The sequence below is a fragment of the Cornus florida genome, unplaced genomic scaffold, assembly GCF_030987335.1.
Source record: "Cornus florida cultivar Cherokee Brave unplaced genomic scaffold, ASM3098733v1 CherokeeBrave_3.0.0_Hap2_Chr03, whole genome shotgun sequence".
Lineage (NCBI taxonomy): Eukaryota > Viridiplantae > Streptophyta > Magnoliopsida > Cornales > Cornaceae > Cornus > Cornus florida.
Genome location: NW_026775573.1, coordinates 85104725 through 85248903, shown reverse-complemented (window position 1 = coordinate 85248903; position 144179 = coordinate 85104725).

Sequence of the window (144179 nt, the reverse complement as noted above, 5' to 3'; positions counted from 1 at the left end):
TATCATTTTATTCCTTACAAGAAAACCCTAGCCTTCCGTTGATTTCCAAGCTTAACCCTGGAAATACTTTTTGTTCCCCTCATCCTCCTCTTTATAACCTTTGAAAGGTTTACCATTTTGTGTTGAGTTGCCTTGGATTCTAGAGAGACACTTCTCTAGTGAGGTAGGAGGTGTTATAATTTATTTTCTAAGTGGTTTTACTTGTTTTTGTATGAAATATAAGTTATATGCATGTCTTTTATTAATTTGAGAAATTAATGATGTATCATAGCTTGCATATAACTCATTTTAGACTTGGAAAATGGCATGGCCATGACTTGATCTTTGTTATAGATTAAATTGGGATGATTTAAATGAGTTTTCAAATCTAGAGATTTAATGAATTTAATTTGATTTAAATTCTAGTTAATTGTATTTTACTTGTATTTCATTTTAGACTTGATATATGGTGTGACCATGACTTAGTGCTTATTATATATTAATTTGGGATCATTTGAATAACTTTTGAAAATTAGAGATTTAATTAATTTAAATTAATTAAATTCTATATGATGATGTCTTGGTCATTTTACTCTTTTGATTTGATATATGTAATGAGCATGCTATGTTGTTTAATATGTATTAATTTGAGGTTATTTGGAATTGATTTAAAATCTAGAGAATTTAATTATCTTGTTTAATTAAATTCTATCTAATGGTTCCATGGATCTATTGGTGTTTTAGAAGTTCTTTCTATATTCAAATCATGGACTTGGACTTGTTGTGTATTCACTTTGTTGTGTTTTGAGCATTGGACAACATTGTTATTATATTTATATTCACGAGAACATGTTTTCTTTATAGAATATATTGTTGCATTGTGTAATGAATTGCACACTTTGTAATCTACGTTATATATGCCATTTTAGAATTTAAACTATAAGACATGGATTGTGTGGTTTCAACCTACTTATGCATGGAAGGTGATTTCATATAATATATAAATTATGTATAAGTTGTGAACTTATTTGGTTTATTTTGGAGTCTTGGAACATTGTTACAAGTGACATGGCTAGAATTTGGCTCTAGTGCGGGAGGTATGAGTTCTCCCTAATTGAGATAGTGTGCACTAGGGTGGTATTCCCAGTGGGTTAATGCCCAGAATAACCATAGTTTTTGGCTTTATCTTCCATTATTTGATTTTGCATTCAATTCCAAGTTAACAATCATGTTTAATTGTGACTTATGGTTTTGGCTATTAGCGATTTAATGTTGTCAAGTACATTTGTGCATTATGATTTTTAAGGAATCACCGCATGTTTTGAGGTTGTTAAGTACATCTATGCTAAATTGTTATATTTAGTTGTTTTTACACTTTAGATTTCAAGTTGATAACTTTGAGAATCTATAACTTGATGTGTTGAATTAGAAATTCTAATTATACTAAATTGTTATATTTAGTTGTTTTCACATTTTAGATTTCAAGTTGATGACTTTGAGAATCTATATCTTGTTGCTTTATATAGCATGTTCTTACGTTGTTTGGAATTGCATGAAGGATGTGATTTATGCTAGAAATGATCTAAGGTAGCGTAGGATGCTCCCTGAGTCTCACCTTTGACATAGACGTTAGGTGGCATGATCCTTTTGTATTGTTTAAGTTAATGGAAAAATCTTTAAAGAAATCGAGTTTATGCATGCTCATTCTCTATAAGTAAACTTGTTTACTCGCCCCGAAGTTACTGGGGATTTTGTTCAGGTATGACGACTTGGTTCGTGATGTTCATCATTGCTTGGATGATTGTGGACTTGAAGGTTTTAATTTTTGTAAAGGTTGGCTTGAAACGCTACTTGTAGCCTTATTTGTCAAAATGTGTATTTTTTAATCCATATATGTAATGTGTATATGAGTGCACTCTTTACAATGTATTTGACATGTATGAGATGAGGTCGGAGGCCAATGACATGTATTTTGTATCCAATGTGATTTTTAACTTCATTGAATATTATGAAAATATTGAAAAATGTCAAGTTATTGTTTCACCATGGTTGCATCGGGTGTAGGAATTCTATTTTTATTCTTTCATAGGGTCCCATTAATCATGTATAAAGAGTGGCCAAGGGCCAAATAGTAATTTCCAATCATTTGTAAATTTTGGTTTTCAAAATTTCCATTTCAAGTTCATTTTCGCCTTTTTGTCCGTCGGTGGGTCGGATTTTGACTTGGCCATTTCCAGGAGCTGCGGACCATTCCTGCACGCTCAAAATCACTTATTACATTTGCGTGCACATTCGTTTCAACTTAGAAATGCATTTGGGGTCAAATGCATATTTGGTGCAAAGTTGCATTTTCACCGTTTTGAGCCTAATCTGATCTAGGGGTATTCTAGACATTTCAAAGCGAGTTTTTTTGTTTTCGTCCACGTGGTCGGGTAGAAAACATGATTTTGGGGGGAGGGGGGGGGGGCTCTTCTTTGTGTTTTTTTCAAAAACGCCCAAAAAGTCCTCAAAATCACATTTCAAACTCAAAAAGCTGTTAAGCTTGTCTGCAGGACGAGCGCTTGTCCATAGGGCACGAGCGCTTGTAGATAAGGTGTGACGGCCCAAGTTTTTCAACCCAATGTGTCAGTGATAAACCGAAAGATGACCCGATAACGGACCGAAATACGGAAGCAAAAGATGAAACAGTGGTCTCAAGAGACACAATATGTCCCTAAGATACAAATGTGACCCTCAATGAGGTCACGGAACCCAAAGAAAATAAATGCGGAAGCGACATTTCAAAAAGGGACAAGAATGAACCTAGGGGTTAAATAGTAATTTCTAACCTGAAAATGGGTTCTACCGACCACACCATTGGAAAGACAACGAAAAATCAATAAACTTAGCCTAAAAAATCGCCCGATTCGGAGTCCGGATGAAGAAGATATGGCTAATGGAAGAAACAGGGGCAAAACGGTCAAAAAGTGCCAACCCAAGAACATCTAATTGGTTAGGAGATCTTTCTAACTGGTTAGAAAGCAAAAATCAGTGACCAACTCACTACCCACACTCATCTAAACGGTTATGAGATTCATCACCCGTACACTTGACCCGTACACTTGTACTGCAACTCAGCAAAAACCTGGCAGCAAGGGTTTTTCTAAAAAAAAATGGGATTTTGAGGCTCTAGATGACATTTTCTGGAAAAACACAAAGAAGAAACCCCTCTCAAAATTGAGTTTTCTACGTAACTCTTAACAAAAATCGAAAAATACTCAATTTGAAATGCCCAAAATTCCCCTCCATGAAATCTGGTCATGGAGGTCCAAAAAGCTGCTAAATTGAAAAACTGAGAGCTGAACTTCATAAGCAATTTCCGATACCAAGACGACATTTTCTGGAAAAACACGAAAAAGAATCCCCTCTTAAAATCATGTTTTCTATTCAACTATATTGCAGGAAGAAAATAAAACAACAGTGAAAAGTCTAAAATGCTCCTAGATCAGAATATGCAACAAAAGTGCAAAATGAGTCCGTAGAAGGCTCAAAACACAAACGATGAGGTTTTGCCCAGAAATGACCATGCACGCAAACGTAACTTACATATTTAGACGTGCTACAATTGTCCAAGGCTTAAAAATACCGCCAATGCAAAATCCGACCCCCCAATGGCCGAAAAGGCAGAAAAGGACTTAGAATGGAAAACATGGAATCCAAAAATATAAAATGGAGTTAAATGACCATTTGGCCCTTGGCCACACTTCATACAAGATTAATAAGACCTTATGAAAGAATGAGAACGGAATTCCCACACACGATGTAACCATGGTGAAGCAATGACTTGCGATTTTTTAAGATTTTCATAATATTTCATGAAGTTAAAAAGTACATAGAATATAATATAATGGTCATTGCCCTCCGACCTAATCTCATACATGTCATATACATTGTAAAGAGTGTACTTAAGCACATATTACATACATGGAATCAAAGAATACAAGTTTTACATGTAAGGCTAAAAAATAACAGTTCATGCTGCATTTGCATGAAATCGAAACTTGAAAGCTACATGACATCCAAGGAATGCTAAGCATCACGAACCAAGTCTTCGTACCTGAAATATGCCCCAGTAACTTTTGGGTGAGCAACATAAAGCTACTCGTTGAAAATGAGCATGCATCGACGTAGCATTTTACAAATTTATCACCTTAACGTGAAACATGTTAAAAGGGCTCATGTTACCTAACGTCTATATCGAAGTGAGACTCAGGGAGCATCCTAAGCTACCTTAGAGTCTAAGCAACAAGAATCATGATATATATACGTATATGAAACGAATCATGGCTGGGATAATCCAAAGAACACGACAAGAAGAATGCTTGAACATAGATTAACACGAATTGCATTTTCAATACAATTAAACAAGATTTGGAATAATCCATACAACATGACAAGAAGATACTAGAATACATGGATCACATAAAGCAATGCAATTTACAGGATTGGAATATACCAATTAACACGATAGGGATAACGCACGAAATCAAGAACATGGCACAATATCTATGCAATTAACAAGATTAGTATATTCTGATTAACACGATAAGAGTTATACAAAGATTCAAGAACAAGGCATAATGTATATGCAAGTTAAACATGGATTCAAGTACAAGGCATAATATCTATGCGAGTTAAACACGGATTCAAGTACAAGGCATAATATCTATGCAAGTTAAACATGGATTCAAGAACAAGGCATAATATCTATACAAGTTAAACACGGATTCAAGAACAAGTCATAATGTCTATGCAATTAACAAGGATGGTACATTCCATTAAACACGAAAAGAGTCATACATGAAATCAAGAATAAGGCATAATATCTACCTAACTAAACAAGAATGGAACGTTACATGAAACACGAAAAGTGTCATACATGGAATCAAGAACAAGGCATAATATCTATGCAAATGAATAAGATTGGAACATTCCGATTGACACGATAAGAGTTATACATGGATTCAAGAACAAAGCATAATATCTGTACATTTAAACATGGGTAGAACATACCACATAACACGAAAAGATTTTTAAATCTTCAAGGAATACGCACTTGAAATTTAAGGAGTTAAATCACGAATGAAGCATAAAATCTATGCAATGAGACAAGATTGGTGCATTTCACATACACAACAAGTTTAAATCTTCAAGGAATAGCAACTTGAAATTTAAAGAGTGAAATCAACCAATGTTGAAACTTGGATATCGCCCGGATTAAACCGTACTCTTGAGATCACTTTAGGGCTACTAACCCATGGGTACCTTTCCCTTAGTGCGCACTATAGTTGTAGAGGGACATTCTCCCGTACTAGAACCAAGTCCTAGCCATGTCAATTCTTGATTGATATCCCAAGTTCCAAAATCAACAAGTTGTGCAAGTCAAGATAGTATCAAGATACAAGAAATGCATTAAACCACATTCCATGCACAACCAAGATTTTGGAACACACAAGTTATGCCCTAGATTCACAACTATGATGGCATGTGAAATGTCAAGAAATTATCAAGTGCATCGATATAAACTACAAACTAGGATTTAAAACACACGGAATCTATTGATGTGAATATACCTCAAGTATAGAATTAATGATTTAATTATTGGTTTGACGACTCTTGAACAATTAAATCATTCCAATGTAAGGGTGCAAGTTCATTAACCACATTAATGGAGCTAAGTTGCAACAAGTCATGATACATGATAATTAGGCAAAAGCCCCATGAAATACAAGTCTAATTCATTAGAAGACTAAGTAGAAATTAATTAAGCTAATTAATTAATTTCTCTAGAAATCAAAGTTTTCCGAAAATTCTCAAAATAACATATGTGAATGTCCATTTCATGGTGATTTCAAATATCACATTAATTTCACAAAGTGAGCAAGATATAAACATGTGGAATTTAATTAATTTAAAATTAATTAAATCTATAGATTTCAAAGGTTGTCCAAATGATCCAAAATTTATATATAACAAGGACTAAGTCATGGCCATGAAATATATCAAGTCAAAATTGGAAAACAAGCATGGTACAAATTCTCAAAATAACATATGTGAATGTCCATTTCATGGTGATTGCAAATATCACATTAATTTCACAAACTGAGCAAGATATAAACATGTGGAATTTAATTAATGTCAAATTAATTAAATCTATAGATTTCAAAGGTTGTCCAAATGATCCAAAATTTATATATAACAAGGACTAAGTCATAGCCATGAGATATATCAAGTCAAAATTGGAAAACAAGCATGGTACAATTAAGTAGAATTTAAATCACTTTTAACTCAATTTCTAGATCTTGAACCAAAAGCAAGCATAAAAGTTGTATAAGTATCAATATCATGCCAGATAACAAGAATATAACCTTGAACACCCCCTACCTCAATTTGAGATTAAGAAATTAAATCCCCACTCAAAAAAAAGTATCTCGAATCTGCCGAAACTGAAGGGTCATTTCGGGGACAAAACGATCTACATGAGTACCCAAGAAGCCCCATGAAAATCACAACTTGACCTCAAACCCAAATTCAAGAAATGGCCAGAAATGAATTCTAGTAAGGGGAAAAGATAGACCACGTTGAGCAGAACAATAAATGTACAGGCCGAAGGATTTTCATCAAAGAAAAGTGGATCAACGGAGGAGAGAGAAGGTGGCAGCCCCATGGGCATCCATGGCTGCTGGCCAAGAGAGGAAGAAGAAGGAGAAAAAGTGATTTTTCACTTTAGGTCATCCTATTTATAGTAAGTCTCAAAAAGTGCCCCGAAAGGGCCCCGTTGGGTCCGGAAAAAGTGGAATTTGAGCAAATGTGCTCAAACGGAAAAATTCCGTGAACGTAAAAGATTCAAAATGAGAAAATATGTACAACGGAAGAAACAACGTCAAAAACCGAGTCCTGACCAGAGAGATATGTCCCGAACAAGTTCGGCGGCAACCGGGTCCAGAAACTCTGAAACTGGAGAAAAATGACCAGAAAGAAATTCTAAGAGTCCACGACTCAACAAAATGTGAAAATGAATCCCGTACAAGGATCCATGCTCCAGACGAGACATTTTGCAATAACTTTTGTTAATTACACAATGGCCCCTATAAAAAGGGTTAACTGCAAAACTGCCCCAGAATGAAAATATTTTCCAAAAGATATTTTCTTAGATACCCCTGAAATAAAATATCTTCAAAAGATATTTATGAAAAACACTCCAAGAAAAGAAAAAGATTCTGAACAATTGTGCATCCATGCCCTTATGGGCACTAGGAGCAACTAGAGTACTTTCTTGCAAAAGTAAAGATACGTATTTTGAGGAAACCACTCAAGATGAAGGCATGTGAAGTTAAAAACTAACTCCAAGCACGAAAAGTGAGGTTTTTCCAAACAAGTGACAAACGAAGATAAGACAGAATAAGGAAAAGGACAAAATAGCGCATAGTGTCTGAAAAGTAAAAATGCAGAAATGACTCTCTCCTCAAAGGAAGTTGTCAATCCACAGAAAAAAGTCTCATAAATCATTTCCAAGCACTCAAAATGACACTAGGAGACAAGAAACAAAGTTCAGAAAGGAAAATTAAACGGAAAAAATTTATCCATAAAATTTGAGGAAAATAGAAAGGGAGGTAAATGACCGGGTTGTTACAACCTACCCTCCTTAAAGGAATTTCATCCCCGAAATTTAGAACACACCAGAAGAAGAACAGGACAAGGACCAAACAAAAGGTCAAACGAAGGACAGCTCATAACGGACTGAAGGACAACACCAGAAGTTTCCTGATCAACTGAAAGAACGCGAGACACGAACTGAGACAACACCTCATACGGATCGGCACGTTAACTCAACGTCAACTACCAAGAGAATCCCAAGACAACAAAATGCTGAATCACAAAAAAAGAAAAGAGTGACAAGGCAGTACGAACAGTAACCAAAACCCGCCCACACTTACTCGTCAGTAAGGTAGCATGACAGTATAAGGCACTAGTCCATAACATGCCCCAAACCAGGTCAACTCTGAGAAACCTATTGATATAGATAACATCAATGTCGAAAATGATCATTACCAAAATCACCACGGAAACCAGGCATCAGCGAGAGTTGGGGTAGCTAATCCCAAAACTCTGACAACAATGACACTGGCACCATTACGCTTAAGGCCTTAGATCCAAAAACCACGAAGGAAAAGGAAATGAAACGGTGCCTCCCTGGCCTACATCTCACTCTACCAGACAAGGAAAAGGGATGAATCGCAGTCCTCTACGCTCATATGAGCCTTACTCCCATCAATCGGCAGAACAGACTAAGGTCGCGAAACACCCAACTAAGAAAACAAACAAGAAGGTTCCCGACATGGGTCCTTACAGAATGAATTTCTCCTATCTAAGGAAGAAACTCGTGAAGCAAGAATGCATCCAAGGGATACGATAGATCCTAAGAGATAATGTCAAAACCTGACATAAAGAAAACATCTAGCATGCAACATAGCACGGACTATCTACTCACACAAGTAGCAAGATCATGTAATACATGTCAGAGTATACAAGAGAAGGATGTAAAGCATGATGATATGATGTATATAATCATGTTGAGATGAATAAGTGTATGCAATATACTCAGGTAAACAAGCATACACCACATGCTAAAATAACAAACAGGTACCATGTAAGGCAAATAAGCATATATCATACACTAAGACAATCAAGTAAGCCTCTAAATAAGTTGCCACATAAGCAAATAGACATGTTGTCCACCCAAAGCATGTTATCAAGAAACACGTAAGTACATGGTATGACAATACACGTGAATGAAAAATGTAAGGTATGCGGACATACATCGCACACAGACATGACATCACACCAGGATATGATAGCAACAAGGGCTACATTATCAGGAAGCATATATACACATAAAGAATGGTTAACAAATAATAGTTGTCTCAAAACACCTAAGCATGTGAACATGTTATCATACAAGACATATTATCAAACAAGACATGGTACTAAACAAGACATGTTATCAAATAAGACATGTTATCAAACAAAACATGTTATCAAGATACAATGACATATCAAATCAAAACAACATGAGCATGATATGCACCAAAAACCCGTCGTCCAAGGTATTCGAACCCGGATGCTCTGATACCACCTATAACGGCCCAAGTTTTTCAACCCAGTGCGTCAGTGATGAACCGAAACATGACCCGATAACGGTCCGAAATGCGAAAGAAAAAGGTGAAATAGTGGTCTCAAGATACACAATACGTCCCTCAGACATAAATGTGACCTTCAATGAGGTCACAGAACCCTAAGAAAACAAATGCGGAAGCGACGTTTCAAAAAGGGACAAGAATGAACCTAGGGGTAAAATGGTATTTTCCAACCTGAAAGTGGGTTCTATCAACACCGCCATTGGAAATACAACAAAAAATCAATAAACTTAGACTCAAAAATTGCTTGATTCGGAGTCCGGATGAAGAAGATATGGCTAACGGAAGAAACAGGGGCAAAACGGTCAAAAAGTGCGAACCCAAGAACATCTAACCGATTAGGAGATCTTTCTAACCGGTTAGAAAGCAAAAATCAGTGACCAACTCACTATCCACACTCATCTAAATGGTTACGAGATTCATCACCCATACACTTGACCCGTACACTTGTTCTACAATTCAGCAAAAACCTGGCAGCAAGGGTTTTTCCTGAAAAAATGGGATTTTGAGGCTCTAGATGACATTTTTTGGAAAAACACAAAGAAGAAACCCTCCTCAAATTTGAGTTTTCTACATGAAACTTGATAGAAATTGAAAAATACTCACTTTAAAATGCCCAAAATGCCCCTCCATTAAATCTTGTCATGGAGGTCCAAAAAGCTGCTAAATTGAAAAACTGAGAGCTGAACTTCGTAAGCGATTTCTGATACGGAGACAAAATTTTCTGGAAAAACGTGAAAAATAAACCCCCCCTAAAATCATGTTTTCTATTCAACCATGATGAAAGAAGAAAATAAAACCACAGTGAAAAGTCTAGAGTGCCCCTAAATCAGAATATGCAACAAAAGTGCAAAATGAGTCCATAGAAGGCTCAAAACACAAACGATGAGGTTTTGCCCATAAACGACCTTGCACGCAAACATAACTAACCTATTTAGACACACTACAATGTTCCATGGCTTAAAAATACCACCGATGCAAAATCCGACCCCCTAACGGCCGAAAAGGCAAAAATGGACTTGGAATGGAAAACATGGAATACAAAAATATAAAATGGAGTCAAATGACCATTTGGCCCTTGGCCACATTTAATACAAGATTAATAAGACCCTATGAAAGAATGAGAATGGAATTCCCATATGCGATGCAACCATGGGGAAGCAATGACTTGCGATTTTTCAAGATTTTCATAATATTTCATGAAGTTAAAAAGTACATAGAATACAATATAATGGTCATTGGCCTCCGGCCATATCTCATACATGTCAAATACATTGTAAAGAGTGTACTTAAGTACATATTACATACATGGAATCAAAGAATACAAGTTTTACATGTAAGGCTAAAAATGACATTTCATGCTAACATTTGCACGAAATAGAAACTTGAAAGTTACACGACATCCAAGGACATCAAGTCTTCGTACCTGAAATATGCCCCAATAACTTTAGGGTGAGCTACATAAAGCTACTCGTAGGAAATGAGCATGCATCGACCTAGCATTTTACAAATTTATCACCTTAAGGTGAAAAATGTTAAAGGGGCTCATGCTACCTAACGTCTATGTCGAAGTGAGACTCAGGGAGCATCCTAAGCTACCTTAGAGTCTAAGCAACAAGAATCATGATATACATACGTATATGAAATGAATCATGGTTGGGATAATCCAAAGAACACGACAAGAAGAATGCTTGAACATAGATTAACATGAATTGCATTTTCAATACAAATAACCAAGATTTGGAATAATCCATACAACATAACAAGAAGATACTAGAATACATGGATCACATAAAGCAATGCAATTTACAAGATTGGAATATACTAATTAACACGATAGGGATAATACACGAAATCAAGAACATGGCACAATATCTATGCAATTAACAAGATTAGTACATTCTGATTAATAGGATAAGAGTTATACAAGGATTCAAGAACAAGACATAATGTCTATGCAAGTTAAACACGGATTCAAGTACAAGGCATAATATCTATGCAAGTTAAATAAGGATTCAAGAACAAGTCATAATATCTATGCAAGTTAAACACGGATTCAAGTACAAGGCATAATATCTGTACAAGTTAAACACGGATTCAAGAACAAAGCATAATATCTATGCAAGTTAAACACGGATTCAAGAACAAGGCATAATGTCTATGCAATTAACAAGGATGGGACATTCCATGAAACACGAAAAGAGTCATACATGAAATCAAGAATAAGGCAAAATATCTATGCAACTAAATAAGAATGGGATGTTACATGAAACACGAAAAGAGTCATACATGGAATCAAGAACAAGGCATAATATCTATGCAAATGAACAAGATTGGAACATTCCGATTGACATGATAAGAGTTATACATGGATTCAAGAACAAAGCATAATATCTATGCATTTAAACATAGGTAGAACCTACCACATAACACGAAAAGAGTTTTAAATCTTCAAGGAATACAACACTTGAAATTTAAGGAGTTTAATCAGAAATGAAGTATAAAATCTATGCAATGAGACAAGATTGGTGCATTTCACATACACAACAAGTTTAAATCTTCAAGGAAGAGCAACTTGAAATTTAAAGAGTGAAATCAACCAATGTGGAAACTTGGATATCGCTCGGATTAAAACCGTACTCTTGAGATTACCTTAGGTCTACTAACCCATGGGTACCTTTCCCCTAGTGCGCACTATAGTTGTAGAGGGACATTCCCCCGTACTAGAATCAAGTCCTAGCCATGTCAATTTTTGATTGATATCCCAAGTTCCAAAATCAACAAGTTGTACAAGTCAAGATAGTATCAAGATACAAGAAATGCATTAAATCACATTCCATGCACAACCAAGGTTTTGGAACACATAAGTCATGCCCTAGATTCACAACTATGATGGCATGTGAAATGTCAAGAAATCATCAAGTGCATCGATATAAACTACAAACTAGGATTTAAAACACAAGGAATCCATTGATGTGAATACGCCTTAAGTATAAGATTAATGATTTAATTATTGGTTTGATGACTATTGAACAATTAAATCATTCCAATGTAAGGGTGTAAGTTAATTAAGCACATTAATGGAGCTAAGTTACAACAAGTCATGATACATGATAATTAGGCAAAAGCCCCATGAAATACAAGTCTAATTCATTAGAATACTAAGTATAAATTAATTAAGCTAATTAATTAATTTCTCTATAAATCAAAGTATTCTGAAAATTCTCAAAATAACATATGTGAATGTCCATTTCATGGTGATAGCAAATATCACATCAATTTCACAAAGTGAGCAAGATATAAATATGTGGAATTTAATTAATTTAAAATTAATTAAATCAATATATTTCAAAGGTTGTCCAAATGATCCAAAATTTATATATAACAAGGAAAAAGTCATGGCCATGAGATATATCAAGTCAAAATTGGAAAACAAGCATAGTACAATTAAGTAGAATTTAAATCACTTTTAAATCAATTTCTAGATCTTGAACCAAAAGCTAGCATACAAGTTGTATAAGTATCAATATCATGCTAGATAAGAAGAATATAACCTAGAACACCCCCTACCTCAATTTGAGATGATGACCTCAAATCCCCACTGAAAAAAAAGTGTCCAGAATCCGCCGAAACCAAAGGGTTATGTCGGGGACAACACAATCTACATGAATACCCAAGAAGCCCCATGAAAATCACAACTTGACCTCTAACCCAAATTTGAGAAATGGCCAAAAAAGAATTTTAGTAAGGGGGAATGATAGAACACGTCGAGGGGAACAATAAATGTAAAGGCCGAAGGATTTTCATCAAAGAAAAGTGGATCAAAGGAGGAGAGAGAAGGTGGCAGCTCTATGGGCATCCATGGCTGCCGGCCAAGAGAGGAAGAAGAAGGAGAAAAAGTGCTTTTTCACTTTAGGTCATCCTATTTATAGTAAGTCTCAAAAAGTGCCCTGAAAGGGCCCCGCCGGGTCCGGAAAAGTGGAATTTGAGCAAATGTGCTCAAACAGCAAAACTCCGTGAACAAAAAAGATTGAAAATAAGAAAATATGAATAACGGAAGAAACGGCGTCAAAAACTGACTCACGAGCAGAGAGATATGCCTCGAACAAGTTCGGCGGCAACCGGGTCCAAAAACTCTGAAACTTGAGAAAAATGACCAGAAAGAAATTCGAAGAGTCCACGACTCGACGAAATATGAAAATGAATCCCGTACAAGGATCCAAGCTCCAGATGAGACATTTTGTAATAACTTTTGTTAATTGCACAATGGCCCCTACAAAAAGGGTTAACTGCGAAACTGCCCCTGAATGAAAATATCGTCTTAAAGATATTTTCTTAGATACCCCTGAAATAAAATATCTTCAAAAGATATTTATAAAAAACACCCCAAGAAAATAAAAAGATTCTGAAAAATTGTGCACCCATGCCCCTGTAGGCACCGGAAGCAACCAGAGTACTTTCTTGCAAAAGTAAAGATACGTATTTTGAGGAAACCACTCAAGATGAAGGCACGTGAAGTCAAAAACTAACTCTGAGCACTAAAAGTGAGGTTTTTCCAAACAAGTGACAAACGGAGATTAGACAGAATAAGGAAAAGGATGAAATAGCGTATAGTGTCCGAAAAGTAAAAATGCAGAAATGACTCGGTCCTCAAAAGAAGTTGTCAATCCACGAAAAAGAGTCTCAAAAATCATTTCCACGCACTCGAGACGACACTAGGCGACAAGAAATAGAGTTCACAAAGGAAAATTAAACAGAAAAAATTTATCCGTAAAATCTCAGGAAAATAGAAAGGGAGGCAAATGAGCGGGTCGTTACTACCAACACTCCTTAAAGGAATTTCGTCCCTGAAATTCAGAACACACCGGAAGAAGAACAGGACAAGGACCAAACAAAAGGTCAAACGAAGGACAGCTCATAAAGGACTGAAGGACAACACCAGAAGTTTCCTGATCAACTGAAAGAACGCGAGACACGAACTGAGACAACACCTCATACAGATCGGCACGTTAACTCAACGTCAACTACCAAGAGAATCCCAAGACAACAAAATGCTGAATCACAAAAAAAGAAAAGAGTGACAAGGCAGTACGAACAGTAACCAAAACCCGCCCACACTTACTTGTCAGTAATGTAACATGACAGTATAAGGCACTAGTCCATAACATGCCCCAAACCAGGTCAACTCTGAGAAACCTATTGATGCGGATGACATCAATGTCGAAAATGATCATTACCAAAAGCACCACGGGAACCAGGCATCAGCGAGAGTTGGGGTATCTAATCCCAAAACTCTGACAACAATAACACTGGCACCATTACGCTTAAGGCCTTAGATCTAAAAGCCACGAAGGAAAAGGAAATGAAACGGTGCCTCCCTGGCCCACGTCTCACTCCACCAGATAAGGAAAAGGGATGATCGCAATCATCTACGCTCATATGAGCCTTACTCGTATCAATCGGCAGAACAGACTAAGGTCGTGAAACACCCGACCAAGAAAACAAACAAGAAGGTTCCCGACATAGGTCCTTACAGAATGAATTTCTCCTATCTAAGGAAGAAACTCGTGAAACAAGAATACACCCAAGGGATACAACAGATCCTAAGAGATAATGTCAAAACCTGACATAAAGAAAACGTCTAGCATGCAACATAGCACGGACTATCTACTCACACAAGTAGCAAGATCATGTAATACATGTCAGAGTATACCGGAGAATGACGTAAAGCATGATGATATGCTGTATATAATCATGTTGAGATGAACAAGTGTATGCAATATACTCAGGTAAACAAGCATACACCACATGCTAAGATAACAAACAGGTACCATGTAAGGCAAATAAACATATATCATACGCTAAGACAATTAAGTAAGCCTCTAAACAAGTTGCCACATAAGCAAATAGACATGTTGTCCACCTAAAACATGTTATCAAGAAGCCGTAAGTACATGGTATGACAATACACGTGAATTAAAAACGTAAGGTATGCCGACATACATCGCATACAGTCATGCTAACATAGGCACACAGACATGACATCACACCAGGACATGATAGCAACAAGGACCATGTTATCAGGAAGCATGACGACGGCCGTTCCAATACGCCAAACTGAATGTAGTGGATGTGTGGTTCTAGAAAAGCCTTTTATGTCAAATTTAAATTTATAAAAACCACTACCAACACTACTACTAACGTAACAAGAGTGAGTAGGGATCGTCCCAAGGGATTATACGTGTTGGAATTTCAACTTCGACTCTAGCGTACCAAATGATTGCAAAAGAGAATTGGGTTGGTTGATTACTTCTAGAAAAGAATTAATTAAAATGCATTAAGATAAAGAGTAAGTAAGAAGGAAAGGTCTTGGGGTGTAGAGATCACCACCAAACAATACTATTCCAAATCATAATCAAGTGACTAATGAGGGAAATGAATGTGTTGCAACAATATTGTGTGTATAAAAGACATTCAATTGGTAAGGGTGACTCAACAAGTGCAAATTGTCTCAATCAACATGTGTGAGGCCACAATACATCTATTGGTAGAGGAATATATTGTCTAGACATCATGTGAAGAGAACAAAATATCAAATCAAGTCATTGAACCTTTCATTAAGCTCATAGTCCAAGCAATCCATAAGGATGACTTAGTTTAACATGCATTATCTAAACATCATGTGAGAGGCCACAATTTATCTATTGGGAGAGGAATAAATTGTCTAAACACATGTGAAAGATACAACATATCATAACTAGTCATTAATCCTTCCTTAAGCTCACAATCCACATACAACACAATATTAGAGGAATATGCCATTTGGACTCGCAAGCATGGAACATCAAACATCAAGAGTAGATTGTCCTCCCATCTAACATTATACTACCACTACACTAAATCTACACTACTAGCATGAAAATAAAGCTATCTAGACTAGGGGAGAGGCACAAACCATCAAGAATAGGCATAAACCATCAAATGAACCAAAATAGCATTCATTAAGCATATCATCTTGATAATCTCTAGATCTATAGCATCAATACACATAGACATGCATCAAAAACACTAAATCTAGATATAAGCACATGAATATCCTACTTTAGCATACATAGACATATGGGTAGCATAGAATAGTCAATTGGAAGCATTAAACCATACAAACCATGAAATAATCAAGATTTATATATACATGAATATCAAGATGTATCATACAACACTAATCCCTCAATAATACACAAGATTAGAGTATAGAAAGCATGTTTGGGGCTAACTCTAGCCCCAAGAGGATGTCTAGACACTCATGGTAGTGATGATCCAACCCTCAAGGGCTAACTCCATGGCTGCTCCTTGTTGGTGAAGATCTCCTCCAATGGTGCTCTAGCTTCCCTCATTCCTCCTCTCCAAGGAGAGCCTCCAAGATGATTTTCAATGTGTGTCAAGAGACTCTAGGCTGCTTTCCAAAAAGTGTATCATATTCCTTATATAGGTAGGTCGAATACACCCTATGATGAGCTGTGGTCATGCAAGGCATATTCTTCAATGATTGCGTGAATGACGGAATAAATGAGCTGGACTTTAACTTTTTCTCGCTGGAGGAAGTTCGATCGATCGAACCTTAACTTGGATCGATCGAAGATGGGTTCGATCGATCGAACTGCATCTTGGATCGATCGAAGTGGTCTGACTCCTCTGGATAAGGACAAAGATGAGATATTTTGAAGATATTTATGGGGAAAAGGACAAAAGTGGTTGGTAGGCGTACAGCTGTGGATAAGATCAATCATTTGAATAGGACAAAATAGGGTTCGATCGATCGAAGGTGATGTTGGATCGATCGAACTTGGAATTTCAGCAAAGGCCAAGGTTGGATCTATCGAGAAGTACTGTGATCGATCATAGATGTTCGATCGATCGAACTCTAAGTTGGATCGATCGAACTTTTCAGCTGCACAACTTTGATTCCTTTTTGCTCCTTTCTTTCTCCACTTTGCTCCCTCCTTTGGTTTATCTTAGGATTGCTTCAATTAAGCTCTTATTTGGCTGAGTTAGCTCAATTTTGGGATTAGTGCCTGAAAATATAAATAACACGTAATAAGTCTAAAACGGCAAAGTAAGATAGATAAAGGTACTAGAATGCTTAAGCTTAACGGGTTTAAATGCGCATTTTTCAGTGCTCATCACACCCCCAAACTTAAATATTGCTAGTCCCTAGCAATGAACTAAGAAGTAAAAGAATGAAATGAACAACTAAACAAGTATAAACTGGAAAGCAAGCAAAATGATAGCGCCACTTTCGTAGGGAACACGATTGCATTTAGCATATGCAACAAGCCTTTTAAACCCCTAGGTTACCCCTAGTGGACGAGTAAAGTCTCGTGAGGGTTTCCAGAAATGGTACCCACAAACATTAAGCTCATTTTTTCTAAAGAGGCACCAATATTGCAAACAAGCATTGGGAGAAAACTACCTCAAGTATGCAATTTTTCAACCATTTTTAAGCAATCTCCCAAAATTTCAATATCAAGCAAGCAAGCATGGTCCTCCACACATCAAGAAAATGATCATGAAAATCAAAACAAGTCTAGAATCCATGTGAGAGGTCAGGCATCAAGTGTGTTGCTATCTTAGCTAACTAGAGAAGTAATCACATCCTTACCCTCAAACTAGCACACAAATCTAGTACCGATCATCAAGATAAGAGAGTGGACCTTTTATTAAAGCTTTATTGTTCTAGGTGCGCTTATTCTTTTCACTCTATTTTTTTTTTTTTATTAAGGATCAAAGATGGAAGTATTGTGCAATGTGTTGATCTCTTAAGCTTTCTAGAAGATTCATGTAGCGAGCTTTAGGTCAATGACTCCCAAACCAGATGGCTTTAGGGCATTAGGTGTTAAGACACCCCTACGGACTTACAAACTCAAATCAACTAGGCTACAAATCAAGACAACAACCATCTAATCATTTTCCACTTCTCACCTTTTGGGAGAAGTCCTCACTTTTATTGCTTTTTGCAACTTCTTCTTCTTTTTTTTTTCTTTTTTTTTTTTTTTTTTCAATTCAATTATTAACCTAGAGTTTGGGCCCTCCACCTTTCGGCGCGAGAAGTTCACTGCTTAATGAGGCAAGAATCCCGGCTACTCAATGAAAAGGGGTTGTTATCCACCTTTATCAAGAATGAAAGCTTTCAATGCACTACTAGCCCAATTGGGATATAACCAATTCAATAATCAATAAAGCATGTACCCCACAATTGAATGCTAGCGTGCGCCGGTGCTAGTGTAGAATCCTAGAATGAATCTCAAAACAATCACAAAATCAGGATGATGTGGACCACAAATGCAAGCAAGATATCAATCTTTTGAAAAATTTACTCCTAAATGGCATCCTCAAGGCATACAAGGAGTATTGGACTCTCAAGTCAAGCAATTTTTAAATTTTAAGCAATACAGTCCTCAAAAGATCAAAATCATAGCTAGAAATGGACCAAGTATAGAAATATCCCTCAAATACACAAGACATGCTCAAAATTTGAATTTTAAAGTAACACTGAAACATACACCAATACCCCCAAACTTAAATAGCACATTATCCTCAATGTGTGAAGAGAACAAAGGAAAGAGTATACCAGTGCTTTAGACATGAATGATCGGGATAGAAGTATCCAAAGTGGGTGGCATAGTCCCCCCAAACTTGGGATAAACTGTGGTCCTGAAAAGTTTACACTCGGATAAACTCATTAGATAACAAGATAGGATAATCAGTGCACAGTGGACATGCAAGTGTAAGATGGGATAAATAGAGAATAGAGAGAGAGGTGTAAGAGTGGTCCTGAAAAATTAGGTAGCACTCTCTCACTGAAGTCACTGTGGTGTACCTGATGGAGTCAAACATACGAATATGAGATACTAAGAGACATCCATAATCAAAAAGCAATATATAGAGAATATAAAGTGCAGGTACATCAATAAAATAATAAAGCCGACAGACCGGCTGTAAAGTATAATACAGTAACAGTGACAGTATAATACAGATCCAGAATAAAAGAAATGAAAGCATAAAACAACTGGAAGTGGAGTCTCAGGAGGCCTGATCGTGAAGATCTGCAGTGGCTGGAGGTGCAGGTGTGGGTGCAGGTGCAGGGAGTCGGCTGAAGAGATCGGTAAAGCAAGCCATGACATCCGCCCTGAAAGAGGTGAACTCAGCTCAGTGGGCAGTGATGTTGGCTCGCATGGCTGTTACGTCCTCCTCCAGTGTCTACAAGCGTGCTCCGAATCCGGGAGTGGGAACTGGAGACTCAGGCAGAGATGCCTCTGAAGAAGACTCCCGAACTCGCTCCTGAGCAGCGGCTCGATCACTGGTATCATCGGCATCAGCATCATCTGCAGCATCGGCATACTCCTCCGCAAGTCGCTCCAGGTCAATGTCCATGTGATCGGTAGCCGGACCGACTGGTGCGTCGTCCGCTGCTATATCTGCCGCTGCTGGAGGTGCCGGCTGTGCCTGGGCTACCTCCTCCTCCTCTAGGTCAGCTGCTGCCTCTATAGCTGACTCCTGAAGACTCCGAATAAGAGCATTGTAGCTCTTATTCCAGTCGCTCCTCCTATAGAAGCTGGACCGTGCAAGGGGCTCCTCATCTGGGGGCACTCTGTAGCACTGGTCAAGAAGGATCTGCGTGATGAGGTGTCCGAAGGGCAGGACCTTGGACCGTTTAGGGTCCTTCCTGGAAATGAAAGAATCATACAGTAACCTCATCACGCTCCAGATGAGGACTGGGATAGATACTCAGCAGCCCGTGTAAAAAGCGTAAAGAGCTGTCAAGTAGTCATGACGCCTCTGGATCTTGTGGCCCGCCATGTAAATGTTCTGAAAAAGAACTGTGTCGATGAACCAGAGGTCATCAGGCAAGAAGGTCCTGGTGGCGAATGTCTGACCACCGGCATGATGGCCTGTCAAGGAGACAGCCATGTCAGAAAATGAAGGCCTATGCAGCCTCGGGTATGTCTCTGCAAGCTCAGGTGGACACCGGTGTGGGCACCGGCAAGCACAGGCCAGAGTGTCAACTGTGATGACAATCTCGTGGCCGTCCAGTGTAGTGATCATCTCTGCGGTAGATCGTGGTGAGGGCCGGAGATGCTGAAAGAATAGCCGCACCAGTCGCGGGTATACAAGGCCGGTGACTGGGGCAAAGATGGCTGAGAGGCCCCGCTGCATGATATCCTGATAGTCAGACCGGGTCAGGATAGACTCGGAGAAGTACGTAGTATCGAAGTACGACTCCTGAGCCACGGTCATGGCTGCATATCTCGGCAGCAACTGGTCACGGAGCTGAGCCGGTAGAGGTGGCTGTGGTGATGGCATGGCGGCTGCATCTGCCTGATGGCGCATAGGAGAAGGTGATGGTGTGAAGGCTGGAGGAGCCTGGGATGTAGATGGCATGTGGTCAGCTCCCTCCTCAGCCTCGTGGGATGGGGACTGAGGGGGAGTAGCCTGTGCGGGCTCTGCCTGAGCATGAGATGGCTCTGCAACCATCTCTATCCTGGGCCGTATATGTCTGCGGGGTCACTGTGGCCCCGAAGATCTCCTGGCTGTACTCTTGTACCGCAGAGGCATGATCTGTAAAAAGACAAGAAAATTTCAATATAAGTCAGTGCCAGATATAAGAATTTAAGTGCATAATCGAAACATGTATGTTAAATAAGATAGACAAAATACGGATGACATGAATCTATAATGATGATGAAATGTGAATCACGCTAAGCAATGTAGGTGTGAAATGCATCTAATGTGGAATATCACAGGCATTGTGCATATAAAGATAGCATGAAGACAACATAAGATGAATGGAGTGTGTATGTATGATCTGTGAAAGTTCGATCGATCGAACTTAAGTTCGATCGATCACAGAGATTTTCGATCAATCGAAGTGAAAAATGTTCAAAAGTTGGATCGATCGAAGTGAATTGGATCGATCCAACACTTGGATCGATCGAAGCATGAAAGTGCATAAGATTGGATCGATCGAAGGTAGTGAAATGAAGTTCACTACTTCGATCGATCGAAGAACAAGTTCGATCGATCGAACTGTGCGAATGCCGAATTTGAAAAGTCACAGATCTGTGAGATCTAGAGCACGGGGCCTACACAAACGTGTTTGTGGGCCCATCTACACACCAAACATCCCATCCTCAACATCCAAACACTCCCCAAATGCCAAATCAAATAAAAAATCCCCAATTTGGTTCGGCCGAATGCATGTGTGAATATGTATACCATAATCATGAAATTGATGCTTCAAAATGGATGATTAATACACATACAACATAAATCAATATAGAAAATCATGAATCATGCATTGATTAAACTTTTAAATCAAGAAATGGCTCGCGATTTACCTCAAAACTGAGAGGGATGAGATGAGAGAGAGGGTGCGAAGTCGCGGTGAAAATAAGGCTCTACCTTGCCGGAATTGGTTCACCGGAGATGGGGAAGATGATTGGAATGGAGGTTGGCCGGATTGAGATGAGATTGAGAGAAGAGAGAGACTAGGGTTTGGTTTCCTTTTGAAGTTGGATCGATCCAAAGTGATCGATCCAACTCGGTTATATTTTTTAAAAACACGATATACAGAGTTCGATCGATCGAAGATGGAGTTTGATCGATCGAACTTAGGTCTCCACTCTTAATGTCATTTTTTTTTTTTTTTTTTAATGAGATGCAAATTTCGATCGATCGAAGAAAGATTTCGATCGATCAAAGAGGATAAAGAATGTATAAGTTTAAGGGTTCAAGAGTTGATATGTGCTGGAACCTTGGATCTATCGAACTTGGAATTCGATCGATCGAACATGAAAAATTTTGAAAAGTCCCGAGAGCATGCATTTTGGAGTTTGGATGCAAGTCCAAAATTTTTCTAAGTGTTGGGACTCATGATCGATCGAACCACATGTTGGATCGATCGAAAGGTATTTCGATCGATCAAAATAGTTTATGATCGATCGAACTTTTGAGAATTTGGAGATCCCGAGAGCATGCATTTTGGAGGTTGGATGCAGGTCCAAAATTTTTCTAAGTGTTGGGTGAAAAATGAGAGCTGGATCGATCGAGTCCATAGTTGGATCGATCGAACCAAAGTTCGATCGATCGAACCAAGACTTGGATCGATCGAAATTATATCTAAATGCTCAGAATGACTTGAATGCTCATGCAATCCCTTACTCAGTTCCTTCCAATGTATATGAACCACAAAAACAGTATCTAGACTTCGCAAGAATCAAAATGCAAGATAGAAATGAGGGAGGAATAGGGTTTTGACATCCTACGAATTTCGGTGCTAGTCTTTAACGTCTCTAGCAAGACCTTGGGCTCTTTTAGCCCGGATCAAAGATCTTGCAATGCATCCCCTCCTTTTTGGGATGAGAGATGTTTCGAGTCACTTCCAACAAATGGTTCTTAGAAGAACTTGTTGGGGTAAACTCAAAAGACGTCTTGAGTTCTTTGTCAAAACCTTCCTTGGGCTTCCACGCCCTTTCACAACAAGAGTTCAAAATCACTTTTTTGGCATGCAATGCTGAAGATGAAGATGAAGGCTTTGAAACATTGTTCATGCACAAAAGCTCATTTCTTTCACAAGCAAGATCATGATATTCCTCTACCACATTAACCTCTTCTTCATATTTGTCAAATGCATTGGGTGTGGGGTTAAAGATGTTCAACTTCACTCTCATTTGCCCAAAAGAAATCTTCATTATCCCCGTCCTACAATTTATGTTGGCATTTGAGGTTGCCAAGAAAGGACGGCCAAGGATAACCGGAATTTGGTTCTTTGGATTGGGCACCGGTTCCATGTCAATGACGACAAAGTCAACCGGGAAGAAGAACTTATCAATCTTAATCAACACATCCTCAATTATCCCCCTAGGCTTCTTAATGGATCGGTCGACAAGTTGTAAAACCACCGACGTCGGTTTCAATTCACTTAGGCCCAATTTGACATAAACCGAATAGGGAAGAAGGTTAACACTAGCCCCTAAGTCAAGAAGTGCCCGGTTGATGACATGTTCACCAATGACACAAGATGTTGTAGGTGCACCGGGGTCCTTAAACTTTGGCAAAGTGTTGTGTTGTAGAATGGAACTCACTTATTCGGTTAAGACCACCTTTTTTGATGTTTGGCTCTTGTTCTTCCGCTTTTGGGTGCATAAGTCTTTTAAGAATTTGGCATAAGCCGGAATTTGCTTAATTGCATCCAAAAGTGGAAGATTAACTGTGACTTGCCTAAACATATCCATTATCTCATTGTTCTTGGTCTTTTGCCTTTCTTTTGAAATGGACCCTTTCAAGGCGTCTGGAAATGGAGCTTTTTCAAAAACTCTTTCAGCATTTTCTTTCAAAGAATTTTCAGCATTGGACTTGTTCGATTCATTGGATTTCAAATCACTTTTCAAAGAAGAATCATGAATAATATTTTTCAAAGAACTTTTCTCAAACACATTTTTCAACACTGTTTTCAATGAATCTCTTTGGAAATCATCTTTCAACTCACAATTTGAGGGCTTCTCATTCTCAAGATCATGCACATGCAATGAAGGAGGAATAGTGTGTGGAACGGGACGGGTGACAACTTGAGGTTGTACCGGTTCACTCTCTTCATAGGCATTCTAACTTGATTGTCTACTACCCTACCACTTTTCAAGGTTGTTACCGCATTGACATGCTCAACATTATGCCCTTCCAATGAGGATTTGGTTTCTACAACACATTGTTGTTTGATTGGGCATTCACGTGCATCTTTCCCTTCTCTCTAGCATTAAGTGTTTCAGCTATTTGCCCTACTTGGGTTTCTAGCTTGGCAATTGACTGAGAATGAGAATGCAATAATTGAGTATTTGCTTCTAGAGTGCCCAAAGCATTTAAAACCTTTTCCTCAAAAGCGGAACCTCTAGAATTTCCTTGAGAATATGATTGGTTAGGAAAATGAGAATTAGCAAATTGATTTCCTTGTGAGTTATATGGTCTTGAACCTTGGGATCCTTGGTTTTGAAGTGGAGGTGGAATGTATTTCCCTTGAAAACCACCTTGGGAAGAGTTTGAGCCCTCCCCTTGGTTTTTCCAAGAAAAATTAGGATGATTCCTCCAACCGGGATTGTATTGATTACCATAAGGATTGTTCCCTTCGTTCACAAATGTTGCATTAACTTGCTCAATGGGTTCATTTTGAATTTGTCCATGAGGACAATTAGAAGTAGAATGAAGAACACTAGAACAAGTCATACATGATTCATTTTGAGCTCTAGGAGAATGATTAGGAAAGGAAGACACTTGATTCGCCGAGTTTTGATTGATCAATTGATCAAACTTTTGAGATAAAGACTTCATCTCGGCAGTTATATCATTTGAGTAGTCAACTTGATGTAAGCCAACACTCTTCCTACCTTGAGAATTTCTACCATTCCTAGATGACAATGTTCTATGCAAAGAGTTTTCACTCATGCTCTCATAAAGATGCCACACGTCTTCCTCTTGCCGGTCTATATAAGAACCTCCCATTGAAACATCAACCATGCCTTTATAATTGTCCGATAAGCTTTTAAAGAAGAATTGGACCAATTGCCATTTAGGTATGTCGTGGTGAGGACACTTCCTAAGCAATTCATTGAAGCGTTCCCATGCCTCGTGGAAAGTTTCTCCCTCCCCATGTGTGAATTCCCTAATGGCGGTTCTCATAGCATTGGTCTTCGAAACCGGATAGTACTATTTCAAAAATTCTTGTTGCATTTCTGCCCAAGAAGTTATAGAAAAAGGCCTAAGGTTGTTGAACCAATACTTCGCCTTATCTTTAAGGGTGAATGGAAAAAGTTTCAGCCTTAAAACTTCTTCCGGCATGTTCGTGTATCGAACGGTAGAACAAACTTCAAGAAACTCATCCAAATGCTTGTAAGGTTCTTCACTAGGAAGTCCATGAAAGTTAGGTAGCATTTGGATAGTTTGTGCTTTAATCTCATAATGGTGTGCTCTAAATGGTGGCAATTGAATGCATGTGGGTTCATTATACTCATTAGGCACATAGTGATCTCTCAATGTGAGTGGTGGATTAGCAACTTGAGGTGCAACATGGACACCTTGGTTATATTGAGCTTGATTAATGAAGGGGGGTTGTGGTGCATACATTGCCCTTGGAATTCCCATTGGAATTTGGCCTTGTTGTTGAGGAGGTTGATGAATGTATGGCCTAGGCATGCCTAAAGGAACTTGCATATTATCATTTTGCACATTAGGGTGAAGGATGCCTTGTTGGTCTATATGACCAAGGTCTTCAACATGATCATCACTGAGAGAATCCATTGGTAGATTGGTTCTATGTGAACTTCCTCTTCCCCTTGGATTCCTAATAGTGGATTCTAAATGCAAATCAAGAGGGACAAGAGTAGGTCTCAATGAACGACGACCATGCATGCACAATGCAACACGAATAAGCAACTTTCTCAACAATGCAATTAAACTTCACAACCAAAATTTTCAAATGCAATATATGTCAAATAAATGCCTCCACATGGGCCCCCGATTTAACTAAGGAGGTTGAGTAAGAAGGTCTCACAATAGTCCTTTAGCACTTCAACTCCAAATTTAAAAGCTTAGCTTAGCAAAAAAAATTTAGCAACTCTTCATTTTAAGCATTTTTCCTTTGCTTTGCTTTGCTCCATAGCTTGGAAGTTCTTTGCTAGCTCCTTGCTCAATGCACCTTGTTAATGAAGAACAAACTTAATAAGCAATCAAAAACAGAAAATAAAAAGAAAGTAAAGACACGATCAAAAGAGTACTAATCCTAATTGAATTAAATTGTCTAAACACATGTGAAAGATACAACATATCATAACTAGTCATTAATCCTTCATTAAGCTCACAATCCACATACAACACAATATTAGAGGAATATGCCATTTGGACTCACAAGCATGGAACATCAAACATCAAGAGTAGATTGTCCTCCCATCTAACATTATACTACCACTACACTAAATCTACACTACTAGCATGAAAATAAAGCTATCTAGACTAGGGGAGAGGCACAAACCATCAAGAATAGGCATAAACCATCAAATTAACCAAAATAGCATTCATTAAGCATATCACCTTGATAATCTCTAGATCTATAGCATCAATACACATAGACATGCATCAAAAACACTAAATCTTGAGATAAGCACATGAATATCCTACTTTAGCATACATAGACATATGGGTAGCATAGAATAGTCAATTGGAAGCATTAAACCATACAAACCATAAAATAATCAAGATTTATATATACATGAATATCAAGATGTATCATACAACACTAATCCCTCAATAATACACAAGATTAGAGTATAGAAAGCATGCTTGGGGCTAACTCTAGCCCCAAGAGGATGTCTAGACACTCATGGTAGTGATGATCCAACCCTCAAGGGCTAACTCCATGGCTGCTCCTTGTTGGTGAAGATCTCCTCCAATGGTGCTCTAGCTTCCCTCCTTCCTCCTCTCCAAGGAGAGCCTCCAAGATGATTTTCAATGTGTGTCAAGAGACTCTAGGCTCCTTTCCAAAAAGTGTATCATATTCCTTATATAGGTAGGTCAAATACACCCTATGATGAGCTGTGGTCGTGCAAGGCATATTCTCCAATGATTGGGTGAAGGACGGAATAAATGAGCTGGACTTTAACTTTTTCTCGCTGGAGGAAGTTCGATCGATCGAACCTTAACTTGGATCGATCAAAGATGGGTTCGATCGATCGAACTGCATCTTGGATCGATCGAAGTGGTCTGACTCCTCCGGATAAGGACAAGGCTGAGATATTTCGAAGATATTTATGGGGAAAAGGACAAAAGTGGTTGGTAGGCGTACAGCTGTGGATAAGATCAATCATTTGAATAGGACAAAATAGGGTTCGATCGATCGAAGGTGATGTTGGATCGATCGAACTTGGAATTTCAGCAAAGGCCAAGGTTGGATCTATCGAGAAGTACTGTGATCGATCATAGATGTTCGATCGATCGAACTCTAAGTTGGATCGATCGAACTTTTCAGCTGCACAACTTTGATTCCTTTTTGCTCCTTTCTTTCTCCACTTTGCTCCCTCCTTTGATTTATCTCAGGATTGCTTCAATTAAACTCTTATTTGGCTGAGTTAGCTCAATTTTGGAATTAGTGCCTGAAAATATAAATAACACGTAATAAGTCTAAAACGGCAAAGTAAGATAGATAAAGGTACTAGAATGCTTAAGCTTAACGGGTTTAAATGCGCACTTTTCAGTGCTCATCAAAGCATATATACATATAAAGCATGGTTAACAAATAATAGATGTCTCAAAACACCTAAGCATGTGAACATGTTATCATACACGACATATTATTAAACAAGACAAAATACTAAACATGACATGTTATCAAGTAAGACATGTTATCAAACAAAACATGTTATCAAGATAGAATGACATATCAAAGCAAAACAACATGAGCATGATATGCACCCAAAACCCATCGTCCAAGGTATTCGAACTCGGACGCTCTGATACCACTTGTGACTGCCCAAGTTTTTCAACTCGGTGCGTCACTGATGAACCAAAAGATGACCCGATAACGGTCCAAAATGCGGAAGCAAAAGATGAAACAGTGGTCTTAAGAGACACAATACATCCGTAAGACACAAATGTGACCCTCAATGAGGTTATGGAACCCTAAGAAAACAAATGCAGAAGCGACATTTCAAAAAGGGACAAGAATGAACCTAGGGGTAAAATGGTAATTTCCAACCTGAAAGTGGGTTCTACTAACCACACCATTGGAAATACAATGAAAAATCAATAAACTTAGACTCAAAAATCGCTCGATTCGGAGTCCGGATGAAGAAGATATGCCTAACGGAAGAAACAGGGGCATAACGGTAAAAAAGTGCCAACCCAAGAACATCTAACCGGTTAGGAGATCTTTCTAACCGGTTAGAAAGCAAAAATCTACGACCAACTCACTGCCCACACTCATTTAAATGATTACGAGATTCATTACCCGTACACTTGTACTACAACTCAGCAAAAACCTGACAGTAGGGGTTTTTCCGGAAAAAATGGAATTTTGAGGCTCTAGATGACATTTTCTGGAAAAACACAAAGAAGAAACCCCCCTCAAAATTGAGTTTTGTATGTGACATACGACAAAAATCGAAAAATACTCACTTTGAAATGCCCGCCCCTCCATGAACTCTGGTCATGGAGGTCCAAAAAGCTGCTAAATTGAAAAACTGAGAGCTAAACGTTGTAAGTGATTTCCTATACCAAGACGCCATTTTCTGGAAAAAAACAAAAAAGAAACCCCCCTCTAAAATCATGTTTTCTATTCAACCTTGTTGAAAGAAGAAAATAAAACCACAGTGAAAATTCTAGAATTCCCCGAGATCAAAATATGCAACAAAAGTGCAAAATGAGTCCGTAGAAGGCTCAAAACACAAACAATGAGGTTTTGCCCAGAAACGACCATGCACGCAAATGTAACTTACCTATTTAGATGGGCTACAATGGTCCATGGCTTAAAAATACCACCGAAGCAAAATCCGACCCCCCAACGGCCAAAAAGGCAAAAATGGACTTGGAATGGAAAACATGGAATCCAAAAATATAAAATGGAGTCAAATGACCGTTTGGCCCTTGCCCACAATTCATGCAAGATTAATAAGACCCTATGAAAGAATGAGAATGGAATTCCCACACCCGATGCAACCATAGTGAAGCAACGACTTGCGATTTTTCAAGATTTTCATAATATTTCATGACGTTAAAAAGTACATAGAATACAATATAATGGTCATTGGCCTCCGGCCTCATCTCATACATGTCAAATACATTATAAAGAGTGTACTTAAGTATACATTACATACATGGAATCAAAGAATACAAGTTTTACATGAAAGGCTAAAAAAGGACATTTCGTGCTAACATTTGCATGAAATAGAAACTTGAAAGCTACACGACATCCAAGGAATGCTAAGCATCATGAACTAAGTATTCGTACCTGAAATATGCCCCAGTAACTTTAGCGTGAGCAACATAAAGCTACTCGTGGGAAATGAGCACGCATCGACTTAGCATTTTACAAATTTATCACCTTAAGGTGAAACATGTTAAAGGGGCTCATGCTACCTAACGTCTATGTTGAAGTGAGACTCAGGGAGCATCCTAAGCTACCTTAGAGTCTAAGCAACAAGAATCATGATATACATACGTATATGAAACGAATCATGGTTGGGATAATCCAAAGAACACGACAAGAAGAATGCTAGAACATAGATTAACAAGAATTGCTTTTTCAATACAATTAAGCAAGATTTGGAATAATCCATACAACACGACAAGAAGATACTAGAATACATAGATCACATAAAGCAATGCAATTTACATGATTGGAATATACCAATTAACACGATAGGGATAATACACGAAATCAAGAATATGGCACAATATCTATGCAATTAACAAGATTAGTACATTCTGATTAACAGGATAAGAGTTATACAAGGATTCAAGAAAAAGACATAATGTCTATGCAAGTTAAACACGGATTCAAGTACAAGGCATAATATCTATGCAAGTTAAACACGGATTCAAGAACAAGGCATAATATCTATGCAAGTTAAACATGGATTCAAGTACAAGGCATAATATCTATGCAAGTTAAACACGAATTCAAGAATAAGGCATAATATCTATGCAAGTTAAACACGGATTCAAGAACAAGGCATAATGTCTATGTAATTAACAAGGAAGGGACATTCCATGAAACACGAAAAGAGTCATACATGAAATCAAGAGTAAGGCATAATATTTATGCAACTAAATAAGAATGGGACGTTACATGAAACACGAAAAGAGTCATACATTGAATCAAGAACAAGGCATAATATATAGGCAAATAAACAAGATTGGAACATTCCGATTGACACGATAACAGTCATACATGGATTCAAGAACAAAGCATAATATCTATGCATTTAAACATGGGTAGAACCTACCACATAACACGGAAAGAGTTTTAAATCTTCAAGGAATACAACACTTGAAATTTAAGGAGTTAAATCACTAATGAAGCATAAAATCTATGCAATGAGACAAGATTGGTGCATTTCACATACACGATAAGTTTAAATCTTCAAGGAATAGCAACTTAAAATTTAAAGAGTGAAATCAACCAATGTGGAAACTTGGATATCGCCCGAATTAAACCGTACTCTTGAGATTACTTTAGGGCTACTAACCCATGGGTACCTTTCCCCTAGTGCGCACTATAGTTGTAGAGGGACATTCCCCCGTACTAGAAAGAACTCCTAGTCATGTCAATTCTTGATTGATATCCCAAGTTCCAAAATCAACAAGTTGTGCAAGTTAAGATAGCATCAAGATACGAGAAATGCATTAAACCACATTCGATGCACAACCAAGATTTTGGAACACACAAGTCATGCCCTAGATTCACAACTATGATGGCATGTTAAATGTCTAGAAATCATTAAGTGCATCGATATAAACTACAAACTAGGATTTAAAACACAAGGAATCCATTGATGTGAATATACCTCGAGTATAAGATTAATGATTTAATTATTGGTTTGACGACTCTTGAACAATTAAATCATTCCAATGTAAGGGTGCAAGTTCATTAACCACATTAATGGAGCTAATTTGCAACAAGTCATGATACATGATAATTAGGCAAAAGCCCCATGAAATACAAGTCTAATTCATTATAATACTAAGTAGAAATTAATTAAGCTAATTAATTAATTTCTCTAGAAATCAAAGTTTTCCGAAAATTCTCAAAATAACATATGTGAATGTCCATTTCATGGTGATTGCAAATATCAAATCAATTTCACAAAGTGAGCAAGATATAAACATGTGGAATTTAATTATTTTAAAATTAATTAAATTTATAGATTTCAAAGGTTGTCCAAATGATCCAAAATTTATATATAACAAGGACTAAGTCATGGTCATGATGTATATCAAGTCAAAATTGGAAAACAAACATGGTACAATTAAGTAGAATTTAAATCACTTTTAAATCAATTTCTAGATCTTGAACCAAAAGCAAGCATACAAGTTGTATAAGTATCAATATCATGCTAGATAACAAGAATATAACCTAGAACACCCCCTACCTCAATTTGAGATAAAGACCTCAAATCGCCATTGTAAAAAAAGTGTCCCGAATCCGCCGAAACCGAATGTTTATGTCAGGGAGAACACGATCTACATGAATACCCAAAAAGCCCCATGAAAATTACAACTTGACCTCAAACCAAAATTTAAGAAATGGCCAGAATTGAATTCTAGTAAGGGGGATTGATAGAACACGTCGAAGGGAATAATAAATGTAAAGGCCTAAGGATTTTCATCAAAGAAAAGTGGATCAAAGGAGGAGAGAGAAGGTGAAAGCTTTATGGGCATCCATGGCTGCCGGCCAAGACAGGAAGAAAAGGAGAAAAATTGATTTTTCACTTTAGGTCATCCTATTTATAGTAAGTCTCAAAAAGTGCCCCGAAAGGGCCCCGCCGGGTCCGGAAGAGTGAAATTTTAGCAAACATGCTCAAATAGCAAAAATCCATGAACAAAAAAGATTCAAAATGAGAAAATATGAACAACGGATAAAACAGCATCAAAAACTGAGTCCCGAGCAGAGAGATATGCCCCGAACAAGTTCGGAAGCAACCGGGTCTAGAAACTCTGAAACTGGAGAAAAACGACCAGAAAGAAATTCGAAGAGTCCACGACTCGACGAAATGTGAAAATGAATCCCGTACGAGGATCCAGGCTCCAAACGAGACATTTTGTAGTAACTTTCGTTAATTGTACAATGGCCCTTACAAAAAGGGTTAACTGCGAAACTGCCCCAGAATGAAAATATCTTCCAAAAGATATTTTCTTAGAAACCCCTGAAATAAAATATCTTCAAAAGATATTTATAAAAAACACCCCAAGAAAATAAAAAGATTTTGAAGAATTGTGCATCCATGCCCCTATAGGCACTGGGAGCAACCAGAGTAGTTTCTTGCAAAAGTAAAGATACGTATTTTGAGGAAACCACTCAAGATGAAGGCACGTGAAGTCAAAAACTAACTCCAAGCACAAAAAGTGAGGTTTTTCCAAACAAGTGACAAACGGAGATAAGACAGAATAAGGAAAAGGACGAAATAGCGCATAGTGTATGAAAAGTAAAAATGCAGAAATGACTCGGTCCTCAAAGGAAGTTGTCAATCCACGGAAAAGATTCTCAAAAATCATTTCCAAGCACTCGAGATGATACTAGGCGACAAGAAACAGAGTTCAAAAAGGAAAATTAAACGGAAAAAATTTATCCGTAAAATTTCAGGAAAATAGAAAGGGAGGCAAATGACCGGGTCGTTACAACCTACCCTCCTTAAAGGAATTTCGTTCCCAAAATTCAAAACACGCTGGAAGAAGAACAGGACAAGGACCAAACAAAAGGTCAAACGAAGGACAGCTCATAAAGCACTGAAGGACAACACTTGAAGTTTTCAGATCAACTGAAGGAACGCGAGACACGAACTGAGACAACACCTCATACGGATCGGCATGTAAACTCAACGTCAACTATCGGGAGAATCCTAAGACAACGAAATGCTGAATCACGATAAAAGAAAAGAGTGACATGGCAGTATGAACAGTAACCAAAACCCGCCCACACTTACTCGTCAGCAAGGTAGCATGACAGTATAAGGCACTAGTCCATAACATGCCCTAAACCAGGTCAACTCTGAGAAACCTATTGATACGGATGACATCAATGTCGAAAATGATCATTACCAAAAGCACCACGGGAACCAGGCATCAGCGAGAGTTGGGGTAGCTAATCCCAAAACTCTAACAACAATGACACTGGCACAATTATGCTTAAGGCCTTAGATCCAGAAGCTACGAAGGAAAAGGAAATGAAATGGTGCCTCCCTGGCCCACGTCTGTAATAACCCGGATTTTCACGGATAATTTTTTTCCGTTGTCTTTTCCTTTTTGGGTTTGGTTTTTCATCACTTGATGTCGTCTCGAGTGCTCTAGAATGATTTCCGAGACTCTTTTCCTTGGATTGACAATTTTCTTTGGGGATCGTGTCATTTCCATATTTTATTTTTTCGAACACTATTCACATTTTGTCTTTTTCTCGTTTATCCTTTTTCCTTTCACGACCTCACTTTTTGTGCTCGGATTTGATTCTGATTTTGCATGCATTCATTATATTAGATTTTCATGATAGTGGTATTTTTACTTTTCTAGAAAAGCATGTTGATTGTTTACTTCCTTCATAAAGGGGCATTAATGCATACTTTAGTGTAATTCTTCTTTACTTGTGGGGTTTTAGTGTAATTAAATAAAGTAAATATTTTTCATCTTGGGGACCATTTTGTAATTAAATTTAGAAGATATTTTGAAAAAGGACCTTTTTGTAATTTTTGAAAAGTGTGACAAGTGTCACACTTTCATTGGTCAACTTGTTGACATTTGTGTGGAAACACTTTGATGCATTGGATGATGACATTTGGAGTGTGAGGATTCACCCACTTGTTAGCCTAGGATTGGTACACTTGTTGACTTGGATGGTTGACAAGTGTAGGTGTGGGATTAAGCCTAGGAAGGAGCCATGGATTGGTGACAAGTGTAATTTAACAATTTAGTCTTGCAAATATCTTTGGGTCACTTTGGGATTATGGTTTTAAAGGAGGGTTTTTGTGCAATTGACCATAGATGTGTGTGTTGACTATGGTGTAGGATGACATAGTGAATGGAGGATTTTTATTTCCTCCACTCACACATTTTCACATTTCATCTCTTTCTTCCTCACCACAAAACCCAAGCCTCCATGGGTGAAGCTTGAAGCTTTAGGCATTGACCTTGATCTTTGAGGCCCTTCCACTTACTTTAGACCATAAAGTTTGGAATACTTTTTGTTCCCCTCATCGTCCTCTTCAAAACCCTTGAAGGATCTAGCCTAACTCCTAGTTTTGCTTTGGTATCTAGGGATTCAATTCTCTAGTGAGGTATTGATCTATTATTTTGAAGTATTTTTATGTCATTATTGAGTATTTTACATGCATAGAAGAAACTCTTTTATGTTGAAATAAATCTTGTCAAATTAAATATATAACATGAAAATATAATCAATTAGCTTCCATTTAGTTTTGGTTTCATGTAATTTGGATTTAAAATGAATTAGTTATGAATTTTTGAAGTTGCAAGCTAGTTGTTGGAAATTTAAATCTTTTCTTATCCGGTCTGGAAACAAATTTTTATATGGAGCTGTGTTGCTTCACTTACCGTGAGCTTTTTATTGGAACTTTCCCCATGGATTTTACACTACTCAGAATTTTTTCACGATTTTAGAGCATTTCTAAATTTTTTTAAAAATCGAAGACTATCTACTGTCAATGTTTTTATTGCAGTTGGAAAACATATTTTTAGATGATTTATTTCATTAACCTTTTGACATTGGATCATGACTTAAATTTTTAGTTTTACACTCTCATATGTTTACTTCCAAAATAAATTAGGTTTTCCCAATTTGTTTTTCATGAATTTTCAAAGTTGGAAGCTACAGGCTGAAAATGTGTTTTCTGGGCAGAATTTATTTCAAAGTTGTGGGTCAAAACTATTTCAATTGGGAAAATATTTTGTTAAACTAAATTGATATTATCAAATTACAGTGTTTAAGCTTTCATTGGGATTTGGATTCATTCAATTTGGATTAGAATTAAATTTTTTATGAATTTCCCAAGTTGAAGGTAACAAGCTGAAATATCTGTCTTGCAGACCAAAAATTTAGGGCGATTTCATTTCGGTGGTAATTGGGATTTTCATTCCAATTGAGGTAGGAAATGTTTTAGGATTTATATGTGTTGTATTAAGTGTTTCTCATGATTATACAACTTATATGTATGCCTTGTATCAAATTTAGAAAGTTGGTAATTTTTATTTCTTTGTATAAGATTTAAAATTCATGATGGTATATAACTTTGATTTGAATTGTGGCATGCTAGAAAATCATGTTTTAATATGTTTTTTAACATATATTAAATTGGTATTGAATGAATAAAAATTACATATTTTATTTAGTATTTATCTTTTGTGAAAGTTTAAATCTCATGGCCGTACCTTGCATGAAATTGACTTGTGATATGCTTTTAAATTATGTCTTGGCATGTTGTTTAATATACTTTAATTTGAGAGCATGTGGACAAGTATGAAAATCTAGAGATTTTAATAAAAATGATTACTTAAAATCTAATTAAGGTTCCATTGGACTAATTAAGTGTTTAACTTGATATTTGTGATAAGTATGACTTATGTTCTAACATATGTTAATTTGGAACCATTTGATGTTGTTTTAGAAGTTAGGGATTTCATTATCATGATTTAATTAAATTCAACTTTATTATTTTTATGGCCTAATCGAGTTTTGATGTGGTGTATGTAATGACCATGCTATATTGTTTATCATGTATTAATTGGAGGCCATTTGATTGAGATTTGAAACCTAGGGAATTTAATTAGTTTATAGATTAAATTCCGTTTGTATGGTATTATTGATTAACTCATGTATTTGACATTGATAGTATGTTTAAAGCATGACTTTTGACTTATAATGAATTTATGAGTTTATGTTTTCAATATTGGATTATATTATTATAGCGTGTAACGAATCTCACTTTGAAGATTCGACATTGTCATCCTATAGTAGTTGTGGATTTAGAGCATGTGTTGTGTGGATACAATCTACTTGTGCATGGAAGGTGACTTAGTGCATTATATAAATTACGTATGAGTTGTGAACTTATTTGATTATTTTGGAGTCTTGGGACATTGTTACTCTGATATGGCTAAAGTTCGGCCTTAGTGCGGGAGGTATGAGTTCTCCCCAATTGAGATAGTGCGCACTAGGGTGGTCTCCCAGCGGGTTAGTACCCGGAATAACCAATTTGTTCTTGGTTTAGTCCGAGACGTGATGTCCAAGTCTTCCACTATTTGTTTTCGCATTCAATTCCAAGTCATCAATCATGTTTATATTGTGACTGTAGTTTTGGCTATTGGCGATTTGATGTTGTTAAGTACGTCCATACTAAATTGCTATATTTAGTTGATTTAGCATTTAGATTTCAAGTTGATAACTTTGAGAATCTATATCTAGTTGCTTTGTGTAAGCATGTTTCTATCTGTTTGCTTTATGTAAGCATGTTTCTAACTAGTTGCTTTGTGTAAGCATGTTATATCTTGTTGCTATGTGTAGCATGCTCTTGTGTTGTTGAAATTGCATAAAAGATATGTTTTATGCTAGAAATGATCTTAGGTAGCTAAGATGCTCCCTGAGTCTCACCTTTGACATAGACGTTATGTGGAATGAACCACAATGATTAAATCATGTACACTTGTAAAACGTAGGTCGATGCATTCTCATTTCCTACGAGTAGCTTTATGTTACTCACCCCTACGATACTGGGGCATATTTCAGGTATAGGATACAAGATTGGAGATTGCAATTGCTTGGGTGATTTGCTGAGTTGAGCTTCTTTAGAAACATTCTTGTTCACATACAAGTGTTAGCATATTCATGGTTTGTTTATGAAATGTAATTTTTCTAACTTGGAGGTCTCACATGTCAAATGTTGTAAATGAGTTGTAGTAAGGCCATGGGCCATTGTAGCATGTTTAAAATACCATTTTACACTTGCGTGTATGTTCACATCATCACACAATAGCATATAATGCAATTTGATCATGCCATGGGGAGTCATTTTGATGCCTTAGGGATGACGTACATCTCTAGTGGCCACTTAGTTTCCTTCGTTTCCGCATTTCGGATCCGTTATCGGGTCATTCTTTTGGTTCATCACAGGACACACTGGGTTGAAAAATCTAGGGTCGTCACAGGTGGTATCAGAGCTCCTAAGTTCGAAAACCTTAGGACGACGGGTTTTGGGTGCATATCATGCTTTTGTTGCCGTGCTCTATGTGTTTATATGCTTTGTGATAACATGTTTTGGTTGATAACATGTTTATGTGCTTACGTGCTACATGTTGTATGCCGTTTGTTTAGCATTATTTTATTGTAATGTAAAGAGCATGACATGTGACGTATACTAGATTAGAATTGTATATGTATAATTGTGTTACATATTTGGCATGACATGGGATTGGTCATTGAGGCATGAGTTGAGGTTGATGGTGATTATAGTCACAGTTTCGTGGTAGTATAGGTTGTTGTAGACCTAGTATTGGTTTTGAGGTAGGTGGATGGTCACCTTTTGTTTAGGCTCTTGTGAGATGAGTCATTTGGCGTTACCGTAGTGGTGGATTTGTTGGTTTTGGGCCATTATGAGGTTATGGATCTCTTAGGATCCTTGATTGTCCAGGAATATTCCTCTAGAACTTGCATTTTTCGTGGGCGGGTACGTTTGTGGGCAGGTGCATGGCACTGTCATGCTACCGTGCTGGCTAGCTACAAGTGCAGTTCGAATGGAATCAGTATTGATTTTGATAGGCGTTGTCCTTTGATCGGTGATGATGATGGTTGTTTTGGAGATCATTCGTGGTGATTGATTTGGTTGTTATTGGTATGGCTATAGTTTCCATTTTCTTTGAGTTCGCCTTGCGCGATGACGCTTTTGGGATCAAGTCGATTGATAGATGCTTCGGGTAGAGAGAGCATTACATTGTTAGTGTCACTTGTAGTGTCACCCTTAGATTCAGAGATGGATTGTAAGAGTCTTACCATTGTGGTAAGGGCTCACGTTTGTTTTGAGATAGGTTGTTGTTGCATTGGTTTTTGGAGTCAGTGTATGGCTAGGACTGGTCCTTCCTTTTTACTTAGGCATTCTAAGACACGATGTCCATAGGGTTCATTGTTGCATCACTTTTGTTTTCTGCAGTTTCATTTACTACCATGTTAGTAGTATGATTTATGATATTGTAATGCATGAGTAGGTGTTGGTCTATCCACATTTGCCTTCTTGCTGTGTGGCGATAGCATGCCTTTCTTATATGCTTCGAGATGCCATGTTGTTACTGCGCTTTAATGACATGCTTTTGTGTTTATGTGGAGACGTGCAGCATGTGCTTTTGATTTTCATCTATGTGAGTAGATTTTCTTTCTGGTAGTTGCATTCCTTGTCATATGCATGACTTCCAGGTTTGGTTTTCCCATTCATTTCCCTTGGTTGCACGTAGTCTGTATGCGGGTTTCCACAATGGTTTTGTGTTGGTTCGTGTTAGGGACTTCACAAGGAGTGAGTCTCTTCCCTTCGTTGCGTTGTGCACTGTTTTGGGGTTGGTTGGTCTATGAGGATCATCGTTGTTGTCTTGAGTCCTTGGTGGGGATTTGATAGATTTTGGTCGACTTACTTCCATGTAGGGGGTGAAGTCTTTGACCTTGTTGCCTTTCATTTCAGAGATGGAGTCGTGGTGTTGTCCTTTATAGGACTAGTGGTCCCCTTTCTTTCGTGTCTTCCCTTGGGGAGTTCCTGCCGTGGTTGTTGACGGTTGTGGTGCTCAAAGTGAGTTGATTAATGTGAGATTCTTTTTCGGGGATTTATATCCATATCATTGAGGATTTGTTTGATTCGTGAGGTGACCTCGATGCACTTTTAAGAATGTCTTTTGGAGACTTGTTCTAGTTTTGGAGGCCTAGATGTGGTTGACTTTTAGGAGAAGTTTTGGAGGATTGTTGTTGGATATGGTTGAGGAGTTTTCTCATCCTAGTTATGACTAGGCGTAGTTTTGAGGAATTGTTATTCCAATGATGGTTCTTGGATTGAAAGTGAGAAATTTTGATTTAACTTGGTGATGCCAAGCACGGTTTTGAAAGATTTATTTTGTGACCTTGGTTGTTGGCATTTTGATGTGAGTGCCACTTAGTGGACTTGTATTTTGAGGATTTAATTATCCGTAATAAGGTTGTGGATCTGATGTTTGATCATGGTGATTGGTCATGTAGTTGATCTGTTTCAGGGAGAAATGTAGGACTTTCGATGGAATGTCTTGTGGTGAGTTTCATTTTAATTTTTGGAGGTCTTGATTCGCTTCTCAGGCTTTGGATTCTCGATTGATGTTGCTGGTAGTAGCATTTTGAGACATTAGAGTAGTCGGTTTTGTTGTATTGAGGATTTGAGGCCTTAAGCATAATGGTGCCTATGACATTGTTGTCAGAGTTTGGGATTGGCTGAGATGGTCTAGAACATCTTTGGACCATATTCTAACTCTCATAGATGCCTGGTTCCCATATTGCTTTTGGCTATGATCGTTTTGTGACATTGATGTCATTGATATCGAGAGGTTTCATGGGTAAACCTAGTGAGGGGCAGGTTATGAATTAGTGCCTTATATTGTCATACTACCATACGAAGTTATGTGTTGTGGGCGAGTACTAGTTGCCGTCGATGCTACCTTACTGACAAGTAAGTGTGGGCGAGCACTAAGCACTGTCATTGCTACCACACATTTGAGTACGTCGTGGGCGGGTTCTGGTCGCTATTCGTACTGCCATGTCGTCTTTGTTCGGTACTTTGATTTGATCTGTGATGATCTTGGAGTTCAATTGGTGGTTGTTTATGGATCGGTTTGGAGGTTCATCAGGAGGAATGCTTACGGTTGTTGTTTTCCATTCTTTTGTTTGACCTTGGGTTCTGTGTGTAAGTTCAGACTTTTCATGTGGCTATGTGGTCACTTTTCCTTTGAGAGGTCGTCTTGTCATGAGCACCTGGGTGCAAATGACACTGGTTTGTGTGTTCCTTTCAGCTTTGAGGTCACTAGTGTGGCGTGTTGTGTGGGATACTCGGAGATGTACTCTGTAGTTATCCTGGTTTCGCCTTTTGTTGTTTGGGGCTGGATTTCGGGGACAAAATCTCTTTAAGGTGGGAAGGTTGTAATAACCTGGATTTTCACGGATAATTTTTTTCCGTTGTCTTTTCCTTTTTGGGTACGGTTTTTCATCACTTGATGTCGTCTCGAGTGCTCTGGAATGATTTTCAAGACTCTTTTCCTTGGATTGACAACTTCCTTTGGGGATTGTGTCATTTCCATATTTTATTTTTCCGAACACTATTCACATTTTGTCTTTTTCTCGTTTATCCTTTTTCCTTTCACAACCTCACTTTTTGTACTCGGATTTGATTTCGGTTTTGCATGCATTCATAATATTTGATTTCATGATAGTGATATTTTTACTTTTCTAGAAAAGCATGTTGATTGCTTATTTCCTTCATAAAAGGGCATTAATGCATAATTTAGTGTAATTCTTCTTAACTTGTGGAGTTTTAGTGTAATTAAATAAAGTAATTATTTTTCATCTTGGGGACCATTTTGCAATTAAATTTAGAAGATATTTTCAAAAAGGACCTTTTTACAATTTTTGAAAAGTGTGACAAGTGTCACACTTTCATTGGTCCACTTGTTGACATTTGTGTGGAAACACTTTGATGCATTGGATGATGACATTTAGAGGGTGAGGATTCACCCACTTGTTGGCCTAGGATTGGTGCACTTGTTGGCTTGAATGGTTGACAAGTGTAGGTGTGGGATTAAGCCTAGGAAGGAGCCATGGATTGGTGACAAGTGTAGGTTCACAATTTAGTCTTGCAAATATCTTTGGGCCACTTTGGGATTATGGTTTTAAAGGAGGGTTTTTGTGCAATTGACCATAGATGTGTGTGTTGACCATGGTGTAGGATGACATAGTGAGTGTAGGATTTCCATTTCCTCCACTCACACATTTTCACATTTCATCTCTTTCTTCCTCACCACAAAACCCTAGCCTCCATGGGTGAATCTTGAAGCTTTAGGCATTGACCTTGATCTTTGAGGCCCTTCCACTTACTTTAGACCATAAAGTTTGGAATACTTTTTGTTTCCCTCATCATCCTCTTCAAAACCCCTGAAGGATCTAGCCTAACTCCTAGTTTTGCTTTGGTATCTAGGGATTCAATTCTCTAGTGAGGTATTAATATTTTGAAGTATTTTTATGTCATTATTGAGTGTTTTACATGCATAGAATAGAAGGACTTGTATTCTGCCCTTAAACTATTTTTACTTGAAATAAATCTTGTCAAATTAAACATATAACATGAAAATATAATCAATTAGCCTCCATTTAGTTTTGGTTTCATGTAATTTGGATTTAAAATGAATTAGTTATGAATTTTTGAAGTTGCAAGCTAGTTGTTGGAAATTTAAATCTTTTCTTATCCGGTCAGGAAAAAAAATTTTATATAGAGTTTTGTTACTTCAATTACCTTGAAATTTTTATTGGAACTTTCCCCATGGATTTTACACTATTCAGAATTTTTTCACGATTTTAAAGCATTTCTAAATGTTTTTAAAAATCCGAGACTATCTACTGTCCATGTTTTTATTGCAGCTGAAAAAGATATTTTTAGATGATTTATTTCACTAACCTTTTGACATTGGATCATGGCTTAAATTTCCAGTTTTCCACTCTTATATGTTTACTTCCAAAATAAATTAGGTTTACCCAATTTGGAAGTGAAATGAATTTTTCATGAATTTTCAAAGTTGGAAGCTACAGGCTGAAAATGTGCTTTCTGCGTAGAATTTGTTTCAAAGTTGTGGGTCAAAACTGTTTCAATTGGAAAAATATTTTGTTAAACTAAATTGATATTAGGAAATTAAAGTGTTTAAGCTTTCATTGGGCTTTGGATTCATTCAATTTGGATTAGAATTGAATTTTTTATGAATTCTCCAAGTTGAAGGTAACAAGCTGAAATATCTATCTTGCGGACCAAAAATTTAGGGCGATTTCATTTCAGTGGTAATTGAGATTTTCATTCCAATTGAGGTAGGAAATGTTTTAGGATTTATATGTGTTGTATTGAGTGTTTTTCATGATTATACAACTTATATGTATGCCTTGTATCAAATTTAGAAAGTTGGTAATTTTTATTTCTTTGTATAAGATTTAAAATTCATGATGATATATAACTTTGATTTGAATTGTGGCATGCTAGAAAACCATGTTTTAATATGTTTGTTAACATATATTAAATTGGTATTGATTGAATAAAAATTGCATATTTGTGATAAGTATAACTTATGTTCTAGCATATGTTAATTTGGAACCATTTGATGTTGTTTTAGAAGTTAAGGATTTGATTATCATGATTTAATTAAATTCCGCTTTATTGTTCTTATGGCCTAATCGAGTTTTGATGTGGTATATGTAATGACTGTGCTATATTGTTTATCATGTATTAATTGGAGGCCATTTGATTGAGATTTGAAACCTAGGGAATTTAATTAGTTTATAGATTAAATTCCGTTTCTATGGTATTGTTATAGCGTGTAACGAATCGCACTTTGAAGATTCGACATTGTCATCCTATAGTAGTTGTGGGTTTAGAGCATGTGTTGTGTGGATACAATCTACTTGTGCATGGAAGGTGACTTAGTGCATTATATAAATTACGTATGAGTTTTGAACTTATTTGATTATTTTGGAGTCTTGGGACATTGTTACTCTGATATGGCTAAAGTTCGGCTTTAGTGCGGGAGGTATGAGTTCTTCTCAATTGAGATAGTGCGCACTAGGGTGGTCTTCCCAGCAGGTTAATACCCGGAATAACCAATTTGTTCTTGGTTTAGTCCGAGACGTGATGTCCAAGTCTTCCACTATTTGTTTTCGCATTCAATTCCAAGTTATCAATTATGTTTATATTGTGACTGTGGTTTTAGCTATTGGCGATTTGATGTTGTTAAGTACATCCATACTAAATTGCTATATTTAGTTGATTTAGCATTTAGATTTCAAGTTGATAACTTTGAGAATCTATATCTAGTTGCTTTGTGTAAGCATGTTTCTATCTGGTTGCTTTGTGTAAGCATGTTTCTAACTAGTTGCTTTGTGTAAGCATGTTATATCTTGTTGCTATGTGTAGCATGCTCTTATGTTGTTGAAATTGCATAAAGGATGTGTTTTATGCTAGAAATGATCTTAGGTAGCTAGGATACTCCCTGAGTCTCACCTTTGACATAGACGTTAGGTGGAATGAACCACAATGATTAAATCATGTACACTTGTAAAACGTAGGTCGATGCATGCTCATTTCCTACGAGTAGCTTTATGTTACTCACCCCTACGATACTGGGGCATATTTCAGGTACATGATACAAGATTGGAGATTGTAATTGCTTGGGTGATTTGCTGAGTTGAGTTTCTTTAGAAACATTCTTGTTCACATGCAAGTGTTAGCATGTTCATGATTTGTTTATGAAATGTAATTTTTCTAACTAAGAGGTCTGACATGTCAAATGTTGTAAATGAGTTGTAATAAGGCCATGGGCCATTGTAGCATGTTTAAAATACCATTTTACACTTGTGTGTATGTTCACATCATCACACAATAGCATATAATGCAATTTGATCATGCCATGGGGAGTCATTTTGATGCCTTAGGGATGACGTACATCTCTAGTGGCCACTTAGTTTCCTTCGTTTCCGTATTTCGGATCCATTATCGGGTCATTCTTTTGGTTCATCACATGACACACTGGGTTGAAAAATCTAGGGTAGTCATAACGTCTCACTCCACCAGACAAGGAAAAGGGATGAATCGCAGTCCTCTGCGCTCATATGAGCCTTACTCGCATCAATCGGCAGAACAGACTAAGGTCACGAAACACCAAACCAAGAAAATAAACAAGAAGGTTCCCGACATGAGTCCTTATAGAATGAATTTCTCCTATCTAAGGAAGAAACTCGTGAAACAAGAATGCATCCTAGGGACACGACAGATCCTAAGAGATAATGTCAAAACCTGACATAAAGAAAACATCTAGCATGCAACATAGCACGGACTATCTACTCACACAAGTAGCAAGATCATGTAATACATGTCAGAGTATACAGGAGAAGGACGTAAAGCATGATGATATGCTGTATATAATCATGTTGAGATGAACAAGTGTATGCAATATACTCAGGTAAACAAGCATACACCACATGCTAAGATAACAAACAGGTACCATGTAAGGCAAATAAGTATATATCATACGCTAAGACAGTCAAGTAAGCTTCTAAACAAGTTGCCACATAAGCAAATAGACATGTTGTCCACCCAAAGCATGTTATCAAGAAGCACGTAAGTACATGGTATGACAATACACTTGAATGAAAAACGTAAGGTATGCCGACATACATCGCATATAGTCATGTTAACATAGGCACACAGACATAACATCACACCAGGACATGATAGCAACAAGGACCATGTTATCAGGAAGCATATATACACATAAAGCATGGTTAACAAATAATAGATGTCTCAAAACACCTAAGCATGTGAACATGTTATCATACAAGACATATTATCAAACAAGAGATGGTACTAAACAGGACATGTTATCAAATAAGACATGTTATCAAACAAAACATGCTATCAAGATATAATGACATATCAAAGCAAAACAACATGAGCATGATATGTACCCAAAACCCGTCAACCAAGGTATTCGAACTCGAATGCTCTGATACCACTTGTGACGGCCCAAGTTTTTCAACCTGGTGTATCAGTGATGAACCGAAAGATGACCTGATAACGATCCGGAATGCGGAAGAAAAAGATGAAACAGTGGTCTCAAGAGACACAATACATCCCTAAAACACAAATGTGACCCTCAATGAGGTCACGAAACCCTAAGAAAACAAATGCGGAAATGACGTTTCAAAAAGGGACAAGAATGAACCTAGGGGTAAAATGGTAATTTCCAACCTAAAAGTGGGTTCTACCAACCACACCATTGGAAATACAACGAAAAATCAATAAACTTAGACTCAAAAATCGCTCGATTCGGAGTCCGAATGAAGAAGATATGGCTAACGGAAGATACAGGGGCAAAACGGTCAAAAAGTGCCAACCCAAGAACATCTAACCGGTTAGGAGATCTTTCTAACCGGTTAGAAAGCAAAAATCTGTGACCAACTCACTACCCACACTCATCTAAATGGTTACGAGATTCATCACCCGTACACTTGACCCGTACACTTGTACTACAACTAAGCAAAAACTTGGTAGTAGGGGTTTTTCCGAAAAAAATGGAATTTTGAGGCTCTAAATGACATTTTCTGGAAAAACACAAAGAAGAAACCCCTCTCAAAATTGAGTTTTCTATGTGATGCATGAAAAAAATTGAAAAATACTCACTTTGAAATGTCCAAAATGCCCCTCCATCAAATCTGGTCATGGAGGTCAAAAAAGCTGCTAAATTGTAAAACTGAGAGCTGAACTTCGTAAGTGATTTCCGATACCAAGATGACATTTTATGGAAAAACACGAAAAAGAAACCCCCCCTAAAATCATGTTTTCTATTCAACCACGTTAAAAGAAGAAAATAAAACCATAGTGAAAAGTCTAGAATGCCCCTAGATCAGAATATGCAACAAAAGTGCAAAATGAGTCCGTAGAAGGCTTAAAACACAAACGATGAGGTTTTGCCCAGAAACGACCATGCACACAAACGTAACTTACCTATTTAGACACGTTACTATGGTCCATGGCTTAAAAATACCACCGATGCAAAATCCGACCCCCCAACGACCGAAAAGGCAAAAATGGACTTGGAATGGAAAACATGGAATCCAAAAATATAAAATGGAGTCAAATGACCATTCGGCCCTTGGACACACTTCATACAAGATTAATAAGATCCTATGAAAGAATGAGAATGGAATTCCCACACCCGATGTAACCATGGTGAAGCAATGACTTGCGATTTTTCAAAATTTTCATAATATTTCATGAAGTTAAAAATTACATAGAATACAATATAATGGTCATTGGCCTCCGGCCTCATCTCATACATGTCAAATACAGTGTAAAGAATGTACTTAAGTACACATTACAAACATGGAATCAAAGAATACAATTTTTACATGTAAGGCTAAAAAATGACATTATGCTAACATTTGCATGAAATGGAAACTTGAAACCTACACGACATCCAAGGAATGCTAAGCATCACGAACCAAGTCTTCATACCTGAAATATGCCCCAGTAACTTTGAGGTGAGCAACATTAAGCTACTCGTAGGAAATGAGCATGCATCGACCTAGCATTTTACAAATTTATTACCTTAAGGTGAAACATGTTAAAGGGGCTCATGCTACCTAACGTCTATGTCGAAGTGAGACTCGGGGAGCATCCTAAGCTACCTTAGAGTCTAAGCAACAAGAATCATGATATACATACATATATGAAATGAATCATGGTTGGGATAATCCAAAGAACACAACAAGAAGAATGCTTGAACATAGATTAACATGAATTGCAATTTCAATACAATTAAGCAAGATTTGGAATAATCCATACAATACGACAAGAAGATACTAGAATACACGGATCACATAAAGCAATGCAATTTACAGGATTGGAATATACCAATTAACACGATAAGGATAATACATGAAATTAAGAACATGGCACAATATCTATACAATTAACAAGATTAGTTCATTCTAATTAACACGATAAGAGTTATACAAGGATTCAAGAACAAGTCATAATGTCTATGCAAGTTAAACATGGATTCAAGTACAAGGCATAATATCTATGCAAGTTAAACACGGATTCAAGAACAAGGCATAATATCTATACAAGTTAAACACGGATTCAAGAACAAGGCTTAATATCTACGCAAGTTAAATACGGATTCAAGAACAAGGCATAATGTCTATGCAATTAACAAGGATGGGACATTCCATGAAACACGAAAAGAGTCATATATGAAATCAAGAATAAGGTATAATATCTATGCAACTAAACAAGAATAGGACTTTACATGAAACACGAAAAGAGTCATACATGGAATCAAGAACAAGGCATAATATCTATGAAAATGAACAAGATTGGAACATTCCGATTGACACGATAAGACTTATACATGGATTCAAGAACAAAGTATAATATCTATGCATTTAAACATGGGTAGAACCTACCACATAACACGAAAAGAGTTTTAAATCTTCAAGGAATACAACACTTGAAATTTAAGGAGTTAAATCACGAATGAAGCATAAAATCTATGCAATGAGACAAGATTGGTGCATTTCACATACACGACAAGTTTAAATCTTCAAGGAATAGCAACTTGAAATTTAAAGAGTGAAATCAACCAATGTGGAAACTTGGATATCCCTCAGATTAAAACCGTACTCTTGAGATTACTTTAGGGGTACTAACCCGTGGGTACCTTTCCCTTAGTGCACACTATAGTTGTAGAGGGACATTCCCCCATACTAGAATCAAGTCCTAGACATGTCAATTCTTAATTGATATCCCAAGTTCCAAAATTAACAAGTTGTGCAAGTCAAGATTGTATCAAGATACAAGAAATGCATTAAACCACATTCCATGCATAACCAAGATTTTGGAACACACAAGTCATGCCCTAGATTCATAACTATTATGGCATGTGAAATGTCAAGAAATCATCAAATGCATCGATGTAAACTACAAACTAGGATTTAAAACACAAGGAATCCATTGATGTGAATATACCTCAAGTATAAGATTAATGATTTAATTATTGGTTTGACGACTCTTGAACAATTAAATCATTCCAATGTAAGGGTGCAAGTTCATTAACCACATTAATAGAGCTAAGTTGCAAAAAGTCATGATACATGATAATTAGGCAAAAGCCCCATGAAATACAAGTCTAATTCATTAGAATACTAAGTAGAAATTAATTAAGCTAATTGTAGAAATCAAAGTTTTCTGAAAATTCTCAAAATAACATATGTGAATGTCCATTTCATGGTGATTGCAAATATCACATCAATTTCACAAAGTGAGCAAGATATAAACATGTGGAATTTAATTAATTTAAAATTAATTAAATCTATAGCTTTCAAAGGTTGTCCAAATGATCCAAAATTTATATATAACAAGGATTAAGTCATGGCCATGAGATATATCAAGTCAAAATTGGAAAACAAGCATGGTATAATTAAGTAGAATTTAAATCAATTTCTAGCTCTTAAACCAAAAGCAAGCATACAAGTTGTATAAGCATCAATATCAGGCTAGATAACAAGAATATAACCTAGAACACACCCTACCTCAATTTGAGATGAAGACCTTAAATCCCCACTGAAAAAAAAGTGTCCCGAATCCACCGAAACCGAAGGGTTATGTCGGGGACAACATGATCTACATGAATACCCAAGAAGCCCCATGAAAATCACAACTTGACCTCAAACCAAAATTCAAGAAATGGTCAGAATTGAATTCTAGTAAGGGGGATTGATAGAACACGTCGAGGGGAATAATAAATGTAAAGGTCGAAGGATTTTCATCAAAGAAAAGTGGATCAAAGGAGGAGAGAGAAGGTGGCAGCTCCATGGGCATCCATGGCTGCCAGCCAAGAGAGGAAGAAGAAGGAGAAAAAGTGATTTTTCACTTTAGGTCATCCTATTTATAGTAAGTCTCAAAAAGTGCCCTGAAAGGGCCCCGTCGGGTTCGGAAAAGTGGAATTTGAGCAAACGTACTTAAACGGCAAAACTCTATGAACGAAAAATATTCAAAATGAGAAAATATGAACAACGGAAGAAATGGCGTCAAAAACCAAGTCCCGAGCAAAGAGATATACCCTGAACAAGTTCGGTAGCAACTAGGTCCAAAAACTCCGAAACTGGAGAAAAATGAGCAGAAAGAAATTCTAAGAGTCCACGACTTGACGAAATGTGAAAATGAATCCCGTACGAGGATCCAGGCTCCATATGAGACATTTTGCAATAACTTTCGTTAATTGCACAATGGCCCCTACAAAAAGGGTTAACTGTGAAACTGCCACAGAATGAAAATATCTTCCTAAAGATATTTTCTTACATACTCCTGAAATAAAATATCTTCAAAAAATATTTATGAAAAATACCCCAAGAAAAGAAAAAGATTCTGAAGAATTGTGTATTCATGCCCCTATGGGCACTAGGAGCAACCAGAGTACTTTCTTGCAAAAGTAAAGTTACGTATTTTGAGAAAACCACTCAAGATGAACGCACGTGAAGTCAAAACTAACTTCGAGCATGAAAAGTGAGGTTCTGCCAAACAAGTGATAAACGGAGATAAGACAGAATAGGGAAAAAGACAAAATCGCATATAGTGTCTAAAAAGTAAAAATGCAGAAATGACTCGGTCCTCAAAGGAAGTTGTCAATCCACGGAAAAGAGTCTCAGAAATCATTTCTAAGCACTCGAGACGACACTAAGCGACAAGAAACAGAGTTCAGAAAGGAAAATTAAACGGAAAAAATTTATCAGTAAAATTTTAAGAAAATAGAAAGGGAGGTAAATGATAGGGCAGTGGGGATTGCCCTAGGCATGCTCCTATACGAGCACTCGTAGCCTTTGATGAGCGCTCATCCATCCTTTTTTGGCACTGCACCTCCGACTTCAAATCATCATATCTCCTTTGTTTTAACTCCGAATTGGTTCGTTATTGAGTCTAAATTGACTGCGTCAAAATAAGCTTTCCAATGGTACCAATTACAGCTTCAGATTCTCCTTGTAGCTCAAGATATTATAGTTTTGGTGAGGTAGTGTCAGGATTTGGTTTGAACCGAGATGGGGTTTTCCTTCCTTCGACTTCGGGACTTGATATCATTGTCGTTCGGACTCCAAATCAAGTGATTCTTGAGTCTATCTTTGTTAATTTTTTGTTGTATTTCCAATGGTGTGCATGGTGGCAACCATTTAAGTTTAGAATGACCATTTTTCCCTTGGTCCATTCCTTGGAGGGCTTTGAAACCCTAACTCCAATCTTGCTTCCACTAAGTCATGGGACTCCTTGGAAGGTCATTCTTGTGTCTTAGGGATAACGTACATCTCCATAGGCTTGTTCATATTTAGCTTCCGCATTTTGGATCCATTTTCGGTCATCACAGGACACACTGGGTTTGTAAAAATCTAGGGTCGTCACAAATTCAGCACAATATAGCATCATACACAAATGTATTATGATATAATACATATGTGAAAAGACCTAATTGCCCTTGAGAAGCTCTGTATCAAAATATCATAGTTTGTGCTAACCTTGAGATGACTACAGAGGAGTCTTCAATACAATGTACCTTCCTTAGATCAGTTGGAAATACTTCTCAACACTGTAAAATGACCAAGCTACCCCCGTAGGTCAATTGAATGCATTGTTCGAGCCAAAAATGCTTGGAATTCACTGTAGAGAACCTGTAATGGACTTTTTGACATTTAAAAGGGCAAACCCTAATTCAAAAGTAAGACCAACAATCTCCCCTTTTTGCTTTAAATATCAAAAACCAAAATATTCTTTAATATCAACAAGGAACTTAACAATGCATCAATAGAGCAGTAATGAAAGAATTCTCAAGGATATATATATATCCTTAAATTAGGTCTATTTCTCCCTCTTTTTGACATTGAAAGTCAAAAGGTGAAAGGATCAACAATAAAAAGAGCTAGAAGGGATTAGGGATAACCCTGAGAAGATCTCTGAGAGTTGAAAACTTCTATGGTAGTAATGGCTTGGTCAAGATATCTGGACGTTGATCTTCTATTGGTAGATATGTAATGTTGATTAGCCCTTTTTTAACCTTATCTCTGAGAAAATAGTAGTTGATATCAATGTGTTTGCTCCTCTAATGCAAGGTAGGTTATTGCTTATGGCTATAACACTTTGATTATCACAACAGAGCTTTAGAGGACTTGAGAATGGAATGCTAAGGTCTAAAAGAGTTGTATTTATCCAAAGTAACTATAAACCAGCTTGCAAAGCAGCAATAAACTCAGCCTCTGTAGTTGAAAGTGATATTGTGTCTTGCTTCTTATTTAGCCAAGAGACTATGTATGAGCCAAGAAGGTAACAACAGCCTGAAGTACTCTTCCTATCAGGTAGAAAACCACCCTAATATACATCATAATAAGCTATAATAGGAAAGGATGGTGAATGAAGATAGTGAAAACCATAGGAAATAGTCCCTTTGACATATCTAAAGATTTTTTTTAGCAGCTTGTAAGTGAGAAGCCCTTGGATTGCTTTAAAATCTTGCCACTAATCCCACAAAATACATAATATTAGGCCTTGAAGCTGTGAAATACAGTAAACTACCAATAATTAACCTGTAAAGAGTGGAAGGAACACTTTCTATGGTACACTCAAGTGTAACCTTTATGTTAGGGCATAGAGGAGTGGATACAATCTTACTTTCAGCCATATTGAATTTTCTGAGTAATTCAGTGACATATTTCTCTTGAGAAATTGTAACGACCACGTCATTTGCCTTCCTTTCCTTTTTTCCTGAAATTTTACGAATGAATTTTTTTCGTTTAATTTTCTTTTCTGAGCTCTGTTTCGTGTCGCTTAGTGTCATCTCAAGTGCTCAGAATTGGTTTTTGAGACTCTTTCATGTGAATTGACAACTTCCTTTGAGGACTGAGTCATTTTTGCATTTTTCGGACACTATGCGTTATTTCGTCTTTTCCCTATTATGTCATTTTCCCTATGTCGTCTTATCTCCGTTTGTCAGTTTTTGGCACAAACTCACTTCTCATGCTCAGAGTTGGTTTTTGACTTCACGTGCCTTCATCTTGAGTGGTTTCCTCGAAATACGTATCTTTACTTTTGCAAGAAAGTACTCTGGTTGCTCCCGGTGCCCACAGGGGCATAGATGCACAATTCTTCAGAATATTTTTCATTTCTTGGGGTATTTTTCATAAATATCTTTTGAAGATATTTTATTTCAGGGGCATCTAAAAAAATATCTTTTGAAAGATATTTTCATTCTGGGGCAATTTCGTAGTTAACCCTTTTTGTAGGGGTCATTATGCGATTAACGAAAGTTATTGCAAAATGTCTTGTCTGGAGTCTGGATCCTCGTACGGGATTCATTTTCACATTTCGTCGAGTCATGGACTCTTAGAATTCCGTTCTGGTCATTTTTCTCCAGTTTCAGAGTTTCTGGACCCGGTTGCCGCCGAACTTGTTCGGGGCATAACTTTCTGCTCGGGATTCAGTTTTCAACGTCGTTTCTTCCGTTGTTCATATTTTATCATTTTAAATCTTTTTCATTCATAGAGTTTTTCTATTTGAGCATGTTTGCTCAAATTCCACTTTTCCAGACCTGGTGGGGCCCTTTCGGGGCACTTTTTGAGATTTCTATAAATAGGTTGCCCTAATCCTTAAAATTAGATTTTCAGCTTCCGTCTTCCTCTTTGGCAGGCAGCCATGGGGGCACCTTGAGCTGCCACTTTCTCTCTCCTCCTTTGATCCACTTTTCTTTGATGAAAATTATTCGGCCTTAACGTTTAATGCTTGTCTTAACGCCGCGCACCTTTCACCCTTATTAGAAATCATTTTTGACCATTTCTTGAGTTTGGTGTTGAGGTCAAGTTGTGATTTTCATGGGGCTTCTTGGAGATTCATGTAGATCGTGTTGTCCCTTACAAAACCTAGGAGTTTCGTTGGATTTGGAGCCGTTTCAATTCGGTGGGGATTTGAGATTTTCATCTCAAATTGAGGTAACGGCTGTTTTAGGTTATATTATTGCTATCTTGTATGCTATTGATGTTTATACAACCCATATGCTCACTTTTGGTTCAAGATCTAGAAATTGATTTAAATGTGATTTAAATTCTACTTAATTGTACCATGCTTGTTTTCCCAATTTTGACTAGATATATGGCATGACTATGACTTAATCCTTGATATATATTAATTTAAGATCATTTGAATAACCTTTGAAATCTAGAGATTTAGTAAATTTTAAATTAATTAAATTATACATGATGATAGCTTGCTCACTTTATGAAATTGATATGATATTTGCAATCACCATGAAATGGACATTCACATATATTATTTTGAGAATTTTTGGACATCTTTAATTTCTAGAGAAATTAATTAATTAGCTTAATTAATTTCTACTTAGTATTCTAAAGAATTAGACTTGTATTATGTTTTTAAATCAAGTTATGACATGTTGTATAACATATATTAAATTGGGATTAATTGCATGAGAATTGCAACTTTTAATTTATATTTAACTTTAGTGAAAGTTTAATTCACATAGTCTTAAATTGAATGAAATAAACTTGTAATGTGATATTATATTAGTTCTTGGCATGTTTTCCAACATAGGTTAATTTGAGAGCATTTGGTGAAGTTTGAAAATCAAGAGATTTTAATTAAAAGAATTAATTAAAATCTATTTTGTGGTCCCATTAGCTTAATTAAGGTTTTAACTTGATATTTGTATTGGCCATGACTTGTTTACTAGTATATATTAATTTGGGACTATTTGCAGTTGTTTTAGAACCTTGGGATTTAAATTAGTATGATTTAATTAAAGTTCTACCTTGTTGTTCTAACAACCTAATTGAGTTTTAGAATGGATATAGGTGATGACCTTGCCATGTCCTTTAACATGTGTAAAATTGAGGTTAATTGGAATTGAATCGGAATCTATATAATTTAATTGTGTTTATCTATTTAAATTCTATCAATTTGCTCCATGATCTAGTTGTGTTTTAGAAGTGGTTTCTATATTCAAATCATGGATTTAGACTTGTTGTATATTCATTTGGTTATGCTTTGAACATTGGATAACATAGTTGTTATGTTTGTGCTCATGAGAATATGCTTTCCTTATTGAATATATTATTGCCTTGTGTAATGATTTGCACATTTCGTATTCAACATCATTCATGCATAGCGTGTAACGAATCGCACACTGAAGATTTGATATTCATCATATCATATTAGTTGTGAATTTAGAGCATGTATTGTATAGGTTTCCAAATTTGGTTATGCTTGGTAGATAGTTGATTATCTTGCATATTCCTATTGATATATGCGTTGTTGCACAACTTGTTGATTTTGGAAACTTGGGGATGTCGTTGTTTGGCTATGGCTAGGACGTGGTTCTAGTGCGGGAGATAGTCCCTTTATATAGTCTAGTGCGCACATAGGGAGGTTACCCATGGGCTAGTAACCCTAAAGTAACTATGTTGTCGGTCTGATCCGGCGTGACGTCCGAGTATCCACTTTGTTTGACTTCGCATTTCATTTTCAAGTTGATAACTAGATGATGTTGTAACTTGTTGTTCCTTATTTGTCGTTTCATTTTAAGTTACATGATGTTAACTTTGTGAAACTGTGCTTTATGCGTTGTATTGGAAGTTCCAATGTTGGTTAAATTGCATCGATATTGAAAATTGTGTTTTGACGTTCTAACAAAGTTTAGGATTGATCCTATTGATTCATTTAGAACTTAGACGTTAGGTGCCATGAACCACTACTATTATTTTGAGCTTTAGATTCTAAGTTGATGGCTTTGACAACTTATACCTTGTTGCATTGTATAACATGCTCTTTTGTCGTTGAATTGCATGGATAATGTGATTCTTGTTAACTTATATTCAAATATGCTTTTGTCATGTTATATGGATTACTCTAGACCTAGTTCAATTGTATTGAAAACGTAATTCATGTTAATCTATGTTCAAGCATTCTTCTTGTCGTGTTCTTTAGATTATCCCAACCATGATTCATCTCATACACGTATGTATATCATGATTCTTGTTGCTTAGACTCTAAGGTAGCTTAGGATGCTCCCCGAGTCTCATTTGGACATAGACGTTAGGTGGCATGAGCCCCTTTAACATGTTTCACCTTAAGCTGATAAAATTGTAAAATGCTAGGTCGATGCATGCTCATCTCCTACGAGTAGCTTTATATTACTCACCCCTACGATACTGGGGCATATTTCAGGTACAAGAATCAAAGTTGAGGTCTTCATTATGCTTGGATGGTTTGTGGGCTTGGAGACTTCCATTTTCGTGAAGGTTGGCTCGGAATGCCAATTGTAGTCTTATATGTCAAAATATGTATATTTGATTCCATGTATGTAAAGTGTTCTTAAGTACACTTCTTTCAATGTATGAGATGAGGCTGGAGGCCAATGACATGTATATTGTATTCTATGCAACTTTTTAACTTCAAGAAATGTTATGAAAACCTTGAAAAATCGCAAGTCATTGCTTCACCATGGTTGCATCGGGTGTGGGAATTCCATTTTCAATCTTTCATAGGGTCTTATTAATCTTGTATGAATTGTGGCCAAGGGCCAAATGGTCATTTAACTCCATTTTATATTTTTGGATTCCATGTTTTCCATTCTAAGTCCATTTTTGCCTTTTTGCCCGTTGGGGGGTCGGATTTTGTATCGGCTATATTTTTAAGCCATGGACCCTTATAGCGCGTCTAAATAGGTAAGTTACGTTTTTGTGCATAGTCATTTCCGGGCAAAACCTCATCGTTTGTGTTTTAAGCCTCCAACAGACTCATTTTGCGTTTTTGTTGCATATTCTGATCTAGGGGTATTCTAGACTTTTTAATTCAGTTTTATTTCCCTCTTTCAACATGGTTGAATAGAAAACATTATTTTAGGTGAGATTTCTTTTTCGTGTTTTTCTAGAAAATGTCATCTTGGCATCGGAAATCGCATCCGAAGTTCAGCTCTCAGTTTTTAAATTTAGCAGCTTTTTGGACCCTCTGGACCAATTTTCTTGGGAGGGCATTTTGGGCATTTCACAGCGAGTTTTTTTCTATTTTTCTTGTTAAATAAGTAGAAAACTCAATTTTGAGGGGGGTTTCTTCTTTGAGTTTTTCCAGAAAATGTCATCCAGGCCCTCAAATTTCTATTTTTTCGGAAAAACCCCTGCTGCCAAGTTTTTGGGTCGCACCCTTACTGCCCCTTCACATCTAAACATTTAGATGGGGCTTCGTAACCGGTTAGATGAGTGTGGGCAGCGTTTTTGTCACTGTTTCTGGCCTTCTAACCTGTTAGATAGGCCATCTAACTGGTTAGATGTTCATGGTTTGCCTCTTTTGGACCGTTTTGCCCCTTCTTCTTCCGTTAGCCATATCTTCTTCATCCGGACTCCGAATCAAGCGATTTTTGAGTCTAAGTTCATTGTCTTTCTAATGGTGTGCTCGGTGGCACCCACTTTTAAGCTAAAAATGATGATTTTGCCCCTAGGTTCAATCTTGTTCATTTTTGAAACGTTACTTCCCCATTTATTTCCTTTGGGTTCCGTGACCTCGTTGAGGGTCATAATGGTGTCTTAGAGCCATGTTGTATCTCTAGAGACCGTTGTTTTGTCTTTTTCTTCTGCACTTCAGATCCGTTATCGGGTCATCTTTCTGTTCATCACTGACGCACCGGGTTGAAAAACTTGGGTCGTCACAGAAATGAAAATTGTAGTGGAAGATTTATAAATGTGAAGGCCTAAAATGTACCTTATAATGCCAAGCATAGACATTTCAAACCTTGTCTTCATAAGGTTTGAAAATTCATAGGTCAAAGAAAAGTCTGAGCCAGAGAACATTATATCATCAACATACGTCTGCATAATTAGGAATTAATTTTTATGTGTTCTGACATATAAGGTATTATCAACCTTGCCTCTCTGAAATCCTTGTTACAATAAGAAGCTATGCAGCTTCTCATACCAGGCTCTAGGGGCTTGTTTAAGACCATATAAGGCCTTAATTAGCTTATATACAGATAAAGGAGATTGTGAATCTTCAAAGCCTTCAGGTTGTTCCAAGTAAAATTCTTCATTTAAACTCCATTCAGAAAGTAGATTTCATATCCATTTGAGAAACCTTGACTTATTTGTGACAATCAAAGGATAAAAGCATCCTAATAGATTCTATTCTAGCTACTGGAGCAAAAGTCTCATCATAGTCAATTCCAGTTTGTTGAGTATACCCTTTACACACCAATCTAGCATTGTTTCTGATCACTACACCCTTTTCATTCATCTTGTTTCTAAAAATCCACTCAGAGCCAATGACATTTTTGTTCTCTGGTCTTAGCACAAGTGTCGAAGTGTCATTCTTCTGAATTTGATCAATTTTTTCCTTCATTGCAGCTAACCAATCTTCATTATTTTTGGCTTCATTGTAAGATTTTGGTTCAATTAGATAGAGTATGACAAATTGACTGTATTCTTTATCATCTTCTTGTTCAAGTTCACTAAGCCTTTTTTTAACCCTAGTTTGAATTCCTTCCTTAAGACTGCCAATGATGTTTTCAGGTTGTACTTGCCTTTGTAGAAAAGGAAATGTGGTTTCTCTATGGACAACAGGTTCTAATGATGAGGAACTTGCTTCATTTGACCTTATAGGTAAACCTTCATCTTTAGAGACTATGGATTAAAGATACTCATCAAACTTCACATGAATTGACTCAGTCATTTTATAGGTTTTTAGGTTATAATACCTATAAGCCTTGCTCTTGATTGAGTACCCTAAGAAGATACCTTCATTAGCCTTTGAATCAAACTTCCTAAGGCTGTCAATGTGATTCAGAATGTAACATTTGTTGCCAAAAACCTTGAACTAGTGGACTGTTGCAGGCCTTCCATACCACAGCTCAAATGGTGTTTGGTTGAATTTAACCTGAGAAGCACTCTATTTATAATGTAGACAGTAGTTTTTACAGCTTCAGCCCGAAAACCTTTTACAAGGTCCTTTTCAAGTAGCATTGTTCTCCCCATTTCTTGTGCAGTTCAGTTTTTCTTCTCAACAACACCATTTTGCTGAGGTGTGGCCATGATGCGATCTTAGTGTGTACACAAAATAATGTACTTATGTATAGATTTAGAACTATGTCAAATGGGCATCATCTTTTAAAATTTATAAAAGCCACTTAACACTAATACAATGAAGTATAGTGAGAAGAGATGGTCCTTAAGGATTGAACATGTGTTACAATTAAATTGAACTTTAATTCAAATGAGATTGAAAAGATAGTTGGTTTGGTTTGATTAAACTACAATTTAACTTAAAACATGCAAGGTAAATTAAGCTAAAGTGAGTTGAGTTTAAGAGATAAGAGAGGAGTCTTAGGGCATATGAATCACCACTAAGCTCATCCACTAAACCACATGCCTTCAACTAATTGGGGAAAAACCATGTTGTAAACAAAATGTGGCCACTAATTATAATAATGAGCATGGATATCAAATTCAAGCATGAATTGTCTACGTAACTACAAGCATGAATTAAGGTGTAGTGCAATTCATCAAGTCTAAACATAAACCATCTTGACATTTCGGCGGGCCAGAATGACTCGAGAAGGTGCTGAAAGACCTGTTATACAACAAAAATGTTGAGGCTTAACCCAAGCCTCAATCCCCATTATGAATTGGTCCAAAAACAAAATTTTAAAGTTGCGGAAGCATGCCAACAAACGTACTTTATATATTAAAATGTGTTACAATGGCCAATGACCTCATTACATATCATTTACTTGAAATTACATGTGATGAGTGTTGAATATTGCATATTCGAGCCCCTAAATATATGTATGTTAAGACCTAAAGTGATACTTCTATCCATTGTTAAATTAATTTATGTTTATTTCATGTTTGTTGGTACTTTCCCAAAGAACAAGTTAAAACCATGATTTTATGATGAAAAGACTGATATTGAAGCTTGCAGGGCCATTACCGGTCATCTATAGCAAGCTTGGAGTAAAAATGATAAGAATTCGGGACCTACTTCAATATTTTGGGCATAACTTTTCACCCGAAATTCCTAATTGAGCAAACTTAGTGACTCTGGAAAGAAGATTCGAAGCCCGATGTTTTTATCTTTATTAGCCATATCCAAATTCGCACTCTAAATGGGTCAAAATTGCTTAGGCTCGAGCCCTATTCTTGAAAGTTCAAGCCCTGTACCTAAAGCTCGAGCTTTAGGTACCAAAAGCTCGAGCCTTAACCCAAAAATCAAGGATCGAGCACCATGCATGAAAAGGATCGAGCACTATTAAAAGGAAAAACCCAAAAATATTCTAAATGTTGATGGAAAAGACGTTTCGGAAAATATTGGAAGAAATTTGGCTAAGTATAGAAGTAGGGATCGAGCACCATTCCTGAAAGCTCGAGCCCTGTACCAAAGGCTTGAGCCTTGTACCCAAAGCTTAAGCCTTAGGTACAAAAAGCTCGAGCCTTATACCCAAAGCTTGAGCTTTGCTGTTAAGTAAGAATTTTCAAGTTGTGGGATTTGTTTTAATTCAGTCATAATTCATCCCAGATGGGCCCAAATTACCCCAGAAAACCTAAAGCCCATCCAACCCTTATTAGAAGTTAATTCTTCTATAAAAGGAGCCACAAGGCCATCATATTGTCTCTCTCATATCTATCTCTGATATCTCTCTAACGGCGGCTTTTAGGGTTTTAAAGAAGAAGAAGATCTAAAAGGAGTTTTGGCGGTACATGGCGATGAAGACCACAGCATCACAGATGATATATTGAGTCATTATGGGTAGTTAATTCCTCTCTTAGGGCATTGATGTAGCCCAAAACCGAATACTTTGGTTTGATTGTTCTGTACTTTGGGAATTTAATATATTATGTATTTTGATTATATGATTTTAAATAATTGACTTAATTCAATTGGTTTTTAATGATTACATAGTTTTTGAATGATTAATACCTTGCTTAGATTTAATTGTTCTTAAATTATATTCAACCCATTCTTATTGGACGATATCTGGCAGAGCCCTGTCGGACATAAGAATGGAGATCATGCAATGATGTTCAAACATTTTTCTTGAATGAATGTTTTGATAATCTTTGCCTAGGGAAGACGAGTTATATTGCAAAACTAGTTAGAAGTAGGTAGGTAGATAATTCATGCCAACCGAAGATAGGTTATAGTTAATTGAAATTCATGGAACATCTTTCTTTAAATCTGAATTAAATGAATGTGATTGAGTTTAATTCCATATGATACATAATTATTGAAATCCCAAGGTTGAACAGTTGACTATAGTATGAGGTTCGTGGTGAAGTCAATCCATAAGTATTTCTTCTCTTGATCTCAATCTTTTTATTCTGTTTATTTTCTTTTATGTTATTAAATTACATCACAACACACAAAATCAAATCTTCTTTCTAAATTAAAATAGCATTAATTAAAGACTTGATAAACCACCACAGTCCTTGAGGTTCGACACCCTCAACATAGCCCTATCCTACAAGGATTTGTTTTATTGCGAGTGGTATTTTATTATTGATAAATAAAAATACACATCAATTTTTGGCGCCGTTGCCGAGGACTGTGTAATGGTTTTGTTGAGTTCGAGATTAACTCTAGTTTAATTTATAGTTTTAGGACTTTCTAATATATCACCTTATTTTTTTTTCTTTTCAAGTACAGGAATTAAGGAGAAAGAGCGACGAAGCTTAAGGTGAAAAAGTTAGGGTTTCAGGACCTTTTGTGAGTTCTTTTAAATTTATTTCTTTGCTTCAAATATTTCTTTTTACTTGTTACCATTGAACTAAGCCTAAATTGTTAGAAGAATTTTCTAAATCAAACATGGCTAATAATGGTGATAATCCAAATGGGGAACATGTGCCACAAACACCTATTCCACCACCACAACAACAATTGAGGGATTACTTCATTCCCACCTCTTATACATCCCTTTGTTGCTTTCAATTTCCACAATCTGATGTAACCCACTTTGAGATCAAGCCAACTATGATCCAAATGCTTCTAACTTTCCATGGGTTTGCTACTGAAGATCCATATAAGCACATAGATGAATTTTTGGAATTGTGTTCAACTACCAAGTCGTCCACTCTTTCTGATAATGCTTTTAGGATGAGACTCTTCCAATTTTCTCTCAAGGACAAAGCTAGAACTTGGTTGCAGTTCCTACCTTATAATTCCATAAGCATATGGGATAAGTTACAACAAGATTTCTTGAAAAAATACTACACTATGGGTAAAACCACACAAATGAGAAGAGAGATCATGGCGTTCTCCCAAATCCCGAGTGAACAACTTCATGATACTTGGGAGAGATACAATGATCTTTTGAGAAAATGTCCACACCATGATATTACTAAATGGCATTTGGTGCAAATCTTCTATGATGGATTAACTGATCCACATAGAAACATGGTAGATGCTTCTAGTAATGGTGGTTTCCTGCATAAGAGCCCAAATGACGCTTGGGAACTGTTTGAGACCCTAAGTGAAAATTTTGTTTAACATGCTTCTTCCTCTAGGTCTAGGTCCACTCCTGGTATCCTTCAAGTTGAAAGTTTGTATGAAGCAGAAAAATCTAGAGAGCTTGCCACTCAAATAGAAGTGTTGAATTAAAAGTTTGACTAAGTCTTATCAGCTGTTAGTACTCTTAGTTCTTCCCAGCACTCCTCTTTACCAAAGGAGGTGTGTTCTATCTACGCTAGTCCATCTTATTATGCTACCAGTTGTCCTCTCTTGGGTCAATCTTTTGAAAATCCACAAGTGCAAACCACTGCTCCATTCTCCAGTCCAGGTTACAATCCAAATTGCAATACATATAACCCTGGTTGGAGAGATCATTCCAATATATCATAGCAGAATCAAAGCCAAGGCAATACTGTTCCCCAATCTTAAGGACAGTACCATAATTCATCCAATCATTTACTAAATAATTCTTTCAATCAATCTTTCATCTACTGTCCTCCTCAATTTAAGAACCAAGCTAATCCAGATCCTCCTCCTCCTAAGTACTCATCTGGATTTGAAGAGAATGTAATGGTTGCACTTAGCAACCTTAAGTCTAACAATGAATTATTGCATTCCCATTCTCAATCTATAGTCAATCTAGAAACTCAAGTTGGGCAAATATCTGCTCAAGTTGGGGAAATAGTAAAAGTGTTGAATCAAAAAGAGGAAGGGAAATTTCTAAGTCAGTCAATTGCAAATCCAAAAAGGAAAACTTACCTGATTGATGAGACTACTCCTTCAAGTTCTCATCATGAGCAAGTTAATGCCATCACTACTTTGAGGAGTGGAAAGATTATTGATAATCAAGTTGAGGAAAAAGAGGTAGAAAAAGATAGGCGTAGGATTACTATCAATCTCATTCTTCTAATTCCACATCCCACAGATGTTCCTTCACATCCTAATCCATCAAGCTCCAAAGGAGTTAAAGGTGAAGTCACTTTTTCATCTACTCCCAACCTCAAGATAGCTTATAAGCCAAAAACACCTTTTCCTGAATGTAATACCCCTAATTTTAAAAGGATAGTCTCAGTATTTATTTTATGGTTTTATTGCACTTTTAAATTCATTATTTGATTATTTGATTATTTGTTTAAGTGAATTATTTGTTTTCATTTAAATTGTATGCTTATGCAGAAATTGAACTAATTTTTTATTTGAAAATTAATTAATTAAATAATGTGATTAAATAATGTATACTATCTGTTTTATGTGCTAAGTGTTTAATAGTAATTAATTGTTTAAATTAAATATTTATTTTATTTTAAGGAGTTGGGCATGGATAGTAGTAATGGACCAATAATTAAGTCGCATGGACTACTTGAATTGGAGTTGATTATGGGTATGGATATTAACCTATATATGGATAGTTGTATATATATGAAATAAATATACGTATATAAGGATAGAGTATTATTATTATTATTAATAATTATTTATTATTAATGCTAATAATATATTAAATAATTATCACGTACATATATATATATATATATAATTATAAATTATGTACGTATATTAATTATTAATATATATATGGATAGTTGTATATATGGATACAACTATCCATATATACAACTATCCATAAATATAATAATAATATATATTAAATAATTATTATTATTTATGGATAGTTGTATATATGGATAGTTGTATATATATTAATAATTATTTAATATATATTATTATATATATATAACCTACTAAATTATTAGGTTAGTAGGTTATATATATATATATATATATATATATATATATATATATATAAAATTATAAATTATGTATATATTTAATTATCACGTACAGGACATTATATTATATGTAATTATATTTTATTTTCTTTCCGTCAGACTTGGTTTTCAATTAGGACTAGGGTTAGATTAAGTTTAACCTATAAATACATAAGATGGTCTTCAATAGGGTTTATAAACCTGTATAGCAGTAGAGAGTGGGACGTGAGAATACAGAGAGTTTTGAGAGAAACTGGGAGAGGGAGAATTGGGGTTTTGGCCAAGAACAAGGGCTGAACCAAGGAGAGGTTATTGAAGCTTGCTCGTGGGTTGAACCAAAGGCAATAGAGGAGTGGAAAACAGTTAAGGATTGCCGAAAAATCTAGGAAGACGACGTTGAGATTTTAATCCGAAATCTCAAAGGCAAGTTCTTTCTCTTACTATTTCCCCTTGACTTGTGTTCTGTACATCCCTAGGTAATCTCCAGGAATTAATCAGATATTAAAATTTACCTTGTATGCATACTATTTCTGTAATGACCCGGTCATTTTCCTTCCTTTCTTTTTCTCAAATTTTCACAGATTTTTTTTTTTCCGTTATTCTTTTCCTTTCTGAGTTTAGTTTTTCATCACTTAGTGTTGTCTCGAGTGCTTTGGAATGATTTTTGAGGCTCTTTTCTTTAGATTGACAACTTCCTTTAAGGACCGAGTCATTTCGACATTTTTCATTTTTCGACACTATTCACTTTTCGTCATTTTCCCAATTTCGTCTTTTTCCCTATTTTGTCTTTTCTCCGTTTGTCACTTTTTGGCATAACCTCACTTTTCGTACTCAGAGTTGGTTTTTGAGTTCATGTACCTTCATCCTAAGTGGTTTCTATGAAATACGTATCGTTACTTTTGTAAGAAAGTACTCTGGTTGCTCCCAAGGTCCATAGGGGCATGGATGCATAGTTTTTCAGAATCTTTTTCTTTTCTTGGGGTGTTTTTCGTAAATATCTTTTGAAGATATTTTATTTCAGGGGTTTTAAGAAAATATTTTTTGAAGATATTTTCATTCTGGGCCATTAGTGCAGTTTTCACTTTTTGGAGGGGCCATTGTGCAATTAGCGAAAGTTATTGCAAAAATACCTCGTCTGGAGCCTCGATTTTTGTACGGGATTCATTTTCACATTTCCTTGAATCGTGTACTCTTAGAATTCCGTTCTGGTCGTTTTTCTCCAGTTTTAGAGTTTCTGACCCCGGTTGCCACCGGACTTGTTCGGGGCATATCTCTCTACTCGGGACTCAGTTTTCAACGCTGTTTCTTCCGTTGTTCATGTTTTCTCATTTTGAATCTTTTTTGTTCGTGGAATTTTGCCATTTGAGCGCGTCTGCTCAAATTCCACTTTTCCAGACCCGGCGGGGCACTTTTAGGGTTTTATTATAAATAGGGGGTTATAAAATTGAAAACTCACTTTCTCCTCTCTTCATGCATGACCTAAAGCTCCCATGACAGCCCAATGGAGGCTGCCACCCTTTTCCTTTCATTTAAACCTCCTTCCCTTTGTTAGAAAGTCATAGTGCCTTTGCGTTTTGTGTTTGTCTTGACTACGTACTTCTTTCCCCCTTATTATAACCCATTTTTGGCCAAATTTTGAGTTCGGGTTTGAGGTCAAGTTAGGATTTTGGTAGGTCCTCTTTGGAGTTTAACATTCATGGCGTTGTCCCCGACAAAACCCTGAAGTATTGTCGGATTCGGAGCCATTTCATTTTGGTGGCTTTTAAGATTTTCATCTCAAATTGAGGTAGGAGATGTTTTAGGATTTTGTATGTATTGTATTGGGTATTTTGCATGATTATACAACTTAATTGCATGCCTTATATCAAATCTAGAAAGTTAGTAATATTTATTTCTTTGTATAAGATTTAAATTTCAAAGGTGTATATAGCATAGAATTGAATTGTGGCATGATGATAAATTAGGCTTTAATATGTTTGTTAACATATATTAAATTAGGATTATTTGAATAAGAAATGCACTTTTTATTTAATATTTTTTTTTTGTAAAAGATTAATTCACATGGTCGTACCTTGCATGAAATGAACTTGTAATATACTTTTAAATTAAGTCTTGGCATGTTCTTTAACATACTTTAATTTGAGAGCATTTAGATAAGTATGAAAATCAAGAGATTTTAATTAAAATGATTAATTAAAATCTATTTAATAGTTCCATTGGCCTAATTAAGTTTTTAACTTGATATTTGTGATGACTAGGGCTTGTATATTAGCATATGTTAATTCGGGACCATTTGATGTTGTTTTAGAATTTAGTGATTTGATTATCATGGTTTGATTAAATTCCATCTTATTGTTTTAATGGCCTAATTAAGTTTTTGAATTGGTATATGAAATGATCATGCTATGTTGTTTAACATATGTTAATTAGGGACCATTTGGTTGAGATTTGAAACTTAGAGAAAATAATTAATTTACTTGATTAATCTCCATTTCTATTGTATTATTGATTTAATCATGAGTTTGAAATTGGTAGTATATTTAAATCATGATTTTGGACTTGTATTAGATTCTTCAGTTTATGTTTTCAATATTGAATTATATTGTTATAACGTGTAACGAGTCGCACATTGAAGATTCGACATGTGATGTTATTATAGCGCGTAACGAATCGTGCTCTGAAGATTCAACATTTGTCATCCTATAGTAGTTGTGGATTTAAAGCATGAGCTATGTGGTTACAACCTACTTGTGCATAGAATGTAGTTTCATGCTTTATATATATATTTCGTGTATAAGCTGTAAACTTATTTATTTTGGAGTCACTTGGGACATTGTTACTACGATATGGCTAGAGTTTGGCTCTAGTGCGGGAGGTATGAGTTCTCCCCGTCGAGATAGTGCGCACTAGGGGTGGTATTACCAGTGGGTTAGTGCCCGTAATAGCCATTCGCACTTTTAGATTTCTAGTTGATAACCTAGAGAATCTATGTCTTGATGTGTGGTATTAGAAATTCTAATTATACTAAATTGCTATATTTAGTTGATTTCGTACTTTTAGATTTCAAGTTGATAACTTAGAAAATCTATGTTTTGATATGCGGTATTAGAAATTCTAATTATACTAAATTGATATATTTAGTTGTTTTCGTACTTTGGATTTTTAAGTTGATAACTTTGAGAATATATATCTAGTTGCTTTGTATAGCATGCTTTTATATCGGTTAAATTGCATAGATATTATGATTTGTGTTTTATTGTTCAAATGTGACTTAGGAATGATCCTATAGATTCATTTGGAACATAGACGTTAGGTGGCATGACCCACTTTAGCTGTTTTCGCATTTTAAATTTCAAGTTGATGACTTTGAGAATCTATATCTTGTTACTTTGTATAGCATGCTTCTTTGTGGTTGGAATTGCATGGATGATGTGATTCATGCTAGAAATGATTTAGGGTAGCTTAGGATGCTCCCTGAGTCTCATCTTGACATAGCCATTAGTTGGCATGAGCCCCTTTAACATGTTTCACCTTAAGGTGATAAAATTGTAAAATGCTAGGTCGATGCATGCTCATTTCCTACGAGTAGCTTTATGTTACTCACCCCAAAGTTACTGGGGCATATTTTCAGGTACAGGAATCAAGGTTGAGATTCTCATTATGCTTGGATGGTTTGTGGACTTGAAGATTTCCATTCTTGTAAAGGTTGGATTGAAAAGCCATTTGTAGCCTTATTTGTCAAATGTGTATAATTGATTCTAAACTTATAATGTGTGCCTAAGCACACTTTTTGATTCTCATTTTATGTATATGATATGTGGCCAAGGGCCGAACTTCATTTGAAATCCATGTATATTGAAGAATGTAGAATTTTGCCTTTAAAGAGAAAAGTATGAAAATTAGGGTTTTAACATATCATTTTTGTACCAGAGCGTGCATTGTGTGTGAAATTCATTATTTGCCATTCATTTACCATGTATGAGGTGTGGCCAAGGGCCAAATACCATTTTGCTTCCACTTTTGAATTCTTGTTGCATATATTGCATTTTCGGGCTAAATAGTAAAATCCGAGCCTTTAAGGGTTCATTTTCAAATCAGGTGGCGTAAAGTGTATTCCGGCACATCCACTATAACGACCCGGGTTTTGTTTAACCCGATACGTCAGTGATGAACCGAAGATTGACCCGTTAACGGATCGTGGAAGCAAAGGATGAAACCATAGTCCTTTGAGATATAAATCATCTCTAAGACACAAATGTGATATTCCACGTGGTCACAGAAGCTAAAGAGAGCAAAAGGGGAAACTAGAGTTAAAACGGGCTAAATCCGTCAAACAAGGGCAAAATGGTCAATTCATAATTAAAAGGAGAAAATTAACTCTAAACAAGTCAAACAAGGTGAATACAACCTAATCTAATCATTTCCTAACATTCCAAGAGGTTCTAAGAACTTTTGATAAGAATCCCACAAAATACCCTTTCCCAGTTTAAGCGAAAACTGGCCCTACCTCACTAAAACATGGATATCTATCACTGTGTTTTATATTTGAGGATGGAATTGGTACCATTAGAAAGCTGACTTAAAATCCTTGAGTTTAGGCTCAAGAATCACCCCATTTGGATTAGAAATGAAGAAGTTATGACCCTTTGAAGTTAGAAGATCAGTGCTGAAATTCAACAGAAGCTATGCTCGGGTTCTTGCTATTTCAGTAGAACGAAATGGAGTTTCGGATGACCGAAATGAACATGCTGAGAGCTAAAAACATGAAGAAAAGGTGCTTGTTGCTTCGGTAGACCGAAATAAGGGTTCGGTCGACCGAAATGACCAGTAGATTTGGCTACTGGAATTGAGTTTTACTATTCAAATACAAAACCATTAACCATCGGTCGACAGAAATGGAGTTTCGGTCAACCGAAACACCTCGAAAACCTGCTGAAAAAGCTGCTATGAGTCCAAGGTGCTAAGGTTCAACCTCTACTTTGAATCCCATGATGCTTTGGTTTAAAATGAATGTGCAAAACTGATTTTCAATGAGATTTTAAGTATGTGAACATGCCAACAACCTTGAAATGACTAAATGAATACAAAACATTGGCTCATAGCCTCATACACTTCATTTACAAGATTTTCATATGCTAAACCTCTCATTTAGCTAAAGTATGCTTTTAAGGCAAATTTATGCACCAACTGAATACAAATACTAAAGGAAACATGTTTGGCTCTTGGCCACATTACAACACATCCATAGAGCATCAAAAGGTACACTTAAGTGTACATTACATAGTTTAGACAACAAATACATATTTTGTCGTACTAAGCAAAATGGAACAAGATATGCTAACATGTGCATATTCTAACATAATAAAAATGCTCTAAGTAGTCTAGCAAGTCTAAGATTGTTGTGCATCCCACAATATAGCTTCTTTATCTAAAAAACACCCAGTAACTTTGGGGTGAGTAAACAAGTTTACTCGTAGGGAATGTATAGGTTTATCTTTATACAAGGTTTGCAATTCAATACAATTTAATCCATGCTATTAAAGTGACATTAAAACTTTTAACATAGCATAATGAGATGTAAATTCACAAAGTTAACAACTTGGAATTAAAATGCGAAATCAAACCAAAGTGGATACTTGGATATTGCCCGGATTATAACCGTACTCTTGGGATCACTTTAGGGCTATTAACCCATGGGTACCTTCCCCTAGTGCGCACTATAATATAGGGAGCTCTCTATCTCCCGTACTAGAACCAAGTCCTAGCCTAGTCAAGTTCTTAATAATATCCCAAGTTTCCAAAATCAATAAGTAAAGCAACAAGTCATGATATGTGATAAAACACAACAAGTTCCATGAATTAAATAACTAAATCATTAGAACAATAAGATAGAAATTAATTAAACTAATTAAGTAATTTCTCTAGATTTCAAGAGTTGTCCAAATGATTCCAATTAAATATATGACAAGTAGTAACTCATAGACATGCCATATATCAAGTCAAAAATAGAATTTAAGCATGGTGTTAAGTAGAATTTAAATCAATTTAAATTAATTAATTCTCTAGATTTAAAAGCTTATTTAAATCATGCTAAATTAATATACAACAAAGATCAAGTCATGGCCATACCATTTATCAAGTCTAAAATGAATTATATGTAAGTTACCATTAATCATTAGTTTCTCAATTTAATACCATCTTGCATACAACTCATACATCATTATGAAAAACAATAATTGACTTGAATAATAAACTATAACACCCCCTACCTCAATAGAGAATAGTATCTCTATAATCCAAGGCAACCAAGCTTAAAAATGAAAAATAAAACAAGGGTTTTATAGAGGAAAGTGAAAGGAAACTTAAGTATTCCCAGTTTAATGGTTTTATGTGAGTGGAAGGGCACCAAAATTGAAGTCAAAGCTATTGGTCAAGCTTTCCTTCAATGGAGGCTAAGTTAGAGTTCTTGAGAGGAAAGAGATGAATGAATAAAAATGCAAACCCTAAGTTAAAATGGTGGGATTCTCCACTCACTAGGTGCTCTTGCACTACCTCTCACACACACACTAATGTAAGACTGAAGGTGAGTCCTACACTTGTCACCATCCCATGTAAACTTCTAAGACTTAATATTGAACCCACACTTGTCAACCATCTATGCCAACAAGTGGTCCAATCCTAGGTCAACAAATGGGTGAATCTCCACCCTCCATGTGTCAAGAGATTAAGCCTCCAAGTGGTTCCTCCACAAAACCAATAAGTGGTTCCTCTACAAAACCAACAAGTGACACCTTAGGAATGTGACACTTGTCACATTTTCCAGAAATTGTAAATAGGTCCTTTTTTGAAAATATCTTCCAATTAAATTGCTAAATGGTCCCTAAGACAAAAAATAATTACTTTACTTAATTACACAAAAACCCCTCAAGTTTAGGATAATTACCAAAAAGTCATGCTTTCATGCACTTTACAAGGAAAGTAAACATTTAATATGTTTTTCTACAAAAGTAAAAATGTAGATATCATGGAAATGAAATATCATGGATGTATACCAAGCCGGAATCAAATCCGAGCACAAAAAGTGAGGTTATGCAAGGAAAAATGAAAAAATGACTAAAGGACGAAATAGGGAAAAGACGAAAAAAAAGAATTTCCGAAAAAAGAAAGGAAAGAAAATGACTGGGTCATTACATCCACTAGGACCTATTTTATATGCATGCAGTGTGGCCAAGGGCCAAACGATCATTTGAAACCAATTCCTAATTTTGGTTTTCATGTTTTTCATTTCAAGTCCATTTTTGCCTTTTTGGCCGTTGGGGGGTCGGATTTTGCATCGGTGGTATTTTTAAGCCATGGACCATTGTAGCACGTCCTAATAGGTAAGTTACGTTTGCGTGTATGGTCATTTCTGGGCAAATCTTCTTCTTTGGTGAAATGAGCCTCCTATGGACTCATTTTGAAACTTTGTTGCATAATCTGATCTAGGGGCATTCTAGACTTTTCACATCAGTTTTATTTTCTTCTTTCAACATGGTCACTTAGAAAACATGATTTTAGGGGGGAATTTCTTTTTTGTGTTTTTCCAAAAAATGTCGTCTTGGTGCCGGAAATCCATCGCAAAGTTCAGCTTTCTGATTTTTATTTATTAGCTTTTGGGACCTCTTGTTCAGATTTCTTGGAGGGGCATTTTGGCCACTTCACAGTGCATTTTATTTATTTCCGTCTGCGTTACGGGCTAGAAATTTTGATTTCGGGAGGGTTTCTCCTTTGTGTTTTTCTAGAAAAATCCGTTTGGTAGCCCGTTTCCGATCTCAGATCCTGTAGCAGCTTTTTACCCTCTTGGTCTATACTGATCTAGGGGCATTTCGGGAATTTTCTTTGAAAAATAAATTCCAGTCTTGATATGGTCACATAGAAAACATGATTTTAGGGAGGGTTTCTTCACAACATTTTTCCAGAAAATGTCATCTCGGACCCGAAAAACCCCAAGTCAAATCTGATTTCTTGTGCACGTTTACACTATTTGAAAAAGTCATTTGTAAGGGCATTTCAGAGATTTCACGTCAAAAATAAAATTTTCTTTTGACATGGTCAACTTGGAAAAATTATTTTAAGGGGGGTTTCTTCTTCGTGTTTTTTTTTTCAGAAAATATCGTTTAGTACCTCAAAACGGCACATGAACTTTAGCATTTTGCCCAGGTTACTATTCACGGCAACGGCGACGTCAAAACTTTGTTTTGACTTTTCTCTTCCATCCGGACTCCGAATTAAGTGATTCTTGAGTCTAACTTGATGAATTTTTCGTTGTCTTCCCAGTGGTGTGCTCGGTAGCACCCGATTTTATATTTTTTTAGAAATGACCATTTTACCCTTGGGGTTATTTTCGTCCAGTTTTCTTGTAATTCGCTTCCACTACTTTCTTTTGAGTTCCGTGACTTCACGGGAAGTCATGGATGTGTCTCAAGAATAATTTACATTCTAGGGACGTCATTTTTATGTAAAATGACTATTTTGCCCCCGGGGGCTTATTTGTCATATTTTTGACCTTTTGCTTCCGCATCAGTTCTCATTGAGTACCATGACCTCATGGAAGGTTACTTTGACTTCTTAGAGTCTTGTTTTCTATTTTCGCTTTCGCATTTCGGATCCGTTATCGGATCATCCTTTCGGTTCATCACTGATGCACTGGCCAAAAACCAAGGCCATCGCAATTTCAGTTTTAAACAATATTATGTGATTTTATTTGAGATTAATTGAACTTGAATTTTGTTGTATGAATATGTGTTTTGATTATTATTAAAGATGTATACATGATTTAAATAAATTATGAGGATATTTTGGGACATAGATTTGACCCCTAGGAACTATAACAAAACATTACAGATGGTTTTGCTCATTGTCGGAGGCGAAAAAGATTATAAGGATTAGCATACGGCTCTCTGGGAGGGAGAGAGTCGGCTCTCCAAAGGAGGGAGCCTGCTCTACGAGAGAGAGAATCGGCTCTCCACGAGGGAGAGCAGGCTCCACAAAGGGGAGAGCCGGCTCTCCATGAAGGAGGCCGGCTCCACAAAAGGGAGTGCCAGCTCCCTCCTTGGGGGAGGTGGCTCCCCTGCTGGCAGTACACCTACAGGTGTATTTTTTATGTTTTTGGGTTTTCAGGTACTAGAATGCTAATTTGGACTTTCATGGGGATTTAAAATGATGATAATAAGCATGTTAAAATTCCAGAAAGATTAATGTATGCTATTATGCTAAAATATTGGACATCATGAAATTTAAATATCGATTTGCATGCTTTCAATGATTATGGAGGATTTAATTGCTTCTTATTGTTCTAGCAAGTTAAATGGATTAATATGAATATACTCTTGAATATTTAAATTTAATGTGCTCAGTTATTTAACTGATTTTCATTATATCATTCTCTGGATTTTAATTGATGAACTACTTTATTTTGTTCTATCAATTATTAGATTTTGTGGATTATATGCACTGGTATGGGATGGTGGCATATTAGGGACAGATTAGTTCAAAACACTAAGTGCTACCTATTCTGGAATAAGGGAATGGATTAACTATAAAAGTTAAGTCCTACTTATATTTGTGTCAGGTCAATAAATAATTGAATGACATACCTAGGTTTTGGATGGATTTATATATATATGATTATGGTGCCACGATATGAGCTTGAGTCTCAGGATCGATGGTTAGGGAACATATATGCAGTGGGATGCATAACTGGCTATGATGGATGGAGGTGTACCCTGTTAGGTCTTGGTACTCATGCCCACTTCAGGTGCCTTTTGTATGTTGCCTACTAGTCAGGTTGAGACCGCCTTGTAGTCCAATGAGAGTCCCTTAGTGTGCATATATATATATATATAGACTATGTAGTTATTATAAAGTTGTCTAGGATGTATCTGCGTATTGGATCTCTGTTTGGATTGTAGTAGAGTAGAACTTGTTCGTGGGCCTAACCCACTATTATTTTTCAGGTGTTCGACAGTTCCAGGGTTAGAGCTTGTTCGTGCTGAGCAGAGACAGTCACTCACTCTTCCGACTACTTAGGACTTTTCTTCATGTTTTAGTTTTGGTTTTTTTGCAGTTCAGTTATTTATTTTTTTCCAGTTGGGATATTATTAGGGGTCCACTAGATGGATTCCCAAATTGTAATAATATTGTAGGTATTGGAAATATTAGATTATTTAATTAGTATTTCAAGGATTATTATTTAGATTCTTTTCAGCTTAATTATTCATTCTTTATTTCTTTTGTACTCATGCTTGGTTATATACTTAATTGTTTCGTATCCCTCGGATTTGTGCTCGGACTTGATCACTCGTGGCTCTACAATCGAGGGGTATCATAATTGGTATCAGAGCACTCCAAGTTCAGTGTCTCTAGGGTTATTTCATAATAAGACTTCCGCGTAGCATATTCTCTTGTTTAGAGCTCAAGTTTAGGATTCGTTGTATTCCTTTATGGTCTGTTAAAATCGTACTAATGTCTATCTTTCTATGTTAACAGAATGGTTAATGCTAGAAGAGGACAGAACATGCAAATGAACAGGTAGAAAAGTAGAGCGGCACTTAGGCAACAATATCTCCTATAACGTCAGCAAATGGAGGAGGAGCAGCTATTGCCTGGGTTTCAAGACCATAGTGGTCAGTTACATGTAGAGTAGGAGAAAGTTCAGCAGACTCAGGATCAGGGAAGAGATCCAGAATATCCTCCTCATCTCAATGACCTCATTGCTCGGGCTATAAAAGCAGGTGTAATAGTTGCACTTCAGAATCAACCACAGGTTTAGCAGGCACTTATACCTGCACCAGTGGTTCAGACTGATCCTTGGGAAAAGGATAGGAGTTCTTTCACAAAGGGTACCCCACCTAAGTTTTCAGGCTCCACCGATGTGAAAGTAGCTCACCACTGAAAGAAAGACATCAAGCGACATCTTCGTATGGTTCAATGCACAGAGGTTCAAAAGTAGATACTTGCTACCTTTAAGCTTATCGGAGATTCACTATAATAGTATGAGTCAATTATCACCGCAGAGGAGAGGACTTCATTGACTTATGATCAGTTCAGTGCTTGCTTTAATGAGAAGTATTTTCCATATGCAGTCAGGACAACTATGAAGATAGAGTTCCTTAATCTAGAACAGGGGAACATGACAGTGGCAGGGTATGAGCAGCAGTTCACGCGCTTATCTCTTTTTGCTCTAAAGGAGGTGGATATAGAGGAAAAGAAACGTAATAGTTTCGTTAAGGGACTTATGTGGTCTATTAAGTGAGCTATTATAGATAGTCCAGCCTACACTACTTATGCTCAGGTGGTAGACGCCGCTCTACAGCAATACCAGTTGACCGTGAACATCAAAAAGGCTAGGGGTGAAAAGCGAGGTGACAGAGACTCTGTAAATCAGCCAGCTGAGAAAGAGAATGGCAATGGACACCGACATAAGGATAAGGGTAGATTCTAGGGACAGTAGTCTTGGAAGAAGCGCAAGGGTGGTTCAGATGTTCATGGGAATGGGGCACCTGTTCAAAGGCAGCAGGATGGGGAACCACAGCCAAGACAGGGTCAGCCACAGGATAACCGATAGAGGAGGCCATTTGGCACTTTCCAAGGTAGTTGCTACACTTATGGAGAGTTTGGTCATACTTCCAGGCAGTGTCCTTGTGACAGCCCTGGTTTTTAGGCCAGTGCGTTAGTGATGAACCGAAAGGATGATCTGATAACGGATCCGAAATGCTAAAGTGAAAATAGAAAACAAGACTCTAAGAAGTCAAAGTGACCTTCCATGAGGTCGTGGAACTTAATGAAAACTGATGCGGAAGCAAAAGATCGAAAATATAACAAATAAGCTCCCAGGGGCAAAATGGTCATTTTTAAAAATATAAAATCAGGTGCTATGGAGTAAACCACTGGGAAGACAGCAAAAAATTAATCAAGTTGGACTCAAGAATCACTTGATTCGGAGTCCGGATGAAAGAGAAAAGTCAAAACAAAGTTTTGACGTCGCCGCGGCCGTGAATAGTAACTTAGGCAAAATGCTGAAATTCGTGTGCTCGTTTTGAGATACTAAACGACATTTTCTGGAAAAACACAAAGAAGAAAACTCATCAAAATAATTTTTCCAAGCTGACCATGTTGAAAGAAAATTTTATTTTTGACGTGAAATCCCCAAAATGCCCTTACAACAGACTTGTTCAAATAATGCAGATGCGCACAGGAAATCAGATTTGATGCGGGCTTTTCGGGTCCGAGATGACATTTTCTGGAAAAACACAAAGAAGAAACCCCCCCCCCCCCCTAAAATCAAGTTTTCTACCCGACCACATGAAAGGAAACAAAAAAAACACACTAAAAATTTTCCAAAATGCCCCTAGATCAGAACTGGACAAGAGGGCATAAGTTGCTACAGTGACTATCCTGATCTGAGAGCAGAAACAGGCTACCAAACGAATTTTTATGGAAAAACACGAAAAAGAAACCCCTCCTGAAATCAACTTTTCTACTCGATAGCATGGGAGACAATGAAAAAAAATTCACTATAAAATGACCAAAATGCCCTATATGAAATTAGGTCATGGGGGTTAAAAAGTTGCAAAAATATAAACTGAAAGCTGAACTTTGCGAGGGATTTCCAGTACCAAGATGACATTTTCTGGAAAAGCACGAAAAAGAAACCCCCCCCCCCCCCCCCTTAAATCACGTTTTCTAATTGACCATGTAAAGACCGGAATTTATTTTCCGAAGAAAAACCCCAAAATGCCCTAAAATCAAATTATGCAAAAAAAAGTAAAATGAGTCCATAGGAGGCTCAAATCACCAAGAATGAGATTTTTCTTGAAAAAGATCATGCACGCAAATGTAACTTACCTATTAAGATGTGCTACAATGGTCTACGGCTTAAAAATACCACCGATGCAAAATTCGACCCCCTTATGGCCAAAAAGGCAAAAATGAACTAGAAATGGGAAATTTGAAAACTAAAATTAACAAATGATTTTAAATTACTATTTGGCCCTTGGCCACACTTCATGTATATTAAGTAGGTCCTAATGAATGTGCTCGTGCACACTTTGCATTACCCGATTTGGAAATGAACCCTTAAAGGCTCGGATTTTAATATTTTAGCTCAAAATGCAAAGTATGAAACTAAAGTACAACAATGAAAACAAAATGGTGTTTGGCCCTTGGTCACACCTCATACATATTAAATGAATGCTAGATAATGGATTTCATACCCAATGCACACTCTGATGCATAAATGACATATTAAAACGCATAGTTTTCATAATATTCCCATTAAGGCAATTTTCAACATTTATGAATATACATGAATTTCAAATATGGTTTGGCCCTTGGCCACACCTCATGCATGATCATGGAGAACCTATGAAAGAAAAAGAATGGAATTCCCACACCCGATGCAAAAGTTATGAAGCCATAACTCGTGATTTTTCAATATTTTCATAGTGAACCTTATCAACGAAAATGCATAGAATACAAAATACATATCATTGGCCTCCGGCCTCATCTCATACATGTCAAATACATTAAAAAGAGTGTACTTATGTACACTGTAATGACCCGGTCATTTACCTTCCTTTCCTTTTTCTTAAAATTTTACAAATAAATTTTTTCCGTTTAATTTTCTTTTCTGAGATCTGTTTCTCGTCATTTAGTGTCATCTCGAGTGCTCAGAATTGGCTTCTGAGACTCTTTCATGTGGATTGACAACTTCCTTTGAGGACCGAGTCATTTCTGCATTTTCACTTTTCGGGACACTATTCACTTTTGTCCTTTTCCCTATTTCGTCCTTTTCCATATTCTGTCTTTTCCCCGTTTGCCAGTTTTTGGCACAACCTCACTTTTTGTGCTCGGAGTTGGTTTTTGACTTCACGTGTCTTTATCTTTAGTGGTTTCCTCAAAATACCTATCTTTACTTTTGCAATAAAGTACTCTGGTTGCTCCCGGTGTCCATAGGGGCATAAATGCACAATTCTTTGGAATTATTTTCTTTTCTTGGGGTTTTTTCATAAATATATTTTAAAGATATTTTATTTCAGGGGCATCTAAGAAAATATCTTTTGGAAGATATTTTCATTCTGGGGCTGTTTCGTAGTTAACCCTTTTTGTAGGGGCCATTGTGCAATTAACGAAAGTTATTGCAAAATATCTCGTCTGGAGCCTGAATCCTCATACGGGATTCATTTTCACTTTTCGTTGACTCGTAAATTCATAGAATTTCCTTCTGGCCATTTTTTTTTCCAGTTTTAGAGTTTTTGGACCCAGTTGCCGCTGAACTTGTTCAGGGAATAACTCTCTGCTCGGGACTTAGTTTTTGATGTCGTTTCTTCTTTTGTTCATTTTTTTCTCATTTTGAATCTTTTTTGTTCATGGAGTTTTGCTGTTTGAGTGCGTTTGCTCAAATTCCACTTTTCTAGACCCCAAGGGGCCCTTTCGGGGCACTTTTTGATATTTCTATAAAAAGGGGATGAGATATTTCATTTTTCATCTTCCCCACTCCCCTTGCACGACCTGAAGCAGCCATGGATGTCCATGGAGCTGCCACCTTCTCTCTCCTCCTTTGATTTACTTTTCCTAAGTGAAAAGTCTTCGGCCTTCACGTTTTTTGTTCCCCTCGACATGTTCTACCATTCCCCCTTAATAGAATCCATTTCTGACCATTTCTTGAGTTGGGTTTGAAGTCAAGTTGGAATTTTCATGGGGCTTCCTTCGGATTCATGTAGATCGTGTTGTCCCTGACAAAACCCTTCAGTATCGTCGGATTCGGAGCACTTTTGTTTCGGTGGGCTTTTGAGATTTTCATCTCAAATCGAGGTAGGGGGTGTTATAATTTATTTTCTTGCTATATTACATGCTTGTGATGCTTATACACCTTGATTACAAGCTTGAGTAACAAAATCTAGAGATTTTATTATTTATTTTTCTTGTGAAGGATTTAATTTTCCCGGTTGTCCATAGATTTGTTTAAACATGTGGCATGATAGAATATTACCCCTTGATATGATTGACATATATTAAATCTAGATCATTTGGACAAGTATTGAAGATTTTATTTAATATTTATCTTGAATAAAATATTAAAACATGTGGCCTTAACTAGCTTGAAATCAATATGTGTTAGCATATTATATTAGGCCCTAGCATGCTCTTCAACATAGATAAATTTGAGAGTAATCGAAAGTGTTTTGAAATTTAGTAATATTTAATTAACTAGATTAACATCCCATCGGATTTCCGACTTGATATTCTTGATATGCATGTCATATAGTTTCACATATATTAAATCTAGAATATTAGATTAGGTTTTAAAACCTTTCAATTATTATTTTTTTAGTATTAAAGTTTAATATTCATGGCCGTACATTGCATGGAAGTCACTTGTATCGTGCTAGTAAATCGAGTCTTGACATGTTTAATAACATACATTAATTTGAAATCATTTGGACGAGTTTCAAAATCTAGAGATTTTAATTAAATGAAATAATTAAAATCCATTCAATGGTTCTATGTACTTGATTAAGTTTCTAACCTTGTATTCATGATTTCTTTGATAAGTTCCTTCACGAGCATCAATTTGAGAATAATCAGATAAGTTTTGAAACTTATATTTAATTATTTTCCATGTATGGAACTTAACTCACATGGTCGTGTATTGTACAAGATGAACTTGCAACTTGGTGTTAAACTTGTTTTTGATATGATCCTTGACATGCCTTGATCGTGGAATATATGGACTTGCTTTGTAATCTTGATAATTTAATCCCGTAGGTAGATTAAATTCCCTTTTATGTCTCCCTCGAGTTAATCATGCCTTGATATCATGTATCTAGACTTCTTGTATCTTGGTTTCATTAATGTGTTTAATGAACATGTTCATTTGTCTTGGAATGGTCTATGTACACATGTGTTATTTAGTATGCAATTGAATCATGTATCTTATACTTGTGGTATAATTGCTTCAATGGATTTCTTATGCTATATATATCGTGGTTCTAGTCTATATAGATGTACACTTTATTTTCTTGACATTTCACATGCCATCATAGTTGTGAATCTAGGGCATGACTTGTGTGTTCCAAAATCTTAGCTGTGCATGAAATGTGGTTAATGCATTTTCTTGTATTTTGATACAATCTTGACTTGCACAACTTGTTGATTTTGGGATTTCGGATATCAATCAAGAATTGACATGGTTAGGACTTGGTTCTAGTACAGGGGAATGTCCCTCTACACTATAGTGCATACTAGGGGAAAGGTACCCATGGGTTAGTAGCCCTAAAGTGATCTCAAGAGTACGGTTTTAATCTGAGCGATATCCGAGTTTCCACATTGGTTGATTTCACTCTTTAATTTTAAGTTGTTATTCCTTGAAGATTTAAACTTGTCGTGTATGTGAAATGCACCAATCTTGTCTCATTGCATAGATTTTACGATTCATTCGTGATTTAACTCCTTAAATTTCAAGTGTTTGTATTCCTTGAAGATTTAAGATTCTTTTAATGTTGTATGGAAGATTTCATCCTTATTTACTTGCATAGATGTTATGCCTTGTTCTTGGTTTCATGTATAATTCTTACCTGTTAATTGGAATGTTCCAATCTTATTTCATTGCATAGATATAATGTATTATCCTTTATTCCATGTACTTTTCTTGTCTTGTTAACTGGGATGTTCCAACCTTGCTAATTTTCATAGATATTATGCCATGTTCTTGACTTCGTGTATTACTCCTTTCGTGTTAATTGGAATGCTCCAATCATGTTAATTGCATTGATAATGAAATCCTTGTATTCTAGTATCCTTTTGTCGTGTTGTATGGAATTATTCTAAACCTAGCTTAATTGTATTGATAATGCAATTCATGTTAATCTATGCTCAAGTATCCTTCTCATCGTGTTCTTGGATTATCCCAACTTTGACTTGTTTCACATATGTATATATATCATGATTCTTGTTGATATTGCTCCATGGTAGCTTAGGATGATCCCTGAGTCTAACCTTTGACATAGACGTTAGGTGACATGATCCCTTTTTGAAATGATTCATGTTGTCTAAAAATCTTAAAGAAATCGAGTCATGCATACTCATTCTCTACGAGTAAACTTATTAACTCACCCCGAAGTTACTGGGAGATTTTTTTAGGTATAAAGACTTGGTTCGTGATGCTCATTGCTCTGTGGATGGCTTATAGCCTTTAAGTTTCCATTTCATGTAAGTGTTAGCATGAAACTTCATTTTGTAATTTTTTGTTCAAACTTATATTCTTTGATTCCATATATGTAAAGTGTATTTAAGTACACTCTTTTCATTGTATTTGATATGTATGAGTTGAGGCAATAGGCCAATGGCATCAAATATGTATTCTATTATACACTTTCGTTTACAAAGTTCATTATGGAAATATTGAAAATTCATGAGATATTATGTCACAACTTTTGCATCGGGCGTGGGAATTCCATTCTGTCTCTTTCATAGGTTTTCTATGATCATTCTTGAGGTGTGGCCAAGGGCCAAACACCGATTCATTCTATGTTTTGCATTGTGGTTCCATTTATAGCATTTTTAGGTGTTTTTGGCCGTTGAGAGGTCATATTTTGCATCGGGGTTATTTTGAAGCCGCAGGCCATTGGGACGCGTCTTAAATGTCTTTTTACGTTCGCGTGCATGTCCACTTTTCACAAAACCCTTGAGTTTCAACTTTTGACCTATTTTTTGGGCGATTTATTGAATTTTTTGAAAAATTCATCCGTGGGTGTCATTTTGAGTTCCTCCTTGTCTCGGCATGTTTTAGATGCTTGAACGGGTCTAGGAAATGTTTTGAAACATGCTTGGACCATGTAGAGTGCATGTAGAGCCTTAGAAACAAACCTAGCACCATTTTCACCATTGCAGCAGCTTTCCATAGCAGCAGCAAAGGCGTCAGTCGATTAATGGAGCTCCATCGGTCGGCTGACACATGCTCGAGACTCCATTCCAGTAAGCGTTTTAGGAAAAACCTTGTTTTAGCCGGCTGACAATTGGGGTTCAGCCGACGGACGGTTGAGTTTCGGCCAGCTGACCATTGCATTTCAGTCGATCGATCCTCCCTAGAACCCTCTCCCTCTCAGCATCTATTGGACAACTTTGTTGTTCCAACTTTGGGAGATCATATCTCTTTCATTTTGAATCCGATTTAGGTCATTCTTAACTCTAAGTTTAAGAGCTCAGAGTTAGCTATCCAGTGGTACCAACCACATATCATAACTCCATCTATGATGAGAGTTATTCCAGTTTTAGTAAGATAGGTTCATGGTAATTCTTAAACGGTGAAGGCCACCTTGTTTTAAATTCATATCTTGTCCGTTCGAACTCAGAATCAGGCGATTCTTGAGTCTAACCTTGTTCATTTTTCGTTGTCTTTCCAATGGTGTGCTCAGTGGCACCCATTTTAATTTAGAAATAACCATTTTGCCCTTGGTTTATTTCTTTTCAGATTAGGCATTCTTGCTTCATTTGTTTGGCTCATGTGAGTTTAGTGGCTTAATGGGGTGTCACTTTAGTGCCTTAGGGATGACGTACATCTCTTGAGGCCATTCCAATTCTTTTGCTTCGGCATCTTGGATCGGGTTCGGGTCATCACAGGACACGCTGGGTTGAAAAATCCAAGGTCATTACATACACATTACATAAATGGAATCAAAGGTACAAGTTTTGATACATAAAGCTACAAAATGGATTTCATGCCAACATTTTCATGAAAATGATAGTTCAAGTCTACGAAACTTCCATGGCTTAGTGTGCATCCCAAATCAAGGTCCATGTACCTAAAAAATGTCCCCACAATATGGGTGAGTAACATAAAGCTACTCGTAGGAGATGAGCATGCATCGACCTAGCATTTTACAATTATATCACCTTAAGGTGAAACATGTTAAAGGGGCTCATACTACCTAACGTCTATGTCAAGATGAGACTCAGGGAGCATCATAAGCTACCTTAAATCATTTCTAGCATAAATCACTTCATCCATGCAATTTAAACAACATAGAAGCATGTTATACAAGCCAACAAGACATAGGTTCTCAAAAGTATCAACTTGCAACTTAAGATATAAAAATAACTAAAGTGGGTCATGCTACCTAGCGTTTATGTTTTAATGAGTCTAAGGAATCTTCCCAAACTACATTTGAACATCAAAAGACAAATCACAATATTGATGCAATTTAACCAACATTGGAACTTCCAATACAACGCATAAGCATGATTTCTCTAAGTTAACATCTTGAAACACAAAATGGGAAATCAACTAAGGAACAACAAGTTACGATATCATTTAGTTATCAACTTGAAATGAAACGCGAAATCAAACAAAGCGGATACTTGGACGTCACGCCGGATTAGACCGACACCATAGTTACTTTAGGGTTACTAGCCCATGGTAAACCTTCCTATGTGCGCACTAGACTGTAGAGGGACAATTCCTCGTACTAGAACCATGTCCTAGCCATAGTCAAACAACGACATCCCCAAGTTTCCAAAATCAATAAGTTGTGCAAGAACGTATCTATCAACACGTATATACAAGATAATTAACTATCTACCATGCACAACCAAATTTGGAAACACATACAATAAATGCTCTAAGTCCGCAACTACTAAGGCATGACAAATGTCGAATCTTCAGTGTGCGATTCGTTACACGCTATGGCAATATCATTCAATATTGAAAACATAAACTCATGAATTTAATGCAAATCCAAAATCATGATTTAAACATACATCCAACGTCAAATACATGATTAAATCCTTAATACAAAAGAAACGGAAATTAATTAAATAAACTAATTAATTTCCCTAGGTTTCAATTCTCAACCAAATGATCCATAATTAATACATGTTATACCATATAACTTGATCGTTACATATATCAATTCAAAAACTGAATTAGGCTATTGGAACAATAAAAAATGGAATTTAATTAAATCTTAATAATTAATTCCCTAAATTCTAAAACAACATCAAATGGTCCCAAATTAATATATGCTAGTATACGTGTCCTAGTTATCACAAATATCAAGTTAAAAACTTAATTAGGCCAATGGAGCCATTAAATAGATTTTAATTAATTCTTTTAATTAAAATCTCTAGATTTTTAAACTCATCCAAATGTTCTCAATTTAGCATATGTTAGGGAACATGCCAAGGCCTATTGTAATATCACATTAAAAACTTATTTCATGCAAGTTACATCTATGTAAGTTAAACTTTCACCAAAGAAAAATATTAATTAAAAGTTGTAATTCTCATTCAAATAATCCCAATTTAACATATATGAACAACCATACCAAAGCTTACTTTTCTAGCATGTCATAATTTAATTCTAAGTTGTATAACATCACGAGAATTAAATCTTAAACATAGAAAATAATTAAATTAAATTCTAGAACTTGAACTATAACATGCATACAAGTTGTATAAACTTTTAAAATCATCATTATAATTTTAAAATCATCAATATGAAAATCTCAAATCCCTACCGAAAGAAAAGTGCTCTGAATTCGACGATACTTCGGGGTTTTGTCGGGGACAACACGATGAATAAGAATCCCAAGGAAGCCCCATCAAAATCACAACTTGACTTCAAACCCAAACTCAGAATTTGGCCAAAAACGGGTTCTAATAAGGGGGAAAAGTGCGCGTCGTTAAGGCGAACAATAAACGTTAAGGCTCGAAGCTTTTCACCAAGGAAAACAAATGGAGGAGAAGAAAGAGTGAAGATAGCCCCTTGGGCTCCCATGGCTGCTGGCCAAGAGGAGGAAGAAGGTCTTAAAAATTCTGATTTTAAAATTTAGGGCAGCCTATTTATAATAATCTCAAAAAGTGCCCTGAAAGGGCCCCACTGGGTTTGGAAAAGTGGAATTTGAGCAGACGCGCTCAAACAGCAAAACTCTATGGACAACAAACAACCAAAATGAGAAAATATGAATAAGGGAAGAAACAACGTCTAAAACTGAGTTCCGAGCAGAGAGATATGCCCCGAACAAGTTCAGCGGCAACCGGAGCCAGAAACCCTGAAGCTGGAGAAAAACGACCAAAAGGAAATTATAAGAGTACACGACTCGAAAAAATGTGAAAATGAATCCCGTACGAGGATCTAGGCTCAAAATGAGGCATTTTTGCAATAACTTTCATTAATTGCACAATGACCCCTCCAAAAAGTGAAAACTGCACTAATGACCCAGAATGAAAATATCTTCCAAAAATATTTTCTTAAAAACCCCTGAAATAAAATATCTTCAAAAGATATTTACGAAAAACACCCCAAGAAAAGAAAAAGATTCTAAAAAACTACGCATCCATGCCCCTATGGACATTGGGAGCAACCAGAGTACTTTACTGCAAAAGTAAAGATACGTATTTCGTTGAAACCACTTAGAATGAAGATACATGAAGTTAAAAACCAATTTCGAACACAAAAGTAAGGTTATGCCAACAAAGTGACAAACGGGGAAAAAACAAAATAGGGAAAATGACGAAAAATGAATAGTATCGAAAAACGAAAAATGTGGAAATGACTCGGTCCTCAAAGAAAGTTGTCAATCTAGGGGAAAGAGTCTCAAAAACCATTTTCGAGCACTCAAGATGACACTAAGTGACAAGAAACCAAACACATAATAGAAAAAAATAACGAAAAAAATTTATCCGTAAAATTTATGGAAAAGGAAAGGAAGAAAATGACCAGGTCATTACAGTCCTAACGTAGGACAGGGACCAGGACAGCATGTGTAGCAGGGACAGAGGGTACCATTACCTTTACCCACTCCACAGGTTCCACGGATTCAGGGACAGACATATCCGGCTTTATCCACACCGCCACAGCCTCAGGGACAAGCACCGCAGTAGTTGCATTATGGCAGGGTGTACAACCCCATGCCACAGGATGTTCAGGTACCTCAGGCTATTGAGAGTATGTTTCCTATTCATGGTACACATGGTCATGTTTTATTTGATACAGGTGATACACATTCATTTGAGTCTAAATCATTTGTTGCATTATCTGGGTGGATGACGCGAGTATGCAATAGACCTCATGGTATTTCTACACCTTTAGGTGATACTGCCATTTTACATGAGAGTGATGGGCCTGTGACACTAGATATTGGTAGACTCAGATTTCTAGCCGATCTATTGGTCCTAGATATGCACACTTGTGATGTGATACTTGGGATGGATTGGTTATCTCACTACCATGCCTAAGTTAATTATTATGATAGGTCTATTGTTTTCACTATACTTGGCCAGGATATGTATGTCGTCATTATGCACGTTCTAACGGGGTTACTAGCACTTATTTGCTCTATGTGGAGGAGATTACTGTGTCACTGGATAGCATACCAATTGTATAGGAATTTTTTGTTGTTTTTTAAAGATTCCAAAGTTGCCACCTAGTCGAGAGATAGACTTTATGATTGACTTAGCTCAAGGTATTAAGCCTATTGCCAGAGCACCATATAGGATGGCACAGTGGAGATGCGAGAGCTGAGGGATCAGATTTAGCAATTACTCAGTCAGGGTTTTATTCGTAGAAGTACTTCACCCTGGGGAACACCAGTTTTGTTTGTGAAAAAGAATGATGGTTCATTTCTCTTATGTATAGATTACAGGGAGTTGAACAAGGTTACTATTCAGAACAAGCACCCTTTACCCAGGATCGATGATCGTTTTGATAAGTTAAAGGGAGCTACATACTTTTCTAAGATTGATCTCCATTCTGGATATCATCAACTTCGAGTTAGGGAGCAGGATGTTCCTAGGATAACGTTTCTCACTAGATATGGTTCTTATAAGTTTCGTATCATGCCTTTCGGATTGACTAGCGCACCAAGAATCTTCATAGATTTAATGAACAGAGTCTTTAGGGCTTCCTTAGATCAGTTTGTCATCATCTTCATTGATGATATTTTGATTTATTTAAGACAAAGAATGATCATGCTTTACATCTTTGCACAGTGTTACAGACACTTCGTGAACAATAGTTATATGCCAAGTTTGAGAAATGCGAATTTTGGCAAAGGAAAGTGAAGTTTCTGGGTCACGTAGTGTCAGAAAGGGGAATAGCGATAGATCCAGCTAAGGTTTCAGTAGTGGTAGAGTAGGGGCAGCCTACTTCACCTACTGAGATTTGGAGTTTCCTCAGAGTGGGATAGAATATCTGGTTTACACAGATGCTTTTTTGCAAGGTCTTGGGTGTGTTTTGATGTAGGAGGGACGACCAATTTCGTATGGATCTCGTAAATTTAAGCATCATGAGCTTAAATATCCAACACATGATTTGGAGTTGGCAGCTGTGGCCTTTGCCTTATGCATTTGGAGGCATTATCTGTTGGGAAAGTCCTTCAGATTGTTTAGTGATCACAAGAGTCTGTAATATTTATTCACTTAGTGAGAGCTGAATATGAGACAGTGCCGATGGTTAGAGTTTGTGAAAGATTATCATTTCTCTATACAGTACCATCCAGGGAAAACGAATGTGGTGGCAGGTGCACTCAGTCGCCAACCCTATACGAGTCTTTTTGCTTTATTCACTACTGAGTGGAATACTTTGAAGACTGTTAATGAGTTATCTAATTCTATCATTCACAAGGTCCTGAAGGCACAACTCACGAATCAGCAGTGCATTGACAAAGTTGCAGAGATAGCTTCTTGGGGGGGGGGGGGGGTTTCCATTTTACTATGTTGGGACTGATGGAGGCTTAAGGTGCAAGGGACTTTTAGTGGTATCTTCTGCTAACGATTTAAGGAAGGATGTGATGCCTAAGACTCATCATTCTGAGTTTTCTGTTCATCCAGGAGGAGACAAAATGTATCAGGATATGAAGCGGCAGTTTTGGTGGGCAGGTATGAAAAAAGACAGTGCTATTTTTGTCTCTTAGTGTAGTACTTGTTAGATGGTCAAGATTGATCATCAGAGGCTGCCATGATCTCGACAGCCACTACCTATACCAGAGTGGAAGTAGGAGAGCATTTCTATGGATTTTGTGGAGGGATTGCCTAATTCATTTAAGGATCACAATTTCATTTGGGTCATCATTGATATGTTGACTAAATCAGCTCATTTCTTGCCTATCCGCACTAATTTCACTTCGGAACAGTTGGCGAGACTTTACATTACAGAGATTGTAAAGTTACATGGCATTCCGTTATCTATTATATCGAACAGGGATTCGAGCTTTGTGTTAGGATTCTGGAAAATTTTTCAGCAGGCTTTGGGTACAAAGTTGTATCTTAGTACTGCTTATCATCCTCTGATTGATGGACAGACCTAGAGGGTTAATTAGATCATGGAGGATATGCTTCGTTTTGGTGTTTTTGACTTCAAGGGCCACTTGGAGAATTATTTGCCACTTGTGGAGTTCGCGTATAATAATAGCTTCCAGAAAACTTTGGTATGGCACCGTTTGAGGCATTGTACAGCTGACCATATCGATGTTCTATTTGTTGGATAGAGGTGGGAGAGAGCAGATTTTTGGGTCCTGAGTTCATTAAGGATACTTCTGAGAAGATCGTTCTTCTTAAGGATCGCATGCGCACTGCCCAGAGTAGTTAGAAGAGTTATGCCAATCGTCGTACTCATGCATTGGAGTTTCACGTTGGAGATCAGGTTCTCCTCAAAGTGTATCCTATGAAAGGAGTAATGCATTTTAGGAAGAAAGGAAAGTTGGCACCATGGTTTGTCAGTTCATCCATGATTACGGATCGAGTTGGAGCTGTGGCTTATCGATTAGCACTTTCAGACCATCTAGATCAGTTGTACAATATATTTCATGTTTCCATGCTACGGAAATTTCTCCGAGATAAGGATTGTTATCCACATATCAATGTTGGTGAAGTTGAGTTGTAGCTGGATGCAACATATCAATGAGCCACCATGTCGTATTGTAGATCGTCGGGATCAGATTCTTCGCAATAAGGTTATACCTTTAGTGCATGTTCAGTGGAGTCACCATAATGAGGCTGGATCTTTTTGGGAGCAGGAGGATGTCATTCACTCGCAGTTTCCTGCAATAATGGAAGAAGGTAAGAGTGAATTCCGAGGACGGAATTCTTTTTGTTAGGGAGGAAGAATGTAATACCCCTAATTTTAAAAGGATAGTCTCGGTATTTATTTTATGGTTTTATTGCATTTTTAAATTCATTATTTGATTAATTGTTTAATTATTTAAGTGAATTATTTGTTTTTGTTTAAATTGTATGCTTCTGTGGAAATTGAACTAATTGTTTTATTTGAAAATTGATTAATTAAATAATGTGATTAATAAAATTGTTTTATCTGTTTTATGTGCTAAGTGTTTAGTAGTAATTAATTGTTTAAATTAAATGTTTATTTTATTTTAAGGACTTAGGCTTGGATAGTAATAATTGATCAATAATTAGGTCGCATGGATTACTTGAATGGGAGTTGATTATGGGTATGGATATTTACCCATATATGGATGGTTGTATATATATGAAAGAGTAAATACGTATATAAGGATAGAGTATTATTATTATTCTTTATTATTTATTATTAATGCTAATAATAGTAATTTAGGTTAGTAGGTTATATATATATATAATTATAAATTATGTATAAATTTAATTATCACGTGTAGGACATTATATTATATGTAATTACATTTTATTTTCTTTCCATCAGACTTGGTTTTCAATTAGGACTAGGGTTGGATTAAGTTTAACCTATAAATACATAAGATGATCTGCAATAGGGTTTGTAAACACTTATAGCAGCAGAGAGTGGGACGTGAGAATATAGAGAGTTTTTGAGAGAAACTGGGAGAGGGAAAATTGGAGTTTTGGCCAAGAACAAGGGCTAAACCAAGGAAAGGTTATTGAAGCTTGCTCGTGGGTTGAACTAAGGGCAACAGAAGAGTGGAAAACAGTCAAGGATTACCAGAAAATCTAGGAAGACGACGTTGAGATTTTAATCCGAAATCTCAAAGGCAAGTTCTTTCTCTTACTAATTCCCCTTGACTTGTGTTCTGTACATGCCTAAGTAATCTCCAAGAATTAATCGGATATTAAAATTTATCTTGTATGCATGTTATTTCAATTTTAAACAATATTATGTGATTTTATTTGAGATTAATTGAACTTGAATTTTATTGCATGAATATGTGTTTTGATAGTTATTAAAGATGTATACTTGATTTAAATAAATTATGAGGATGTTTTGGGACATAGATTTGACCCCTAGGAACTGTAATAAAACATTACAGAGGGTTTTCCTCATCGCCAGGGGCGAAGAAGATTATAGGGATCAGCATACGGCTCTCTGGGAGAGAGAGATCCGGCTCGCCATGAGGGAGAGCCGGCTCCACAAAAGGGAGAGCCTGCTCCCTCCTTGGGGGAGGCGATTCCCCTGCTGGCAGTACACCTACTGGTGTATTTTTAATATTTTTGGGTTTTTGGGGATTGGAATGTTAATTTAGACTTTCATGGGGATTTAAAATGATTTAAATGAGCATGTTAAAATCCTAGGAAGATTAATATATGCTATTATGCTAAAATATTGGACACTATGAAATTTAAATACTGATTTGCATGCTGTCAATGCTTATGGAGGATTTAATTGCTTGTTGTTGTTCTAGCAAGTTAAATGGATTAATATGAATATACTCTTGAATATTTCAATATAATGTGCTCAGTTATTTATCTGATTTTCATTATATCATTATCTGGACTTTAATTGATGAACTACTTTATTTTATTCCATCAATTATTGAATTTTGTGGATTATATGCACCGGTATGGGACGATGGCATATTAGGGATAGATTAGTTCAAAATACTAAGTCCTATCTATTCTGGAATAGGGGAATAGATTAACTATAAAAGTTAAGTCCTACTTATATTTGTGTCAAGTCAATAAACAGTTGAATGACATACCCTAGTTTTGGATGGATTTATATATATATATATATATATATATATATATATATATATGATTATGGTGCCACGATATGAGCTCGAGTCTCAGGATCGATGGTTAAGGAGCGTATATGCAGTGGGATGCATAACTGGCTATGATGGTTGAAGGTGTACCCTGTTAGGGCTAGGTACTCATGCTCACTTTAGGTGCATTTTGCATGTTGCCTACTAATCAGTTTGAGATCGCCTTGTAGTCCAGTGAGAGTCTATTTGTGTTTAGATATATATATATATGGGCTATGTAGCTATTGTAGAGTTGTCTAGGATGTATCTGCGTATCGAATCTCTGTTTGGATTATAATAGAGTAGAACTTGTTCGTGTGCTTGATCTATTATTATTTTTCAGGTGTTCAATAGTTCCAAGCTTAGAGCATGCTCGGACTTGATCACCCGTGGCTCTAGAATCGAGGGGTATCACACTGAACGTCTCAAAGGACCCTCTTACTTTGGTAAGCAAGGAGAGAAAATCCAAGACATGATGGATGTCTTCAAACAGGTAAAGTCAATATTCCTCTCCTAGATGCCATCAATCAAATCCCTACCTATGCTAAATTTCTGAAAGATTTGTACACTCAAAAGAAAAAATAAAAAAGCTAAGTCTCTAAGAAAATCTATCTCACTGAGCAAGTCAGTGCAATAATTCAACATAGCACTCCTCCTAAGTTCAAAGATCCTGGTGCTCCTACCATTTCGTGCACCATTGGAAACAATGTGATAGACCGAGCACTTCTTCATCTTGGAGCGAGTGTTAATCTTCTTCCTTACTTGGTGTATGAGCAATTAGGCTTGGAAGAGCTTAAACCCACGTCAATGGTGTTGCAACTTATTGATCGATCTATGAAGCAACCACATGGGTTAATTGAAGATGTTCTCAATAAAGTGGACAAGTTTTACTTTCCGGTTGACTTTCTTGTCCTAGATACATAACCTGTTCATGATTCCAATAGATATATTCCTGTGATCCTTGGTCGTCCATCTTAGCTACAGCAAATGCCAACATTAACTGTGTAACGACCTAGGTTTTTCAACCCGGTGCGTCAGTGATGACCCGTAAGTTAACCCAAAAATGGATTCAAAATGCGGAAGCAAAAGATGAAACTAAAGTCCCTTGAGATATAAATCATCTCTAAGACACCAACGTGACATTCCATGAAGCCACAGAGGTTAAAGAGAGCAAAAAGGGAACTAGGAGTTAAAACGGGCAAAATTTGTCAATCAAGGGCAAAATGGTCAATTTACAATTGGAAAGTCAAATTTGACTCTAAAAAATTCAAACAAGGTTAATGTAACCTAAGCTAATCATTTCACAACATTCCAAGAGGTTCCAAGAACTTTGGACAAAAATCCCACAAAACGCCCTTTCCCGGTTTAAGCAAAAACTGACACTATCCCACTAAAATATTAATAACTCTAATTGTGATTTGAATATGAGAATTTAATAGGTACCATTGGAAAGTGACTCAAAATCCTTGAGTTTAGGCTCAAGAATCACCCCATTTGGATTAGAAACGAAGAAGTTATGGCCATTTGAAGTCGGAACTTCAATGCTGAAGCAAATCTGGAAGACAGGCGCGTGGGGGGAGTTTCGGTTGACCAAAATAAAGGTTTGGACGACCAAACTAGGCAAAATACTTTCTGAAGACATGTTTTTACTGTTCATTTGGTTCAGTAGACCGATTTAAGGCCATCGGTCGACCGAAATAGAGTTTCGGTCAACCGAAACTCCTCGAAAAGCTGCTGTAAGGTCTATCGCAAGCCCAAGGTGTTAAGGTTCAACCTATACTTTGTTTCCCATGATGAATTGGTTCAAAATTGAATGTTTAAAACTGATTTCTAATGAGATATGGATATGTGAACATGCCAATAACCTTAATATGAATTATTTATACGTAAAAGAACGGCTCATGACCTCATACACATCAATTGCAAAAATCTCACATGCAAGACCTCCAATGTTTGTTTAGATGAATTCTTGAAGGTAAAGATGGTACCAATGGCTACAAGTGCTAAATTAAACATGTTTGGCCCGTGGCCTCAATACATACATGTTATTTAAGCATCAAAAAGTGTACTTAAGTACACATTACATATTTCAAAACAAAAATAGCATTTTACACCAAAATGATACTACATGCTAACACTTGCATGTTTTCAAAAATACAACAACTACATTAAGACTTCAAAGCAACTTAAGGGTGTGATGCATCCCAAAACTGTAATGACCCAGTAATTTGCCTTCCTTTCCTTTTTCTTGAAATTTTACGAATGACTTTTTTTCGTTTAATTTTCTTTTCTGAGCTCTGTTCCGTGTCACTTAGTGTCATCTCGAGTGCTCGGAATTGGTTTCTGAGACTCTTTCATGTGAATTGACAACTTCCTTTGAGGACCGAGTCATTTTCGCATTTTTCGTTTTTGGACACTATGCGCTATTTCGTCTTTTCCCTATTCTGTCATTTTCCCTATTTCGTCTTTTCCCTATTCTGTCATTTTCCCTATTTCGTCTTATCTCCGTTTGTCAGTTTTTGACACAACCTCACTTCTCATGCTCGGAGTTGGTTTCTGACTTCACGTGCCTTCATCTTGAGTGGTTTCCTCGAAATACGTATCTTTACTTTTGTAAGAAAGTACTCTGGTTGCTCCCGGTGTCCACAGGGGCATAGATGCACAATTCTTCAGAATCTTTTTCATTTCTTGGGGTGTTTTTCGTAAATATCTTTTAAAGATATTTTGTTTCAGGGGAATCTAAGAAAATATCTTTTGGAAGATATATTCATTCTGGGGCAATTTCACAGTTAACCCTTTTTGTAGGGGCCATTGTGCAATTAACGAAAGTTATCGCAAAAATGTCTCGTCTGGGGCCTGGATCCTCGTACGGGATTCATTTTCACATTTCGTCGAGTCGTGGACTCTTAGAATTTCCTTCTGGTCATTTTTCTCCAGTTTCAGAGTTTCTGGACTCGGTTGCCGCCGAACTTGTTCGGGGCAAAACTTTCTGCTCGGGACTCAGTTTTCAATGCTGTTTCTTCCATTGTTCATATTTTCTCATTTTGAATCTTTTTTCTTCACGGAGTTTTACCGTTTGAACGCGTTTGCTCAAAATCTACTTTTTCGGACCCGGCGGGGCCCTATCGGGGCAGTTTTTGAGACTTACTATAAATAGGATGCCCTAAAGTGAAAAATCAAATTTTGGTCATCTTCCCCACCTCTCTTGGCTGGATCTCCTAGCAGCCATGGCTACCACTTTCTCTCTCCTCCCTTGGTCCACTTTTCCTTGGTAGAAATCCTTCGGCCTTAGCATTTATTGCTTCCCTCGACGTGCTCTACCTTTTGCCCTTATTAGAATCCATTTTCGACGATTTTTTGAGTTCGAGTTTGGAGTCAAGTTGAGATTTTCATGGGGCTTCTTGCGGATTCTTGTTCATGGTGTTGTCCCCAACAAAACCTCTCGGTATCGTCGAAATCGGAGCACTTTTATTTTTGTGGGCCCTTTGGGATTTTCATCTCAAATTGAGGTAGGGGATGTTCTAGGTTTAAATTCCTATTATATAGCATGCTTGTGATGCTTATACTACTTGTTTGCATGATTAAATATAAAATCTAGAGATTTTATTATTTATTTTTCTTGTACGGGATCTAATTTTCACGGTTGCTCGTGACTTGGTTTAAACATGTAGCATGATTTTATATTGCCTCTTGATATGCTCATTGTCGTGTATTAAAATTGGAACATTTGAATAAGTATTAAAGATTTTATTTAATATTTATCTTAGGTGAAAGATTTATTCACATGGCTTTAACTAGCTTGAAATCAATATGTGTTAGCATATTAAATTAAGCCTTAGCATGCTCTCCAACATAGTTGAATTTGAAAGTGATTGGAGGTGTTTTGAAAATTAGTAATTATTAATTAATTTGCCCCGAGTGCACTATTCACTCCATTTAAATTTTGACTTGATATTCTTGATCTACATGCCATATAGCTTCACATATATTTGATTTAGAATATCCGGTGAGGTTTTAAAACCTTTCATTTAATTAATTTCCTTGTTTAAGATTTAATCCTCATGGTGATATACAACTTCGAATTGAATTGTGGCATGCTAGAAAATTAAGTTTGGTGTGGTTGTTCACATATATTAAATTGGGATTAATTGCATGAGAATTGTAACCTTTATATTATATTTAACTTTAGTGAAAGTTTAATTTGCATAGGTATAACTTGCATGAAATAAGCTTGTAATGTGATATTAAATTAGTCCTTGGCATATTCTCTAAGATATGTTAAATTGAGGGCATTTGGTTAAGTTTGAAAATCTAGAGATTTTAATCAAAAGAATTAATTAAAATCTATTTTGTGGTCCCATTAGCTTAATTAAGATTTTAACTTGATATTTGTATTGGCCATGACTTGTTTACTAGTATATATTAATTGTGGACCATTTGAAGTTACTTCAGAACCTTGGTAATTAAATTAGCATGATTTAATTAGACTTCTACTTTGTTGTTCTAATAACCTAATTGAGTTTTAGAATGGATATAGGTGATGACCATGCCATGTTCTTTAATATGTATTAATTTGAGGTTATTTGGAATTGAATTAGAATTTAGGAAATTTAATTATTTTTATTTAATTAAAATCTCTCGAATTGAGCCATAGATTTAATTGTGTTTGAAAGTCGTTTCTATATCAAAATCCTGGACATGGACTTGTTATATATTCATTTGGTTATGTTTTAAGCATTTGATAACATAGTTGCTATGTTTGTATTCATGAGAATATGTTTTCCATATTGAATATATTGTTGCCTTGTGTAATGATTTGCACACTTCGTGTTTAACACCTTTCATGCATAGCGTGTAACGAATCGCACACTGAAGATTCGACATTTACCATATCATATTAGTTGTGGATTTAGAGCATGTATTGTATAGGTTTCCAAATTTGGTTGTGCTTAGTAGATAGTTGATTATCTTGCATATATGCGTTGTTGCACAACTTGTTGATTTTGGAAACATGGGGATGTCGTTGTTTGACTATGGCTAGGACGTGGTTCTAGTACGGGGGATAGTCCCTCTATATAGTATAGTGCGCCCATAGGGAGGTTACCCATGGGCTAGTAACCCTAAAGTAACAATGTTGTCGGTCTGATCCGGCATGACGTCCGAGTATTCACTTCGTTTGATTTCACATTTCATTTTCAAGTTGACAACTAGATGATGTTGTAACTTGTTGTTTCTTATTTGTCGTTCCATTTTAAGTTACAGGATGTTAACTTTGCGCAATTGTGCTTTATGCGTTATATTGGAAGTTCCAATGTTGGTTAAATTCCATCGATATTGAAAATCGTGTTTTGACGTTCTAATAAAGCATAGGATTGATCCTATTGATTCATTTATAACATAGACGTTAGATGGCATGAACCACTACTGTTATTTTGTGCTTTAGATTCTAAGTTGATGGCTTTGAGAACTTAAACCTTGTTGCATTGTATAACATGCTCTTTTGTTGTTGAATTGCATGGATAATGTGATTCTTGTTAACTTGTATTCAAATATGCTTTTGTTATGTTGTATGGATTACTCTAGACCTAGTTCAATTGTATTGAAAATCCAATTCATGTTAATCTATGCTCAAGCATTCTTCTTATCGTATTCTTTGGATTATCCTAACCATGATTCGTTTCATACACGTATGTATATCATGATTCTTGTTGCTTAGACTCTAATGTAGCTTAGGATGCTCCCCAAGTCTCACTTGGACATAGACGTTAGGTGGCATGAGCCCCTTTAACATGTTTCACCTTAAGGAGATAAATTTGTAAAATGCTAGGTCGATGCATGCTCATCTCCTATGAGTAGCTTTATATTACTCACCCCTACGATATTGGGGCATATTTCAGGTACGAACACTTGGTTTGGTACGTCTAGCATTCTTTGGATGTCGTGTAGCTTTCAAGTTTCCATTTCATTCAAGTGTTAGCATGAAATGTCATTTTGTAGACTTATATGTCAAAATATGTATATTTGATTCCATGTATATGACTTAAGTACACTCCTTTCAATGTATTTGATATATATGTGATGAGGCCGGAGGCCAATGACCATTATATTGTATTCTATGTACTTTTTAACTTCATGAAATATTGTGAAAATCTTGAAAAATCACAAGTCATTACTTCACCATGGTTGCATCGGGTGTGGGAATTCCATTCTCATTCTTTCATAGGGTCTTATTAATCTTGTATGAAGTGTGGTCAAGGGCCAAATAGTCATTTGACTCCATTTTACATTTTTGGATTCCATGTTTTCCATTCCAAGTCCATTTTTGCCTTTTTGCCCCTTGGGGGGTCGGATTTTGCATCGACTATATTTTTAAGTCGTGGACCATTGTAGCATGTCCAAATAGGTAAGTTAAGTTTGCGTGCATGGTTGTTCCGGGCAAAACCTTATCATTTGTGTTTTGAGCCTCTTCTGAATTCATTTCGCACTTTTTTTGCATATTCTGATCTAGGGACATTATAGACCTTTCACGGTGGTTTTATTTCCTTCTATTCAACATGGTTGAATAGAAAACGTGATTTGAGGGGGGGGGGGTTATTTTTCGTGTTTTTCCAGAAAATGTCGTCTTGGTGCCGGAAATCGATCGCAAATTTCAGCTTTCAGTTTTCTATTTAGTAGCTTTTTCGACCCTCAGGACCAGATTTCTTGGGAGGGCATTTTGGGCATTTTACATTGCGTTTTTTTTTTAATTCTCTCACGAATCACGTAGAAAACTCAATTTTGAGGGGGGTTTTTTCTTTGTGTTTTTTACAAAAAAATTCATCTAGACCTCCAAATTCAGCCTCTGTTCTGGATTTTTCTGAAAAATAACCCCACAACAGCTTTATGGGCTGCTGCTGCTAGCCACGATGCACTCAGCGCGCGCGCGGCGTGCATGGGCGCGCACATGGGAGTGCGCATGGGGCTGTCATGGCCCCTCGTCGGGCCGCCGCGACATCAATTCTTCTTTTGGGCTTTTCTCCTTCGTCCGGACTCCAATTCAAGTGAATTTTTTTTTGAACTTGACTAATTTTTCGCTAGCTTTCCAACGGTCTGCTCAGTTGCACCTGGTTCTTCATGGATAATTACCAGTTTACCCTTTTTGCCTTAAGTGCTCGTTTTTCTTTGTCATGCCGTTTCTCCTTCGTCCGGACTCCGAATCATGCAATTTTTGAGTCCATCTTGATTAGTTTTTCATTGTCCTTCCAGCAGTGTGCTCGATGGCACCCGAATTTATCATTTTTAGAAATGACTATTTTGCCCCTGGGGGCTTATTTGTCATATTTTTGATCTTTTGTTTCCGCATCAGTTCTTGTTGAGTTCCACGACCTCATGGAAGGTCACTTTGACTTCTTAGAGTCTTGTTTTCTGTTTTCGCTTCCGCATTCGGATCCGTTATCGGATCATCCTTACGGTTCATCACATGACACGCTGGCCTAAAAACCAAGGTCGTCATAGGTGGTATCAGAGTGTCTGGGTTCGAATACCTTGGACGATGGGTTTTGGGTGCATATTATGCTCATGTTGTTTTGCTTTGATGTGTCATTTATATCTTGATAACATGCCTTCTTTGATAACATGTCTTGTATGATAACATGTTCACATGCTTAGGTGTTTTGAGACATCTATTATTTGTTAAGCATACTTTATGTGTATATATGCTCTTGATAACATGTTTTGATTTGATAACATGTCTGTTTGCTTTTGTGGCACCTTGAGTAGATAGTCCATTGTATGTTGTATGCTAGCTACTTCCTTTATGTCAGGTTTTGACATTATCTTATAGGATTTGTCGTCTTCCTTGGATGCATTCTTTTTTCACGAGTTTCTTCCTTGGATAGGAGAAATTCATTCTGTAAGGACCCATGTCAGGAACCTTCTTATTTGTTTTGTTGATGCGAGTAAGGCTCATGTGAGTGTAGAATCGCAGTTCTTGTCTGGTAGACTGAGACGTAGGCTAAGGAGGCACCGTTTCATTTCCTTTTCCTTCGTGGCTTCTAGATCTAAGACCTTAAGCGTAATGGTGCCACTGTCATTGTTGTCAGAGTTTTGGGATTAGCTACCCCAACTGTCGCAGATGCCTGGTTTACGTAGTGCCTTTGGTAATGACCATTTTCGACATTGATGTCATTTGTATCGAAAAGTTCCCTTCCGGAGCATGTTACAAACTAGTGCCTTATACTGTCATGCTACCTTACTGACTAGTAAGTGTGGGCGAGTTCTGGTCACTGTTTGTACTGCCTTGTTACTCTCTTCTTCTATCATGTTTCAACGTTTTGTTGTCTTGGGATTCTCTCGGTAGTTGACGTTGAGTTAACGTGCCGATTCGTATGAGGTGTTGTCTCAGTTCATGGTTTCGCGTTCCTTCAGTTAATCTTTAGACTTCAGGATTTGTCCTTCAGTGCATTGTGAGCTATCCTTTGATTTGACCTTCTGTTCGGTCATTATTCTGTTCTCTCTAGTATGTTCCTAATTTCGGGGACGAAATTCCTTTAAGGAGGGTAGGTTGTAACGACCCGGTCATTTGCCTTCTTTTCCTTTTTCCTGAAATTTTACGAATGAATTTTTTTCGTTTAATTTTCTTTTCTGAGCTCTGTTTCGTGTCGCTTAGTGTCATCTCGAGTGCTCGGAATTGGTTTCTGAGACTCTTTCATGTGAATTGACAACTTCCTTTGAGGACCGAGTCATTTTCGCATTTTTCGTTTTTGGACACTATGCGCTATTTCGTCTTTTCCCTATTCTGTCATTTTCCCGATTTCATCTTATCTACGTTTGTCAGTTTTTGGCACAACCTTATTTCTCATGCTCGGAGTTGGTTTTTGACTTCACGTGCCTTCATCTTGAGTGGTTTCCTCGAAATACGTATCTTTACTTTTGCAATAAAGTACTCTGGTTGCTCCCGTGTCCACAAGGGCATAGATGCACAATTCTTCAGAATCCTTTTCATTTCTTGGGGTGTTTTTCGTAAATATATTTTGAAGATATTTAATTTCAGGGGCATCTAAGAAAATATCTTTTGGAATATATTTTCATTCTGTGGCAATTTCGCATTGTAGGGGCCATTGTGCAATTAACGAAAGTTATTGCAAAAATGTCTCGTCTGGGGCCTGGATCCTCGTACAGGATTTATTTTCACATTTTATCGAGTCGTGCACTCTTAGAATTTCCTTCTGGTCATTTTTCTCCAGTTTCAGAGTTTCTGGACCCGGTTGCCGCCGAACTTGTTCGGGGCAAAACTTTCTGGTCGGGACTCAGTTTTCAACGCCGTTTCTTCCATTGTTCATATTTTCTCATTTTGAATCTTTTTTATTCACGGAGTTTTGCCGTTTGAGAGTGTTTGCTCAAAATCCACTTTTCCGGACCCGACGGGGCCCTTTCGGGGCAGTTTTTGAGACTTACTATAAATAGGATGCCCTAAAGTGAAAAATCAGATTTTGGTCATCTTCCCCACCTTTCTTGGCCGGATCTCCTAGCAGCCATGGCTGCCACTTTCTCTCTCCTCCCTTGGTCCACTTTTCCTTGGTAGAAATCCTTCGACCTTAGCATTTATTGCTTCCGTCGACGTACTCTACCTTTTGCCCATATTAGAATCCATTTCCGACGATTTTTCCAGTCCGGGTTTGGAGTCAAGTTAAGATTTTCATGGGGCTTCTTGCGGATTCTTGTTCACGGTGTTGTCCCCGACAAAACCTCTGGGTATCATTGAATTCGGAGCACTTTTATTTTGGTGGGCCCTTTGGGATTTTCATCTCAAATTGAGGTAGGGGATGTTCTAGGTTTAAATTCTTGTTATATAGCAAGCTTGTGATGCTTATACTACTTGTTTGCATGATTAAATATAAAATCTAGAGATTTTATTATTTATTTTTCTTGTACGGGATCTAATTTTCCCAGTTGCTCATGACTTGGTTTAAACATGTAGCATGATTTTATATTGCACCTTGATATGCTCATTGTCGTGTATTAAAATTGGAACATTTGAATAAGTATTAAAGATTTTATTTAATATATATCTTAGGTGAAAGATTAATTCACATGGCATTAACTAGCTTGAAATCAATATGTGTTAGTATATTAAAATAGGCCTTAGCATGCTCTCCAACATAGTTGAATTTGAAAGTAATTGGAGGTGTTTTGAAAATTAGTAACTATTAATTAATTTGATTAATTAATTTGCCCCGAGTGCACAATTCACTCCATTTAAATTCTGACTTGATATTCTTGATCTACATGCCATATAGCTTCACATATATTTGATTTAGAATATTCGGTGAGGTTTTGAAACCTTTCATTTAATTAATTTCCTTGTTTAAGATTTAATCCTCATGGTGATATACAACTTGGAATTGAATTGTGGCATGCTAGAAAATTAAGCTTTGGTGTGGTTGTTCACATATATTAAATTGAGATTAATTGCATGAGAATTGCAACCTTTATTTTATATTTAACTTTAGTGAAAGTTTAATTTACATAGGTGTAACTTGTATGAAATAAACTTGTAATGTGATATTACATTAGTCATTGACATGTTTTCTAATATATGTTAAAGTGAGGGATTTGGTTAAGTTTGAAAATCTAGAGATTTTAATTAAAAGAATTAATTAAAATCTATTTTGTGGTCCCATTAGCTTAATTAAGATTTTAACTTGATATTTGTATTGGCCATGACTTGTTTACTAGTATATATTAATTGTGGACCATTTGAAGTTGCTTTAGAACCTTGGTAATTAAATTAGCATGATTTAATTAAAGTTCTACTTTGTTGTTCCAATAACCTAATTGAGTTTTAGAATGGATATAGGTGATGACCACGCCATGTTCTTTAATATGTATTAATTTGAGGTTATTTGGAACTGAATTAGAATCTAGGGAATTTAATTAATTTTATTTAATTATATTCTATCGAATTGAGCCATGGATTTAATTGGTTTGATAGTCGTTTCTATATCAAAATCCTGGACATGGACTTGTTGTAATTCATTTGGTTATGTTTTGAGCATTGGATAACATAGTTGCTATGTTTGTATTCATGAGAATATGTTTTCCTTATTGAATATATTGTTGCCTTGTGTAATGATTTGCACACTTCGTGTTTAACACCTTTCATGCATAGCGTGTAACGAATCGCACACTGAAGATTCGACATTCATCATATCATATTAGTTGTGGATTTAGAGCATGTATTGTATAGGTTTCCAAATTTGGTTGTGCTTAGTAGATAGTTGATTATCTTGCATATATGCGTTGTTGCACAACTTGTTGATTTTGGAAACTTGAGAATGTTGTTGTTTGACTATGGCTAGGACGTGGTTCTAGTACGGGGGATAGTCCCTCTATATAGTCTAATGCGCACATAGGGAGGTTACCCATGGGCTAGTAACCCTAAAGTAACTATGTTGTTGATCTGATCCGGCGTGACGTCCGAGTATCCGCTTTGTTTGATTTCGTATTTCATTTTCAAGTTGATAACTAGATGATATTGTAACTTGTTGTTTCTTATTTGTCGTTCCATTTTAAGTTACAGGATGTTAACTTTACGAAATTGTGTTTTATGTGTTGTATTGGAAGTTCCAATGTTGGTTAAATTGCATCGATATTGAAAATCGTGTTTTGACATTCTAATAAAGCTTAGGATTGATCCTATTGATTCATTTATAACATAGACGTTAGGTGGTAGGAGCCACTACTGTTATTTTGTGCTTTAGATTCTAAGTTGATGGCTTCGAAAACTTAAACCTTGTTACATTATATAACATGCTCTTTTGTTGTTGAATTGCATGGGTCATGTGATTCTTGTTAACTTGTATTCAAATATGCTTTTGTCATGTTGTATGGATTACTTTAGACCTAGTTCAATTGTATTGAAAATGCAATTCATGTTAACCTATGCTCAAGCATTCTTCTTGTCGTATTCTTTAGATTATCCCAACCATGATTCGTTTTATACATTATGTATATCATGATTCTTGTTGCTTGGACTCTAAGGTAGCTTAGGATGCTCCTCGAGTCTCACTTGGATATAGACGTTAGGTGGCATGAGCCCCTTTAACATGTTTCACCTTAAGGAGATAAATTTGTAAAATGCTAGGTCGATGCATGCTCATCTCCTACGAGTAGCTTTATGTTACTCACCCCTACGATACTGGGGCATATTTCAAGTACGAAGACTTGGTTCACGACGCCTGGCATTCCTTGGATGTTGTGTAGCTTTCAAGTTTCCATTTCATGCAAATGTTAGCATGAAATGTCATTTTGTAGACTTATATGTCAAAATATGTATATTTGATTCCATGTGTGTAATGTGTACTTAAGTACACTCCTTTCAATGTATTTGATATGTATGAGATGAGGTCAGAGGCCAATGACCATTATATTGTGTTCTATGTACTTTTTAACTTCATGAAATATTGTGAAAATCTTGAAAAATCGCAAGTCATTGCTTCACCATGGTTGCATCGGGTGTGGGAATTCCATTTTCATTCTTTCATAGGGTCTTATTAATCTTGTATGAAGTGTGGCCAAGGGCCAATTGGTCATTTGACTCCATTTTACATTTTTGGATTCCATGTTTTCCATTCCAAGTCCATTTTTGCCTTTTTGCCCGTTGGGGGGTCGAATTTTGCGTCGGCTATATTTTTAAGTCGTGGACCATTGTAGCACGTCCAAATAGGTAAGTTACATTTGCGTGCATGGTTGTTTCCGGGCAAAACCTTATCATTTGTGTTTTGAGCCTTTTGTGAATTCATTTCGCACTTTTTTTGCATATTCTGATCTAGGGGCATTATAGACCTTTCACGGTGGTTTTATGTCCTTCTTTCAACATGGTTGAATAAAAAACGTGATTTTGGGGGAGGATTTCTTTTTCGTGTTTTTCCAGAAAATGTCGTCTTGGTGCCGGAAATCAATCGCAAAGTTCAGCTTTCTGTTTTCTATTTAGCAGCTTTTTCGACCCTATGGACCAGATTTCTTGGGAGGGCATTTTGGACATTTTGCATTGCATTTTTTTTTAATTCTCGTGCGAGTCACGTAGAAAACTCAATTTTGAGTGGGGTTTTTTCTTTGTGTTTTTGCAAAAAAATTCATCTAGGCCTCCAAATTCAGCCTCTATTCTGGATTTTTCTGAAAAATAACCCCACAGCAGCTTTATGGGCTACTGCTGCCAGCCATGGTGCACTCAGCGCGCGCGGCGTGCATGGGCGCGCGCATGGGCGTGCGCATGGGGCTATCATGGCCCCTCGTCGGGCCGTCGCGACTTCAATTCTTCTTTTGGGCTTTTCTCGTCCGGACTCCGATTAAAGTGAATTTTTTGTTGAACTTGACTAATTTTTCGCTGTCTTTCCAACGGTGTGCTCGGTTGCACCCGGTTCTTCTTGAATAATTACCAATTTACCCTTTTTGCCTTAAGTGCTTGTTTTTCTCCATCATGCGTTTCTCCTTCGTTCGGAATCCGAATCATGCGATTCTTGAGTCCATCTTGATTAGTTTTTCGTTGCCCTTCCAACGGTGTGCTCGGTGGCACCAAAATCTACCATTTTCAGAAATAACTATTTTGCCCCTGGGGGCTTATTTGTCATATTTTTGATCTTTTGTTTCCGCATCAGTTCTTGTTGAGTTCCACGACCTCATAGAAGGTCACTTTGACTTCTTAGAGTCTTATTTTTTGTTTTTGCTTCAGCATTCAGATCCGTTATCGGATCATCCATACGGTTCATCATAGGGCACGCTAGCCTAAAAACCAGGGTCGTCACAGGGAGGTTACCCATGGGCTAGTAACCCTAAAGTAACTATGTTGTTGGTCTGATCCGGCGTGACGTCCGAGTATTCACTTTGTTTAACTTCGCATTTCATTTTCAAGTTGATAACTAGATGATGTTGTAACTTGTTGTTCCTTATTTGTCGTTCCATTTTAAGTTACATGATGTTAACTTTGGGAAATTGTGCTTTATGCGTTGTATTGGAAGTCCCAATGTTGGTTAAATTACATTGATTTTGAAAATTGTGTTTTGACGTTCTAACATAGCTTAGGATTCATCCTATTAATTCATTTAGAACTTAGACGTTAGGTGGCATGAACCACCACTGTTATTTTGTGCTTTAGATTCTAAGTTGATGGCTTTGAGAACTTATACCTTATTGCATTGTATAACATGCTCTTTTGTTGTTGAATTGCATGGATAATGTGATTCTTGTTAACTTGTATTCAAATATGCTTTTGTCATGTTGTATGGATTACTCTAGACCTAGTTCAATTGTATTGAAAATGCAATTCATGTTAATCTATGCTCAAGCATTCTTCTTGTCATATTCTTTGGATTATCCCAACCATGATTCATTTCATACACGTATGTATATCATGATTCTTGTTGTGTAGACTCTAAGGTAGCTTAGGATACTCCCCGAGTCTCATTTGGACATAGACGTTAGGTGGCATGAGCCCCTTTAACATATTTTACCTTAAGGTGATAAATTTGTAAAATGCTAGGTCGATTCATGCTCATCTCCTACGGGTAGCTTTTTGTTACTCACCCCTATGATACTGGGGCATATTTTAGGTACGAAGACTTGGTTCGTGACACCTAGCATTCCTTGGATGTCGTGTAGCTTTCAAGTTTCCATTTCATGCGAATGTTAGCATAAAATGTCATTTTGTAGACTTATATGTCAAAATATGTATATTTGATTCCATGTATGTAATGTGTACTTAAGTACACTTCTTTCAATGTATTTGATATGCTTGAGATGAGGCCGGAGGCCAATGACCATTATATTGTATTCTATGTACTTTTTAACTTCATGAAATATTGTGAAAATCTTGAAAAATCGCAAGTCATTGCTTCACCATGGTTGCATCGGGTGTGGGAATTCCGTTTTCATTCTTTCATAGGGTCTTATAAATCATGTTTGAAGTGTGGCCAAGGGCCAAATGGTCATTTGATCCCATTTTGTATTTTTGGATTCCGAGTTTTCATTCCAAGTTCCATTTTTGCCTTTTTGCCCATTGGGGGGTCGGATTTTGTATCGGTGGTATTTTTAAGTCATGTACCATTGTAGTACGTCCAAATAGGTAAGTTACGTTTGCGTGCATGGTCGTTTCCGGGTAAAACCTTATCGTTTGTGTTTTGAGCCTCTTGTGAATTCATTTCGCATTTTTTTTGCATATTCTGATCTAGGGGTATTCTAGACTTTTTCATTTAGTTTTATTTCCTTTTTTCAAGTTGGTTGAATAGAAAACATGATTTTAGTGGGGGTTTCTTTTTTGTATTTTTCCAGAAAATGTCATATTGGTGTCGAAAATCGCTTACGAAGTTCAGCTTTCAGTTTTCTATTTAGCAGCTTTTTCAACCCTCTGGACCAGATTTCTTGGGAGGGCATTTTGGGCTTATTATAGTGAGTTTTTTTTTTAATTCTCTCACGAATCACATAGAAAACTCAATTTTGAGGGGGGTTTCTTCTTTGTGTTTTTCCAGAAAAATTCATCTACTAGCCCGTTTTTACTCTCTATTCTGGCTGTTTCTGGAAAAAAATGCTTGTAGCAGCTTTTTGGGTCCATCTTGACCTAGGCTGTTCAAAGGGCATTTTAGGGACTTTACATCGTATTTTTTTTTTGGTTTCTTCTACATAGTCGGGTAGAAAACGTGATTTTAAGGGGGGTTTATTCTTCATATTTTTCCAGAAAAACTCGTTTAAGGGTCCGTTTTTAGCCTCAGTTCTGGAAAAAAAATTTAATTGGTGCTTGCTGTTAAAACACTATTCCTGCCTAGATTTCTTACCCGGAAAATAAGTCTAATTTTTTGAAACTTTGAGGCTTCATATCTTCTTCATCCCGACTCCAAATCAAATGATTTTTGAGTCTAAGTTTATTAGTTTTTGCTTGTCTATCTAACGGTATTCACGGTTGCATCCAATTCTATCTGAAAAGACTATTTTACCCTTTGTAAAGTACCCTTGCCGCACTGATTTTAAACTCAAAGGTTGGTTTTTTTGAAACTTTGACGTTTCATATCTTCTTCATCTGGACTCCGAATCAAGTGATTCTTGAGTCTAGATTTATAAATTTTTCCTAATCTATCTATCTGTATGCTCAATTGCATCCAATTTTATCTAAAAAGACCATTTTACCCCTTGTCAATTACCCTTGCCGCACTATTTTGAAACCCGAAAGTCGGTTTTTATGAAACTTTGGAGTTTCATATCTTCTTCATCCGGACCCTGAATCAAGTGATTCTTGAGTCTAGATTTGTTAATTTTTCGCTGTCTTTCCAGCGGTATACTCAGTGGCACCCGAATCCACATTTTTTAAAAATAACTATTTTGCCCCTATGGGCTTATTTGTCATAGTTTTAACCTTTTGCTTCCGCATCAGTTCTCATTGAGTTCCACGACCTCATGGAAGGTCACTTTGACTTCTTAGAGTCTTGTTTTTTGTGTTCGCTTTCGCTTATCAGATCCGTTATCGGGTCAACCTTCGGTTCATCACAGGACACGCTGGCCTAAAAAACCAGGGTCGTCACAAAAACAAAGTTTCCTTACCTGCAAAATAGCCCAAACAACTAGGGTGAGTAATCAAGTTACTCGTAGGATGTGGTGCATGCGCATACCCTATAGTTTCAAGTATAATGTGAACCAAACATAGACTATCACAAAGGTGCATTCCACATAACGTCTATATTTCCATGGTACTCTAAGGGATCATCTCAAGCTATACAAATGTTTGAAACGATAAACACGTAGCATCCAAGTATACAAGACAAGTACACTAACCACATTATAACTAAGATTACCAAATCATAAGCTACAAGAAATCCATGATTTACAACTTGGAAAGTAATACAAAATCAAGTACTGGAAAGACTAGGATATGTGGCCACGAGACCATACAAGTTGTGTTGTGTAATTACGACCCACAAGGTACTACCTAGTGCACACTATGACTTACGAGAATTCCTATCCTCCATACTAGAGTCAAACCCTAGCCATCAACATCTCATATCCTTACAAGCTTCCAAAAAGCAACAAGTTCATGACATTTATGCAATCTCAATACATGAAACTACCTACTAAACACAAATAGGGTAAAACCACACAACCCATGTCTTAAGGTTACATGTCTAAAGTGGCAAGCTAATGATATTACACATCATGTTATATCAATTCACTATCAATGTAGGCTATAATTACAAATCATGAAATATAATGATCTACCTACAAGTAATTATAAGTGCCACACACAAGATTTTCATACTAAGGTTTTAATGAAATCTATATTACTTAATATCATAAATGTAATCTCAAGATATCCATAATAAAACCTCAATGGAATCATAAATATTAGGCAATTTATTAGACAATAACCTACCTATACAATTTAATAGTCACATACATGCTTTAATCCACAAATCCTAAGTCAAGCATATAAAATCTTTATTTACATGCTAGTACAAGAATTTAAAAGGCATGTAATCAATATATATCAAGCTCTAATATATATAAAACCCAAAGAGGATAAACATACAACCACCCCTACCTCAATAGAGAATTGAATCTCTATAATCTAAAGCAACCAAGCTTAAAATAAAAAACCAAACTAGGGTTTTGTAGAGGAGAGTGAGAGAAAGATAAAGTATTCCAAGCTTAATGATCTAAGGTGAGTGGAAGGATGCCAAAATGAAGAAGAAAGCTATTAACCAAGCTTTTCTCTAATAGTGGCTTAAGTTAGGATTCTTGAGAGGAAAGAAATGAAAATGAGACAAAGGTGTAAACCCTAAGCTAAATGGTGGGATTCTCCACTCACTAGGTGCTCTTGCACTACCTCTCACACACACATAATTGCAAGACCAATTGTGAAGCCTACACTTGTCACCGTCCTATGTAAACTTCCAAGATTAAATATCAAACCTACACTTGTCAACCATCCATGTCAACAAGCGGTCCTATTCTAGGCCAACAAATGGGTGAATCTCCTCCCTCCATGTGTCATCAAACAAGGCTTCCAAGTGGTTTCACCACAAAATTAATAAGTGGCACCTTAGGAATGTAACACTTGTCACATTTTTTGGAAATTACAAAAAGGTCATTTTTCAAAATATCTTATAAATTAAATTACAAAATGGTCCCTAAGACGAAAAATAATTACTTTATCTAATTACAAAAAAAACCCCTTAAGTTTAGGATAATTACCAAAAATTATACATTCATACCCTTTACAAGGAAAGTAAACAATTAACATGCTTTTCTACAAAAGTGAAAATGTAGATATCATGGAAATGAAAAATCATGGATGTATGCAAAGCAGGAATCAAATCCGAGCACAAAAAGTGAGGTTATGCAAAGAAAAATGAAAAATGACTAAAGGACGAAATAGGAAAAAAGACGAAAAAAGAAATTTTTGAAAAATGAAAAGAAGGAAAATGACCGGATCATTACAAACAGTAGGACTGGGGTTATGGATATTTATTTTGGGAACATGAAGCTCAAATTAAACATCTTCAATGCCACTCCATATTCTTCAAAGAAAGATGAGTGCTTCTTTCTTGATATCATTGATGAGGATTCAGTCACCATCTTTCCAACAAAAGATCCTACTCCTTTGATTTTGAATCTTTCTTGTCCTTCTTATGAGTCTTCTCACAAACTTGAGCCTAAGCCACCATCGGATAAGCTTAAGTATTCTTTCTTCGGTTTTAATGGAACCACATTGGTTCCTCTTATTTTGAATTTCATAATCACCCATAGGACTGGTTTTGGGATGATGGAGGTAATTGAGTTATTGGATACAAGTTAGGGAGTGGTGTACAGTCAAGCTAACGACGTTAAACTTAGCATGTTGTTGAGCTATCGACGTTAAACTTAGCACTTGTAGGTTTGCACTTTAGTTTGATTTGATTTATTTTCTTTTTCTTTTTTTTTTTTTTTTTAGTTTTTCTAGGTTTTTAGTTCATTTTTGTATTTTTCTTTTTATTTTTTTATTAGGTTAGTTTCTTTGTGTATTTTTCTTTTATTTTTAGATAAGGTTTGTTTTGTTTTGTTTTGTTTTGTTTTGTTAAAAAAATAAATAAATTGATTGGCTTGTGCATAATGATATATATATATATGTTTTACTCCATATACATGATACCTTGATGTGTGTTGTGGAGTGTGATTATTTTGTCAGGTACAAAAGACTAAGTTTGGAGGTGAGGTGACAATTTCATTCCTCTAAGCTATCAATTCTTGATCCTAGTTGGTTCTGCATATTTGGTAATATTTTTCTATCTCTACATCTGTTTTCACACATTGAGGACAATGTGCATCTTAAGTTTGAGGGTAAGGAAATGCCTTTTAAAATTTTGTTGTTGATATATTGTGCATAAGAGGATGCAATTTAACTGTTTAAGCATGATTTTAAGTCTGTTGATTGTTGTGATGTCAATATGTAGTCTGATATTTGTTCAAGATGGCTTGTATGCCAAATTCATGTTAAATAGGGATTTTTGAAATTTTTTGATATCAGTTGGTGGCCTGTGGTCCACTTTGTCAGGGAAGTTACAATTTGATAATTTTGATTTCTAGAATACTTCACTTTGCACATGTTCACACTAACATGCATTCTGTGGGGCATAAACTTGAAATCTTATTGATTTTGAGAATCAATGTATTAAAAAAATGATGAAAGAAATAAAATAAAATAAAAAAAAAAGGTATGTATGCAATGAAAAAAAAGTTCTTCACAATGTACAAAAAAAAAAAAAAAAAAAAAAAAAAAAAAAGAAGAAGAAGAAGAAGAAGAAGAAAGGGGGGGTGGAAGTGAAGAAAAGAAGTAGAAAAGGGTCAAGTTTAGGTCTGTACCTAGATTGCTTGAGCAATTAAGTCCTTAGGGGTGTGTTCTGACACATAATGCCCTAAGACCATCTGGTTTGGGAGTCATTGGCTGAAAGCTTATTACATAAGGGGTTTAGGTTGCCTAGATTACTTGAATAATTAGGTCCGGAGGGGTGCTTTATCACTTAATGCCCTAAAACCATCTGGTTTGTGAGTCATTGGCCGAAATTTCATTACAAGGGTGATTTGGAAAGCTTAATAGGCCTGAGCATTGCACAATATCCTTTTTAAAAAAAATGCATACCTATAGAAAATTAGGTAAAATATCTTGGGGATAAGAATTTGAAAGGTTTACTTGTGAATTAAGGAATAACATGAGTTATATATAAGTATGGATAGTAAGCCACATATTTAAAATTGTAAGTTCACTATTCAAAAGGATTTTGGGGATCGAGATTGTTAAACATGTGATTAAAGTGACATATGGGGACCATGGTTGCTGATATGAAATTGAGAATTGGAGATTTTTCCTATTTAATATAGTTCCTTATACTTGTTGTAGTTGACTGATTGATGCATTATTGGGACATTATGACATGAAAACAGGTTTGAATGAGCTTATCGTGCAATTAAGGCACTGATTTGAGATGTTTGTAGGTATCATCACCAGAAACCCTCACGAGACTACAACTCGTCCACTAAGGGGAACCTAGGGATTTAAAGGCTTGTTGCATAAGCTAAATGCAACCGTGATTCCCACAAAAGTGGCTTTTTAGTTCTATATTACTAAAAGACTAGCAATATGTAAGTTTGGGGGTGTGATGAGCGCTGAATATTGCATATTCAAGCTCCTAAATATTTGTATGTTAAGACCTAAAGTGATACTTCTATCCATTATTAGACTGATTTATGTTTATTTCATGTTTGTAGGTACTTTCCCAAAGAACAAGTTAAAACAGTGATTTTATGATGAAAATACTAATATTGAAGCTTACATGGTCGTTACCGGTCATCTAAAGCAAGCTTGGAGTAAGAATGATGAGAATTCGGGACCTACTTCAGTATTTTGGGCATAACTTTTCATTCGAAACTCCAAATTGAGCAAACTCAACAACAAGATTCAAAGCCCGATGTTTTTGTCTCTAATAGCCATTTCCAAATTCGCACCCTAAATGGGTCAAAATCGCTTGGGCTCGAGCCCTATTCTTGAAAGCTCGAGCCCTGTACCTAAAGCTCGAGCTTTAGGTACCAAAGCTCAAACCTTAACCCAAAGATCAAGGATCGTGCACCATGAAAGGAGATTGAGCACTATTAAAAGGAAAAACCCAAAAATATTCTAAGTATTAATGAAAAAGACGCTTTGAAAAATATTAGAAGAAATTTGGCTAAGTATAGAAGTAAGAATCGAGCACCATTCCTGAAAGCTCGAGCCCTATACCAAAAGCTCGAGCCTTGTACCCAAAGCTCGAGCCTTGGGTACAAAAAGCTCGAGCCTTGTGCTGTTAAGTAAGAATTTTCAAGTTGTGGGATTTGTTCGAATTCAGTCATACTTCATCTCAGATGGGCCTAGATTACCCAAGAAGACCTAAAAGCCCATCTAACCCTTATTAAAGTTAATTCTTCTATACAAGGAGGCACAAAGCCATCATATCGTCTCTCTTATATTTATCTCTTATATCTTTTTCATGGTGGCTTTTAGGGTTTTAAAGAAGAAGATCTAAAAGGAGTTTTGGCGGTCCATGACGATGAAGACCACAACAACATAGATGATATCTTGCATCGTCATGAGTAGTTAATTCCTCTCTTAGGGCATTGATGTAACCCGAAACCGAATATTATGGTTTAATTGTTCTGTACTTTGGGAATTTAATATATTATGTATTTTGATTGCATGATTTTGGGTAATTGATTTAATTCAATTAGTTTTTAATGATTACATAGTTTTTGAATGATTAATACCTTGTAGTATATTTAATTGTTCTTAAATTATATTCAACCCATTCTTATTGGACGATATCTGGCAGAGCCCTGTCGGACATAAGAATGGAGATCATGCAATGGTGTTCAAACGTTTTTCTTAAATGAATGTTTTCATAATCTATGCCTAGGGAAAACGAGTTATACTGCAAAATTAGTTAGAAGTAGGTAGGTAGATAATTCGTGCCAACCGAAAATAGGTTAAACTTAATTGAAATTCATGGAACATCTTTCCTTAAATCTGAATTAAATTAATGTTATTGAGTTTAATTCCATATGATACATAATTATTGAAATCCCAAGGTTGAATAGTTGACCATAGTATGAGGTTCGTGGTGAAGTCAATCCCTAAGTATTTCTTCTCTTGATCTCAATCTTTTTATTCTATTTATTTTCTTTTATGTTATTAAATTGGATCACAACACACAAAATCAAATCTTCTTTCTAAATTAAAATAGTAGTAATTGAAGACTTGATAAACCACCACAGTCCTTGAGGTTCGACACGCTCAAAATAGCCCTATCCTATTAGGATTTGTTCTATTGCGAGTGGTATTTTATTAGTGATATATAAAAACACACATCAACATGCCAAATCTCTAAGGTTAGAAAAATTACATTTCAAATGCAAAACTTGAAATTTAAATGCATACACTTGAACTTTAAAGTTTGTGGCCTTCGGCCTTATTACATACATGTCAAATAAGTTCCAAATGGTGTATCTAAGTACACTTTACATATCATAAGGAAAAAAGGGCATATTGAACCTAGCTATGTATTACAATTTTATAAGCAAAACTTAAACATGCTAACATTTGCATGTGAACAAGAATATATTTAAAAGAACTTCGAATCCACAAAACGACCTAGGGATATTGTGCATCCCAAAACCACGTCTTCTTGCCTGAAGCAGGTCACATTCAGCGAGGGGTGAGTAACCTGTATTACTCGTAGGGAATGAACATGCATAGACCTAACGTTTTACAAGTTTGTATAAATTAATCCTTGTGGTTCATTCCACCTAACGTCTATGTCAAAAGTGAGACCCAAGGAGCATCATAAGCTATCTTAAAACATTTATAGCATAAACCACATTTTTATGCAATTAAACAGTATAGGAGCATACAGTACAACGCAACAATATATAGATTATCAAAGTTATCAACTTGAAATCTAAAATGCGGAAACAACTAAAGTGAGTCATGCCACCTAACGTCTATGTTCCAAATAAATCTATAGGACCGTTCCTAAGCTAAATTTCAACATTATAGCATAAATGTACTTAACAACATCAAAATTGCAATAATTCATTAAAAATCATAATGCATAAATGTACTTAATAACATTGAATCGCCAATAACCAAAATCATAAGTCACAATTAAACATTGATTGTCAACTTGAAATTGAATGCGAAATCAAATTATGGAAGACTTGGACATCAAATCTTGGAGTAAAACCAGGACCTAAACGGTTATTCTGGGCACTAAACCACTGGGAATACCCTAGTGCGCACTATAAAATGGGGAGAACTCGTACCTCCCGTACTAGAGCCAAAATCTAGCAATGTCTTTGTAACAATGTCCCAAGTGACTCCAAAATCAATAAATAATTTCACAACTTATACGCAAATAAATAATGCACGAAACCACCTTCCATGCATAAGTAGGTTAAAACCACATAATCCATGTCTTAGGATTTCAATTCTAAAATGGCACATATAATATCAAATACAAAGTGTGCAATTCATTACACAAGACAATAATATATTTAATATTGGAAACATGTTCTCATGAATATAAATTTAACAACAATGTTATTCAATACTTAAAACACAACCAAGTGAATACATAACAAGTCTAAATCCATGATTGATACATAGAAACAACTTCTAAAACATAATTAAATCCATGGAACAATTCGATAAAATTTAATTAAATAAAAATAATTAAATTCTCTAGATTTCAAATCAATTCCAAATAGCCTCAAATTAACATAGGTTAAAGAACATACCAAGGCCTATTTTAATATCACATTACAAGTTGATTTCATACTAGATACAACCATTTGAATTAAATTTTCATATAAGAAAATAATTAAATAAAAGTCTCAATACTTGTTCAAATGTTCTCAATTTAATATATGTTAATAAATATATCAACACCTAATTTAATAGCATGCCACAATTTAATTCCATTACATATACAACCATGTGAATTAAATCTAATACAAAGAAAAAAATTAAATTAAATTCTAGATTATGAACAAAAGCATTCATAAAAGTTGTATAAGCTTGAAAATCATTCAAAACAACAAAAATATAAACCTATAACATCCACTACCTCAATTTGAGATGAAAATCTCTAAAGCCACCAAATGGAAACCGCCCCGAATCCGACGATACTTCTGGGTTTTGTCAGGGACAACAAGGTGAACATTAAACCCCAAGGAGGTCACACCAAAATCCAAACTTGGCTTCAAACCCGAACTTAAAAAATGGCCAAAACTGAATTCTAATAAGTGGGAAAGGACCGCCTTGCCAAGGCCTACGATAAACACTACGACATTAATCACGAGGGAAGAGGCCGGAAAAAGAAGAAGGGTGGTTGCCTAAGAGGCTGTCATGGCTGCCGGCCAAGAGAGGCCAAGAGAGGAAAGAGATAAGAAAGTTTGACTTTTCATTTTAAAACCCCCTATTTATATAAAAACCCTAAAAGTGCCCCGAACGGGTCCTGTCGGGTCCAAAAAAGTGGAATTTGCGCAGACGCACTCAAACGGTAAAACACTGTGAACAAAAAAGAATTAAAATGGGAAAAAATATGAATAACGGAAGAAACAGCATCAAAAACTGAGGTCCATGCAGAAATATATGCCCCGAACAAGTTCGGTAGCAACCGGGTCAAAAACCCTGAAACTGAGGAAAACGACCAAAAGACAACTCAAAGAGTACGTGACTCAACAAAAAATGAAAATGAATCTTATACGAGGATCCAAGCTCAAAACGAGGCATTTTGCAATAACTTTCGTTAATTGCACAATGGCCCCTATAAAAAGTGTTAACTGCAAAACTGACCCAGAATGAAAATATCTTCCAAAAGATATTTTCTTAAAAACCCTGAAATAAATATCTTCAAAAGATATTTATGAAAAACACTCCAAGAAACAATAATGTTTTTGAAGAATCCTTTCATCCACGTCCCTACGGGAAAAGGAAACAATCGACGAGCTTTCTGCAAAAGTAAAGCTACGCGCTTTGAGGAAATAAACTGGAATGAAAACTCACGAAGTCAAAACTCCACTCCGAACATAAAAAGTGAGGTTACGCCAAAAAAGTAATGAACGGGAAAAAGACAAAAAGTGAATAGTGTCGAAAAAATAAAAATGTGGAAATAACGCGGACCTAACAAGGAAGTTGTCAATCCAAAGGAAAGAGTCTCGGAAACCATTCCCGAGCACTCAAGTCGACACTAAGTGACGAGAACCGAACTCAGAAAAGAAAATATCAATGGAAAATAAATAAATAAATATCCATAAAAATCTAAGAAAAAAGAAAGGAAGGAAAATGACCGGGTCATTACACTTTTATAAATTTAAACTTGGCCACAATCAACAAGTAGTTTTGGCATATAGTAATGACTCGCCAAGTTTTAGCACCGTTGCCGGGGATTACCAACGTCATATTTGGAATTAATTAGGAATTAGTACTCCTTTGATCTTTGTATTACTTTATTTTATTTTGTTTTCTTATTGTGTTTGTTCTTGATTGGCTAGGTACTTGGAGCTAAGAGAAGCAAAGCAAAAGGAACTTCAAAGTAAGCTAAGCTAAGCAAAAAACATAGAAAAAAAAAATAATAAAAAAATAAAATAAAATACAAAGCAAAACAAGGCAAAAAGCTTAAAAATCTTTTGAAGTTCCTTCAAGACCCTTTGTGAGCTATTTTAACTCATCTTGCTTAGTTAAATCGTCAGCCCGCATGGAGGCATTTTGCTTTTCTTGCATTTTTTAAAAGCATGGGAGTATGGGATCAATGTATGTGGAGGATTGTTGTGGAAGAGAAGTGTTTGCTTTTTGTTATTTGTCGAGTTGTTGTTTGTGTTAATTTGTATTGTGCATACATGGTCGTAGATCTCTAAATCACCCTCATGTCCCATTGAATTTTAATCTTGAATCAATTGTGTGTAATCCAAGAGGAAGGGCAATTCATGTGAATCCATCTCATCAATGAACGACTATATTGATAAGTGCTCAAATGTGACGCATTTTAGCACTTAAGCTAAGGTATTTTAGTCCATTCATCTATCTTACTTTTATATCTTAGATACTTATTTGTGTTTTTCCTATTTTAGGTCAACAAAGTTCAAACAGACTAAAAAGAGCCATTTAGCTTAATTTTGGAGCTAAAGAGCAAAGTTGGAAAGAAGCCAAGAAAATGCACCAGAGGAGCTTCGATCGATCAAAGAGGTCTACAATCGATCAAGATGAGGTGGTGCTAGCTCAGCCAATTGGATAAGGCCCGGAAGATATTTTGATGCCATGTCAGCTTCGATCGATTGAAGCTAAGTGTTGGATCGATCGAGAATCTTTGACCGATCGAAAATGCTACTAGCAATGAGCTATCTAATTCCCAAGCGCGCCGATTTCTACCTAACTTATGTAGCTGCGAATTTCCTCCAATCATAGGCTGCATTTTTACTTGGTGCCTACTCAAAGTAGAATGTAATTGATTCATTGAACTATTATTGAAAAATATCATCATAGAGATATTACAAAAGATAGAAAAAAATATTCCTCTCTCTAGAATTAGGGTTTTAGGAAGAAAGCAAAGATGAAGATGATGATGCCAACCTCCAAGCTAGCCCTTGAGGGTTTCATGACCACTACAATGAGTGGCTGAATCCTTCACTTGGGGCTATAAATAGTCCCTAGGCTTGCTTCCTAAACCTAGTTTTTGTACATTTTGTAACGACCCGGTCATTTATCTCCATTTTCTTTTTCTTGAAATTTTACGGATAAATTTTTTTCGTTTAATTTTTTTTTTTTTTGAGCTCTGTTTCTTACCGCTTAGTGTCATCTCGAGTGCTCGGAAATGGTTTCCGAGACTCTTTTCCGTGGATTGACAACTTCCTTTGAGGACCGAGTCATTTCTGCATTTTCACTTTTCGGACAGTATGCGCCTTTCGTCCTTTTCTTTGTTTCGTCTTTTTCTCTATTCTGTCTTTTCCCCATTTGTCACTTGTTTGGTAAAACCTCACTTTTCATGCTCGAAGTTAGTTTTTGACTTCACGTGTCTTCATCTTAAGTGGTTTCCTCGAAATACGTATCTTTATTTTTGCAAGAAAGTACTCTGGTTACTCCCGGTGTCCACAGGAGCATAGATGCACAACTCTTCAGAATCTTTTTCATTTCTTGGGGTGTTTTTCATAAATATCTTTTGAAGATATTTTATTTCAGGGGTATCTAAGAAAATATCTTTTGAAAGATATTTTCATTCTGGGGCAATTTCGCAGTTAACCCTTTTTGTAAGGGTCATTGTGCAATTAACGAAAGTTATTGCAAAATGTCTCGTCTGGAGCCTGGATCCTTGTACGGGATTCATTTTCACATTTCGTCGAGCCGTGGACTCTTAGAATTCCGTTCTGGTCATTTTTCTCCAGTTTTAGAGTTTTTGGACCCGGTTGCCACCGAACTTGTTTGGGGCATAACTTTCTGCTCGGGACTCAGTTTTTGATGTCATTTCTTCTGTTATTCATATTTTCTTATTTTAAATCTTTTTCATTCACGGAGTTTTGCCATTTTAGCGCATTTGCTCAAAATCTACTTTTCCGGACCCGGCGGGGCCCATTCGGGGCACTTTTTGAGATTTCTATAAAAGAGGAATGAGATATTTCATTTTTCATCTTCCCCACTCTCCATGCATGACCTGAAGCAGCCATGGATGTCCATGGAGCTGCCACCTTCTCTCTCCTCCTTTGATTTACTTTTCCTAAGTGAAAAGTCTTCGACTTTCACGTTTTTTGTTCCCCTCGACGTGTTATATCATTTCCCCTTATTAGAATTCATTTTTGACCATTTCTTGAGTTTGGGTTTGAGGTCAAGTTATGATTTTCATGGGGCTTCCTTCGGATTCATGTAGATCGTGTTGTCCCCGACAAAACCCTTCGGTTTCGACGAATTCGGGACACTTTTTTTTCAGTGGGGATTTGAGGTTTTCATCTCAAATTGAGGTAGGGGGTGTTCTAGGTTGTTTTCTTGTTATATAGCATGCTTGTGATGCTTATGATACTTGTTTACACGCTTGGATATTAAATCTAGAGATTTTAATTATTTATTTTCTGGCATGTGATTTGATTTTCCTGGTTGCCCATAGCCTTGTTTAAACATGTGGCATGATAGAATATTACCCCTTGGTATGTAGATTGACATATATTAAATTGAGAGAAATTGGACAAGTAACGAAGATTTTATTTAATATTTTACTAGAATAAAATATTAATTCATGTGGCATTAACTAGCTTGAAATCGATGTGTGTTAGCATATTATATTAGGCCCTAGCATGCTCTTCAACATAGGTAAATTCGAGAGTAATCGGAGATGTTTTAAAATCTAGAGAATATTTAATTAATTGATTAATTAATTTATTCTGAGTGTACTATTCACTCCATTTGATTTCTGACTTGATATTCATGATGTACATGCCATATAGTTTCACATATATTTAATCTAGAATATTTGATTAGGTTTTGAAATCTTTCATTTATTAATTTTCTAGTATTAAAGTTTAATACTCATGGCCGTATCTTGCATGTAATTCACTTGTATCATGTTTTTAAATCAAGTCTTGACATGTTATATATTATACATTAACTTGAGCAATTGGATGAATTCCAAAATCTAGAGTTTTTAATTAAAAGGATTAATTAAAACCTACTCAATGATTCTTTGAACTTGATTAAGTTTCTAACTTGGTATTCATGATCTCCTTGACAAATTCCTTCACGTGTGTCAAATCGAGAATAACCGGATAAGTTTTGAAACTTATATTTAATTAATTCCTTTGTATGGAACTAAATTCACATGGTTGAATCTTGTATGAAATGAACTAGTAACTTGATCTTAGACTTATCCTTGACATGATCCTTGACATGCCTTGTTGTAGAACACTTGGACTTACCTTGTAATCTTGATAACTTGATCCCTTGAGTAGATTAAGTTTCCTTTTTATGCTCCCATCGGTTTAATCATGACCCCTAGTATCATGACTTCATTAATATGTTTAATGAACTAGTACGTTTGTCTTAAAATGATTTTAATTACTCATGTGTTGCTTAGTAATTACTTGAATCATGTATCTTATACTTGTGGTATATCTACTTCAATGGAATCCTTATGCTATGTACCTTAGTTATAATGTATATAGATACATACTATGATTTCTTGACATTTCACATGTCATTATAGTTGATGAACTTAGGGCATGACTTGTATGTTCCAAAATCTTGGTTGTGTATGAAACGTGGTTAATGTATCTATTGTATTTAATACTGTGGATTTTGGGACTTGGAATATCAATCAAGAATTGACATGGCTAGGACTTGGTTCTAGTATGGGGGAATGTGCTCCTACAACTATAGTGCGCACTAGGGGAAAGGTACCCATGGGTTAGTAGCCCTAAAGTGATCTTAAGAGTACGGTTTTAATCTGGGCGATATCCGAGTTACCACATTGGTTGATTTCACTCTTTAAATTTCAAGTTACTATTCCTTGAAGATTTAAACTTGTCGTGTTATGTGAAATGCTCCAATCTTGTTTCATTGCATAGATAGTATGCCTCATTCGTGATTTCAAGTATACTCCTTGTCATGTTAATCGCATCGATAATGTAATTCTTGTTAACATATGTCCGAGCATACTTATTGTCATGTTATATGGAATATTTCATCCTTGTATACTTGCATAGATATTATGCCTTATTCTTGATTCTGTGTATAATTCTCATTGTGTTAATTGGTTTAATTCCAATCGTGTAAATTGCATTGATAATGTGATCCTTATATTCCATTGTTTTCTTGTCGTGTTCTTTGGATTATCCCAACCATGATTCATTTCATATACGTATGTATATCATGATTCTTGTTGCTTAGACTCTAAGGTAGCTTAGGATGCTTCCTGAGTATCACTTTGACATAGACGTTAGGTGGCATGAGCCCCTTTAATATGTTTCACCTTAAGGTGATAAATTTGTAAAATGATATGTCGATGCATGCTCATTTCCTACGAGTAGGTTTATGTTGCTCACCCCAAAGTTATGTCGGTAAATATATGCTTCATGTGACATTTAAGATATAACAAACCTTATACTAATATATCATGAGTTAATTAAAAATATGTTAAGATATCATTCATTAAATATGCAACTCTATATTTAATTAGAAATCATTCATTAAATATGCAACTCTATATTTAATTAAATATAGAGTTGCATATTTAATGAATGATTTCTAATTAAATATATTAAATATAGAGTTGCATATTTAATGAATGATTTCTAATTAAATATAGAGTTGCATATTTAATGAATGATTTCTTAACATATTTTTAATTAAATATAGAGTTGCATATTTAATGAATGATTTCTTAGCATATTTTTAAATAACTCATGATATATTAGTATAAGGATTGTTATATCTTAAATGTCACATAAAGCATATATTTACCAACAATCTTAAGACAGATTCATTCATTGGGTAGATTTTATTATATGCTTCTATTTAAGATATAAATAAGTAGATATTATACTAATAGTTGAAATACAATAAAATAATGTTTTATATATTATTATATGATAATATGCTAAATATTGATGTGTTCAATATTATATGAAATTGAAGCATGTTATATAAGTAGACTATTGAATTATTTATATAATTCAATATTGGTAGAATTATTTTAATTTTGTAATATGATATTATGAAGTATATGACATTACCTTAAACATGTGCCAACTAGAAGTGAAAAAAAAGGTACTTCGTTAGTTTTATCAATAGTTGCACAAGATACTCTTATGTACATTTGCTACAGAGCAAAGATAAACCTTAGAAATGTTTAAACATTACAAAAGTGAGGTTGAGAATTTGTGAATACAAAACATCATGTCCTGATATTTGTTTAGAATATGGTATCATTCACGAAGAAATGATGAATGCTATATTGATAAGTTCTGGTTTAACTTAGAACTTGTGGAGGGAAGTTTTGCTTGCTGCAAATTATTTTTGTAACGACCCGGTCATTTGCCTTCCTTTCCTTTTTCCTGAAATTTTACGAATGAATTTTTTTCGTTTAATTTTCCTTTCTGAGCTCTGTTTTGTGTCACTTAGTGTCATCTCGAGTGCTCAGAATTGGTTTCTGAGACTCTTTCATGTGAATTGACAACTTCCTTTGAGGACCAAGTCATTTTCGCATTTTTCGTTTTTGGACACTATGTTCTATTTCGTCTTTTCCCTATTCTGTCTTATCCCCGTTTGTCAGTTTTTGGCACAACCTCACTTTTCGTGCTCGGTGTTAGTTTTTGACTTCATATATCTTGATCTTGCATGGTTTCCACGAAATACGTATCTTCACTTTTTAAAGAAAGTACTCTGATTGCTCCCAGTGGTCATAGGGGCATGGATGCACAATTCTTTAGAATCCTTTTCATTTCTTGGGGTGTTTTTCATAAATATCTTTCGAAGATATTTTATTTCAGGGGCATTTAAGAAAATATCTTTTGGAAGATATTTTCATTCTGGGGCAGTTTCGTAGTTAACCCTTTTTATAGGGGCCATTGTGCAATTAACGAAAATTATTGCAAAATATCTTGTCTAAAGCCTGGATTCTCGTACGAGATTCATTTTCACTTTTTGTTGGCTCGTAAATTCATAGAATTCCGTTCTGGTCGTTTTTCTCCAGTTTCAGAGTTTCTGGACCCGGTTGCTGCCGAACTTGTTCGGGGCATAACTTTCTGCTCGGGACTCAGTTTTTGACATCATTTCTTCCGTTGTTCATATTTTCTTATTTTAAATCTTTTTTGTTCATGGAGTTTTTCTGTTTGAGTGCGTTTGCTCAAAATCCACTTTTCTGGACCCGGCGGGGCACTTTTTGAGATTTCTATAAATAGGTTGTCCTAATTTTTAAAATCAGATTTTCAGACCTTCTTCCTCCTCTTAGCTGGCAGCCATGGGAGCCCAAGGGGCTGCCTTCACTCTTTCTTCTCCTCCACTTGATTTCCTTGGTAGAAATCCTTCGGCCTTAGCATTTGTTGTTTGCCTCGTCGTGCTCTACCATTACCCCTTATTAGAAACCATTTCTGACCAAATTTCGAGTTTGGGTTTGAGGCCAAGTTTGGATTTTCATGGGGCTTCTTGGGGATTCATATAGATCGTGTTGTTCCCGACAAAACCCTTCGGTTTCGGCGGATTTGGAACACTTTTTTTTCGGTGGGCCTTTGAGGTTTTCATCTCAAATTGAGGTAGGAGGTGTTATAGGTTTAATTCTTGTTATATAACATGCTATTGATGCTTATACAACTTGATTGCATGCTTAAATATGAAATCTAGAGATTTTATTATTTAATTTTCTTGTATTGGATTTGATTTTTCCGGTTTCTTATGACTTGTTTTAAACATGTAGCATGGTAATATAATACTCTATAATATGGTCATTGGTATATATTAAATTGAGGGAATTTGAACAAGTATTAAAGATTTTATTTAACATTTATCTTAGGTGAAAGATTAATTCACATGGCCTTAACTAGCTTAAAATCAATATGTGTTAGCATATTAAATTAGGCCTTAGCATGCTTTCCAACGTAGTTGAATTTGAAAGCGATTGGAGGTGTTTTGAAAATTAGTAATTATTAATTAATTTGCCCCGAGTGCACTATTCACTCTATTTAAATTCTGACTTGATATGCTTGACTTACATGCCATATAGCTTCACATATATTTTATTTGGAATATTCGGTTAGGTTTTGAAACTTTTTATTTAATTAAATTCCATGTTTAAGATTAATCCCCATGGTGATATACAACTTGAAATTGAAGTGTGGCATGCTAGAAAATTAAGCTTAAGTAAAGTTGTTCACATATATTAAATTGGGATTAATTGCATGAGAATTGCAACTTTTAATTTATATTTAACTTTAGTGAAAGGTTAAGTCACATGGTCTTAAATTGAATGAAATAAATTTGTAATGTGATATTACATTAGTCCTTGACATATTCTCTAAGATATGTTAAATTGAGAGCATTTGGTTAAGTTTAAAAATCTAGAGATTTTAATTAAAAGAATTAATTAAAATCTATTTTGTGGTCCCATTAGCTTAATTAAGGTTTTAACTTGATATTTGTATTGGCCATGACTTGTTTACTGGTATATATTAATTTAGGACTATCTGAAGTTGTTTTAGAACCTTGGGATTTAAATTAGCATGATTTAATTAAAGTTCTACTTTGTTGTTCTAACAACCTAATTGAGTTTTAGAATGGATATAGGTGACGACCTTGCCATGCCCTTTAACATGTATTAAATTGAGGTTAATTGAAATTGAATTGGAAATCTAAGGAATTTAATTGTGTTTATCTATTTAAATTCTATTAATTTGCTCCATGATTTAGTTGTATTTTAGAAGTGGTTTCTATATTCAAATCATGGACTTAGACTTGTTGTATATTCATTTGGTTATGTTTTGAACATTGGATAACATAGTTGCTATGTTTGTATTCGTGATAATATGTTTTCCTTATTGAATATATTGTTGCCTTGTATAATGATTTACACACTTCGTGTTTAACATCTTTCATGCATAGCGTGTAACGAATCGCACACTAAAGATTCGACATTCATCATATCATATTAGTTGTGAATTTAGAGCATATATTGTATAGGTTTCCAAATTTGGTTGTGCTTAGTAGATAGTTGATTATCTTGCATATTCCTGTTGATATATGCGTTGTTGCACAACTTGTTGATTTTGTAAACTTGGGGATGTCGTTGTTTGACTATGGCTAGGACGTGGTTCTAGTACGGGGGATAGTCCCTCTATATAGTCTAGTGCGCACATAGGGAGGTTACCTATGGGTTAGTAACCCTAAAGTAACTATGTTGTCGGTCTGATCCGGCGTGACGTCCAAGTATCCACTTTGTTTGATTTCACATTTCATTTTCAAGTTGATAACTAGATGATGTTGTAACTTATTGTTTCTTATTTGTCGTTCCATTTTAAGTTACAGGATGTTAACTTTGAGAAATTGTGCTTTATGCGTTGTATTGGGAGTTCCAATGTTGATTAAATTGCATCGATATTGAAAATCGTGTTTTGAGGTTCTAATAAAGCTTAGGATTGATCCTATTGATTTATTTATAACATAGACGTTAGGTGGCATGAACCACTACTGCTATTGTGTGCTTTAGATTCTAAGTTGATGGCTTTGAGAACTTCAACCTTGTTGCATTGTATAACATGCTCTTTTATTGTTGAATTGCATGGATAATGTGATTCTTGTTAACTTGTATTCAAATATGCTTTTATCATGTTGTATGGATTACTCTAGACCTAGTTCAATTGTATCGAAAATGCAATTCATGTTAATCTATGCTCAAGCATTCTTCTTGTCGTGTTCTTTGGATTATCCCCACCATGATTCGTTTTATACACGTATGTATACCATGATTCTTGTTGCTTAGACTCTAAGGTAGCTTAGGATGCTCCCCGAGTCTCACTTGGACATAGATGTTAGGTGGCATGAGCCCCTTTAACATGTTTCACCTTAAGGTGATAAATTTGTAAAATGCTAGGTCGATGCATGCTCATCTCCTACGAGTAGCTTTATGTTACTCACCCCTACGATACTGGGGTATATTTTAGGTACGAAGACTTGGTTCATGATGCCTAGCATTCCTTGGATGTCGTGTAGCTTTTAAGTTTCCATTTCATGCAAATGTTAGCATGAAATGTCATTTTGTAGACTTATATGTCAAAATATGTATATTTGATTCCATGTATGTAATGTGTTCTTAAGTACACTTCTTTCAATGCATTTGATATGTATAAGATGAGGCTGGAGGCCAATGACCATTATATTGTATTCTATGTACTTTTTAACTTCATGAAATATTATGAAAATTTTGAAAAATCGCAAGTCATTACTTCACCATGGTTGCATCGGGTGTGGGAATTCTATTCTCATTCTTTCATAGGGTCTCATAAATCATGTTTGAAGTGTGGCCTTGGGCCAAGCGGTCATTTGATCCCGTTTTGTATTTTTGGATTCCGAGTTTTCATTCCAAGTTCCATTTTTGCCTTTTTGCCCATTGGGGGGTCGGATTTTGTATCGGTGGTATATTTTAGTTGTGGACCATTGTAGCACGTCCAAATAGGTAAGTTACGTTTGCGTGCATGGTCGTTTCCAGGCAAAACCTTATCGTTTGTGTTTTGAGCCTCTTGTGAATTCATTTCGCATTTTTTTTTTCATATTCTGATCAAGGGTCATTATAGACCTTTCACGGTGGTTTTATTTTCTTCTTTCAACATGGTTGAATAGAAAACATGATTTTAGGGGGGGTTTCTTTTTCGTGTTTTTTCAAAAAATGTCGTCTTGATATCGAAAATTGCTTACGAAGTTCAGCTCTCAGTTTTTCAATTTAGCAGTTTTTTGGACCTCCATGACCAGATTTAATGGAGGGGCATTTCGGGCATTCTACATTGCATTTTTTTTAATTCTCTCATGAGTCACGTAGAAAATTCAATTTTGAGGGGGGTTTCTTCTTTGTGTTTTTCCAGAAAAATTCATCTTCTAGCCCGTTTTTGCTCTCAGTTGCAGACAGTCACTGTAGCAACTTTTAACCCTCTTGTTCAGTTCTGATCTAGGGGCATTTTGGGGATTTCATAGTGAGTTTTTTTCAATTCCGTCCGCTAAGTTGGGTAGAAAACTCAATTTTAGGGGGGGTTTCTTCTTCGTGTTTTTCCAGAAAAACTCGTCTTGACCTCCGTTTCAAGCCTCAGTTCTGGGTAGATCAAAAAAAAATGTAGCAGCAGCCAAGGGCTGCCACCAGCCATGTCTTTGGGCACCGGCATGCGCGCCGGTGGGCTCGCGCATGGGCGCCGTGTGCGCCATGGCCTTTGTCGGGCCGCCGCGACATCTCAACTTCAAACCCTCGTTTCTCCCTCGTCCGGACTCCAAATCAAGTGAACTTTTTTTTAAACTTGACTAATTTTTCGCTGTTTTTCCAACGGTGTGCTCGGTTGCACCCGGATCTTCTTGGATAATTACCAGTTTACCCTTTTAGCCTTAAGTGCTCATTTTTCTTCGTCAAGCTGTTTCTCCTTTGTCCGGACTCCAAATCATGCAATTCTTGAGTCCATCCTGATTATTTTTTTGTTGTCTTTCCAGCGGTGTGCCCGGTGGCACCCGAATCCACATTTTTCAAAAATGACTATTTTGCCCCTGGGGGCTTATTTGTCATATTTTGACCTTTTGCTTCCGCATCAGTTCTCATTGAGTTCCACGACCTCATGGAAGGTCACTTTGACTTCTTAGAGTCCTATTTTCTGTTTTTGCTTTCGCATATTGGATCCGTTATCGGGTCAAATCTTCGGTTCATCACAGGACACGCTGGCCTAAAAACCAAGGTCGTCACAGGTGGTATCAGAGCGTCCGGGTTCGAATACCTTGGATGACGGGTTTTGGGTGCATATCATGCTCATGTTGTTTTGCTTTGATATGTCATTTGTATCTTGATAACATGCCTTGTTTGATAACATGTCTTGTATGATAACATGTTCACTGGCTTAGGTGTTTTGAGACATCTATTATTTGTTAAGCATACTTTATGTGTATATGTGCTTCTTGATAAAATGTTTTGATTTGATAACATGTCTGTTTGCTTATGTGGCACCTTGAGTAGATAGTCCATTGCTATGATGCATGCTAGCTGTTTACTTTTATGTCAGGTTTTGACATTGTCTCATATGATTTGTCGTATTCCTTGGATGCATTCTTTTTTCACGAGTTTCTTCCTTGGATAGGAGAAATCCATTCTGTAAAGACCCATGTCGGGAACCTTCTTATCTATTTTTTTGATGCGAGTAAGGCTCATGTGAGTGTAAAATCGTAGTTCTTGTCTGGTGGACTGAGACGTGGGCCAGGGAGGCACCATTTCATTTCCTTTTCCTTCGTGGCATCTAGATCTAAGGCCTTAAGCGTACTGGTGCCAGTGTCATTGTTGTCAGAGTTTTGGGATTAGCTACCCCAACTCTCGTAGATGCCTGGTTTCCGTAGTGCCTTCGGTAATGATCATTTTCCACATTGATGTCATTGGTATCGAAAAGTTCCCTTCTGGGGCATGTTACGAACTAGTGCCTTATACTGTCATGCTACCTTGCTGACGAGTAAGTGTAGGCGGGTTCTGGTCATTGTTCATACTGCCTTGTCACTCTTTTCTTCTATCATGTCTCAACGTTTAGTTGTCTTGGGATTCTCTCGGTAATTGACGTTGAGTTAACCTGCCGATTCGTATGAGGTGTTGCCTCAGTTCTTGGTTTCGCGTTCCTTCAGTTGATCTTTAGACTTCAGGATTTATCCTTCAGTGCGTTGTGAGCTGTCCTTTGATTTGACCTTCTGTTCGGTCATTATTCTATTCTCTCTGGTGTGTTCCTAATTTCGAGGACGAAATTCCTTTAAGGAGGGTAGGTTGTAACGACCCAGTCATTTGCCTTCCTTTCCTTTTTTCTGGAATTTTACGAATAAATTTTTTTCATTTAATTTTCCTTTCTGAGCTCTGTTTCGTGTCACTTAGTGTCATCTCGAGTGCTCGGAATTGGTTTCTGAGACTCTTTCATGTGAATTGACAACTTCCTTTGAGGACCGAGTCATTTTCGCATTTTTCGTTTCTAGACACTATGCGCTATTTCGTCTTTTCCCTATTCCCGTCTGTCAGTTTTTGGCACAACCTCACTTTTCGTGCTCAGAGTTAGTTTTTGACTTCATATATCTTGATCTTGCGTGGTTTCCACGAAATACGTATCTTCACTTTTTTAAGAAAGTACTCTGGTTGCTCCCGGTGTCCATTGGGGAATGGATGCACAATTCTTTAGAATCCTTTTCATTTCTTGGGGTATTTTTCATAAATATCTTTTGAAGATATTTTATTTCAGGGGTATTTAAGAAAATATCTTTTGGAAGATATTTTCATTCTGGGGTAGTTTCGCAGTTAACCCTTTTTGTAGGGGCCATTGTGCAATTAACGAAAGTAATTGCAAAATATCTCGTCTGCAGCTTGGATCCTCGTACGAGATTCATTTTCACTTTTTGTTGGCTCGTAAATTCATAGAATTCTGTTCTAGTCATTTTTCTCCAGTTTCAGAGTTTCTGGACCCGGTTGCCGCCGAACTTGTTCGGGGCATAACTTTCTGGTCGGAACTCGGTTTTTGATGCCGTTTCTTCTGTTGTTCATATTTTCTTATTTTAAATCTTTTTTGTTCATGGAGTTTTGCCGTTTGAGCGCGTTTGCTCAAAATCCACTTTTCCGGACCCGGCGGGGCCCTTTCGGGGCACTTTTTGAGATTTCTATAAATAGGTTGCCCTAATTTTTAAAATCAGATTTTCAGACCTTCTTCCTCCTCTTTGCTGGCAGCCATGGGAGCCCAAGGGGCTGCCTTCACTCTTTCTTCTCCTCCACTTGATTTCCTTGGTAGAAATCCTTCGGCCTTAGCATTTGTTGTTCGCCTCGTCGTGCTCTACCATTACCCCTTATTAGAAACCATTTCTGACCAAATTTCGAGTTTGGGTTTGAGGCCAAGTTTGGATTTTCATGGGGCTTCATGGGGATTCATATAGATCGTGTTGTCCCCGACAAAACCCTTCGGTTTCGGCGGATTTGGAACACTTTTTTTTTGGTGGGCCTTTGAGGTTTTCAACTCAAATTGAGGTAGGAGGTGTTATAGGTTTAATTCTTGTTATATATAACATGCTATTGATGCTTATACAACTTGATTGCATGCTTAAATATGAAATCTAGAGATTTTATTAATTAATTTTCTTGCATTGGATTTGATTTTCCCAGTTGCTTATGACTTGTTTTAAACATGTAACATGGTAATATAATACTCTATAATATGGTCATTGGCATATATTAATGTGACGACCTTGGTTTTTAGGCCAGTGTGTCTTGTGATGAACCATAAGGATGATCCGATAACGGATCCAAATGCGGAAGCAAAAACAGAAAACAAGACTCTAAGAAGTCAAAGTGACCTTCTATGAGGTCGTGGAACTCAACAAGAACTGATGCGGAAGCAAAAGATCGAAAATATAACAAATAAGCCCCCAGGGGCAAAATAGTCATTTCTGAAAACTGTAGATTCAGGTGCCACCAAGCACACCGCTGGAAGGAGAACAAAAAACTAACCAAGATAGACTCAAGAATCGCATGATTTGGAGTCCGAATGAAGGAGAAACGGCATGACGAAGAAAAACGAGCACTTAAAGCAAAAAGGGTAAACTGGTAATTATCCATGAATAACCGGGTGCAACTGAGCAGACTGTTGAAAAGACAGCGAAAAATTAGTCAAGTTCAAAAAAAAATTCACTTGAATCAGAGTCCGGACGAAGGAGAAAAGCCCAAAAGAAGAATTGACGTCGCGGCGGCCCGACGAGGGGCCATGGCGCACAAGGCGCCCATGCGCGAGCCCACCGGCATGCATGCCGGCGCCCAAAGACATGGTTGGTGGCAGCCCTTGGCTGCTGCTACATATTTTTTTGATCTGCCCAGAACTGAGGCTTGAAACGGAGGTCAAGACGAGTTTTTCTGGAAAAATACGAAGAAGAAAAACCCCTAAAATCGAGTTTTCTACCCGACATCACGGACGGAATCGAAAAAAACTCACTGTGAAATCCCCAAAATGCCCCTAGATCAGAACTGAACAAGAGGGTCATAAAGCTGCTAAATGAAAACTGGAAGCGGAAACTTCACGAGGGCTTTCCGGTACCAAGACGACATTTTCTGAAAAAACACAAAGAAGAAACCCCCCCTAAAATCATGTTTTCTATTCAACCATGTCAAAAGAAGAAAATAAAACTAATGTGAAAGGTCCATAATGCCCCTAGATCAGAATATGCAAAAAAAATGCGAAATGAATTCACAAGAGGCTCAAAACACAAACGATCAGGTTTTGCCCGGAAACGACCATGCACGCAAACGTAACTTACCTATTTAGACGCGCTACAATGGTCCATCGCTTAAAAATATAGCCGATACAAAATTCGACCCCCTAACGGGCAAAAAGGCAAAAATGGACTTGGAATGGAAAACATGGAATCCAAAAATGTAAAATGGAGTCAAATGACCATTTGGCCCTTGGTCACACTTCATACAAGATCAATAAGACCCTATGAAAGAATGAAAATGGAATTCCCACACCCGATGCAACCATGGTGAAGCAATGACTTGCGATTTTTCAAGGTTTTCATAATATTTCATGAAGTTAAAAAGTTGTATAGAATACAATACACATATCATTGGCCTCCGGCCTCATCTCATACATGTCAAATACATTGAAAGGAGTGCACTTATGTACACATTACATACATGGAATCAAACATACATATTTTGACATATAAGTCTACAAAATGACATTTCTTGCTAACATTTGCATGAAATGGAAACTTGAAAGCTACTCGACATCCAAGGAATGCTAGGCTTCACGAACCAAGTCTTCGTACCTAAAATATGCCCCAGTACCGTAAGGGTGAGTAACATAAAGTTACTCGTAGAAGATGAGCATGTTAAAGGAGCTCATGCCACCTAACGTCTATGTCCAAATGAGACTCGGGGAGCATCCTAAGCTACCTTAGAGTCTAAGCAACAAGAATCATGATATACAGACGTGTATGAAATAAATCATGGTTGGGATAATCCAAAGAACACGACAAGAAGAATGCTTGAGCATAGATTAACATGAATTGCATTTTCAATACAATTGAACTAGGTCTAAAGTAATCCATACTACATGACAAAACCATATTTGAATACAAGTTAACAAGAATCACATTATCCAGTAATTCAACAACAAAAAAGCATGTTATACAATGCAACAAGGTTTAGGTTCTCAACGCCATCAACTTAGAATCTAAAGCACAAAATAACAGTAGTGGTTCATGCCACCTAATGTCTATGTTATAAATTAATCAATAGGATCAATCCTAAGCTTTATTAGACCGTTAAAACACAATTTTCAATATCGATGCAATTTAACCAACATTGGAACCTCCAATACAACGCATAAAGCATAATTTCGCAAAGTTAACATCCTGTAACTTAAAATGGAACGACAAATAAGAAACAACAAGTTACAACATCATCTAGTTACCAACTTGAAAATGAAATGCGAAATCAAACAAAGTGGATACTCGGACGTCACGCCAGATCAGACCAACAACATAGTTACTTTAGGGTTACTAGCCCTTGGGTAACCTCCCTATGTGCGCACTAGACCATATAGAGGGACTATCCCCCGTACTAGAACCACGCCCTAGCCATAGTCAAACAACGACATCCCCAAGTTTCCAAAATCAACAAGTTGTGCAACAACACATATATCAACAGGAATATGAAAGATAATCAACTATCTACTAAGCATAACCAAATTTGGAACCCAATACAATACATGCTCTAAATCCACAACTAAAATGATATGATGAATGTCAAATCTTCAGTGTGCGATTCGTTATACGCTATGCATGAAAGATGTTAAACACGAAGTCTGCAAATCATTACACAAGGCAACAATATATTCAATAAGGAAAACATATTATCACGAATACAAGCATAGCAACTATGTTATCCAATGCTCAAAACATAACCAAATGAATATACAACAAGTCTAAGTCCATGATTTGAATATAGAAACCACTTCTAAAACACAACTAGATCATGGAGCAAATTGAAAGAATTTAAATAGATAAACACAATTAAATTCTCTAGATTCTGATTCAATTCCAAATAACATCAATTTAATACATGTTAAAGGACATGGTATGTCATCACCTATATCCATTCTAAAACTCAATTAGGTTGTTGGAACAACAAAGTAGAACTTTAATTAAATCATGCTAATTTAATTACCAAGGTTCTAAAACAACTTCTAATAGTCCCAAATTAATATATATTAGTAAACAAGTCATGGCCAATACAAATATCAAGTTAAAACCTTAATTAAGCTAATGGGACCACAAAATAGATTTTAATTAATTCTTTTAATTAAAATCTCTAGATTTTTAAACTTAACCAAATGCTCTCAATTTAACATATCTTAGAGAATATGCTAAGGACTAATGTAATATCACATTACAAGTTTATTTCATTCAATTTAAGACCATGTGACTTAACCTTTCACTAAAGTTAAAAATAAATTAAAAGTTGCATTTCTCATACAATTAATCACAATTTAATATATGTGAACAACTATACCTAAGCTTAATTTTCTAACATGCCACAATACAATCCCAAGTTGTATATCACCATGAGGATTAAATCTTAAACATGAAATTTAATTAAATAAAAGGTTTCAAAACCTAACCGAATATTCTAAATCAAATATATGTGAAACTATATGGCATGTAAATCAAGAATATCAAGTCGGAATTCAAATAGAGTGAATAGTGCACTCGGGGCAAATTAATTAATCAAATTAATTTATAATTACTAATTTTCAAAACACCTCCAATCACTTTCAAATTCAACTATGTAGGAGAGCATGCTAAGGCCTAATTTAGTATGCTAACATATATTGATTTTAAGCTAGTTAAGGCCATGTGAATTAATCTTTCGCCTAAGATAAATATTAAATAAAATCTTTAATACTTATTCAAATGTTCCAATTTTAATACACGACAATGAGCATATCAAGGGGGAATATAAAATCATTCTATATGTTTAAACCAAGTCATGAGCAACCGAAAAAATTAGATCCCGTACAAGAAAAATAAATAATAAAATCTCTAGATTTTATATTTAATCATACAAACAAGTAGTATAAGCATCACAAGCATGCTATATAACAACAATTTAAATCTAGAACATCCCTTACCTCAATTTGAGATGAAAATCCCAAAGGCCCACCAAAATAAAAGTGCTCCGAATTCGACGATACCGAGAGGTTTTGTTGGGGATAACACCGTGAACATAACCCCCATCAAAGCCCCATCAAAATCATAACTTGACCTCAAAACCAAACTCAAGAAATGGTCAAAACTGAATTCTAATAAGGGGGAAAGGTAGAGCACGGCGAGGGGAACAACAAACGTTAAGGCCGAAGACTTTCCATCAAGGAAAAGTGAACCAAAAGAGGAGAGAGAAGATGGCAGCACCCCTTGGGTTGCCATGGGAGCTTCAGGTCGTGCATGAAGAGGGGAGAAGATGAAAAATGAAATATCTCACCCCCCTTTTATAGAAATTTCAAAAAGTGCCCCGAACGGGCCCCGCCAGGTCTGAAAAAGTAAAATTTGAGCAAACGCACTCAAATTGAAAAATTTGTGAACAAAAAAGATTCAAAATGATAAAATAAGAACAATGGAAGAAACGACGTCAAAAATCGAGTCCCGAGTAAAAAGTTATGCCCAAAACAAGTTTGGCGAAAACCGGGGCCAAAAACCCTGAAACTGGAAAACATCAAACAAGAGAAAATTCCAAGAGTACACAACTCGATGAAATGTGAAAATGAATCCCGTACGAGGATCCAGGCTCAAAATAAGACATTTTGCAATAATTTCATTAATTGCACAATGGCCCCTACAAAAAGGGTTAACTGCGAAACTGCCCCAGAATAAAAACATCTTCCAAAAGATATTTTCTTAGATGCCCCTGAAATAAAATATATTCAAAAGATATTTATGAAAAACACCCCAAGAAATGAAATTAATTCCAAAGATTTATGCATCCATGCCCCTATGGGCACCGGGAGCAACCAGAGTACTTTCTTACAAAAGTAAAGATACATATTTCGTGGAAACCACTCACGATAAGGATACGTGAAGTAAAAAACCAACTCCGAGCTTGAAAAGTGAGGTTGTGCCAAAAACTGACAAACGAAGATCAAACGAAATAGGGAAAAGGACGAAATAGCGCATAGTATCGAAAAACGAAAAATGTGAAAATGACTCGGTCCTCGAAGGAAGTTGTCAGTTCATATGAAAGAGTCTCAGAAACCAATTTCGAGCACTCGAGATGACACTAAGCGACACGAAACAGAGCTCAGAAAAGAAAATTAAACGAAAAAAATTCATTCGTAAAATTTCAGGAAAAAAGGAAAGGAAGGCAAATGACCGGGTCGTTACAACCTACCCTCCTTAAAGGAATTTTGTCCCCGAAATTAGGAACACACCAGAGAGAACAGAATAATGACCGAACAAAAGGTCAAATCAAGGGACAGCTCACAACGCACTGAAAGACAAATCCTGAAGTCTAAAGATCAACTGAAGGAACGTGAAACCATGAACTAAGACAACACCTCATACGAATTGGCACGTTAACTCAACATCAACTACCGAGAGAATCCCAAGATAACAAAACGTTGAAACATGATAGAAGAAGAGAGTAACAAGGTAGTATGAACAGTGACCAGAACTCGCCCACACTTACTCGTCAGTAAGATAGCATGAACATATAAGGCACTAGTTCATAACATGCTACGGAAGGGAACTTTTCGATACAAATGACATCAATGTCAAAAATGAGCATTACCAAAAACACCGTGGGAACCAGGCATCTGCGAGGGTTGGGGTAGCTAATCCCAAAACTCTGACAACAATGACACTGGCACCATTATGCTTAAGGCCTTAGATCTAGAAGCCACGATGAAAGAGAATGAAATGGTACCTCCCTGGCCCATGTCTCACCCCACCAGAAAATGACTGCAATTCTACGCTCACATCGAATTTTCTACCCGACAGCGAGAACGGAATAAAAAAAAACTCACTGTGAAATCCCCAAAATGCCCCTAGATTAGAACTGAACAAGAGGGTCATAAGGCTGCTAAATGAAAACTGGAAGCTAAAATTCACGAGGGATTTTCGGTACCAAGACGACATTTTCTGAAAAACACGAAGAAGAAACCCCCCCTAAAATCATGTTTTCTATTCAACCATATCAAAATAAGAAAATAAAACTGATGTGAAAGGTCCATAATGCCCCTAGATCAGAATATGCAAAAAAACTGCAAAATGAATTCACAAGAGGCTCAAAACACAAATGATCAGGTTTTGCCAAGAACGACCATGCACGCAAACGTAACTTACCTATTTAGACGCGCTACAATGGTCCATGGCTTAAAAATATAGCCGATACAAAATCCGACCCCACAACGGGCAAAAAGGCAAAAATGGACTTGGAATGGAAAACATGGAATCCAAAAATGTAAAATTGAGTCAAATGACCATTTGGCCCTTGGTCACACTTCATACAAGATTAATAAGACCCTATGAAAGAATGAAAATGGAATTCCCACACCCGATGCAACCATGGTGAAGCAATGACTTGCGATTTTTCAAGGTTTTCATAATATTTCATGAAGTTAAAAAGTTGTATAGAATACAATACACATGTCATTGGCCTCCGGCCTCATCTCATACATGTCAAATACATTGAAAGGAGTGCACTTCTGTACACATTACATACATGGAATCAAACATACATATTTTGACATATAAGTCTACAAAATAACATTTCATACTAACATTTACATGAAATGGAAACTTGAAAGCTACTTGACATCCAAAGAATGCTAGGCTTCACGAACCGAGTCTTCGTACCTGAAATATGCCCCAGTATCGTAGGGGTGAGTAACATAAAGCTACTCGTAGGAGATGAGCATGCATCGACCTAGCATTTTACAAATTTATCACCTTAAGGTGAAACATGTTAAAGGGGCTTATGCCACCTAACGTATATGTCCAAGTGAGACTCGGGGAGCATCCTAAGCTACCTTAGAGTTTAAGCAACAAGAATCATGATATACATACGTGTCTGAAACGAATAATGGTTGGGATAATCCAAAGAACACGACAAGAAGAACGTTTGAGCATAGATTAACATGAATTGCATTTTTAATGCAATTGAACTAGGTCTAGAGTAATCCATACAACATAACAAAAGCATATTTGAATGCAAGTTAACAAGAATCACATTATCCATGCAATTCAACAACAAAAGAGCATGTTATACAATGCAACAAGGTTTAAGTTCTCAAATCCATCAACCTAGAATCTAAAGCACAAAATAATAGTAGTGGTTCATGCCACCTAACGTCTATGTTATAAATGAATCAATAGAATCAATCATAAGCTTTATTAGAACGTTAAAACACGATTTTCAATATTGATGCAATTTAACCAACATTGAAACTTCCAATACAACGCATAAAGCATAATTTCGCAAAGTTAACATCCTGTAACTTAAAATGGAACGACAAATAAGAAACAACAAGTTACAACATCATCTAGTTATCAACTTAAAAATGAAATGCGAAATCAAACAAAGTGGATACTCGGACGTCACGCCGGATCAGACCGACAACAAAGTTAATTTAGGGTTACTAGCCCATGGGTAACCTCCCTTTGTGCGCACTAGACCATATAAAGGGACTATCCCCCGTACTAGAACCACGTCCTAGCCATAGTCAAAACAACGACAACCCCAAATTTCTAAAATCAACAAGTTGTGCAACAACGCATATATCAACAGTAATATGCAAGATAATCAACTATTTACTAAGCACAACCAAATTTGGAAACCTATACAATACATGCTCTAAATCCATGACTAATATGATATGATGAATGTCGAATCTTCAGTTTGCGATTCGTTATACGCTATGCATGAAAGATGTTAAACACGAAGTGTGCAAATCATTACACAAGGTAACAATATATTCAATAAGGAAAACATATTATCACGAATACAAACATAGCAACTATGTTATCCAATGTTCAAAACATAACCAAATGAATATACAACAAGTCCAAGTCCATGATTTGAATATAGAAACCACTTCTAAAACACAACTAGATCGTGGAGCAAATTGAAAGAAATTGAATAGATAAACACAATTAAATTCTCTAGATTCCGATTCAATTCCAAATAACCTCAATTTAGTACATGTTAAAGGACATGCTATGGTCATCACCTATATCCATTCTAAAACTCAATTAGGTTGTTGGAACAATAAAGTAGAACTTTAATTAAATCATGCTAATTTAATTACCAAGATTCTAAAACAACTTTTAATAGTCCCAAATTAATATATACTAGTAAACAAGTCATGGCCAATACAAATATCAAGTTAAAACCTTAGTTAAGCTAATGGGACCACAAAATAGATTTTGATTAATTCTTTTAATTAAAATCTCTAGATTTTTAAACTTAACCAAATGCTCTCAATTTAACATATCTTAGAGAATATGCAAAGGACTAATGTAATATCACATTACAAGTTTATTTCATTCAATTTAAGACCATGTGACTTATCCTTTCACTAAAGTTAAATATAAATTAAAAGTTGCAATTCTCATGTAATTGATCCCAATTTAATATATGTGAACAACTATACCTAAGCTTAATTTTCTAACATGCCACAATACAATCCCAAGTTGTATATCACCATGAGGATTAAATCTTAAACATGGAATTTAATTAAATAAAAGGTTTCAAAACCTAACAGAATATTCCAAATTAAATATATATGAAACTATATGGCATGTAAATCAAGAATATCAAGTCGGAATTCAAATAGAGTGAATAGCGCACTCGGGACAAATTAATTAATCAAATTAATTTATAATTACTAATTTTCAAAACAGCTCCAATCACTTTCAAATTCAACTATGTTGGAGAGCATGCTAAGGCCTAATTTAGTATGCTAACACATACTGATTTTAAGCTAGTTAAGGTCATGTGAATTAATCTTTCACCTAAGATAAATATTAAATAAAATCTTTAACACTTATTCAAATGTTACAATTTTAATACACGACAATGAGCATATCAAGGGGCAATATAAAATCATGCTACATGTTTAAACCAAGTCATGACCAACCGGGAAAATTAGATCCCGTACAAAAAAAATAAATAATAAAATCTCTAGATTTTATATTTAATCATGCAAACAAGTAGTATAAGCATCACAAGCATGCTATATAACAAGAATTTAAATCTAGAACATCTCCTACCTCAATTTTAGATGAAAATCCCAAAGGCCCACCAAAATAAAAGTGCTCCGAATTTGACGATACCGAGAGGTTTTGTCGGGGACAACACCGTGAACATAACCCCCATCAAAGCCCCATCAAAATCATAACTTGACCTCAAAACCAAACTCAAGAAATGGTCAAAACTGAATTCTAATAAAGGGGAAAGGTAGAGCACGGCGAGGGGAATAACAAACGTTAAGGCCGAAGACTTTCTATCAAGGAAAAGTGAACCAAAAGAGGAGAGAGAAGATGGCAGCACCCCTTGGGCTGCCATGTGAGCTCCAGGTCGTGCATGAAGCGAGGAGAAAATGAAAAATCAAATATCTCACCCCCCTTTTATAGAAATCTCAAAAAGTGCCCCGAATGGGCCCTACCGGGTCTGAAAAAGTAAAATTTGAGCAAACGCGCTCAAATGGCAAAACTTTGTGAACAAAAAAGATTCAAAATGATAAAATATGAACAACGGAAGAAACGGCGTCAAAAACTGAGTCCCGAGGAAAAAGTTATGCCCAAAACAAGTTTGGCAAAAACCGGGGCCAAAAACCCTGAAACTGGAAAACATCGACCAGGAGGAAATTTCAAGAGTACACAACTTGATGAAATGTGAAAACGAATCCCGTACGAGGTTCTAGGCTCAAAACAAGACATTTTGCAATAACTTTCATTAATTGCACAATGGCCCCTACAAAAAGGGTTAACTGCGAAATTGCCCCAGAATGAAAATATCTTCCAAAAGATATTTTCTTAGATGCCACTGAAATAAAATATATTCAAAAGATATGTATGAAAAACACCCCAAGAAATGAAATTAATTCCAAAGATTTATGCATCTATGCCCCTATGGGCACCGGGAGCAACCAGAGTACTTTCTTGCAAAAATAAAGATACATATTTCGTGGAAACCACTCACGCTAAGGATACGTGAAGTCAAAAACCAACTCCGAGCTTGAAAAGTGAGGTTGTGCCAAAAACTGACAAACGGAGATAAGACGAAATAGGGAAAAGGACGAAATAACGCATAGTATCGAAAAACGAAAAATGTGAAAATGACTCGGTCCTCAAAGGAAGTTGTCAATTCACATGAAAGAGTCACAGAAACCAATTTCGAGCACTCGAGATGACACTAAGCGACATGAAACAGAGCTCAGAAAAGAAAATTAAACGAAAAAAATTCATTCGTAAAATTTCAGGAAAAAAGGAAAGGAAGGCAAATGACCGGGTCGTTACAACCTACCTCCTTAAAGGAATTTCGTCCCCGAAATTAGGAACACACCAGAGAGAATAGAATAATGACTGAACAAATGGTCAAATCAAGGGACAGCTCACAACGCACTGAAAGACAAATCTTGAAGTCTAAAGATCAACTGAAGGAACGTGATACCATGAACTGAGACAACACCTCATACAAATCGGCACGTTAACTCGACATCAACTACCGAGAGAATCCCAAGACAACAAAACATTGAAACAAGATAGAAGAAGAGAGTAACAAGGTAGTACGAACAGTGACCAGAACTCGCCCACACTTACTCGTCAGTAAGGTAGCATGAAGGTATAAGGCACTAGTTCATAACATGCTCCGGAAGGGAACTTTTCGATACAAATGACATCAATGTGAAAAATGAGCATTACCAAAAGCACCGTGGGAACCAGGCATGTGCCAGAGTTGGGGTAGCTAATCCCAAAACTCTGACAACAATGACACTGGCACCATTATGCTTAAGGCCTTAGATCTAGAAGCCACGATGAAAGGGAATGAAATAGTACCTCCCTGGCCCACGTCTCACCCCACCAGAAAATGACTGCGATTCTACGCTCACATGAGCCTCACTCGCATCAATCGACAGAACAGACAAGAAGATTCCCTACATGGGTCCTCACAGAATGAATTTCTCCTATCCAAGGAAGAAACTCGTGGAACAAGAACGCATCCAAGGGATACAACAGATCCTACGAGACAATGCAAAAACCTGACATAAAGTAAACAAGTAGCATGCAACATAACATAACTATCTACTCACACAAGTAGTAAACAAGTTGCCACATAAGCAAATAGGCATGTTATCAAATCAAACATGTTATCAAGAAGCACGGAGATATGTTATCACACCAGAACATGATAGTGACACAGAACATGTTATCAGGAAGCATATATACACAAAAGCATGCTCAACCAATGATAGATGTCTCAAAACACCTGAACATGTGAACATGTTTTCAAGATACAAATGACAAATCAAAGCAAAACAACATAAGCATGATATGCACCCAAAACCGTCGTCCAAGGTATTCGAACCCGGAAGCTCTGATACCACCTGTGACGACCCTGGTTTTTAGGCCAGCGTATCCTATGATGAACCGTAAGGATGATCCAATAACGGATCTGAATGCGGAAGCGAAAACAGAAAACAAGACTCTGAGAAGTCAAAGTGACCTTCCATGAGGTCGTGGAATTCAACAAGAACTGATGCGGAAGTAAAAGATCGAAAATATGAAAAATAAGCCCCCAAGGGTAAAATAGTCATTTCTGAAAACTATAGATTTGGGTGCCACCGAGCACACCGCTGGAAGGACAAAGAAAAACTAATCAAGATAGACTCAAGAATCGCATGATTCGGAGTCCGAACGAAGGAGAAAGGGCATGACAAAGAAAAACGAGCACTTAAAGCAAAAAGGATAAACTGGAAATTATCCAGGAAGAACCAGGTGCAACCGAGCACACCGTTTGAAAGACAGCGAAAAATTAGTCAAGTTCAAAAAAAAATTCACTTGAATCGAAATCCGGACGAAAGAGAAAAGCCCAAAAGAAGAATTGATGTCGCGGCGGCCCGACGAGGGGCCATGGCGCACACGGCGCCCATGCGCGAGCCCACCGGCGTGCATGCCGGCGCCCAAAGACATGGCTGGTGGCAGCCCTTGGCTGCTGCTACATTTTTTTTTGATCTGCCCAGAACTGAGGCTTGAAACGAAGGTCAAGACGAGTTTTTCTGGAAAAATACGAAGAAGAAACCCCCCTAAAATCGAGTTTTCTACTCGAGATCATGGACGGAATCGAAAAAAACTCATTGTGAAATCCCCAAAATGCCCCTAGATCAGAACTGAACAAGAGGGTCATAAAGCTGCAAAATGAAAACTGGAAGCTGAAATTTCATGAGGGATTTTCGGTACCAAGACGACATTTACTGGAAAAACACGAAGAAGAAACCCCCCCTAAAATCATGTTTTCTATTCAACCATGTCAAAAGAAGAAAATAAAACTGATGTGAAAGGTCCATAATGCCCCTAGATCAGAATATGCAAAAAAAATGCGAAATGAATTCACAAGAGGCTCAAAACACAAACGACCAGGTTTTGCCCGGAAACGACTATGCACGCAAACGTAACTTACCTATTTAGACGTGCTACAATAGTCCATGGCTTAAAAATATAGCCGATACAAAATCCGACCCCCCAACGGGCAAAAAGGCAAAAATGGACTTAGAATAGAAAACATGGAATCCAAAAATGTAAAATGGAGTCAAATGACCATTTGGCCCTCGGTCACACTTCATACAAGATTAATAAGACCCTATGAAAGAATGAAAATGGAATTCCCACACCCGATGCAACCATGGTGAAGCAATGACTTGCGATTTTTCAAGGTTTTCATAATATTTCATGAAGTTAAAAAGTTGTATAGAATACAATACACATGTCATTGGCCTCCGGCCTCATCTCATACATGTCAAATACATTGAAAGGAGTGCACTTATGTACACATTACATACATGGAATCAAACGTACATATTTTGACATATAAGTCTACAAAATGATATTTCATACTAACATTTGCATGAAATGGAAACTTGAAAGCTACTCGACATCCAAGGAATGCTAGGCTTCACGAACCAAGTCTTCGTACCTGAAATATGCCCCAGTATCGTAGGGGTGAGTAACATAAAGCTACTCGTAGGAGATGAGCATGCATCGACCTAGCATTTTACAAATTTATCATCTTAAGGTGAAACATGTTAAAGGGGCTCATGCCACCAAACGTATATGTCCAAGTGAGACTCAGGGAGCATCCTAAGCTACCTTAGAGTCTAAGCAACAAGAATCATGATATACATACGTGTATGAAATGAATCATGGTTGGGATAATCCAAAGAACACAACAAGAAGAATGTTTGAGCATAGATTAACATGAATTGCATTTTCAATACAATTGAACTAGGTCTAGAGTAATCCATACAACATTACAAAAGCATATTTGAATGCAAGTTAACAAGAATCACATTATCCATGTAATTCAACAACAAAAGAGTATGTTATACAATGCAACAAGGTTTAAGTTCTCAAAGCCATCAACTTAGAATCTAAAGCACAAAATAACAGTAGTGGTTCATGCCACCTAACGTCTGTGTTATAAATGAATCAATAGGATCAATCCTAAGCTTTATTAGAACGTTAAAACAAGATTTTCAATATCGATGCAATTTAACCTACATTGGAACTTCCAATACAACGCATAAAGCATAATTTCGCAAAGTTAACATCCTGTAACTTAAAATGGAACGACAAATAAGAAACAACAAGTTACAACATCATCTAGTTATCAACTTGAAAATGAAATGCGAAATCAAACAAAGTGGATACTCGGACGTCACGCCGGATCAGATCGACAACATAGTTAATTTAGGGTTACTAACCCAAGGGTAACCTCCCTATGTGCGCACTAGACCATATAGAGGGACTATCCCCCATACTAGAACCACGTCCTAGCCATAGTCAAACAACGACATCCCCAAGTTTCGAAAATGAACAAGTTGTGCAACAACGCATATATCAACAGAAATATACAAGATAATCAACTATCTACTAAGCACAACCAAATTTGGAAACGTATACAATACATGCTCTAAATCCACAACTAATATGATATGATGAATATCGAATCTTCAGTGTGTAATTCGTTATACGCTATGCATGAAAGATGTTAAACACGAAGTGTGCAAATCATTACACAAGGCAACAATATATTCAATAAGGAAAACATATTATCACGAATACAAACATAGTAACTATGTTATCCAATGTTCAAAACATAACCAAATGAATATACAACAAGTCTAAGTCCATGATTTGAATATAGAAACCACTTCTAAAACACAACTAGATCATGGAGCAAATTGGAAGAATTTAAATAGATAGACAAAATTAAATTCTTTAGATTCCGATTCAATTCCAAACAACCTCAATTTAATACATGTTAAAGGACTTGGTATGGTCATCACCTATATCCATTCTAAAACTCAATTAGGTTGTTGGAACAATAAAGTAGAACTTTAATTAAATCATGCTCATTTAATTACCAAGATTCTAAAACAACTTCTAATAGTCCCAAATTAATATATACTAGTAAACAAGTCATGGCCAATACAAATATCAAGTTAAAACCTTAATTAAGCTAATGGGACCACAGAATAGATTTTAATTAATTCTTTTAATTAAAATCTCTAGATTTTTAAACTTAACCAAATGTTCTCAATTTAACATATCTTAGAGAATATGCCAAGGACTAATGTAATATCATATTACAAGTTTATTTCATTCAATTTAAGACCATGTGACTTAACCTTTCACTAAAGTTAAATATAAATTAAAAGTTACAATTTTCATGCAATTAATCCCAATTTAATATATGTGAAAAATTATACCTAAGCTTAATTTTCTAACATGCCACAATACAATCCCAAGTTGTATATCACCATGAGGATTAAATCTTAAACATTGAATTTAATTAAATAAAAGGTTTCAAAACCTAACCGAATATTCTAAATCAAATATATGTGAAACTATATGGCATGTAAATCAAGAATATCAAGTCGGAATTCAAATAGAGTGAATAGTGCACTCGGGGCAAATTAATTAATCAAATTAATTTATAATTACTAATTTTCAAAACACCTCCAATCACTTTCAAATTCAACTATGTTGGAGAACATGCTAAGGCCTAA